The sequence below is a fragment of the Halichondria panicea genome, chromosome 11 (genome assembly GCF_963675165.1).
Source record: "Halichondria panicea chromosome 11, odHalPani1.1, whole genome shotgun sequence".
Taxonomy (NCBI): Eukaryota; Metazoa; Porifera; class Demospongiae; order Suberitida; family Halichondriidae; genus Halichondria; species Halichondria panicea.
The window spans coordinates 2,138,286-2,260,181 of NC_087387.1; the positions used below are offsets into that span (position 1 = coordinate 2,138,286).

A 121,896-nucleotide genomic window follows, 5' to 3' on the forward strand; every position below is an offset into this window, starting at 1 on the left:
CCTGCTGCAGTACATAACCATTTAGAAGTAGAGTTGGAGCCTTCAATGAGCGCGATGTTTTCTTAGAAATGGACATAAACTTACACTTGCCAAGATTAAATTCTAATAATTTAGTGTTCAAAAAATTTGAGACTTTAGAAATGTCCTTTTGAAGATTCACGTAGTCATTAGTAGATGTGATAACTCTGTATAAGGCCATGTCATCAGCAAACATATTTAGCTTACTGTCTTGAGAAATAACATCTGTGACTTGGTTTATGTACGTAATGAACAATAGTGGACCCAAAACCGAACCTTGGGGCACACCTGAGAGAACATGTAAGCTGTCTGAGTTACTGCCATCAATACCCACAAACTGTTTCCTCTCCAGTAAGTAGCTATGCACCCAGTTTAGTAAATATTTGTTAAAATTAAGTGACTGTAGATGTTTCAGAAGATTGACATGGGGGACAGTATCGAATGCCTTTTTGATATCAAAGAAAACTACGCATACTTCTTGACTTTGATCCAGGGCTCTACTCCAGTCTTCTATCACCTGTATTAGGGCTGAGATAGATGAGCGTGATGACATGAAGCCCCACTGCCTTGGAGATATAGGTGCCTGGTCGCACAGGTGTTCCTGACAAAGAGACTTAACGTGTTTCTCTAAAATTTTGCTTATTGTAGGAAGTATCGAAATTGGTCTATAGTTACTAACATGAGTGGGGTTGCCTCCCTTCAGTACAGGAACAACTCTAGCCATCTTCCAGGCTGCCGGAAAACATCCAGTCGAGATAGAGGAATTGAAAAGAGACGTGAGTGGGGCACTAATACTTGCAGCAGTGCTCTTTAGCATCTTAGCAGCTACGCCATCACAACCCATAGATTTTCCAATTACAAGTTTGGTAAGGTCTTTAAATACTTCCTCTTCAGTGCACAGTAACTCTTCAGGACACCCAGAAGGGATCATGTTGCCAAATTGCTCCATGGAGTTGTTAGCCTGTAAGGGAGGGCAGTTACGATTGTAACAAGAGTGGAAGAATTTATTAAAAGCTTCAGCTTTGCAAGTTGCTTGGTCTATAGTTGTGCCACTCTCTTCAAGGGTAGGAATAGAACAAGTTCTCCCATTTAGGGTTTTCACAGTCTTCCAGAATACTTTTTTATCCTTGGTATTCAATTGGGAGAAAAATTTGTTCTTGCTTTTCCTAATCATTGCCACCACACTATTTCTCTGAACTCTGTATTTCTCCTTATCCCTATGACAGTTAGACGATTTAGCTCTGTGAAAGTAAGTGTTCCTCCTAGTTATCCCTTTAATAATTTCTCTATTGATCCATGGGGTTTTACTTTTCACCTTGATAGTTCTACATGGAATACTGAGTTCCATAATCTGCAGGAATAGTGATTGCCAGGCGAGTACACTGGAGTTAACATCATTAGGATTTAGTTCTTCTTCCCAGTCTATCATGTCCAAGAGCTCATTAGCACGATCAAAGTCTGCTGCCGAATATTGCCAGATTTGTTAGTTAATCTCTAGCTCTCAGTATGTGACCTGTACTCTGTGTATCTTGCTATCTAGTCTATACTGACTGTGTGTGTATTCTAGGTAGCCTCGATTCCAAGCCGCTGAGAAAGACGGCCTGGTATACACTGTTTACGCATGCGCCAGAATTACCCAGAATCTGGGTAATCGTAAATTGCAGTATATTTATCAGTATTCTTATTCCGCATTAGTTTGTAAAACATTGATATCCGTTTCATTTAAAATGATGTCATTGAAAAAAGAAATCTAGTCCAAGTTGTGTAATGGCTGCTACCTTCTCTTCTGCTCTCGCGTACGCGTTATCCTGTGTTGGAAAACCAGGTCTAGTCTTGAAAGACAAGCAGCTGGAGGCGTTGAAGTGTCTGTACGCGCACGCTGGTGTTTATGTGGGTACCGTACAGACCGGCTATGGCAAGTCCCAGAGCAAGTCCATCTGCTTTCCAGACACTCCCTTTCTTGATTGATGTGAAGCTTGACAGGACCAGTGTACCTCTCTCTGAAAGAAGTGTTGTGATGGTGATTTCTCCTCTTGTTTCTCTGAGTGAAGCCATCTTCAAAGTGTTGGTGTGTCTGTTCGACGTTCAGTGCCATTCTCTCTGGAAGGAAGTATTGTTGTGACATTTGCCGAAAATTAGTCACAGAGTAAGTACGTGGTATCTGATCCGAGAACTGTGTGGCCTGAATGTGTTTACAATCCGAGGGACTTGTGTGTATCCGATCCGAGGGACTTGTTGCTTGAGTGTGTATCCGGACTTGTTGCTTGAGTGTGTATTAATGGATAGTGCTTTCAATGGTAAATCTATTGTGTAAGTCAATAAGTAGTCCTCACATTATGTTACGTCACAGCCACTGTACTTATCCACATTCATTTATTTTTTACCCACAGGTTTAACTAATTTCTTATGAGATTAACTGTCGCCTGAGTGTGTATCCGATCCGAGCCTCAAGTTAATGAATAAATCTACAGAGCTGATGTTTTACTTAGCTGTCTCTGTCTACAGTATATACAGAGAGAGGTAGCCTCTTCTTTTTCTTTTTTCTGTTCTTTATCACAAGATAAAAATTAATACTGTTTTAACGTTCAATGAGATAAAATACGGTAAATAATAAATTAATTGTCCACCCACGCGCCAACAGTAAATACCAGGCAAGGGGCTGGAGTCGAGGCTATATTCTAGGATATGTAGCTATAGATGACACAGAAATTAATATTTTACGTCTCCTCAGATAACCCTAAGCCTTACGCAATAAATACAGCACTTGATAATTTCCCAAAGCCATGGCTGAGAAAGAAGCTCTGAAGAAACTCAATTCTCAACTCGAATGCTCCCTTTGTCTCAACACCTTAAAGCAGCCGAAACTATTGCCTTGTTTTCATGTGTTTTGCAAGTCGCCGTGTCTGGAGAAACTAGTGACCAAGGATGGACGCTCCCTCACTTGTCCCACTTGCCTACACATTGTCCCATTGTCGAAGAGGGGAGTGACTGGACTGCAATCAGACTTCCACATTGACCACTTGTTTGAGATAAGAGATGCTTTTAACAAGGCCGAAGGTGATAATGATACGAACTGTGGTAACTGTGAAAATGGCAAAGCCACTGGGTACTGTAACGACTGTGGGGACTTTTTATGTAACAAGTGTCAAGCTGCTCATAAGAAAATAAAATATCTACGGAATCATAAACTACTTTCACTCGATGAACTCAAAGCTCAAATGACTAGCCTGGTCCCTCCCAAGAAGGCTATCCCCCATTGCCCCAAACACTCGGAGAGTGACCTTAAAATATACTGCGAGACCTGCTCCACTCTCATTTGCATAGACTGCACCATTCGTCTCCACAAAGACCACAACTACGATCTGGTCGCTGATGTGCTGACCAAGCACAAAAAAGAACTTGTCTCCAGTCTCAAACCAGTCAAGGAGAAGCTGGATAGTGTACAACGAGCTCTGAAGGGCTTTGACACAAGAGCCAAGGCAATTCGCAATCAGAGGCCCACAATTGAAGCTGATATCCACAAGAAGATTGACGAACAACATCGACTGTTGGACCAACGAAGGGCAGAGCTTGTTGTAGAGCTAGAGGTGCTGACTCAGCAGAAGCTAGAGGGTCTGGCAGCACAGAGGGATCAAGTGGAGATCACTCAGGTGAAACTGGCCAGCTGTCTAGAGTACGCGGAGAGCGGTCTCAAAAGAGGCACAGATGGTGAAGTACTTGAAATGAAATCTTCCGTTCTGAAGAGAGTCGAACAGATTTCCATCGAATTCAATCCTAACACTCTTCAGCCACAGACTGTGGCTGACATGGAACTGCTCACTAAAAGAAAAGAACCTCTCCAACAAGCTTGTCGATTTTTCTTAGAGATTGGTCGTAGTGGTTTGTTCAGCAGCCTTACGGTAGAAGATGGTCTGACAGACGCTACACCTGAAAAAGAAAACACTGTAGTAATGAACAAAAGCAAACTCAACCTTAAAGCTGAACTTGTGCGTATTGAGAGTAAAGACACATTGAAATGTAAAGTGGTTGAGCACCAACATGACCAGCAACGCATATCAACTCAAGCAAAAAGCATCTGCATGTCTGGTGGATCTGGACGTGGCAAAGGAGGAAAAGGACTTGGAAAGGAAGGTGCCAAGCTCCATAGAAAGATTCTTCGTGACAACATCCAGGGAATCACTAAGTCTGCTATCAGACGTCTGGCTCGCCGTGGTGGTGTCAAGCGTATCTCTGGACTGATCTATGAGGAGACACGCGGTGCCCTGAAAGTGTTCCTTGAGAACGTCATCCGTGATGCTCTCACCTACACTGAGCATGCCGAGAGAAAGACTGTGACTGCTATGGATGTCGTCTATGCTCTGAAGAGGCAAGGACGCACTCTGTATGGATTTGGAGGCTGAACATCTCATTCTCTTAATTGTCACATTCCATTTAAACTCAGCTTATTCTTCATTAAGAATTACCACTTCATATTTGTCTTTTTATTAAGGATCGACCACTCACTGAATTGCTTCATGTCACATTGCTACATACATGAGATAGTAAATCTACAATTCTTTGTACAGTGCCTGTGAGCTTGCATGTGTATATAAAGTCAATAATTATTATGCTGTAATGCCAAAGAGTGTTGTGTTTATAGTAGATCTATCTATCAATCCATTCCTCCTGGAAACAAAGCATGCATGGCCAAGCAAGTGTTAGAACGTGCTGAAGTACGTTGTTGTTTTACTTTAACGAGACAAATCTCACACGCTAGCTGGCTAGTCCCTTACATGCATGGTCCTAAATTGAGTCGTTATATATAGGTAAATTATTTCCTAGCCTATATATAGTATAACAAAGGGCGTATAAAGAAAGTTTACTTTTATATGCCCTTAGTAAAACGATTGACTAAATTAGGACCACCACGTAACACTTTTAAATGCATGGGGAAGTGCATGGCCAATTTAACAATGACAACAGCAAGAAAAAGGAAGGCCTGCTGGGAATGAGGCTAGGGAAGCACCAAAAAGCAAGAAAATTCATATTCCAATTCGTTACAACATCATTCACACGTAAATTGTTCGCGTATAAAGATCTATAGTTTTTCCACGCTATTTAGTGTTTTTCCATTTTTTTCTTTGCTTCCTCATTTCATCTATTCTTTTTTTGCTACCTTTTATTTATGTCATGACATCAGCATGACAACAGCAAGAAAAAGGAAGGCCTGGGAACGAGGCTAGGGAAACACCAAAAAGCATGAACATTCACTCCAATCCGTTACAACGTCATTTCACGCATAAATTATAAAGATCTATATATAGTTTTTCTACGCTATTTGCTGGTTTTCCCGGCCAAATCCTGTAGCAATGTAACCATAGTTATATATGGCACGCAACTACCCTATATAATTGCAGGAGTACATGAAGGAGAGTAAGCAACTACTATACAGCCCATACAAATGTGTTGTTATCTCACAATTGTCGGATTGTTATTTATAGTTATTAATGAGTCAGTGCGATCATCTACTAAGAAACTGATAACACAAATTGTATGATATTAAGTATAGGTGATCTAATTAGTATGCGTCAAGTGCATGTAAATTTAAGTGAAAACAGTTGGTTCTAATCAAATGTAAACCGTCCTTGTTGCCCAGTGAGTGGGCAGATCAAAGCAATCCAGTGCTCAGTATATGGCATGTTGCATCACTGCAATGCACTGGATTATATGCACTTGCACTGTGTGTAAATCCAGTAGATTTCTTTAAGAGATATCCATTTGGGACTTATGCCCCACCATCCTACCCAATACTCAGTTGGTCCGTTTTATAGGCTACTACCTTTACAACTACTAGTGGGAAGAAAACCTAAAAAATTTACTATGGAATTCAGCAAAACTAATGAATACACTAAATTCCTTCAAAACACATGTCTTTTATTACGATTTATATGACCAGTCAGACGAGTTTAACGTCATTGGGCAACAAGTTCGTTATTGCCGGCGCCCTCGTGCAACATGCCATATATTGCACTCTGGCTGGGCAATAACTAATACTTGGAGGTTTACTGTATGTAGTGGACATTAAGTAATCAAGGACAAAGTATGCTGTATGGTGATCATTACCAGCTCTAGTGCTCAATAGGCGGGGCGGGCGATGGTTGTTTCTCGTGTAACCAAATCTCAGACAACATCATCTAGAAGTATAATAAACTGCCAATTCACAATCATGCACATAAATGCACTGGCATGTATACATGTATATACAAAAATAGTCATTCTATAAATCCTACAGAATCAGTACGACTTCACTGACACCAAAAATACACGTAGCATACATGCATATACGTAAAAGTTTTCAAACAGAAGTTTGGTATGAAGATCGTCGTCTGTACATTACATTAGTATATCCAGTGGCTGTTCTTACGCCTCGATTGCCATTACGCGGTTCAGATTCGGATTGTTGTGGGTCACTGTTGAAATGGTGAGCTGATTCAGTAACCTGCAAATCATGTTCACTTCTCAGCCCATAAACAAGATTGGTCTCCATGGTTTTTTGTTCAGCTTGTAACTGATCCTCGTCTCTGAGCCCATACGAAGCATTTGTTTCCATCTCAGTAGCAGCCTCAGTAAGTTTGCTTTGCTCTTCGAGCGAGAGGACATGATCATACTCTGTTGTAGGGTAATAGAACACTCAGTCAAACACTTAAATATATCACTAACCTAACACGAACTATCAGAATACTACATTACTAATACATTACGACACCTTAATACAAATGTAGAAGGTGCTTCTGTTGAATTTGCTAAGAAACACAACAATTACGGAAATGCGTTCAATTAATACAGTGTCTCCTTATATACTCAGAGTGAACTTGCTTACTGTGTTCATCCTCAGTGATAGCGACTAGCTCCATGTTCAATTCCATGTAGCCCACCATGATACTTAAAACTTTCTCCAACTCGGTTGCTAGCTCATCAAAGGATGGCCTCTCTTCTGAATCCTCGTACCAACACCTGGTCATCAGTGAGACCCTGTAGTGATACGATCAGCTAGTTACAACATAGACAAGGCAATGTACTTCCATACAATACTAGAATCAAAGCATATTATTATGATTTGCCATGATAATTATATACTAGTAGAATGAATTGGTATACATAACTTAAAGGTGTTCCTTAACTGCTAGTGTATCAATGTTTATACTTACATCTCTGTAGAGCAAGCAGTATTCTGGGGAGGTTCCAATCTCTTTCCCTCTCTGAGTAGAGCCACTAGGGACATTGGGTCCACTCCAGGGTAGGGGGTTCGGCCACCACTGAAGACCTCCCACACGGTTACACCATACGACCACTGCATTATTGTGGAGACAACATATACAAGGCTAGACTAATGTAGTCGTAATGTCAACCAAATAACGTATATGCTTTGAGGGCACAAAACTGAAGTCTATATAGAGCAACAATAACAATGTTACATTAATTCTGTAGCTGAATCCGTTCGTACCGAGCACCACACGATGTTTATTTTATTGCTACCATAACTAGAGCATCATACATACCACATCAGTTTTCTCGTTGAAGATAGCATCGCTTAGACTCTCCATTGCCAACCATTTGTACGGCAGTTTAACTCCCTCAGCTTCACCCTGTCTGAAGTATCCTTGCGTATACATATCCTCAGCCAAGCCAAAATCACCAACTTTGAGGTCACCGTTTGAATCCAACCTACATATTCAATGAGAGTAACTCACAATCTATTGAAGATTTCCTGTAACCTGAACTATACATTATATTGATAAATTATATGCAAATGCTTAACGTTACTGTGTGCACATGCACAAGACTACAGTCTAGTCTAGACAAACTACAAACCAATTCAGTGCCTCACATGCAGTTCCTAGCAGCCAGATCTCGATGGACGAACTTGTGCCCAGCAAGATACGCCATTCCAAGAGTTATCTGATGACACATCTTCAACAGCAACTTCCTCACAGCAAACACCTACGTACAAATTGTACACGAGATAATTTTGCATAATTATGAGTTAAGATTAGCATATAATTATAGTAACAAAAATTAATTACAACACATACGTAAGTTGATAGGCCTTGCAAAGAGTCATGTAGTTTTGTAATGAAATTCCTAACTCATAATTATTATTGACCCTCGAAATTCCTGGAGTTTGCAAAGCCTTTGCAAAACATCTATAAAAGCGTTGCACGTTGCACGTTGCACGTTCTTTATATCAGTACTAATACAAACTACAATGTGTCACTATTTTCCATATAAGGAACGCACAACACGCAATGTTTTAAGTTTTATCGAAAGCTATATAATTGTTTAGTATTATAAGAGTGACCAGCACATAGGGTGACCACAATAACTGCATGATTGTGCTAACACTTGCTCGGCCGTACTGAATTTTCATTTTTGGCATGGAATTCAAAATACCTTCTCAGAATCCTCTCCCTCTGCCAACTCTAGGTTAGACCTCTCTTTTTTCAAATAGTCTAGTAGACTCCCGTTCGTCATATAAGGCATCACCATGGAAACACCGGATCCGGCATCAAGACACACCCCAATCAGAGGCATGACGTGAGGGTGGTGGAATTCTTGCATTTTGGTGATCTCACTCACCATGCTCTGTACGTCATTCTGAGTGAACAGACCTGGGGAGGGGGGGGGGGTATAATGTACTCATAAGTAGCTATAGGACTTGTGCATGTGTCCGCTCTTAGACAAGAGAAAGTTTGAAGGTACACATATAAAATCTGCCGGGAGACTTGTTTCAAAAACGCACGAGTATATATGAAATATATGTGCTTATAATTTATAGTTAACCTTTTAGTGTCTTCAAAGCCACACCCCTCATGGCAACGTTATTCCAGTCCATTAGTAATCCTTTGTACACAATCCCAAAGGCTCCTAGAATGATGGGAACAAACCAAACATTATCAAACTGCCAGAGATGGACAAGAGAATGAAGTCTGACAAGCAATATTCTTGTAATGTGGATCCCATGCACTTGAAGGTGTTCAAACTATAATTATGATAGTTCTTGGTTGGTAACTATAGTTCGCCAAAGAAAAGTGGGATCTATCCATTACGTAGTTACCTTGACCAACTGCATCTTGCAATTTCAGATTAGAGCTGGGAATTCTCATTGATTCTGGAACATACTTCAAAATCTCCCGCGTTTGATATTCTGCAGAATGAGAAATGCATGAGATTGATTTGAATGCCCATACACGTGCAACATACAGTATATATACATACCTATAAGAGTTCCTGGGCCAGACAACTTCCTCATTCTATAAAAGGTTTATAATGGCAATAATATACACAGCACAGCAGCTACACAGTTCAAATACTATACATGCAGACACTGTTGGGGCACCTTTTCTACTTTTATGGCTCAGCCATCGTAAAGAGCTCACCTTATAGTAGACACTCTTAACTTTTTTTCTTTGTTTCGTACCGATCTTCTCGTACAGAGACAGCAAACTATCGCCAATATAGCAAGAGCAGCCATAACCATGACAGCGGTGACGCTGATAATCACAGGGTCACCTCCCTGACTGATTGACCGAGCCGTGGACACTGTTGGGTCTAGGGATAAAATCAGGCAATTATGTATAATTGTTATATCAACAGAATGGCAATAACTACAGAGGAACTCAAACAATTTGGGGACAATATACAAAGCATGTAATTGAAGTTATACAGGAGAAAGAATTGTACCTAAGCCTATTTCCTTGTCATAAAAAAGTACACTAATTTTGTTACGGGACTACTGCATATTACACTGAATATATACACACCAGTAGATCTACCAGGCACACATACATATACCCAGGGCTTACTTTCTATGCATGCAGGTTCTGTGGCTGTCCAATTTCCAGTGTCACATATCCTATAGCTAGTGGCATTTCCATCCAGCCTGAATCCATCGTCACAAGTGTATGTTGCAACAGTTCCATTCGGTCTAGTGGCATTAAACAGACTTTCCATCATATCGTATTCCAAGACACCGTTGTCAATTGGAGGCAGGTCACGGCAAAAGGCTACAATAATGAACAAAACCTTGAGTTTTAATTTGAATTCAAAAATCAAACTAGGTAAAAGCCAAGTACCAGAGATTTGCTTGGTAGAAAATAGAGGCTATATATGTAACAGTGTCCCACATATAGCTTCGAAATAATTAAGACCTATATAGACGACTGTAACCTGCCCGGAAATATTTGATTATTATACTTTTACTAGGCCAGTGCGAATATAACAATTCTAGGTTTATAATAATGTAAATAATGCAGCAATGAACCATACCTATACATGTCGGCATTGTTCCCAACCATTCACTGTTGTTACATGTCCTGTTTTCATCTCCAGAGAGAGTGTATCCTTGATTACAGGTGTGAGTGGCAACAGTACCATACGGCCTCAGAGGGTAACCATCAAAACTATAGGAGATGTTTCCATTGGACAACGGGGGAAGATGATCACACTGACCTGCGTACATTCAACATCAGCAACATAAATTATAACAGCAGTCTAAGAACGTTTCAAATAATAATCTAAACTCTAAAATCAACACTTTTTGGGGACCGTCTAAGAACCCAGAAGTGTTCTACACCACTTGACCTGCATGCATACGCATGTAGGTTACTTGAACATCAATTAAAAGTGGAACCAATGTGGATTGGGACCTAGGGTTGATTTCTATGTATAAGTACCATCAACTGCATGGGTATATATAAACACATATTCTTTGAACTGCAACAGCAATCATTAGACGTAAATCATACAATCGACAAACTATAGAAAGGGGCTTAATTTTCGCCGTTTTCGTGGGTTGGCAATCCTACACGGAAATTAAGTCCAGGAAATTGTTCTTTAATTAGCTATAATGTGCAAAGATTAAAGGCATGGCTTCCGGTAAGCTGTCTCCCACGAACATTGTGCAACGAAATGCTTTTAGAGGCCATTCCACGAAACATAAGTGCATGCGCATGCCTCAAAAATTTCGCACTATACGGTATATAGTGATTGTAGGGACACATTAATGATAATTAAGCGTGACAGCTGTATACGTACGTACCTTGATCGTCTATAATGGTGATGGTGTAACTTTGTCGTGGTAGATAACAGTTTTCACTAGCATCACATTCAACAAATATTTCCAATTTTTCAATTGGTTCCGGAATGTCATCATCAATTATGGGCACGATAAATCGATTAACGGGAGCTGAATTACGGCGTCTCCATCTCATGTTACTATTGCCTGATCCTGGGCGTACACCAGTTAAAGTATAGTCCTCTCCTGCATGTGGAAAAAATGTTTGGTGGCTGCCTGAATCTACAACATTCATTGTCTTTTAACTAGGATTTAATTGGCATGCACTCCATGTTCACAGTAGAATAAGTTCCTAATGTCTGTGTTTCTATGATGGTAAATAGAGACCCACAAAAACGTTTGCAATGTGCTATAGGATTGGCTGGGGGAAACACCAAAAAGCGTAGAAACAAGAAAGCGGACTGGGGCAAGAAGAGCATACTACACTAATCCGTTACATATCTAAGGCTACATGTATGTATACCTTAATTTCTTGGCTGGTAGTTTTTCTATGCTATTTTTGTGGTTTTCCTGGCTAATTGTTCAATCTATGGTCCGACAACCGTGCACCTAACATTAATTTTTGCTGAATCAGCATTTTCATAAAACTTGTCTTTAGAGGTACGTGTTGCACTCTTCTTAGACTTAGTCCTCTGTCTTGTATTGTTAGGTCTAGTAATAGGAGCTAACTCTCTCAACAACATCTGTAAAGGCAAGTTTTATTAAATGCTGATTCAGCAAATCGGACCTCCTCTGGGGTTCTTATTCTATTGGAGTGGTGCCGTCATTAATTAGGAAAGACGGTAGCCTACGTATTTATTGCTCGCCCTACATTATTTTACCTTCTGTTGCAGACAAATTTCTAGTAACAGCAAAAGCTCTTGTTACTGTTGAACGGTCCCCTCTTGTTATCAAGAACTCCATATCCACTTGACCCACTGTTTCCAAAACATTCATGTCTTGAGCTTCAATCCAAGCCACTGCAAGAGGAAAGAAGTGAAGTGAAATTAAGGACACATTTTAGGTGGTATAGAACTTACGTCCTATTGGTTTCATCGCAAATGGAAGAGGGTAAGCAAATGAAATTTCCTTGGCAAAACCGTATGCATACCCCCAGAACGGTACATCACCAGAAAAATGTATATCAAATGCATCTACTCCGAAGACTCCAGTAGCTCCCCGCCCACACACCATTGATGCAATACAGTCCACACTACAATCGATGGTAGTGAAACCATCAGTTGGTGTGTATGCATCTCCATTGACTAGTAATCCTTGAGTGTTTGGTTCGTAATCACTTTCCCGGAGAGTATAGCTTAAGGACACAGAAGAAGGATCTGACAGACTTGTGAGACTGTACCGAGTTAGATAGGAATCGACAGGTGGTATGTACACCATCGACGGACTGATGATTAGATTAGTGAAGTTCAAATTATCGACTGAACTTCCAAGGGTGTAGCTCATCACTGTAATCGGACGTGTTGACTGGACGCTGCAAAATGTACGACTGTTATGTGGTGTTCTGCACTCAACATATTGGCCTCGATTTATAACAGCGGTCATAGACCGACCAAAGCCTGATAGGAGGACTCTTCGACCATTTCTACTAGCAGAGACTGGCTCACATAGACAGTTCACTTGTATAGAGGCTTCCTCGCTGACAGTACCGATTCTATATACTTCACCACTTTGTCGAAATCAAATGGTGCAAGAAAAAACATATTACCGTACGTTGGGTGTGGTGGAATTTGTTCTACCAGATAATCGCAAGTTCCATCATTGGTAGGTTTTCCACATTGATGGCCACTGAAAACAGACAAAGGTTTGTCAGATGTAATGATAGAGCTGGTTAAATCATTCATATTACTAAGCATCAGAGTGTCGAAGCGATTGAAGTGCACTCCGTATGTCGATTCTACCCGAGTGTTAGTGATAGCAGGGTTTGGTCTCACCCAGGAGGGATGAAGCTGTCTTTGTGATGTTATCATTTGAATACGTGTGTCATCCTGACATGGTGTGATGAGAAACTGACTCTCAAAAGTTCCTCCACCGTTTGCATCTGACGAGAATATAAAATATTGGTAATCTTTCGCTGTTGGAAACTCGACACAGTTAATAGCCATGAACGCATCAGCGGAGGAGGCCATGTCATTATTACTACTGAGAGCATATACGGTGAGCTCATTATTTGGATTATTTGCAGTTAAAATCAGTCCTTTTTGTCTATCATTTGTAGATCCATCATTATCGCCGTCACTCTGTACTGATAAGTCCTGCCGTCCGTTACTCACTCCACCAGCTTGCAATTGAATGACTGTGAAATGCCCCCTCTGTGCTGTGCCAGTACGAGAGAACAACCCACTGTCAGGTGATACCTCGTTGAATCTAACCAGGCCAGGAAGCCTCGTTTCAATAGTGAAAGCAGACACATCTTGTTCCGTCGTAATATAAAGTGATATTTTGGACCGTCCAACAGCATTTCTCATAAATGCAAAAGCAAATTTATTGCCTCTGGTTTTAAGAGAATTGGAATCTATGGAAATAATGTCATTATGAGAGGTACATACTTTGTGACCTGTAGGAGGTTTGTTATAATGATAAACTTTTTTAGAAAGCTGTTTATGGTCTCACACTTATACATCATCCTGTACTGAGGTGGTGGTACATCGTAACTAGGGTAAATACATAGACACTTACTATACACAGGTGCCTTGCGGGAAGCTCTGATTTAATAAATTGTTTATGTTGAATTTTAACGTGAAAGAAATGAAGAAAATCTTACACGATAAGATTGAGACACTTATTAATTTGCACTATCAATTACAGCAAGTACCGGTACTTATAGCCAGTCAATCGACAAGCTTATAGCTATATACGTTGTATAGGGGATCATTGTGTAACTTACATCCAAGCTTATAATTCTGTATTATAAGTACATACAGTCATATGAAATGTATATAATTATACCATCAAACCACAAATTAAAGCATGTACGGGCGATTTGGAAACAAGTGCATGTAAGTGAAATATAGACACAACTATCCACATACCAGGGCTCTGGATTTTATACAGAGGTAATTTATGACCCAGTGGATAAATAAATAAATAATGCAGCAATTAGACCTACCTATACATGTCGGCATTGTTCCCAACCATTCACTGTTGTTACATGTCCTATTTTTATTTCCAAGGAGATAGTATCCTTGATTACAGGTGTGAGTGGCAACAGTACCATACGGCCTCAGAGGAAACCATCAAAACTATAGGAGATGTGTCCATTGGGAAACGGGGGAAGATGATCACACTGACCTGCGTACATTCAAAGGTTAATCACAGTGCATGGAACCTCTAAATGGTCACACTTCTGGGAACTATAATTATGGAGATTGATCTTTGTGTCTTGATTTCAGTGGTTAATTTCTACGTGCTTCTATTTTGATTGAGTGACCTGATTATAGAAGTGCCTTGTCTACATGCATTTAGTTACATTGAACATAAATCACTAATATGCATACAGTGCATGGACAAACTAATGAATGTGGGCACACACAACATAAGATGATGAGCATGACAGTGACGTACGTACCTTGATCGTCTATAATGATGATGGTGTAAATTTGTCGTGGTAGATAACAGCTTCTATTGTCCTCACATTCAACAAAAATCTCTAATACTTCGATTGGTTCCGGAATGTCATCATCAATTATGGGCACGATAAATGGAGCAATGGGAGCTGATGTATGACGTCCCCATCTCAGGTTACTTTTGCCTGTACCTGGGCGCAAACCAGTTGAATTATAGTCCTCTCCTACAAGACAAAAGAAAATACTGAGTTTAATCTCTCTACATGCAATACATTAGTGAACACATGCATGCACTTTGTAATCTAAAGCTCTTGGACTGAGTATCATTTTAGAGCATGGACCCTGCGAAAAATTTCTCCAACATGTACATGAATAAAAAGAACCTGCCAATACCTTCCGTTGCAGACAAATCACTAGTGACAGCGAAAGCTCTTGTCCTCACTGAATTGTAACCTCCTGTTATCATAAACCCCATATCCACTAGACCTACATTTTCCATAACAGTCTTGTTTTGGGCTTCAATCCAGGCCACTGGAGAAAAGGAGTGAAGTAAATAAGGGACACATTACTTTTGTGTGTATAACTTACGCCCTATCGGTATCATCTCAAATGGTAGAGGATAAGCAAATGAAACATCCTCAGCAGAACCGTATGCAAACCCCCAGAATGGTATATCACCAGAAAATCGTATATTAAAGTTTCTTTGACCTAAAAATTTAGTAGCTCCTAGCCCTCCTAGCCCACATAGCACTTTTCCAATGCAATCGATTAAACCCTCAGATGGTGTGAATACATCTCCGTTGACAAGCAATTCTGGAGAGTTTACATCGAAATCACTTCGCCTGAGAGTATAGCTTAAGGACACAGAAAATGGATCTGACAGACTTGTGAGACTGTACCGAGTGAGATAGGAATCGACAGGTGGTATATACACCATTGAGGGATCGCCGATTGGATTTGTGAAGTCCAAATTATCGACTGAACTTCCGAGGGTGTAGCTCATAACTGTAATCGGACGTGTTGACTGGATGCTGCAAAATGTACGACTGTTATCTGGTGTTTTGCACTCAACGTATTGGCCTCGATTTATAACAGCGGTCATAGACTGACCAAAGCCTGATAGGAGAACTCTTTGACCATTACTACTAGCAGAGACTGGCTCACATAGACAGTTCACTTGTATAGAGGCTTCATTGCTGACAGTACCAATTCGATATACCTCACCACTTCGTCGAACATTAAATGGTGCAAGAAGAAACATATCACCGTACGTTGGGTGTGGTGGAATTTGTTCTACCAGGTAACTGCAAGTTCCATTATTAATAGGAGTTCCACATTGATGGCCACTGAAAACAGACAGTGGCTTGTCAGATGTAACGATAGTGCCAGTCAAATCATCAACATTGCTAAGCATCAGAGTATTAAAACGATTTAAATGTAGTCCGTATCTCAATTCTTCTTGAGAGCGAGTGATAGTGGAGTTTAGGCTCACCCAGGAGGGATGAAGCTGTGTTTGTGATGTTATCACTTGAATACGTGTGTCATCCTGACAGGGTGTGATAAGAAACTGGCTCTCAAAAGGTCCTCCACCAGACGAGAATACAAAATATTGATAATTGGGTGCTGTTGGAAACTCGACACAGTTAATGGCCATGAAGGCATCAGCGGAGGAGGCTATGTCATTATTACTGCTGAGAGCATATACGGTGAGCTCATCACTTGGATTATCTGCAGTTATAATCAGTCCTTTTTGTCTATCACTTGTATCATTATCGCCGTCACTCTGTACTGATAAGTCTGGTCGTCCGTTACTCACTCCACCAGCTTGTAATTGAATGACTGTGAAATGCCCCCTCCGTGCTGTGCCAGTACGAGAGAACAATTCATTGTCCGGTGTTACCTCGTTGAATCCAATCAGGTTAGGAAGCCTCGTTTCAATAGTGAAAATAGACACATCTTGTTCCGTCGTAATATATAGTGTTATTTTGGACCGTCCAACAACATTTCTCATAAATGCAAGAGCAAATTTATTGCCTCTGGTTTTAGGAGAACTGGAATCTGTAGAAATAGATTTCATCACATGAGAGGTACATACTTTGTGACTTCATGATTTGTACGTTACTTTTTATGCATGGTCGTGATCCCCCTCTGTAACAGCTAGGTGATATCTTAATTATCGATCTAAATACAGTGGAACCTCCATAAACGGACACCATTGGGGAACAGCCATTTGGCCGTTATAGAGAGGTGGTCTTCCTTGGGAGGTTCTGATTGCCAGCTATTTATGGTCTATGAGTCATTTCTTGCTGCAAATGAATCTTGGAGCTTTGCTAACTGCTCTTTAGCTCATACAAGCTTTGAAAAGGCTGTAGAGACAAGCTACAGCTAGGTTTTCACGATTGTGCAAAATAATGCTATCTCAGCAATAATTTCTGAGTGTGGCTGTCCGTTCTGGGAGGTTATTTTCCATTGCTAAAGCTGGTTGGGGACTAGAAAGCTACTCGTTATATGGAGTAGAGAGGTGGTCGCTCCTGAGAGGTTGCTTTACATTGTAGTTTCAATCCGGACCTGAGCTCTTGGCTGTTATATAGCATGTGGTTGCTCTTTGGAGGTGGTTGTTAATGGAGGTTCCACTGTACCACCCCATGTCAAACATCCTATAATATTATACCCTGGCCTGCATGTATCAATGTCCACAGAAACTAGAACTATAAGTTCTCACTTGGAGTGACCGGCCTAAGTGCACCACAATCTATACCGTATAGTGGGTAATTTTTGTGGATTCGTTAATTTAAATAGCTGATTTTCGTGAGTAAAAATTTCGTTTGCTTTATTACGTGCACTGTAGTGCATGCGTTGTTAACCACGCCTATGTTTTCATGTGGCAGTAAACTAATGACGTGACAAAAGTATAGGATATACCACACCTAAGAGGAGGATATGTACCCATATATCCTCCGCTACTGTGGTTACTCCGAGGCGTAGCCGAGGGGTATGTAACCATGGTAGTGGAGGATATATGGGGTGCATATCCTTCGAGTAGGTGTGGCATATCTGACTTATACCACGTGACCGCAGCACTATAAAAGGACCTCCCCCTAGCAACAATTCAATCCACGATGCAGACTGCAAAAAGAACAAGGCTGTGTGCCGGATTTTGCAGCCGTCAAAGAGCTAGTTGAGCAACGTGTTGACTCCTACAGATGCTCAAGAGCTTCGATCACTGGTCCAAGTGTTGACCATTCGACGTCCCTTACTGGAGTTGCAAGCTCTTCTTGGATAAAATGCACGAAGCTTAGCCATCTTGTTGGGAGCAGCTTCCGTATTTCTGCTGTCACTTTGAGTCTTAGTACCGTTAAGCATGGCTCTTTTCTCTTTGCTTACTTTCTTGACAAATTAAAAAACAACTTGAAAACTGTGCATGCCTGGGGCTGCATAATATTTTTCTATATACCGTATAGCGCGAAATTTTCGAGGCACTTATATTTCGTGGATTGGCCTCTAAAAGTATTTTCGTTGCACAATGTTCGCGGAATGACTGCTTACCGGAAGCCACGCCTTTAAATCTTGCACGTTATAGCAGGTAAAGAACGATTTTCGTGGACTTAATTTTCGTGTAGGATTGCTAACCCACGAAATCCACGAAAATTAAGCCCCTCGAAAATTTCGCGCTATACGGTATCTTACAGCTGTTAACCAATGAAATCAATTAGTGGTGACGTAAGTGTGGTATAACTATAGCTTGCAAGCGCTCAGTTATGTGTTTCATGCATTGCCACTATCAATATTATCATGCATGCAGCAAGTACTGGTAATTGTATAGTCATTCAGTCGACAAGCTTATATAATTATAGGTATATACAGTGTAGGAGATCTAATTTCTAAGTGTGGAACTTTGCATACATGTACTTGTATATACGACAATTGTACGTATACATATACAGTGTACTGAAAAATGTAACCAAGTATAATAATTATAATAAATACATACCATTAAGCCACAAAATAAGTTTTAAAACATGTGGATGTGTTTGAAAGAAAGCAGCGACTGCTAGGAAATGTTCGTCGATAAATTTTGCACTTGTTAGAAGTGAAATAGGCATGACTATCCACATACCAGGGCTCTGGATATGACAGACCTAATGGTCTCAATTAGAGTATTATATTGACCCAGTGGATAACATTTTAAATAAATAATAATGCAGCAATTAGACCTACCTTTACATGTCGGCATAGTTCCCAACCATTCACTGTTGTTACACGTCCTATTTTTATTTCCAAGGAGATAGTATCCTTGGTTACAGGTGTAAGTGGCAACAGTACCATACGGCCTCAGAGGGCAACCATCAAAACTATAGGAGATGTTTCCATTGGACAACGGGAGAAGATGATGACACTGACCTGCGTACATTCAAAGGTTAATCAGCAGCATTATACAATTCGATGGAACCATAATCATCTCTAAGTACAATCAACTATCTCTACATCAGCACCTTTGGGACCTATGGAAAGCATCCTCTATACATTTAGGTTTCCTGAAGTTCTACTGGAGTGTCTTGATTATAAGAGGTGTCCTAATTTCACTAATTTTAGGGGTACCACTGAACATCAATCATAGACTACTATGTATAATCATAATTATACAGTCGACAAGCTAATGAATGGCAGAACTATACAAAAACTGCAAACCGTGCAGATAAGAACCTCACTATATATAGAGCTGTAGTAAGTTTTTTGTAAATACTGTTGCTATTTACGAATTGGGGAAAAAGTGTACAAACAAGTGCAAAAAAATATTAATTTTTGTGAAATGGCTCGAGTACCAAAAATAGACTAAGTATTGGTTATTTTATAGTTATAGTTATAGTTGAGATTGGCATGGTTCGAGTGATATAGGATACAGTTTTACGTACCTTGATCGTCTACAATGGTGATGGTGTATCGTTGTCGTGGTAAATAACAGTTTTCGTTAGCCTCACATTCAACAAAAATCTCTAATACTTCAACTGGTTCCGGAATGTCATCATCAATTATGGACACAATAAACTGATTATTGGGAGTTGAATTTCCAGCTCTCCATTCCAATTTACTACTATTGCCCAGTGTACCTGGAAGCAAACCAGTGGAACCATAGTCCTTTCCTAGAAGAAAAATGATAACAGTAACCACCCTACACGTTTTATTACGCTCGGGAGACTACAGTCCCTTTGGGCTTTTAAATCCACATATAAATTATAGTGTCTAGATATACTACAGATTTAGTGTGAATGTGCAGGCCTTGCCCTCGAGGCTACTAACTACCGTATAGCGGGTAATTTTCGTGGGGTAAAAAATTCGTTTAACTCGAAAACGGTGATTTTTGTGAGTAAAAATTTTGTTGAGTCTCATTGCCTCCATTGCATTAAAATTTCCTGGAGGTCAGCTTGCCCACGAAAATAACGAATTTTTTACCCCACAAAAATTACCCGCTATACGGTATACAATACAACAAGTTTATTGTACTTGGTAACAGGCTATTCGTTAATTCCATGCTAAAATACCTCCTCAGAGCCATGTATAATAATTATAAGATCTTCAACTATGTAGTAAGTAATATTTAACAGTACATTGTATTAACACAGAATAATCCTCTTACCTTCTATTGCAGTAATATTTCTAGTGACAACGAAAGCTCTTGTTCTCAGTGAAGTATCTCCATTTGTTACTCTGAACCCCATATTTACTAGACCCACAGTTTCCATAACGATCATATCTTGAGCTTCAATCCAGGCCACTAAAACATTCAAAGAAGTTATTACGGACACGTTTATACGATATAGCTAAAACTTACGTCCTGTTGGTATCATCTCAAACGGTAGAGGGTAAGCATATGAATTGTTCGTAGCAAAACCATTTACAAAACCCCAGAATGGTACGTCTCCAGAAAACTTTATATCATGATTTTTTGGGCTTAAGAATCCTGTAGCTCCCTGACCGCACGACATCGATCCAAAGCCCTCATTGCAATTGATGGTAGTGAAACCATTAGTCGGTGGGAGTACATCTCCATTGCCAATCAATCCCTCTGTGTTGGGTTTGTAATAATCTCTTTCCTGGAAAGCATAGCTTAAGAAAGCAAAACGAGAATCTGACAGATTTGTGAGACTGTACCGAGTCAAATAGGAATCAACAGGTGGTATATAAACCATAGAGAAATACTTGAAAAGTTTATTATAGTTCATTACTGTAACTGGACGCGATGACTGAACGCTGCAAAAGCCTTGGGCCTGTGATCTACATTCAATATATTGGCCTTGATTTATAGTAGCAGTGAAAGAGCTACCAGATCCTGAAAGGAGCACTCTATTGTTACTCGCAGAGACTGGCTCACAGAGACAGTTGACCTCAACAGAGGTTTCATTGCTGACAGAGCCTATTCGAAAAATTAAAGATATTGATGCAAGAAAAAATAAATCACCGTAAGTTGGATGAGGTGGAATTTGTTCTACAAGATAACTACTGTCTATTAGAGCGCCACTGAAAACAGATAACGGTTTGTCAGATGTAATGATAGTGCCCGTCAAATCATCCAAATTGCTAAGCAACAGAGTATCAAAGCGATTGAAACGCAGTTCATACAAGGCTTCACCTTGTGGATAAGTTGTGTTAACACTTGGACTCACCCAAGAGGGGTGATGATGCACTTGTGAAGGTTTCACTCGAATAGTTGTCTCATCTTGACAGGGTGTGATGAGAAACTGACTCAGAAAATCACCTCTGCCAGTTACATCTGATGAGAACACGAAATATTGGTAATCTCTTGTTGTTGGAAACTCGACACAGTTAATAGCCATGAAGGCATCAGCGGAGGAGGCCATATTCTTATTACTGCTGATAGCATATATTGTGAGCTCATCACCTGGATTATCTGCAGTTAAAATCAGTCCCTTTTGTCTATCACTTTGATCAATATTTCCATCAGTTAGTACAAATATTATGCTTGGCTGCTCGTTAACTTCTCCAAAAACAACTTGCAATTCAACAACAGCTGCCCCAGGACGAGAGTACAGTCCAGATGACGTTTCGCTGAATCCATTTAGGCCTGAAAACTTCGTTTCGATAATGAAATTAGACACCCTTTGTTCAGTCGTAATATATAGCAGTATTTCAGCTCGTTTAACACTATTTCCCATAAACGCAAGAGCAAATTTACTACCTCTGGTCTTAGAGACATTTGAATCTGTAAAAAAGAAAACATAATGAATGTTGCAAGCTGCGCTGTGCTAATGCCTCTCGGCATATTTTACTTTGCTTAAAAAGTATGGAGTGTTACAGAAGAGGTAATTGTTATGTTCCGAAACAATTATATGGAATTCCATATTAATCTCAAGAGTGTTATAATTATAGAAATGGAAACAGATAATAATGAAAGCACCGCAGGTGCTGATGCCTCGGTGGAGATGCCAAAGCTACATAACATAAAGCTACTAATAGCTTAATTTTATACACATGATGAACATTTTTTAATTTGCATGCTGCATGCAAACTCAAAGAGTGGGTAATGATCGACCATGATTGTTGTTAAAAACGATCGATGCTAAAGTTCAAGTCTAAAATTAATGAGCCATCAGCAGAGCCTTGCAGCTTTCTTCTCACTCTTGCAGCTACCAATAGCTAGCGTTCTAGTGCAGAGCTAACTACTAAGTAGAGTAGCAACACTCGGTAAACAAGTTTGGCTACGTGCTCTTCTGAAAAGGCTGCATTGGCATTCCAAGTAAGCAAAACTAGGCATAACTCGAGAACGAAGCATTATTTTGAAAATCCACAAATTAAAATCCAAGAAAACATGACTAGAAGAAGCCTATAAAAACTCTTACTTGTACTTCATTGATCCTTGAGCAGCTGTAGCAGTCTACACATACAGACAGACACACACACAAACACACTACCGTATACCTCGCTTGTGCATGCGCACCGAGGCATAATTATGGTGGCTTGATGAATGTTCAAGGATAGAAGTATATAGATTTAAAGTTTTAAGGAGTATTTTGCGTGCAGAAAAAGGGGTGTATCTGCAATAGGTTAAAGTTCGCAATTTCTTGTTTCCACGCTTTTTTGTGTTTCCCCTGATGGCCAATCCTAGCAACCGTTTTACGTTTTTTATCCAGATTCCCTTTCTTTTTTCAGAACAGAAGTAGTACGTTTCAATAATGAATACATAAGTCGAACGTCAAGAAGCAGTACAAGTTAAATATGAGAAGACATGCAGGACTGGAATAAACGCATACCGTCTTTCTTCTAACTACAGGACCACTTTAATAGTAGAACCAACTGTCAGTTGTGTTCTATTTATGAACCATTTCTAGGTGTTTAGCTAATTATATAGGCTTGAAACCCATCACCCTTCTTTTGGTGGACAGCCACACCCATAAGGTCTAAGAAACAAAGTGTACATTAACTGGATTTTACATAATTACCTGTCCAGTAGTAGATTAGCTAAATGTCAGACTCAGCTATAGATCTACTTACTGACTTTACTTTTTATACTCGAGACATAGTTTATCATTCTCGAAATAACAGCCATGCAATTACAAATTGCCAGCTATTACCGTATAGCGGGTGATTTTTGGGGGGCTAAATATTCGTGGTTGGCAATATTTATCGTGATTGCTGCACTGCAGGTAAAGGTAGGCAAAGTCGCTTCATTTGTGGGTAAAATATTCGTGGTAAGACCTTCAACCCCGAAAACCACGAATCTTTTGCCCCAGGCTAAAATTAATTACCCTCTATACGGTATTATTCCCCGCATTACTCCTCAGTTTAAACCTTAAGTACACCCCAGAGTTATCAATCAACGGTACATGCATGGTGCTGTTTGGAATGAGGGATGACATTATCTTAATTAAGTTTGTTACAGAGTATGTATCAATTAACAGTGTGCATGAAGCAATAATGGGGTACATGAATGGTACTGATTGGAAGAGGGATGAAACAAACTTAACTATTAATGGATATAGTTTCTTCTCAAATTCCTGCAATCTATAAGCACCACTCTATATATGCTGTGTGTTCTTCAGGGCATGTCAGTTGGTTACTGTCTTTGAATTATGCACGCAACATTCATTAATGTTGCGTGCACGTACAATTTGAATTATTAATTAAGAGAGGTGAATGGAAAAGGATAATAGGAGAATTCTATGGGAATCAGAGAATAGAATAACAGGAAATGTCTTGAGCATAATCTATAAAGGCCTAACAGTCTGGGAATGCACTGGATCAGACTGCTGCTTGAAAAAGATGCTTAAAGTTCAAAGTTTATAATTAATGGCTGCTCTGTGCAGCTTAATTTGCAGCTCTTTCCTCACTCCTAATCTAACAGATTTTGCTATGCACGTGTTTGAAGAACCTGCAATAGCCATTAATAACTTAAGAACGAAGTAAATCCACCAACGAATAAAATGTAGCTAAAAGCCTATAATTATCCCTTTACCGGTCAATCGTTTAATTCGGGAAAAGGGTCATCACTTTAGTTTGAATTTGAATTTGTGGGTCAGCCCAACCCACCAACTTAGCTTGATTTGATCATTCCAATGAAGACTTGGCTTAGAAGTAGTCTCGAATTCCAGCCTCTTTGCAAGCTAATTTGGGGAGGGCGTGGCCAGACTAGCTTAGAAGATGGGCGTGGGTCAATGGTTGTGCACACACACACACACTAACCAGTCGATTATGCCTTGCTGCTTGCCTCGATGGAAGTATGTGTGGCCTTTAAAAGCTGTAGCTGGTCTAAACCTTCAATTTGACTGGTAAAGGGACACAGTAGGACACACAAAAGCCTGGAGAAAGTAATATTAAACTTGGCATATTTAAAGGTGGTGTAGATGGAAGCAGTAGCCAACAGACAATGGCTAAACAGGAGAATAAGCAGTTAAGAACACCTGAAAAAAAAAGAGTACAATGCTTCCAGAGCCATCCAGTTTCAAGTGTCTAGCAGCTCAGCAAAACTAGTACTTCAAAGCTCTCACAATCTACCACACAATCCAATATCAACATTGATCAATATTGACAAGTGAATAGCATGCTCCTTTGTTGTTGTAATATTTACAACAATTTGACCGGTAAAGGGATATAGAGCTCTTATCTGCACTTCAATTGTAACTGTCGAGCAGCTATAGAAGTGGTGACACACACAAACACATGCATACACACACTGTATACCTCACTGTGCATGCATGACAACACCGAGGCATAAGTATGTATGTGTATGTATGTATGTACTATATCAATGTTTCCAAATACTCACTCACTCACTCACTCACAATTGAAATAGTCCAATTCTTCAAATGATAATGAAAGTTTATCGAGTACCGTATAGCGGGAAATTTTCGCAGGTGCAAATTTTCGCTATTCGGCTAGAGAGCCCTCAAAAGAAATTTTTGCAGTTGTAATATCCGTATTCAATGCCAGAAAACCACACCTACCAAGCGTTTTGCATGTGAAATACCGGTGTGTTAGCTTCCTTCGCAGACTCTCCTTTTTCTGTTCTTTGTCACTATACGAGATGAATTGGAGGAACAAAAAAAGGAAGAAGGAAGAGACAAAGAAAAGGAGAGCCTGCCTTGCTAAATCGCGTGACGTTAGACAAGTGGTATACAAGTGAAAATGAACGTGGGCAGTCACTAGCTGGACGGAGCCTGGCAGGGCAAAAAACTACAGCATGCCTACGCATTCCATACTCACCATAGTATAAGTATAATTATGCTCTCACACATAAAAGCTGTAGCATCATAGATAGTATGCCAGAATCAAGTGTGGAGACATCGTAGACGAGGGATTACCTAGTAAAGATTAAAGATCTAGATCTACTTTTTCCTGAGTTCAGAACAGACCCAGAGTAGATATAATTCGCAAACAAGGTATACGATAGTGTGTTTGTGTGTGTGTGTGTGTGTGTGTGTCTGTCTGTCTGTCTGTCTGTGTAGACTGCTACAGCTGCTCAAGGATAAATGAGGTGCAAGTAAGAGGATTCTAGTAATGTTTTCTTGGATATAAATTTGTGGATTTACAAAATAATGCTTCGTTTTTGAGTGATGCCTAGTTTTGCTTACTTGGGAATGCCTTTTCAGAAGAGTGCGTAGCAAAACTTGTCCATGCACCGAGTGTTGCTTTTACTTAGTAGCTAGCTCTGCACTATAGCTAGAACACTATAGCTATTGGTAGCTGCATGCATGCAAGAATGAGAAATGAGCTGCAAGGCTCTGCTGATGCAGCCATTAATTTTAGACTTGGACTTTTGGCATCGATCTTTTTTAACCAACAATCGTGGTAGATCATAACCCACTCACTCTTTGAGTTTCCCTGTGATTCTGGATTCTGCCTGCGCATGCAGCAAAATAAAAATGTTGATCATGATACAGTAGAACCTCGCTAATCCGAATAGAGCCGGACCAGATCCCATCCGAATACATGAAAATTCCGGATTAACAGATTTCATTATGAATATCAACGAAGAGATACTTTTGTACATGTATTATGATATTACTGTAGCCAGAAGGGAAGCTGCTAGCTCTCCAATACAGTCAGTCTTGTGAGCTCTCTCTTTTTTTTCTTTGCAGTGGCCATTGTTTGAGCAGTTTATTAATATTAATAAAATTATTGCTGATTCAGAAGAAAGTTAGATTGCGCATGCGCAATAGTATATTCTATACTGACAGCCCTCCTCTTTTTCAGTTTGCCGTTTTGTCCGGATTTGCGAGGTTTCAGACTAAAGAGGTCCGGATTAGCGAGGTTCTACTGATATGTGTACTTTATATGTTATGCATGTAGTTTTGACACCTCCACCGAGGCATCAGCACTCACGGGGATTTCATTTTTACAACAGTAACAGTCTACTCTAGTCTTTCATACTTCCTCTACTGACTAAAGGTCTCACGAAGGCTGACTCTACTGTAGCCTCGTTTCCAGCCTCGTTGTCTCTAGCTAGGCCGCCAACTAGGCCTGGTGTTGATTGTATCTGGGCGTGTATCTGAAAAGAACAGAAAAAGGAGGGCCTGCGAAGGAGGCTACTGGTTGCGTTGGCCCAGTTTGATTTTCACGTTAACTGCTCTGCATGCCCTCGAAAAACGTGAAATTTTGTACTGCTAGAAATACGGTATCATAACGAGTGCTGCAAGTTGCGCTGTGCTAATGCCTCTCGTATGTCAAAAACTATTAGAGTGTTATAAAAGAGGTAATTATAGTTTGCTTTGATAATGTTCCGCAAGAGTAGATAAGAGTAAAGTGTTGCAGCATTTGCCTTGTATTGCATCATCACTTGACAGTAATCAGTACTATGTTAGCAAACTTCCCAGAAGCCACATATGCTGATTGGGCAATTACTGAGTTACAAACCACAAACCACATTACTCAACAGGACTCGAATAGTGACCATAGTGATGACGCAATTTAAGGCAAATGCGGTTTCACGTTTACTACAGGAGTTCAACACTCTTACTCTTGTGTTACGTTATTATGTTGTATATAATGTTAATTACGTTATTATTATTGTTGATTGCAATTGTTCTACACATGCAGCAGTCATATTATAGGAGAGGAGCTGAATGGAAACAGAAGCCTATTTGATGGCTTGATGAATTATCTTTAAGGATAGAAGCACTAAACTGCATGTTATTATACATGTACAATGTAGAAGGTCAATGAATCATGTCTGGAGTCATGTATGACTTTTGTTGAAATGGCCATTTGATGCAGGTACAGTAGACTCTCGCTATTCCGGCTCCCTGAAGTATGGCCATCTCGATATACCGGCCATTTGGCTTGGCATGGAATGCTAGCTATATGTTTACTGCACAAAACTCACCCTGAAGTACGGCCACTCGCTATTCCGGTTACCGGCCAGTGCTGGCTGTCCCAAACAGGGTTTTCAATGTAATTTTATACGTGTATTACGGCCGGATATGACGTTTTGGGTGTGGTTTAGCAAATAAAATTGAATTACACTTAAATAGAGAACAAAATGATTCATTATCCTACATTATCCTCGAGACAAAAACCGCAAAAGTAGTCATTAGATTTGAGGTAAGGTCGTTTTTAAGCCGCGGCTATTTCCTGAGCTGCAGCCACCTCGCTATTCCGGCCAAGCTGCATGGTCCCAAGGGTGACCGGATTAACGAGAGTCTACTGTAAGTTGGATGTGGTCCCACCATAGATTGAAGAGAAAGGGATTGGCAACGGAGTGCACTTCCGGTACCATCCGTGTTTCGCCTCGAGGCTTATTTCTAACGTGGGAGTCTAAATCATGAGAATTGTTTTTGCCGTCTGTAAAAAAGTCTACGAGCAGTTCTACTGCTATACATCAACTTCACCTCATTTGTGTGGCCATTTGATCAGAGGTTTTTCATGCTTGTGTTCCTATAGCACCTATATGATATAGCTAAAGTTGTGTTACTAAGTAGTGTGTAGTGTGTCCCACCCAGTACCTCTAGCTACTTCACGAAAATCAAGATTTCATTTCCAAATGAATAATTCTACATGCATGGTAGCATTGTAGTGTTTCGTGGCTTACATGGACCTCATGAAAAAGAAGAAATTGTCGATCTCACACATGTGCATGGGATGAATGCACATGCGCAGAAAAAGGGGTGTATCCGCAATAGGTTGAAATTCGCAATAGCTGCTGCATTCTGGCAGTACAGCTTTGTAGCTCTTTTCTGACTCTTGTAGCTAACAAAAAGCTAGCGCTTTAGTGCAAGGCTAACTCATAAGTTGAATAGAAACTTTATGCAAACAGATGATGCTACAAAAGAGTCTGAAGAGACTGCAACAGCATTCACTGCAAGTATAATTAGCCATTCGTCGCATTGCTACCATACCGTTGAGCTAACTTCGATCCTAGGCTGAGTTTTCGCTTTTATTTCGCCTATCCGTTTTAAAAGCGAAAACTCTGCCTGGGATCGAGGCTACAGTTGAGCAGTTACAGCTGCACACCTTCGTGCGGCTAGACCTCGAGGCATAATTATTACACAAAGAATAAACTGTGCATTTCCAGATTATCATGCAGGCCTTTCACTGCAGTATAATTATATTGAACATGAGTGAAATATACCGTATTAGCAGGTTATTTTTGTGGAAATTTTTCATATTTTTCGTATTATTTTTCGTATTGTAATTTTTCGTACTGTAGAGTATCATCCGAATATTAAAACTGCTCCGCAATAGATTCAACGTCACTATACCTGAGCTGTACGAATATTTAAAATACGGGCAGTTCATACGAAAATTAGCACCAACAAAAATTACCCGCTCTACAGTATGTGAATTATTGCACCACAACGTACTGCCAATCCTATGTAAAAACCTACTGGTTTTACACTAATACTGAATTAACATAATTATAGTCCCGTACTGTCAAAACAAAGTCACCACAAAATAAACATGCATGAAGACTTGGAACTCGTGCATACAGTGAAATAGACTTCACATACCAGGCTCCAGATTTATTGCAGCTTGTCGTCTCTGTCTGGTTCTATCAACACTGCTGGAAAAGGTGCTTGTAATGGAAGCCGCAGCGGTAGGTACTCCACAGTCAGGACAGTTGCCATCTTGTACTGCTTTTTGCATAAGTGCAAACAGAATTAGGACACATGCAATAAGCTTATACATCACAGAAGTTCTCATCGGATATAGCAGTTTGTATTGTTACAGGCTAGCTAGCTATAGTCTGATCATGCAGCACTCCTGTTAGATCTTATACTGCGAGCTAGCTAGAGGCTGGAACCACTTGACCTTAGCTAGCTGTGCCTTGACCTCGAGAACAAGCCCCTCATGATATCGAGGCTAGTACAAGAACACTGATTTGATCTCTGCTTCTGAGCAAAATTAAAAGTTAACCTCCTGCAAAATAACGTTTTAAAACTTATAGACACTAAAAACTAGGCTTGAAGTAGTCTGTAAAAGAAGTTTGGAGAAATCCAATTAGTGACCTTAATTAGCTAAGGTCAAGTGGCTCCAGTCCACAGCTATCAGAGGCACAAAGATCCTTCGTAAAAACATGGAGCACTATTTCGAGATTGAAATGAAATCGCCTTTTTTCGGACAAGCTAGACAAGTGGGCCTGGGTACTGAACACACTCCACTGGAAAGCAATAACTACGATTTTACGCGCCTCCTCTAGCTCTGTACTGAAGCTCATGTAACAGGAATTTCAAACAGACATCAAGCCCATTATATTAACACATTGATGTTAAAGGCTTCTCCATAATTTCATCATATCATTGCCAAAAAGGTCCTGCCAAAATGGCTGTCCCTTCCCTTTGGTGTGGTCAGTAGAAACCCTAGCTCTTGGCCACACCTGAAGAAAGGTCAACTACGATAAAAGCCCCAAATGATTTGTACAAAACAACTCTTCAACAAAGGCCATCTCTGTATAAGGGCCAAAACAAAGATATCCGTTAATAATTATCTGTTAATAATTATTCAGGGGCTCTACAGATTACAACTGTATTGTATCCGTAGAACCCCTCTCCTTGTTTATAGGTGCCAACTTCCCTAGCCTCGATTCCAGGCCGCGAAGAGAAAGGCGCCTTTCTCTTCGCGGCCTGGAATTGAGGCTACAACTTCCCCAGCCGAATTTCAGGGAGAAAACATGGGGCCATTAGCCCCAAGCCAAAGGAGTCACATTTTTGGGAATTTAAGAACACACGACTCTGGTTTTCAGGGCAAAGACAACAATTCTTCTTTCACATGGAAAAAATACATGGAAAAAATATAAATTGTTGTGGGGATGCTCTCAATGTGGCTTTACCGTACTAACTCACTGTGCATGCTCATAATTGGGGCGAGCGAAGCGAGTCCCTTCCTAGTGATGAACGTTGCAATTTTGTCTGTGTGTGTGTGTGTGTGTGTGTGTGTGTTGTCTGTGTGTGTGTGTGTGTGTGTGTGTGTGTGTGTGTGTGTGTGTGTGTGTTATGGACCGGCACAATATTTGTTTTTTGTACTCGTGACCCTTTACCAACTTTTACGTGAAAGCTGCGCATGGGCACAAGAGCTAGCTATATACACTCAGAACAAGGCTCTGACAAGCACGCCTACAGCAGGTCAGAGCGTCCCCATCTGAGCCTAAGATCACACAGGCACGCCTGCAGGAGGTCACAGCAGCTTACTTGCCACGTTTCACTTCCAAGTCTTGTGTTTTTGTGATAATAAACCTGCTAGCTCAACAGGACAGGGATCGAGACCAGTCACTACGACAGGTCAGAGCAGCTCAGATGGAGACTTCTGAAGTTGCACAGGCACCTTTAGACAATACAGCACTACGGCAGGTCAGACCAGCTCAGATGGAAACTTCTGAGGCCACACAGGCACGCTTACAACAGGTCAGAGTAACTTACTTACCCGGCAAGGATTGTTCACAGTATACTATTATTTTTGTAATTTGGGTCCAGCAAGAAGTGATAATATCTCCTTGCTCCTAACCTTGCTCCTCATGTTAGTTTGTGTAGCCAGCTCCTTCATGCTGAACTTTCACTCATACATATGTTTCACCTTGAATCTTGATGTTACACCACAGTCAAACAACCCTACACCACTCAGAATAATTGTCACGGATATACAGCTGGCACAGGGAAATCGTATCTAATCCACTGCATCAGACTACTCGTTTATATTCACTGTTACACAATCACTGTTACTAATTTCATTTCATGCGATAAATAAAACTTAAATTACCACATCATGCACTGTACAACAAACACAAATTGCTCGCTCGCCCCAAACATGCTCTGCATGCTCCTAGTAATAATAATGTCATTATTAAATGCACAAGCAAGTGAGCCCCGCCCATTTATTAGATTCGCGCTAGCTAGCAGGTAGCCTCGAGACCAGGCCGATAAAAATATGTATTTTAATTGGCCTGGTCTCGAGGCTAGCTAGCAGGTAGCCTCGATTCCTAGCCTCGATCCCAGGCCGATCCCTACGGTGGCCCTGACTTACGGTGGCCCTGAGCGCTACTCTAGTTGGTAGTTCATACTTGATAGTTCAAATGCGTAGTTGGTAGTTCGCAGTTGCTACTTGATAGTTCAAACACGTAGTTGGCAGTTGGCAGTTGGTAGTTGGCAGTTGGCAGTTGGGAGTTGGCAGTTGGGAGTTGGTAGTTGGGAGTTGGTAGTTGGCAGTTGGTAGTTGGGAGTTGGAAGTTGGCAGTTTGTAACCTTTAAACTTTGCAACAATAATTAGCCTGCTTTTAAATTATGATACTGGCACAGATATCTAGCTGGCCTAAGACAGCAATATTAAATCTTATATGTATACATCTAGGTAGGGAGATCATTTCAAGTCTAATCCTCATGTACCTATATTCCCACATCCCAGCAGGGAGGGGGGAATTATAGAAACAGGTTTTGCATGGCACTTTTAGATTCTATTGAGGCTATTTAAAATTATGGTTAAAAGATTAGAGGCAGTGCAAAGATATATCTATATACAACATTTGCTAACTGCAAAGTTTAAAGGTCACGAGCTATATACCAACTGCCAACTCCCAACTGCGAACTACCAACTACCAACTGCCAACTGCGAACTACAACTGCCAACTCCCAACTGCGAACTACCAACTACCAACTGCCAACTGCCAACTACCAACTGCCAACTGCGAACTCCCAACTGCCAACTGCGAACTCCCAACTGCTAACTGCCAACTACCAACTGGAGTAGCACTCAGGGCCACCGTACTGACTCCTATATAGTTGATAGTTCATACTTGATATTTCAAATGCGTAGTTGGTAGTTTGCAGTTGCTACTAGATAGTTCAAACGCGTAGTTGGCAGTCGGTAGTTGGCAGTTGGCAGTTGGCAGTTGGCAGTTGGTAGTTGGCAGTTGGTAGTTGGGAGTTGGCAGTTGGCAGTTGGGAGTTGGAAGTTGGCAGTTGGGAGTTGGTAGTTGACAGTTGGGAGTTGGTAGTTGGTAGTTGTCAGTTGGGAGTTGGTAGTTGGTAGTTGTCAGTTGGTAGTTGGTAGTTGTCAGTTGGCAGTTGGGAGTTGGCAGTTGGCAGTTGGGAGTTGGGAGTTGGCAGTTGGGAGTTGGCAGTTGGGAGTTGGCAGTTGGTAGTTGTCAGTTGGTAGTTGTCAGTTGGTAGTTGGTAGTGGCATGCAGTTGGGAGTTCGTAACCTTTAAACTTTGCAATAGCTTGCTTTTATGTAAGTTAAAATTATGATACTGACACCAATAGATATCTAGCTGGAGCCTAAGTCTAAGACGGCAATATTAATCTTTACATGTTATATGTACACATCTAGGTAGGGAGGTAATTTCAAGTCTAATCCCCATGCACCTATATTCCCGGATCCCAGTAGGGAGGGGGGGGGGGAGGCATTATAAAAACAGGTTTTGCATGGCACTCTTAATTAAGGCCATTTAAAGTTATGGTTAAAAAATTAGAGGCAGTGCAAAGATCTACATACAACATTTGCTAACTGGCGTAGAAGATATAGTCTTTGCTGGCCTCAGACGGCACTAATGTGTGTCCACTAATTAAGTAGGGCTTGTACCCATCAATGAAAGCTTAGAGAAACAGGTTTTGTAGAATAATTCCTGGCATTAGTTCGTTGCGAAGTTTAAAGGTCACGAACTACCAACTGCAACTACCAACTGCCAACTGCCAACTACCAACTACCAACTGCCAACTAGCAACTGCCAACTACCAACTAGGAGTAGCACTCAAGGCCACCGTAGCATTCCAAGTAAGCAAAACTAAGCATAACTCGAGAACGAAGCATTATTTTGCAAATCCATGAATTAAAATCCAAGTAAACATGACTAGAAGCCTATAGAAACTCTTACTTGCACTTGTTTCATCCTTGAGCAGCTGTAGCAGTCTACACACACACACACACACACACACACACACACACACACACACACACACACACACACACACACACACAAATACAGACACACACGTACACACACACAGACACACAAACACACTACCGTATACATTGCTTGCGCATGCGCACCGAGGCATAACAAGTGCTCTGCTTGTGGGAGTGGCATTGTAAGGGAAGCCAACACAATTACGTGACTGGTTTTCACTGTGTGTGAGCAGAGCCTCCAAGTATACGGTTTTTTCCGTATTTATACGGATTTCTGTCTTCTAATACGGTTATACGGAATTAACTGCAAAAATACGGATATATGTATAGGATAGACTACACCTAAGAGTAGAATATGCGTCTATGTAACCTCCGCGGTTGCGGTTAGCCCGAGGCGCAAAGCCGAGGGAAGCTAACCGTAACCAAGGCGGTTACTAAGACGCATATTCTACGAGTGGGTGTGGTCTATCTAACTTGGACTTCATTGCGCATGCGCGAGGCGTGGTTATAAAAAGCCAGGTGTTTAGTGCGTAGCAACAGAAATTGAATTTGTGCGAGCTGGACGAGCTGGAGAGCTGTGAGAGACACCAGTTGACAGAAAAAGAGAAGAAGACGGCTTCAAAACAATGAAAAAACTTAGTAAAGCTTGTGAAACGCTTCTTGAAGATACTGGAAAGAACAGACAAGTAAAAAGAACCTAGAACTATGCTAGAACTGACTGCAACACTACAAGAAGAAGAATGAAGCTCTGTGGTGGAGTGGAGGGGGTATAGAGCAGACTGGACCGGCATGGAACCTTAAAAAACTCAATAGAAAGTGTCAAGCGACTGCTAAAGTGTTTTTGATGCTTCCTGGCCCCCCTTGCCCATGCCCAACTGGAAAAAGCAATACAAAGCAACAGTGGACATGGAAAGAATGGATATTGACTGAACAAACTATTGCATTCTGTGTTTTTATAATGTTTTTGTCATCTTCTTGTCACTTTCACTAAAAATTTCATTTCAACTTTTGAGCTAGCCTCGATCCCAGGCCGAGTTTTCGCTTTTATAACGGTTAGGCGAACAACTGGGCCTGGTACTAGTTGTCTGCGCATGCGTCAAATTTTCATTGTATATTTGTGGTCGGCAAAAATATTTAATAAATCAATAATAGAAATTTATACACAGAAAATGCACAGAGTGAGTACACAAAAGATGCACATAGGGAGCTGCTTCACAAAGGCCTGGGGAGTTGCCAGTTGTGCTGCAGCACAATTACAGTGACCCAGGGCAACTTCAAGATGATTGAATGCCTTCAAATTACGTTTCAAAAAGATTTAGCAGGCTGCTGGACTTCTCTGATTCTAGGCCCCAACTCGTAACTCATTGCTTGAGAAAACGTAGATTCTCTTGATGTCTCTGAGCTACCCAGCAACGCTCGAATGAGCAGGTCATACTCCAGTCCTGTGTCTGTGAGTATAGGACAATATTAAAAGAAACCAAAGACGGTTAAACCCTTACCTCAAACTGTCCAGTCTCGTCCGTTAGTATAGCCAAGAGGAGCACTGTTGGGATAGCTGGATATTAGCCATTGCTCCTGTACAGAGAAGTAGACATTTTAAATACGTGTAGATCTATACATATTAAATTTCTCGGTTATAGTGTCATTGTCGACGAGCTGATGATGGCAGCACCAAGTTCTCTAGCTCAAACTCTTCACTTGATCCACCATATTAATGATGAAACTATAGTCTACCTACATTCTTGCCAAACATGAACAAGACTTGATAGCATAGCCGGCCATAGGGCCCACACAAAAATATCTGACCTTAACAAGCTTGACAAAGCTTTATACCTCTTCCCTTGTTGTTCAGTCTTCAGAATAAGCTTCAGAGAAGAGAGAAGCTTCAGCTAAGAGCCATTCCAATCGATTCCAATAATGATAAAACGGGAACTGACTTCTAGTACACGATAGTACACGAATATAAATGTCACGAAAGTGAACGAGAATATCCATTCGTCAGAATCTGACGAACGACTGACGCATGCGCAGACAACTAGTACCAGGCCCAGTTGTTCGCCTAACCGTTATAAAAGCGAATACTCGGCCTGGGATCGAGGCTACTTTTGAGCCTGCAAATTATTTGTCACTTCCTGTAGAATATGCGTCCATTTCCTGTAGAATATGCGTCCATTTCCTGTAGAATATGTGTCCACTTCCTGTAGAATATGCGCCCATTTCCTGTAGAATAAGTACCTTCTTGTAGATTATGCTTCCATGTAATCTACTGTTTTTAGCCAATCAGATCAATTACAGATGATGTAATGTAGTCTAAATACATTATAGATCTAGAAGACTAGAAGTGACCTTTTGTCAGTTTACAGAATAAGTTGACAGTGAAAGGTCTAGTAGCATCCCTACAGCTGTAGTAGCTCTATGCCCTATACTGGTAGTGAGTCTGATACTGAAAGACAGCTATAAATTTATCTTGTAAAGCCAAGTTTCGCTTGCCACCCCCCTTTATTGAAGGGCGGGGCAATTTATACAAAGCCACTAAACAGCATTTCATCTCATTTCCATGTTTTGTACATCGTTTATACTGAAAATCATCATTAAATACGGAAAAATGAGCTGATTAATACTGAAAAGAAAAGTCTCTACTTGAGGCTCTGCTCTAGTCTATATAGCTGAACGAAATGATGCAGTATGGTGCTCTTTCAGAAGGAGATATTATTATGTGTGAGGTAGGAGGACTATTGACGAGAACCCTGTGGCCAAAGGGCTGGCCGTGCATTGTAGTAGCAAGTCAGGAGAGCCGAGCCTTTCCCAATTCTATTCTCGAAGGAGTTAATTACGACTGATTTTCAGAATACCTGCTTAGCTTTTGGATTATTAAGATATGCTGTACTGCCATTGCTGAATGCCACTGAAAGGATGATTACAGATGTTGTCTAAGCTGTCCCGAAATGCTTTCCCATATACAGTGATAACGATCCTCGATATAAGCGAATTGTATTTTGTTTTGCTGGGCATGGAGACAATAATGTTCAAGTTCATACACTGTGATGGAGAAATTAATGTAATTAGGAAAATTATTTGGCCTCTCTTGCCAGAAAACTGTCCAAACTTGAGGCACATACCGAAATTATTTTTCATTGATTCCTGTCGTGGTGAAGGTACGGATATGGCCATACCTAGAGGAGGGGGTAATGTATTTTCCCGTGTGTCAGGTATGGCTAACTACCTTGTTGTGCGGTCAACTTTGCCGACTATATGAAAGCGTTTGAGCAAAGCAATCGTCGTGGAGGTTTTGGACTCCAGCATTTGTAGTCTAATTAAAGAGCAGTTTATTAGTCCAACCAATAAAGGAAAAACATTGGGTACATTCTCATTGAGATAAATCGTCAGGTGAATAGGTTATTCAACTCCCAAAATATTCTAAGAGCACACTCCTTGCCCGGATCACGTCTTCTGCCTGGATGAAGCTCAGGAGCTTGAAGGTACATAATTATATAGAATAATGGAGCTTTGGTGATCACAGGTCAATCCAATTGTGCAGAATTGACAAGTACAGGATACACTTGGAGCTGTTGTCAGCCTTCTATAACTTTTTTGCCTGGTGAGTGTTAATTACCTTTATACTGTTTTAAGGATTTAAATGTCAGTGCATGAGCATACATACTTACGTGATCGTACAGTGCATTAATAGATAATTTCATACACATGTAGATCCGCATTTAGCTGGCTCCATTCCTGGTGCATTACAACCTCCAGCATTTTACAGACGTATTTATACGACATATACCTCTGTTAAATGCTGGAAGTTAGGTTATTTATAAAAAATAAAAATTATAGGAAATACTTTTATAGTTATTGATAAGACTGGATCAAAGGCCGGTATATCTGGAGATTAATTAAGTGCATGTTTCCGGTCCATTTAATCCTGCTAGGTCTACAGCCTCAGAACTGCCTACTTCCTTCTCTACCAGCAAGAGTTATACTGAGTGCTAAATCCCAAATTGTTACCCGAGGCGCGCGTGGGCGGCCACGGGTATAGTACTCGTCTGGTCTGTTTGTTTATTTGTGATAGCCTATTCTACTTACCTGGACGCCATAGCACTGCGTTTACAGCATGGATAGTCTTCACACAACGAGATCTTGGTTTAAGTAGTGGCAGATATTTTGACGTTAAAGCTTCATTGTTGAATAAAAGCTAAGAAGCTTGAACGTTGGCAGCTACTAACTACACGCCGAGGTACCCTACGTATTTACAACTGAAGTGATCCCGTACCAGGAACAATGGTCAACCGGAACAATGGCAAAGGGTAACTACAATAGAAAGCTAGAATTGTGACTGGCTCTGTTAGCTGACTCTGCATAGGATCTTACTGCCATACTTCTCAAGACTCCAGGCTTCTTTTCTGTGATCCTAGACTAGAACCTATAGTCCACAGTGCATATCTCATGTACCACTAAAACTCTGTTCTCATGTTTCAGCGTGGCCTTCAGTCTGGTTTAGTTTTATTCAGCTCCTGAGTTGCTGTGCTAGACAGCTCAGTCATACATCACTGCATTATTGTCATGCATGCACTGCATTATATCACTCTTCTAGTTTTTTAATCATGTCACCAGCCGAGGGTTTGCACTTTAGTGCTCTAGTTAGTACAGCAGTAGCAAGTGGAACCTCTGAAGTAGTAAATCCTTTGGCACTACTATCAGACCTAGTGTCCCAGCCTGATGCTATACAAGATGTCATGTCACAATTACAGGAAGGTACGTTTACTAAAGTTATTCTTTCCCTCCACCCATTTTATTATATTAAATAGCACAGCAATTAATACAAAGCTTATACACATTCATGCCCAATTAATCAGTTTAGTCTTCTGCATAGATTACTATAATAGTTAGCAGAAACAAAATAATTACCTTAAGGTGACATATTTTCACAGGTAGATTTGTTTGCGTTTTCACTGTTTAGCTCATTTTGCTGGTATTAAATTCTGCGTTCAAGTTGTGAAATTAATGTTATTCATAGTACTCGTAAGTGGTTTTAATGAGATTCATTCCATTTTCCAATTATTTGCGATTTACTCTCCTTCGCAGAAATAGCAGAAATTAATACTCGCGAAAATACGTCACCTTAAAGTATACTGGCACACAACAGACTACTATATCTTGTGGCCGCCTATATGTGGGTTAAACAATTGAGCATGCTCACTATAAAAGGGTATGCCCAGGACAGCTCCGACCGGAAGCAACCAAAAAATGACAAAATGGCAACAATGAATTTTCTTGAGTCTTGCAAAAAGACGCCCTTGACAGTAATAATGTTTTAGATTCTTACATTCTTCTTTTGATATGCTTTCTTCCGCTCTCTCACGCTCTCTCACGAGATAGTAGACACAAACTAAAAACAAAAAATGGCTATCAAAAGCAAGAAGTCAGTTCTCAACCTCAAAAGAAGCCTACTGGGGTTCCACAGGAGCTAAAGCTCGACTGAAGATACCAAGCTAGATAAATTGACAGTGGTAAGTGTTAATTGTCTTGCTGCCCGAGGTTCATTGGCCCAACATGAGGATCTGACAAACTGATGTTGTTGTTGAAGATGTGGACATAAGTAAGCTAGTAGTCTATATAGGTCTATAGTAAGTTAGTAGTCTAATGTGATTGCATTAACCTGCGAGCGCTTTTAACATGTGCATTTTGTCAGTGTAAAGGTGTTTTCTGTAATGAAGAGGAGAGTTGAAAGTCTGTAAGGAACATCTATAGTGGGTTCGGGTATCGTTCAAGCACCTCCTAAAGAACGGAAATTGATTGTACTAGTATTTGTAAGTTAAAATAACGCACAAACAGCTGGGTGTTGTGGCTGTGACAGGTGACAATTGAAAGTGGACAGGTGTTTTCTCTGTTCAATTACTAGTAGGTCATTCTGCTCATAGCCACTAGGACCTTTCTATAATATTGCAGTTTGTTTGTTCATATATACAGTCATTATGCCTCAGTTGCGCATGCGCAAGGTATATGGATTAACGAGAGTCTACTGCATGTAATGTGCGCTAAAATTGGCATTATATAGTCTAGGATTTATACACATTAGCTTTAGGTATACATGATGCAGGCTGTCTCTCGCAGCATGTGTGCACAATTTACATTATTATAGATCTAGTTGAAAACAATAGGAATAAAAGCTAACAGCTAAAATTGGCATTTGGAGTACATGCACAACAGCTGTATAGGTACATAATGTAGGCATGTGCACAACTTACATAGTTCAAAACAATAAGAATTGTCCAAAAACTACATACAATATAGACTCTTGCTAATTCGGCTCTTCTGAATTAAGGTCACCTTAATATACCGGTCGTTTTGTTTGGCTATAGCTACAGTGGAACCTCCATTAACAATCACTTCGGAAGAGCAACCACCTGCTATAAAACGGCCGAGAGCTCAGGTCCAGATTGAAACTATAAATGTATAAAGCAATCACTTAGGAACGGCCACCTCTCTACTTTGTATATATAACGAGCAGCTTTCTAGTCCAATCAGCTCAGTAACCTTTCAGAATGGAGAGCTGCACTCGAATTAGCAGAAAATTATTGTTCAGTGAGATTTAATTAAGCCCTGATAAATTACCCTTTTTTTAACCCATTATTTATTCTTGAGAAATGTGCCTATTCTCATAAAAAATCCGATTATTCTCATAAAAAATCCAATTATTCCCAAAAAATTATTAGAGACAAAATTAAGACGTAGACATAAACCAGCACTCAACTGATACAAGACATAATTGATTCTCGGTGTTATCTTGTTGACTTGATTCATAATATTCACCTTCAGCCATTTTTGACATGAGAATGTCGTTATGCAAAACTTAATGTAATGATCTTTACACTCGAATAGAGAGCATATAAATATCTTCGAGACAGAGCTGCAAAATTAGTCATTAGATTCGAGGCAGGGTCGCTATTTTTAGCTGCCTAATTTTGAATTTAGCCACATCACAGCCAACTGCAAGATTAACTAGCTAAAATTGGCATTTAGAGTATACAAAAACAACCGATACATGATGCAGGCTGTCTCTCGCAGCATGTGCACAATAGTTCGAATTGTTCAAAAACTATAGAAGCTACAATATTTTGGAGTACACAACAACTGTAGATACATAATGCAGGCTGTCTCTCTCGCAGCATGTGCACAATAGTTCGAATTGTTCAAAAACTATAGAAGCTACAATATTTTGGAATACACAACAACTGTAGATACATAATGCAGGCTGTCTCTCGCAGTATGTGCACAATAGTTCGAATTGTTCAAAAACTATAGAAGCTATACAATATTTTGGAGTACACAACAACTGTAGGTACATAATGCAGGCTGTCTCTCGCAGTATATGCACAATAGTTCAAATTGTTTAAAAACTATAGAAGCTATACAATATTTTGGAGTACACAACAACTGTAGATACATAATGCAGGCTGTCTCTCGCAGCATGTGCACAATAGTTCAAATTAATTTGTTCAAAAACTATAAAAGCCACAATATTTTGGAGTACACAACATGCAACTGTAGGTACATAATGCCGGCTGTCTCTCGCAGCATGTGCACAATAGTTCGAATTGTTCAAAAACTATTAAGCTATACAATATTTTGGAGTACACAACAACTGTAGGTACATAATGCAGGCTGTCTCTCGCAGCATGTGCACAATAGTTCGAATTGTTCAAAAACTATAGAAGCTATACAATATTTTGGAGTACACAACAACTGTAGGTACATAATGCAGGCTGTCTCTCACAGCATGTGCACAATAGTTCGAATTGTTCAAAAACTATAGAAGCTACAATATTTTGGAGTACACAACAACCGATACATGATACAGGCTGTCTCTCGCAGCATGTGCACAATAGTTCGAATTGTCCAAAAACTATAGAAGCCACAATATTTTGGAGTACACAACATGCAACTGTAGGTACATAATGCAGGCTGTCTCTCGCAGCATGTGCACAATAGTTCGAATTGTTCAAAAACTATAGAAGCTATACAATATTTTGGAGTACACAACAACTGTATATAGGTACATAATGCAGGCTGTCTCTCGCAGCATGTGCACAATAGTTTGACCAAAATCTATAGAAGATACAATATTTTGAGTACACAACAACTGTAGGTACATAATGCATGCTGTCTCTCGCAGTATATGTGCACAATAGTTCAAATTGTTCAAAACTATAGAAGCTACAATATTTTGGAGTACACAACAACTGTAGGTACATAATGCATGCTGTCTCTCGCAGCATGTGCACAATAGTTCGAATTGTCCAAATCTATAGAAGCTACAATATTTTGGAGTACACAACAACTGTAGGTACATAATGCCGGCTGTCTCTCGCAGCATGTGCACAATAGTTCGAATTGTCCAAAATCTATAGAAGCTACAATATTTTGGAGTACACAACAACTGTAGGTACATAATGCATGCTGTCTCTCGCAGTATATGTGCACAATAGTTCAAATTGTTCAGAAGCTACAGTATACACAACAACTGTATAGATACATAATGCAGGCTGTCTCTTGCAGCATGTGCACATTAGTTCGAATTGTTTAAAAACTATAAAAGCTATAATATTTTGTGGTACACAACAGCTGTATAGATAACATAATGCAGGCTGTCTCTTGCAGCATAGTTCAACAATAAGAATTGTTTAAAAACTATAAAAGCTATAATATTTTGTGGTACACAACAGCTGTAAATAACATAATGCAGGCTGTCTCTTGCAGCATAGTTCAACAATAAGAATTGTCTAAAAACTACATAATTATAATTATGTGTGCACAACAGCTGCATATGATACACATGATGCAGGCTGTGTCGATCTCTGCACAACTTGCATAGTTCAACAATAAGAATTGTCTAAAAACTATAATTATGTGTGCACAACAGCTGCATATGATACACATGATGCAGGCTGTGTCGATCTCTGCACAACTTGCATAGTTCAAAACAATAAGAATTGTCTAAAAACTATACGCTAAGTAGATTCTCGCTAATCCGGTTCTCTGAATTATGGTCACCCCCGATAATTTATACCGGTCGTTTTGTTTGGCACAGAAGATTGCTAGCTAGATCAAATAACTCGCCTTGAAATGCGGCCACTTACCTCGCTATTCATGCTGCCTCAAAAATGACGTTAATACGGCCGGATATGACTTTCTGGATGCTGTTTGGCAGATTACACTAAATTCTTGAATAATTCATTATCAGTACGGCCAAATTATGATTTGAGACAGGACTGCTATTTAGCCGCGGCTAATTTCTGAAATGCAGCCCTGCACTATTCATGACTTCTATTCCCTACAGTTATCTGCATGGAATCAAGCCACCTCGTTATTGCTGCCAAACTGCACTGTTCCAAGAATATGGATAATGTGAGTAATGTGTAATTGTGTAATACCTTAAGGACACTATTTTAAACGGGTACTAAATTTGGCGGTTTGGAGACCTACCAATTTGGCAGGTACTAATTTTAGCTATTTCATAATTCAGTTTCCAAATTTTTTAATTAGCGATAGGAATAATTATCACACACAATTGAATTGAATGAATTAGCTAGTGTCACAAACAATGCATTCAAAAGGGTCCTCTGGTGGTAAAACAGTTGTTCCATCCAATAGTCCTGATATGCCAGCCTTCATCCATCCATTATATATGACTTTTCTTCCTTTCTCAGTTGAAAAGAAGTTATACAAGTTAACTAACCATTGGGCATGGAGTGGTTTAATCACTGAAAGACGAAAGTCAACTTCAACATCTTCAAGATTCATTTCAGAGTCTAGTTGCTTACTAACAGCATCAGAATAATACGTGACAAATTCCTTTTTCATAAACTGAACTAGTACTATACTGTACGTACATATACATGTATTATATTTGTTGTACTAGACCTATAATGATAGCTAATAGACTACTTCCATTTAAACGAATTTTAAAAATTTCTTTGGTTAAATAAAAGTATGCGAGTACTTATATTAGCGGTTTGGGTCGTTCTCGCTAAAAACGCTAAATTTAATACCCGTTTATAATAGTGACCTTAAGGTAGTTGTACCTAGGGTATATTATAGATTTGTACCCGAGGGCAGTTCTATGTATTTCCCGAGAAAATATATATACAACTGCATGAGGGTATAATATCCAAGATATCTATATGGTGCAGGTGGCTGGCACTGATTAGAAGCAAATAGAAGCTGTTATTGAAACGCATACATTTACAGTGGATTGCAGTGCACTTGTTGTCAAACAGCAAACCACAATTAGATTGCCAGATATGAAATTTACAATAACATTCTATTGTTATACCCTAAGCTTGCACTTTAGGGTCAAACTGAAATGTCAAACACTTTTTCAGCAGAATCTCATAATTGAACTTCTGGCCTGAATGTATATACATGTAAGTATAGCAAACCCATACACCAGAATTGAATCTATAAGGCTGAGGGGGATGTTAAATCTAAGACAAAGAAGGGCTCACAGTCGTATGTATAATAGTCTCACTATATAAAGATACCTATACCAGGAGTGTAGCTCCTGAAGAGCATTCTCCCCAAGTAGTCTATGTATTATGTAATACATGTGTGTATCAGTCTGTATGAATTACATTAGAATGCACTGTAAAAACAAGTGGGTTGTTTCAACACTGACACACGTGTCATTTGATTGTCCCTCCAAATGACATGCTACACGTGTGTCAAATTGAAGGTGTGTCGATTTGACCCACTTCTAGCGGGTCATTTGACACGTGTTATTAATCATTCCAATTAACACCATTTCAATCTCATAAAACAATAAACAATAACAAAAATAATGACGAGTCTATATAGCGCTATAGCATAATTATAGTAACTGAAAATGAAACAAAAGTATTCAGAAGTGTTTGCAAAACTTGCATGCATGTATCCAGTTAATTATGAGTCTTTACTACAGTCCTTTGAACTTGTCTTCATAGCTAAAATAATGGTGAAAAATATTATAAGTTGTGAACGCATTGTATGAAATTACATACCTATTTCGGACCGGTATTAAGATTCAGACAGCTAGTTCACTTGGAGTGGTTAGGAAGGCCTACCTGCAAAAGAATAATTATGCTGATGAGCTGCAATAATAGTACTCAAATTTGTGTAAATGCCTTGACAACGGCTAGAAAAAAGAATCAGACCGCAAAAATTAATGTCAGAGCAGTTTGAGGATAGTTAAGAGGGCCTATATATATCACACATAAATGAAAGGTGTCAATTTAGCATGCAAACGCATGTCAAACTGCTTTCCCAAAAATTAACACACTAACATGGGTGTCAAATTAATATATGTCATTTTTACTGTGTCAAAACCGGCACATGTGCTAAATTCTACTGTGCTGAAACATCTGTGCTGAAACATCTGTGCTGATTGTATTGTGCTAAATTAATTTCAAACATTAAAAACAACAATACATCAATTCAGTGTTAAAATTGTATCTAAACAAACGATAAGGATATACAAAAGTGAAAGGTTTCTTTTAACATAGTTAAACATAGCAAGTCTGCACTCAGATCACTGCAATTGCAAGATACTGCCTTTGACTTCTCAGCATCACCTGCATGCGCGAAGTAGAAAAATATGTCACATAAAAGCCAGTAGAATTATAACCAAGTATACCAAGTACTTTAGGCATCAATCGTTTTTAACAACAATCATGGGTCGATCACTACCCACTATTTGAGTTTCCCTGCGATTGCATGCACAGCAAAAATAATTATCATCAATCAATGTGTGTATAAAAGCTAGCTATTAGTAGTTTTATGTTATGTAGCTTTGGCACCTCCACCGAGGCATCAGCACCCGCGGTGCTTTCATTAGAAGAAGTAAATAACTCACTTATTGTGCTATTAAACTTGGGCAATATAGCTAGGCTTCAATTGGTCTCCACTTTGTTGAGCCCCCATTCAACCTTTTACTTGCTTGTCCTTCCTGCATAATTATTATATTGTAGAGTTATTACAGGGTGTCATACAGGATTTTAAAGTAGAGGGGGAAATATAAGGCATTCTTTTAAAAAAAGTCAACTGCATGTTATTTCAATACCCTGGTTAGTAGCTATACAGACTACGGATACTCAGTCATACAACATTACTAATACCTGAATTTTAGGGGGGGGGGGGGGTTGGAGCCAGGGGGGATACTTCCCCTGTGTACTGTATGACACCCTGGTACAATTGGTACAATAATTATTATACAATAGCTGTGCAATTAATTGTACAGATGCTCCCCTGTGTACTGTATGACACCTGGTACAATACAATAGTTGTGCAATTACATTGTACAGATGCTCCCCCTGTGTACTGTATGACACCCTGGTACAATTGGTACAATAATTATTATACAATAGCTGTGCAATTAATTGTACAGATGCTCCCCTGTGTACTGTACGACACCTGGTACAATACAATAGCTGTGCAATTACATTGTACAGATGCTCCCTTGTGTACTGTACAACACCTGGTACAATACAATAGCTGTGCAATTACATTGTACAGATGCTCCCTTGTGTACTGTACGACACCTGGTACAATACAATAGCTGTGCAATTACATTGTACAGATGCTCCCTTGTGTACTGTACGACACCTGGTACAATACAATAGCTGTGCAATTACATTGTACAGATGCTCCCTTGTGTACTGTACGACACCTGGTACAATACAATAGCTGTGCAATTACATTGTACAGATGCTCCCTTGTGTACTGTACAACACCTGGTACAATACAATAGCTGTGCAATTACATTGTACAGCATTGTTCAGCATGTTGAGGGAAACTTACCTAGTTCCACAGTTTTTTCAAACAGCTCTCAAACCATGTCTAAACTCAACTTCTTTTCTTCTTTGCAAGAACAGCAAAAAAAAAATCTTTGTTGCTATGCAGCTGCAGCTGCACATCTGTTGTACTGCATGCCCTTATTTGGTACTGAAAACAGCACACTGTGCTGAATTAGCATGTTTACCTGTTTCAGCACACCCATTACATTTAGCACAGTCCATTTAGCACATGTAATCGAACATCAAAATCACAAGCCATGAAAAAGCACACCAATATATACAACACGTAGGCTGTGCTATATGCCTATAAAACAGCACATGTAGTGTGCTGAATCACTGTTTAGCACACCACGGTGCTAATATAGCACACACTCAGGGTCTAAAACAGCACACTCTGTGTACATGTAGAATAATAGCATACAAATCCAATGTGTGTATGTGTTGTGGCAAAAAATGTGGTAAAACTTGTATGTATGGTTATAATAGGAAATGTACCTCAAATTTGTGCCCTGACAGGGACCAGTATTAAGATTCAGACAGCTAGCTCACTTGGAGGGTGGTTAGGATGGCCTACCTGCAGAATAATAACTATGCTGATGACAATAATAGTACTCAAATTTGTGTAAATGCCTTGACAATGGCTAGAAAAAAGAATCGGACCGCAAAAATAAATGTTAGAGCAGATTAAGGATGGTTAAGAGGGCCTACATGTAGAATAATAGCATACAAATCCATGTGTGTATGTGTTGTGGCAAAAAATGTGGTAAAACCGTTGTATGTAATAAATTAAATTGATAGGAAACGTACCTCAAATGTGTGCCCTGACAGGGACTAGTATTAAGATTCAGACAGCTAGCTCACTTGGAGGGTGGTTAGGAAGGCCTACCTGCAGAAGAATAATTATGATTGCTGATGAGCTACAATAATAGTTATTTATTTATTAGTACTGTACTCAAATTTGTGTAAATGCCTTGACAACGGCTAGTAAAAAGAATCAGACTGCGCAAATAAATGTTAGGGCAGTTTAAGGATAGTGTTAAGAGGGCCTACATGTAGAATAATAGCATACAAATCCAATTGTGTGTATGTGTTGTGGCAAAAAATCTTGTATATATAGCTATAACAATAGGAAACGTACCTTTGAGCCCCTCTGTTTCATACACTATCACAATCGAAGGAGTCTGCCATTGTTGAGAAAGGAGAATTACTGACTCATAAGCCAAAAAAACAAGTAGAGTCTATCAATTCTGCAATAATTACATATTAATAGTCTTTTTAATAGAGAATATAAACCTACCACTGAAAAACTGGGTAGTTTCAGAGTTGAGGGTGGTTCCAGCAGTTCAATTCTTTGAAGTGAACAGTTGTCTCGACTGTACTGTACTATACTTGGTTGAACTAACTAGCAAGCGCTAGCTACCATTTAAACAGTCTCACTCGTTGCTATGTCACATTTGTTGCCAGGGACATATGAAGTATGATTTTTACAAGTGATTGTGTTATCACTTGTAACAATCATGTTTATATGTAATGTGCATAAGAAACGACACATGTGTAATGGGTTGTTTTCATTCAGTGGGTTAAAACGACATATTTTTAGCTGTGATAAACTTTTCTAGAGGGTAAATAACACACTTTAAGCAGTTTGGCACATGTGTAACACGCTACACGCGTGCTATAATGGCACATCTCTTTTTACAGTGTGCTTGTCAATGCTTGACTGACTGTATGCATGTCATGTAAATAATTTTGAAGGGGGCATGCAGAGAGCTTCAGTGAGTATCTGCTGAGAAAATGATTCTCATGGCCCTATGCTTTTTACCTTATAAAGTGCCAAGTTAGAGTAGTTGGTGAAAGTTTAGCTAAGAAAATAATCAGAATTATCTGTTTGGTAATTCTCTGTTGCAATTGCACTGCAATCTATACTGTACAACTGAGTAGTATATAGTCAACACTGTTTGATCGGTGTACATTGTGTGCGTGTGCATGCTTGGCACTTGACAAACCATTTACAACTTCAACACTCTTGGATGTCTTCCGGTTACGTAATGTGACATATTGCTTTCGACAATTTTAGTTACTTTAGGTCCTTAAAGAGTGTATAGGGTGGACTTCAGGCTGACCACAGTCATGCATATACCGTATATAATGGTGTATGGTATGGTATATTAGTATCAGATCTAGAGCACATCATGCATGGTACAAGTGAAGCAAAAATTTGTATTTTGAGTATACAAAACAGCTGTATATATATATAGGTACATGATGCAGGCTGTCTCTCGATCGCAGCATGTGCCCAACTGCATGCATGCATATTATAGTTCAGAACAATAAGGATTGTCTAAAAACTACAAATGTGAAGCTAAAATTGGCATTTGGAGTACACAACAGCTGTATGTAGGTACTGCTTATTTGGCTCATTCACAAAGGTTTTTCACTGGCAATTGTAGTCGCAGCATGCATGTCCCAGCTTGCATTGTTTAGGGTATGCACGTGCCCTGTATGCATTTTAGTTAGCATTTGGAGTATAGTACAAACACATCACCTTGGAATCTATGTAAAGAGAGTGATCGAGTATATACTGTCCAGTTGCATTAAATTATAGCTGCTGTGCATCAAAACTTCATTAACTGACGTGAATCAGAACTATGGCATCCAAGCCCACCACAGAGTCTTTATTGGATGGCTATGAAGTTGTGGCTGTAAATCAAGGTTGGCAGTAGTTATATATAGATCAAGATGCACATGCATGTTTGAATATATTGCTCGTGAGATCCTAAAACATATTGCAAACATGGTTAAGGAAGTTCTAAGCAAGCTAGGCCCCGGATGTAAGAAGTATAATAATATCGGATAAAATCTGTCACTTCATGCAGAGTGAAGTCCATTTCTTGAGCCCTATAAGTAACCTGCGGTGTAGCAGTAACTTGTTCTTGACTTGAACTTTTATTTGGAGCACTTGATTTCTCCAACACTTTAGTGATTTATAATTACGTAATTTCATGAGGTCTCCGGATAATATACCACACTTACGTCACCACTAATTGATCTCAATGGTTAACAGCTGTAGGATATATAGAATATTAGCATACAGCCCCAGGCATGCGCAGTTTTTCAAGTTGTTTTTTAGTTTTTTCATTTGTTCAAGCAAAGAGAAAAGAGCGATGCTTGACAGTACTAAGACTCAAAGCGACGGCAGAAACACGGAAGGTGCTCTCCAACAAGATGGCTAAGCTTCCATGGGTCCATGGGCGCGGTTTAGATACATTTTATCCAAGAAGAGCTTGCAACTCCAGTAGGGGACGTCGAATGGTCAATGCTTGGACCAAGGAAGCTCTTGAGCATGCATCTGTAGGAGTCAACATGTTGCTCAACTAGCTCTTTGACGGCTGCAAAATCCGGCATAGTCTTGTTTTTTTTGCAGTCTGCATCGTGGATTGAATTGTTGCTAGGGGGAGGTCCTTTTATAGTGCTGCGGTCACGTGGTATAAATCAGATATGCCACACCTACTCGGAGGTTATGCACCCATATATCCTCCGCTACCGTGGTTACTTCGAGGCGGCTCTTAGGTGTGGTATATCCTATACTTATCAAACTAAAAAAACATTTGCAATGTGAACGTTGCTAGGATTGCCAGGAAAAGAAAAGTGCGAAAAAGCGAAGAAACAAGAAATTCGGCGAGTGCATAACTCCAATCCGTTACAACTTCATTCACATGTACTGTTTCAATTTTTTGTTCGTTTTGTGCTTTTCCTGGCCAATTCTTCAGTAATTTTTATCATATAATTATAGTGAATTTTTTGCAAGCTATATAATGTGTTTGTGATGATTTCCCTTACAGTATTGAGCAAACATGCAAGTGTTGGATGTGTGGGTGGATGATTGTGAATTCAGTTATTCGCGGTTCATTTTTACCCAACTTGTATTTTAATTCTAATTCTAAAATCAGTAGGCCACTCGGCTGTACATGTTCATGGCGTTGTAACGGATTGGAGTTATGCACTCACCGAATTTCTTGTTTCTTCGCTTTTTCGCGCTTTTCTTTTCCTGGCAATCCTAGCAACGTTCACATTGCAAATGTTTTTTTAGTTTGATTCCCTTTCTTTTTCAGTACAGCAGTATTTTTATACTCTTCAATAATGAAATGTGAAATGCCTAAGAGGAATGTCAAGAAGCAAGAGAAGTTCAAGAAGAGAAGAGAAGACAGGCCATGCAGACTGGAATATATGAACACATAATTCTTATTACAGTGTTCATTTATCTATGCATGTTAAATACTAGAGTGTATACTTCAAGTGCAAAAGCATGGAGGCCTATGGTAGATCTAGCCAGTAGCATACCTGAGTTGAGAATGGAGAGAAGTTGGAGAAAAGGCAGTGGCGGATCTAGGATTCTTGAAAAAGGGGGGTTCCAGGGCTCTGAGCGGGCCAAGGACTGTTAAAAAAAAGGTCGTCACTTCTTCTAAACAGTGAGCATGCATTAACACACCGAATTTTTTCCTCTAAAAAAAGGTCATCACTTTTCATGAAGCAGTCTGCATGCACTCGCTGGAGAGTTTTTAGCCTTCATAGTCACTGAAACTGCACAGACAAAGCTTCACAGGACTAACAAGGACTAAAGGTAAGTGAGAAGTGCATGTGAAAGCTAGTAAGAAAGGAACAACTTGCTAACTAGTTGCTTGAGCCTCCCACTCACTTCTTTCTCAAAGGGGGGTTCAATTGAACCCAAAGAACCCCCTCTGGATCCGCCACTGAAAAGACTAGGGACTGTTTGTGTACCGATCGATGTCACAGCCGGTTAACCAGCCACGCCCATCTCATAAGTTGCCATGTGCGTTGCTGTGGCAGTCATTTAAAGATGGCGGAATTGCGTAGGTAAGAAAAGTGGAGCCTGAGAGGTCATCTGCCTCTTGGAAGCGGACGCAATTCTGCGAAAAACGCCCATGGTCCGGGTTCTAGTCGACTAGAGGCTGTATCTAGAATCTTCTGAACATGTCTGTACAAGGAGGAAATGCTTTCCAAGAAAGTTACTTACTTACTAACTTACTTAGTCAGTCAGACGAAACGCGGTGAAATATGAAAATAGTGCAATTTTTCAAATATCAATAGTAATGCATGAGAATATTCATTGACTATAATTTCACACATTTAGACAGATAAAAGGCTAACTAAGCTATCTGTCAACTCAGTTTCTTGCTGTGGCCTTTCCCTGCAGAAATAGAGCAGTCTAAACACGAGTCAAAATTTGTGCAATAATTGAAAACACACACAACTGCACTGTCAATCCTATATGTACAACCTACTGGTTGTACTAATAGTGCAGAGCAATAGCTAAATTATGTAAAAACAATGTGAAATATGCCTTTATTTCTTTGAAACACTGATTGAATTGTACAGGAGGTGCACAAGCAGACATTAACCGCACACACCAAGAGGGAAATGATCTTATAACTCGAGAGAAAACGCAAAAAGGTTTATATAATCACAATAATATATATAAGACTATAGTCTAAGAATTGTAAGCATTATGATTATATATAGCTACACATTAATCAGATGTGATCGAGCTCAAACCTGCGTGTGTATCATGATTGTTATTTTTCTTGTGTCACATGTAGATCCTAAAAAACGAAAATTGGGAGAAGTAAAACTTCCTCCATCTATACCACTTGTCAGACACGATCAAGAAAGCAAATCAATTGTTGTGGACAAGGAAGCTGTGAAATTTTTAAATCATATTACAAAACCGGTTGCTGTTCTGGGCATATGTGGCCCTTATAGAACTGGAAAGTCATACTTCTTGTCACAAGTGTTAGGTGGAGATGATTTCACAGTTAGCCACTCCAGGGATCCATGCACCAAAGGAATCTGGATGTCCACTAATGTATTAGAATTTGATGACCACACCCTAATACTACTCGATACAGAGGGTATAGGTGCTGCTCAGGCAAGCGAGAGCTCCTCCAAAGAGGAAGTGACAGGTATCCTCATTCTTGTCACTCTACTGAGCTCGTGTTTGATATACAATACCAAGGGTGGAGCATTTACTGAATCAGACGTGCAGCAAATGAGGTACATAACATTCTTGTCAATGCATGGAAAGTAATCATCACTGTATATATAACCTTGTGGCCAGATAATACTACGAAGTAGTATGTGTATAATTATGTAGAGAACTGAAGTGCTACTTGAACTCTCGTAGAAAGGTGATAGGCAACGCCTCACGTTATGCTATAGGTAAATACAGTGTGTGACGTGCAGCAAATGAGGTACACAACATTTTGAAAAGTAATCATTAGTGTTATAATTTATATTTATTTAATTTATATAGTTATAATTTATATAATTTATATAGTTATAATTTATAACTAGGGGTACACATGGTGCAATCCTCGCTCAGTCCATTTGCTTGGCTTATGACACCATTTAACCCTTTCCCGGCTTTAGCTGTCATATGACGGCAGCGGTAGTCAGAGGAGGTATGGCAAGGTCAAAAGGTCACTAATGAATTTATCACGTGAGCTTATGTTTTGTGTAGGATTTCCTGTTTGCCACTGTACCCTGCTTAATATAAGATTACTCTTTGCATAGATACTGGAAAATAGAACTTGAAAACTAACTGTACCCTCAAGGTACAGCTGTATTTCGAAGAAAAAATAGCAAGTGAACTTTTGACCCTTTTGACCTCAGAGAACCGCCTAAACTACAAGCCTCACTAACTTAAATAAGGGCCGCTCATAGAATTGTGGATGATAGAGTTAAAGGCCTCTACCTCCAAAAAGGAGCCTACTGGTAAGACTCCATTAAAGCCCAAGCACAATTGAACATTCATAAAATGGAGCAGATTAATTAACATTGTCTTTCTTGATCACATGATTGTATATAGGCCTATATAAAGTTTAGTGCACACAATACAGTATTATGCTCTGTTAATGTTTCACAAGGCGGATCAATGGTCCAGTCTCTGTATAGCCCTTGTAAATCTGTATCTTCAGAACTGCCATACATAATCTTCATTGTCACTACAGTGGTGCGTGCATCAAGTCTGTTGTATTGCCTTCCTCCTTGTTACAAGAATTTCTATTTATATAACAACGAGGCATCAGCCACCTGATTCATTCATACATTTATAGGGGAATCTGTCTCACAAATTTTTGGACCTGCACGTAGACAAAAGAGACAGTGTTGGGTATTTTATGATAAATACAAATACATGTAGCAAGCCTAGCTAGTCTGAAAGCTTACCTCGATGATACAACTTTATTAGCTGTTGGAGGATGCACTTCTGGTGTCATGTCCTCATTCAACAAGCAGTTCAACAGCTCTACTGATGTGGATCCATCTTGATGCAAATAAATATGTTCATTATTATGCCTCGATGCGCATGCACAAGCGAGGTATACGGTAGTGTGTTTGTGTGTCTGTGTGTCTGTGTGTCTGTGTGTGTGTGTGTGTAGACCGCTACAGCTGCTCAAGGATGAATTAAGAGTTTCTATAGGCTTCTAGTCATGTTTAATTGGGTTTTAATTTGTGGATTTGCAAAATAATGCTTTGTTCTTGAGTTATGCCTAGTTTTGGAATGCTATTGCAGCCTTTTCAGAAGAGTCCGTAGCAAAACTTGTTCACCGAGTGTTACTACTCTACTTAGTAGTTAGCTCTGCACTAGAACGCTAGCTATTGGTAGCTGCAAGAGTGAGCAGAGAGCTGCAAGGCTCTCTGCTGACTTGCAGCCATTAATTTTAGACTTGAACTTTTGGCATCGATCGTTTTTAACAACAATCATGGTTGATCATTACCCACTATTCGGTTGATTGCATGGCAAAATTCATCATGATAATTATAATCAATGTGTGTATAAAAGCTAGCTATTAGTAGTTTTATGTTATGTAGCTTTGGCACCTCCACCGAGGCATCAGCACCCGCGGTGCTTTCATTAGACCTGTAGTATTTTATTTGGTGCACGGTTCAAAGTACAAATCATGCAAGCTAGCCATGACCTTTTGACTTTGTCGTACCTCCTCTGAGCGGTAGTGAAAAAATTGTTGTGCACATGTGTTAGAGCTATGTGCACGCTGTAGGTACCAGCACATGCGCATTGAGCACATGCGCATTGAGCTGCTCTTTCACGTGGTATATTGTATTAATCTCGCTCCTCTGGTTGCCTATCTCGCTCTTTTTTGGTATGCTTTGAGACAATACATGAGGCGGACAGCTACTCCTACTTGGAAATCTTGTGCCTAGTTTCAACCTCTGGCTCAATAAGAATCTCAAATTGTGCCTTCTTTGCCTTGAATTCGGTTGGTGCAAGGTTTGGCCGCCTTACATCTTACAACCATCTCTCTGCCTCCCAGTTACGCTCTACGGGTCAGAGCTTTGGTCCCTCACAAAAATGGACCTAACAATGTTGGATTGAGATGCCCCTCGCTAGCACTCACAAGCCTTATTGGCTCTTTGGGGATCTCCTCTCTAGTAGACTGCAGGCAGCTTTGCTTTATAAACTTTATTGCACGCATGTCAACAAATGATCTTCCTAAGAGAATACTAATGGAATGGCTGCTCCTGGACACTGTCTCTGGCCTACTCAAGACTATAGGTCCGCCCTATATAGCCTCAACCCATTCTTTCCCGCCAATTTCTGCCATGGTTTCGTATGGAAAAATAAAGACTCGTTTAAAAGCAGCAGCGAATAAGTTCTTGCTCATTGGGCAATAATATGTCAATCTGGTGGACTCCTGCTCTCACCTCCAGATATCATCTCTGCCTGCTCATCTTGGGAAGCCCTCCCAGTTATGGTCATGCTCACTGAAAGATAGATCACTCCACGGCCCCTCTAACTTCAGAATAAGACTTCTCACAGGCTGTGACGGCCTAGAACTAGACGCATCAAGGTTTAGATACGTGCTAATTCAGCTCCACCCACAGTGCCACGCCCCATATACATGGGCAATTATTTAAGATGGGCGTTTATTAATGAAGAGACAGCTTTTACCATGGGTGTTTAAATGAGATGGGCGTTTAATTAAGTAAATACGGTACATGCATGCAGACAGACAGACACACACACACAGTCAGCTTTACCGTATCCCTCGTGTGGCTACGCCTCGAGGCATAACTATCAATATATATGTAGTGTGAGCCGGTATGTGCTCACCTTGATTTCAGGCCTCAATGAAGAGAGAATGCATTGTATAAAATGTCTGCATATGCACATATTTTGCTTAATTTGAGTTTCAATAATCATTATGTCATTGCAAAAAGAAATCTATAACATAGCTAGCTACCAAGTTGCTTGTTGTGCTTTAACATCTCTTCTGCGTTGTAACAATGCGGTTTTGAGATCCACCATTATGGCAATCAGAGGAATTATAATAGATGTCAGCAAACATGGAGTATAGAATCTACTTCATGAGCCAATTGCCCTGGCTATATAACATGCATGCATGCACTAAGTTACACAGTTTGCAAAAGAAAACTTGAATGCTATACAGCACAGTTCCGATTATCCGATATCCAAACCCTGATTCTCTGAAATCTCGATTATCCGGATGAATTTTATGCAGATGCAGATATTGACGCACCTTGGTCCAGCTGTTACAGCAGCATAGCGGGTTCAAAATTTGTAGCAAACACCTACTCGCACATGCATGCATGCATACACATGATTGAAATTACATGCTGATTATGCCTTGAGCGCTATAGCTGTTTGTTGTCTACAAAGAGTCAGAAAAAAGCTGCAAAGCTGCATGCATGTACAGCCAGAATCAACCTTTGTGAACTCTGATCTCATTCAGATCCACCTATTATTCATTGACAAATGCAAATAATATAGAGCACCTATGAAATTACTGGCACAAAATAGGTTCAACAGCTAACTCTTTAGTACATGGCTAACTCTAAGTTGAATAGAAATATTGTGTGAACAGATGCTATAAAAGATTCTGAAGACTCAACACGGCAGCTTGCCAGTCCTTTCTCTCCAAGAGAAAGGGAGACTTGCAACAGCCTTCAATGTGAGTAAAACTAGCCTATCTTGAAAAAACCTTTATAGTTTGCAAATCCTCAAATCAAAATCCAAGAAAACACGACTAAAAGCCTATATAGAAGCTGTTAGTTTTCGTCGCATTGTAACCGTTGAGCTGTTACAGCTTGAACAGACCACACACAGTCAGCTTTACCGTATCCCTCGTGCAGCTACGCCTCGAGGCATAACAATTACGAGAATAATAGACAGATTTTGGAAATACAGGTCAGTCGAGTCAGTATAATTAACAAAATTATGTGTATATTTAGGAATACTGCATGGGTATATAGTTTTCAAATTGGTGGATAGTTTTCCCTTAGCATGGCATCATTCTATGCTATAAATTATAGATAGAGTCATGTGGCCATTATTAAAGTTTGTGGGATGTGCATATAGTCTATGCATGCATGGTCTATATGCATGTTTTTCATAAAGGCAATTTTAAAAATATAGGCTGTTAACTTGAGCATAATTATAAGAGAATAGGTAATATCTCAAGCATACTGTATATACATGCATGTGGCTCTTATGAGTCATCTGCATGGTATACGAACATTTCAGCCATCTGGATGAGGTGGGAACACAAGTTATAAGTGTTCTAATAGTTGAGCCTAAATTTTGAGGTTTTAGGCATACAGATCTATTTTGTTACTCTCTATATCATATACATGTTATTTTTTACTATAGAGATTACCCCTTCTTCATAACACAAAAATCCATCTGCAGGTGTTGCACTTGCTCTATATAATTTTTATATAGTTACCGTATATTATTATTTCGGACGTTTTTCTGGGTGATTTTCGTTGTTTTAATACAGCGGACACACTGGTGCTTTATATCCAATACCTTGAAAAGTTGAGTTAAATTTCAAGCAACATAACTTTATAGCCAGCAAGAGTGCTCCAGGTAGATATGTTTGAGGATTAGCTAGCTTTAGATAGCTAGTGCAACTATTCAGTCACACTGACTGTTCTATTAAACTGCAGATGCATGCTTGTTCTAATTTTTCCGGACATTTCACGTGCTCTATAAATTTATGTTCGAATTACACCCAGTAAATTTCCAAAAGAATTATTTGTTGTCGTTGTATGCTCAGCGGAGCTGGCATGTATGTCAGGTTTCACTTCCTTGAACTCTGTATCTGTAGTTAACTCTCTTTTTGAAGTGCACAGCTCAAATTGCCGGCGGGGGACTATAGGAGTTTGCCTAGCAAAACGAATATACAAAGGAAATACAGTTTACGTTCCTAATTCGACCTTAATAGTAATAAAGCAACATTTCGATCATTTATATACAGCACTTCTTAGGGGTTTGGCTATAGGTGTCCATGATACGGAATTGCTTTAAAATTTTCTTGGGCCTCCCTACAAGAAATTAAGCAGATGTTGGGAGCATGCAGGTTGTACATTCTTGAGCGCTACAAGCAAAGGTTATGACGTCACACACTGCATATATATGCCTATGCGGCTCCGCCCTGAGGCAAAAAATAATAGTGTCTATTTTTATAGCTATATAGGGTAGTTAGCAAAATCGTACCATGAGAATTTACAAATTTTATATTGTATACACAGCTGCTTTGCAAAGCTATCCCAATCAGTGATGATAAGTGAATCTCTACACGATGATTTGCATGAGAACAATCTCAAGAATTACTTTCCTAATTTTCTGTGGCTGATGAGAGATTCTGATTTTGAATGTAAAGATGACAATGGAGAAGAGATTTCGCCTACTGATTATCTTTTCCAAAAAATTTTAGTAACAAACAATACAGGTGATAAGCCACTAAGCACCAGAGACAGAGCTGTCAGCAGTATACGAGCAATTTTCCCCAAAATCCAGTGCCTGGATATCCCATCACCAGGTTCAGGTATTTCAAACCCGAAGAAAGAGCATCTTATTGACCCAGACTTTCATACAAGTATAAATAAAGCTAAGAGATATGTAGTTACCAACACACCCGTGAAGCTAGGTTTCAATAAATCTACAAAATTAAACGGACCAATGTTGGCTACTTTACTACATGAGTATGTGGATGTTCTCAACAAACCAGGCACCGTTCCAAACCTGGAGGTTAGCTATCAGAAGGCAGTTGAAGCAACACTTACAGAAACAGCACATCGCCTAGCTAAAAACTACAGCAAGCAAATGAGCTATCTTTTAGATCCGATACCTCCTTTAGAAGAAGGAGACATTGAAAATCTTAAACATACACATTCTGTACGACTTGAAGAAAGCTTAAATGAGGATATTTTAAAAACATGTAGAGCTCCAATTGAAAGCGTGAAAAAGACAGATGCACTATTTGAAGTACATGAAAAAGTTTATACAGATCTACTAAAGTTTTTCACAATTGAGCTACATAGACTGATTCCAAAAGCAGCACACACAGATGAAACACTTCTAAAGGATGAACAAACAAGAAAGAGACAATTGTTACAGAGATTTGAGCAATTAATATTTACGGTAATAACAGACCCAGAGAAAAAAGAATGTTTGGGGGGATATATATCTCATTTTGCCAAGCTCAATACAGAGAAGTCTGAAAGCAAATGTAAGGATGTTTTTGAAAAGATCTACAAGTGCTACATAACAGAAGCACATACAGGAGCACCGGAAAGGGAAATTTTGTATGCAGAGTATTCTGAAGAAGCAGTGGGACCAGCAAAGGACAAAGTTTTTCAAAAGTTGTCATCTCAAATTCCTGGACCTCCACAAAATGTGAACTTAGAGACTCAAATATTATATTGGGAGAAACCGCTAGTAAACGCTGATGCTATCAACTCCTATTACATTGAATGGCAAAGAGAAGGAGGTGACACTAAACGAGAAAAGACCCACAATAATAATTATTTTAAACTTGAACATTTAAAACCTAAAACCAACTACTCTATTAAAGTTCAAGGATTTAATGATTCTAAAAATAGGTATGGTGAATATAGCGCTGTGTATACATTTCAGACAAAGGCAGACAAACCTGAAAAACCAAAGATGCCCAAAATTATTCCAAAAACAGAGGAAACAGCCATGCTTATAATTACAATGTTATCAGAAGCAGAACAAAATGGAAGTCCAGTCTCCAACATCATTATCAGCAGATGTAGTGACAAAAATTCAACTTGGGAAGTTCAAACTTTTCCAGTAGATTCTTCTCAAGGAGAGTTTCAGGCACTAGAGGTTGACATAACTTGTAAAAACAATGAGCAAAAATTGTGGCTTCAAGTTCAATTTAAGAATGAAGCTGGAGTAAGCGAACCGAGTGAAAGTGCCCTACTGGAAATAACCGACATGATACCAGGAAAACCAGAGAACATTAAAACCATTGCTAAAGCTAGACAAATTCATGTGACTTGGGATCCCCCAATAAATAACCCAGGAGCAGTAAACCACTATGTAATTCAATGCTGGCAAATGAGAGATGATCAAGAACTGTCTTCTTGCGAGTCAGACAAAAAAACGAGGCACGATAAGAGATCTGTGTTAATAAAATCACTAAGGCCATATACGAAATACAACATTCACGTCAATGCTAGAAACCACAGAAACAATACGGTCACAAATGGTTATGGTACTTTAGATGTGCAAACACTAGCTGACGTTCCAGACAAACCACACCCTCCAACTATCAGGGTGACCTCAGCTAGAGAAGCAATGATAACATTCTATCGACAAAAGCCTAACGAAGAAAACGGGAGCCAAGTTAACAATATTGCTATTGAGCAACAAACTAAACACAAAGAACAAGCTACAAAATGGACTGTAGTGAAAGAACACCTACTGATAGATTCAGGTCAGAGTGATAAATCAAATCTCAGTGTGCCTGTTGAATTAATCAACTTCACTGAACCTTGTATTAGCTGCTATCGTGTTGTAACTGTCAATTCAATTGGAAGAAGTGAACCAAGCCAAGCAGTAGAGGTACACCCTGAAAGTATAATTCCTGGATCGCCGGAGAGGCTTAAAGAAACTACAATTGAAAGCAATTCTATAACCATTTCTTGGAAAAAACCAAAAGTTAACCCACTAGTATCAAAACAATACCAGATAAAGTACAAAGAAGTCGAGGGGAAAAAATGGAGTTTGGAAAAAGCAAATGCAAGTGGCATACGTTCATATGAAGTATCTGAGCTTCGACCCAACACTGAGTACACTTTCACTGTACAAGCTCTAAACGAAACCTTAATGTCAGAGGAAGCTACTTTACTTGTACGCACACCACCCTCTGTACCAGCAAAGCCAAAGCCACCAATTGTGACACCAGAAGGAGAAGAATTCACATTGAAGGCACATCTACCACCAGTTAAAGATAGTGGGAGAGAAGTTACTCACCTTCATGTTCACTACTATGGTAAAAGTTGCGATAGTCCCCAAAAAACAATTGACTATATAGTTGAACACCAAGCATCAGTACAAAACAATTCTCACGAGCAACAAGTACAACTGAACATCGATGACACTTGCTGGATAAGTATTAGTCTAAGTAATGAGGTTGGAGAGAGTCAAGAAAGTGATCTAGTTGCTATATCTCCTGCCGATGTGATTCCCGGATTTCCCGATAAATTGGAATGCACACCAGATGCTAGAAATGTCAAGCTATCATGGAACGTGCCACAAAAAAATGGAAATGCAGCTAAACATTATGAGGTTCTCATTAAAAACACAAAAAATCAGAAATGGGAAACTAAAAATGTCTCAATCCATCAAAAAAGGCTTAACGAAACCCTTTCTTATGAAGCGACAGTAAATGACCTCAGTCCAATCACAACATATCACCTTGGTGTACGAGCGATTAATAACACATCTCGTATTGGAAACATTTCTGAATTAGTGGCCAGAACAACAAGTGCTCCCCCAGACAAGCCTCTTAAACCAATAGCAGTTGAACCTATTACAGGAGATCCATTACGGGCCAATCTTAAGCTCAAAATGCTATCAAAAGAACAAATGAACGGAAGCGCCGTAGAGAGTGTGATTATTGAATGTGAGTTCAACAAGAAACCAGTCGAACTAACTGCTGAGCAACAGGTTGAAAACACAAGTACAATGTTGGAAATTGACCTACCTAATCTACGAGACCCTAAAATAAAAACATACTCATTCTGCATTCGAATGAAAAATGGGGAAGGGGAGAGCCCTCCAAGTGATGCGTTCATGTTACCAATTTCAGAACTACAACCAGGTTCACCTAAGAACATAAAGATCTCAGAAATCACAGCACACACGTTAAAAGTGCAATGGGAAGAACCTGCTATCCATCCAGCACTTGTTACACACTATAACATTGAATACAACGCAGTTCAAACTGACCGATTTGACAAAAACACTATTACAGTGAAGAGTGAAGTAAAAGAATATATAATCTCGAAACTGCGTTCCTATCAACAGTACTGCATCAAAGTTATTGCCACCGCTGCAAAACACAGCGAGCCGATACAAACTAATGCCATAACAAAAGAGATTTATCCCGGTGCCCCTACTTCTCTAATGGTCGAGAAAATAAGTGATATCAGTGTCAAAGTTGGATGGAGAAAGCCAAAAGAAAGACCTGAAGAGGTATGTTTCTATAAGGTAGAGTTGAGAGAAGGCAACTGCACAAACGCTGCAAAAGCAAACATTTCCGAGGTGAAAAACGAGCGACGTTCTCTAGGATACTCGACAGTTTTTGAAAATCTGGATCCTTTTACAACCTACACGGTTAGTGTAAGCTCTTACAATAACAACAATGCAACACACACGGATGCTATGGAATGCTTGACGTTATCAACTAAGATGAGCACTCCTGCTAAAGTAGCACTTGGGATACTTTCAGCACCCACAGTAGTTGGTCCAATTATCATAGCTATTACACAAGCAAGAGACGAAAACATTAATCCGTCAGATGATGAATTCGATGACGAATTAGACACACATACAAGTGCCGCAGAAAATTAAAGCATACAATTATTATGACTGTGCATGTAGAACTGTTGAGTGATCATAATTATTTTTAGTTATAGTTTAGGTATAATTATATAATTATACATAATTATACTAGTTTACACAAAACACTAATATTAGTACACAAACGACTCTTACACATTTTAGAATTACAGTAGACTCTCATTAAAGAGAGATAGGCTTTTTGCTGTAGAGATAAAAAATGTTTGTGTTACAAGTAACATGTATAACTAATCATGTATATAATTATGCTGACAATAATGAAAGCACCGCGGGTGCAGATGTGGATATGTCAAGTGCGATGACCCAGAGAGTTCACAAGAGTACGATTGTACGGAAGTACAGAAGCCCATTAGGGCAATTCACTTCCTATTTAGAAAGGTCAGAGGTCACTACTAACTCAGAAGTGAGGCCACATGCATGGAAGTAACGCGACTTGAAAGTGAAGCCGATTGGAAATTCTAATGAATTTAACCCTTTCCCACCTATTGATTTAACCATTAAAAATTCATATCTCTTGAACCATACATTGAAATCACTTCAAACCCAGGGGTGCCATGACAACATCATCATAACCTAGCAACTGACCACCCCCACTAATTAGCAATTGTTTACAAACATTCACAATTCAGTATTTACACAAAATATATTGTATGAAGGCACAAAGTGACTATAAAGATTGTATATGCATGCTTGTACCATGATGTGCTCTGACACCAAGGAGTATCCATTGAAACTCTCAGGATACTCCAGGGTACAAATCCCATGTACCCTAGGGTATACATTGGCTGTGGTCAGCCTGAAGACCATCCTCCATGCACCCTTAAAGGACCCCCTCTTTTATAGATGCACTACTGTGACACACTTGGATCACATTGTGAAGATCAATTCTTCAGTATCCAATCAGATTCACTAAAACTACCGGACCACATTGGAACTGGGTTGTCTGAAGTTGTAAATGTGGTTTGTCAAATGAACACAAAAAATTAATGTGCACAGTGCATGCACAGCAGGAATCAAAGAGTGTTTACTACTACTCAGTTGTAAATGGATTAGATAACAGCTTCTAATTGCTTAGACTGGCGGCGACAGCCGCTCGCGACTGGCAAACTGCCTATCAGTCACTCGTCTCTGCTGCAACAAGCATTGCAGTCTATCAGATTGCTCAACGTCATATTAGCCCTAACCGCACTTACACTTCAGGGGATTCAGTACATTCTAGCAAAATTTAATCACATTTCTATAATGATATTCATGTTTGGTAGTGTCGTATGATCTATACACTTCTGCTGAGTCAAGTGACTTATAGGCAGTTTTCCAGTCACTCGCGCGTACCTAACCTGTACCATGGATATCTGCATGTGTATTGTTATTGTACTACCGAGGGCAGTTCTATATGTATTCCCTCGGGCGCAGATATCCATGGTACAACTATTACATGTAAGTATAAAGTCTAAGTGTTCTCGATGTTCTCACGATGAGAAATTTTTCTGTGAGGTACTATCGGCAGATTCTCCTTTCCCGGGAAATGTTTTCATAACCTAGATCTACACAGGTTTACAAGTTCAATGGTGGCCCACTGCGAATATGATGACGCAACATTATATAGCTTTCTGGGGTGGATGGGGCTCATTGCTGACTCAAACTTCACTTTCGTCAGGCGCAAACGACTCCAGCCCAGTTTTGCAAGGTTTACCTGCTCCTCCATGTATACTGTACTCTAATAAGGCTAGCTATAGATTGAGCCCAGTATGTGTCAGTTAACTCTATATGTGTAGTTCTGGCAAAATATATTACACTAGCTGTAACAAAGCCGAGCGGTATGCCTTGTATTCGGAACGTAATCACAATAGAATGACCTTCAACATTTAATTGCAACACACTGTATAACAAAAACACACCTGCTTATATACCAATCTAGAATGATCTAGAACAAATAAAAGAACAAGAAACAACTAGAAAATCCCTAAGTCTATTGAGAACAATCTAGAATAAATAAGAACAGTCTGGAACCAATGATCCAAAGAGTTGTCCAATTATGTTACCAATAGTCCATAGCACAAAGTACATCACATTCCTCCTTCCTTAGATGGAGGAGTACGAGTCGCCACATCGACTTCGTTCACCGACATCACAACTGGTAGGGGGTAACCCTTCAGTTTCATCTTCGCTTTCTAACTCTGCTGAAAGTGCTGTTGCATAATTGGCTGGACTTGGGTCAAGTTCCACTTCTTCATCATGTTGATATGGTAGACTTTGGTTTCCTGTCTCCTTCCGGGCGTTTGAATCTCATAATCGACATCTGTCACTTTCCGAGTGACTTTGTATGGGCCTCTCCATTCAAGCTTGAGTTTGTTGGTTTGCATTGGTAGAAGGACAAAGACTTCGTCACCTTTGTTCTACACTTCTGAGTCTAGCTCCACTGTCGTAGTATCTCTTCTGTCTTCCTTGTGCCTGCTTGAGGTTGTCTTGAGCTAGCTTAGCCATGCATCTCACTGACTGTTTCTCATTGTAACTACATGAGTAATCGCCGGTACTTCTTCAGCTTTTTCGTCAGTCCATCCTTCGCACAGAATGTCAAGTGGCCCACGGACTCTGTGGCCATACAGCATCTCAAAGGGTGAGAACCCAGTCGATTCTTGAGGAGCCTCGCGATAAGCAAACAGGAGGTATGGCAAATATTCGTCCCAGTCTGTTGCGTTTCGGTTAGTGAACTTCTTCAGCATGCTCTTTAGTGTGCCATTAAATCGCTTGACTAGGCTGTCTGTCTGGGGGTGGTATGGTGTTGTCCTAATTCTTCGAATCTGTAATACCCGATAGACCTCTTCCAGAGTTGGCAGAGGGAGAGGACTCTGAGAAGGTATTTTGAATTCCATGCCAAAAATGAAAATTCAGTACGGCCGAGCAAGTATTAGCACAATCATGCAGTTATTGTGGTCACCCTATATGCTGGTCACTCTTATAATACAGCCAGGATAAACAATTATAATTATAGCTTTCGATAAAACTTAAAACATTGCGCGTTGTGTGTTCCTTATATGGAAAATAGTGACACATTGTAGTCTGTATTAGTACTGATATAAAGAACGTGCAACGTGCAACGCTTTTATAGATGTTTTGCAAAGGCTTTGCAAACTCCAGGAATTTCGAGGGTCAATAATAATTATGAGTTAGGAATTTCATTACAAAACTACATGACAATACATTCTCTTTGCAAGGCCTATCAACTTACGTATGTGCTCTCTTTTTTCAAATAGTCTAGTAGACTCCTGTTCGTCATATAAGGCATCACCATGGAAACACCGGGTTCGGCATCAAGACACACCCCAATCAGAGGCATGACGTGAGGGTGGTGGAATTCTTGCATTTTGGTGATCTCACTCACCATGCTCTGTACGTCATTCTGAGTGAACAGACCTGGGGAGAGGGGGAGGAGGGGGGTATTATAATAAATTATACTCATAAGTAGCTATAGGACTTGTGCATGTGTCCGCTCTTAGACAAGAGAAAGTTTGGAGGTACACATATAAACTCTGCCGGGAGACTTGTTTCAAAAACGCACGGGTATATATGAAATATATATGCTTATAATTTATAGTTAACCTTTTAGTGTCTTCAAAGCCACACCCCTCATGGCAACGTTGTTCCAGTCCATTAGTAATCCTTTGTACACAATCCCAAAGGCTCCTAGAAATGGGAATAAACCAAACATTATCAAACTGCCAGAGATGGACAAGAGAATGAAGTCTGACAAGCATTACTAATAATATTCTTGTAATGTGGATCCCATGCACTTGAAGGTGTTCAAACTATAATTATGATAGTTCTTGGCTGGTAACTATAGTTCGCCAAAGAAAAGTGGGATCTATCCATTACGTAGTTACCTTGACCAACTGCATCTTGCAATTTCAGATTAGAGCTGGGAATTCTCATTGATTCTGGAACATACTTCAAAATCTCCCGCGTTTGATATTCTGCAGAATGAGAAATGCATGAGATTGATTTGAATGCCCATACACATGCAACATACAGTATATATACATACCTATAAGAGTTCCTGGGCCAGACAACTTCCTCATTCTATAAAAGGTTTATAATGGCAATAATATACACAGCACAGTAGCTACCACAGTTCAAATACTATACTATACATGCAGACACTGTTGGGGCACCTTTTCTACTTTTATGGCTCAGCCATCGTAAAGAGCTCACCTTATAGTAGACACTCTTAACTTTTCTACTTTGTTTCGTACCGACCTTTTCGTACAGAGACAGCAAACTATCGCCAATATAGCAAGAGCAGCCACAACCATGACAGCGGTGACGCTGATAATCACAGGGTCACCTCCCTGACTGATTGACCGAGCCGTGGACACTGTTGGGTCTAGGGATAAAATCAGGCAATTATGTATAATTTTTATGTCAACAGAATGGCAATAACTACAGAGGAACTCAAACAATTTGGGGACAATATACAAAGCATGTAACTGAATTAAGTTATACAGGAGAAAGAATTGTACCTAAGCCTATTTCCTTGTCATAAAAAAGTACACTAATTTTGTCACGGGACTACTGCTATTACACTGAATATATATACACCAGTATATACAAGGCACACATACATATGTAGTATACCCAGGGCTTACTTTCTATGCACACAGGTTCTGTGGCTGTCCAATTTCCAGTGTCACATATCCTATAGCTAGTGGCATTTCCATCCAGCCTCAATCCATCGTCACAAGTGTACATTGCAACAGTTCCATTCGGTCTAGTGGCATTAAACAGACTTTCCATCATATCGTATTCCAAGACACCGTTGTCAATTGGAGGCAGGTCACGGCAAAAGGCTACAATAATGAACAAAACCTTGAGTTTTAATTTGTGTTTGTTGAATTCAAAAATCAAACTAGGTAAAAGCCAAGTACCAGAGATTTGCTTGGTAGAAAATAGAGGCTATATATGTAACAGTGTCCCACATATAGCCTCGAAATAAGGCCTATATAGACGACTGTAACCTGCCCGGAAATATTTGATTATTATACTTTTACTAGGCCAGTGCGAAAATAACAATTCTAGGTGTAATGCAGCAATGAACCATACCTTTACATGTCGGCATTGTACCCAACCATTCACTGTTGTTACATGTCCTGTTTTCATCTCCAGAGAGAGTGTATCCTTGATTACAGGTGTGAGTGGCAACAGTACCATACGGCCTCAGAGGGTAACCATTAAAACTATAGGAGATGTTTCCATTGGACAACGGGGGAAGATGATCACACTGACCTGCGTACATTCAACATCAGCAACATAAATTGTAACAGTAGTCTAAGAACGTTTCAAATAATAATCTAAACTCTAAAATCAACACATTTTGGTGACCGTCTAAGAACCCAGAAGTGTTCTACACTTGACCTGCATGCATACGTATGTAGGTTACTTGAACATCAATTAAAAGTGGAACCAATGTGGATTGGGACCTAGGGTTGATTTCTATGTATAAGTACCATCAACTGCATGGGTATATATAAACACATATTCTTTGAACTGCAACAGCAATCATTAGACGTAAATCATACAATCGACAAACTATAGAAAGGGGCTTAATTTTCGCCGTTTTCGTGGGTTGGCAATCCTACACAGAAATTAAGTCCAGGAAAATTGTTCTTTAATAGCTGTAACGTGCAAAGATTAAAGACATGGCTTCCGGTAAGCTGTCTCCCACGAACATTGTGCAACGAAATGCTTTTAGAGGCCATTCCACGAAATATAAGTGCATGCGCATGCCTCAAAAATTTCGCACTATACGGTATATAGTGATTGTAGGGACACATTAATGATAATTAAGCGTGACAGCTGTATACGTACGTACCTTGATCGTCTATAATGGTGATGGTGTAACTTTGTCGTGGTAAATAACAGTTTTCACTAGCATCACATTCAACAAATATTTCCAATTTTTCAATTGGTTCCGGAATGTCATCATCAATTATGGGCACGATAAATCGATTAACGGGAGCTGAATTACGGCGTCTCCATCTCATGTTACTATTGCCTGATCCTGGGCGTACACCAGTTAAAGTACAGTCCTCTCCTGCATGTGAAAAAAATGTTTGGAATCTACAACATTCATTGTCTTTTAACTAGGATTTAATTGGCATGCACTCCATGTTCACAGTAGAACAAGTTCCTAATGTCTGTGTTTCTATGATGGTAAATAGAGACCCACAAAAACATTTGCAATGTGCTATAGGATTGGCTGGGGGAAACACCAAAAAGCGTAGAAACAAGAAAGCGGACTGGGGCAAGAAGAGCATACTACACTAATCCGTTACATATCTAAGGCTACATGTATGTATACCTTAATTTTTTGGCTGGTAGTTTTTCCACGCTATTTTTGTGGTTTTCCTGGCCAATTGTTCAATCTATGGTCCGACAACCGTGCACCTAACATTAATTTTTGCTGAATCAGTATTTTTATAAAACTTGTCTTTAGAGGTACGTGTTGCACTCTTCTTAGACTTAGTCCTCTGTCTTGTATTGTTAGGTCTAGTAATAGGAGCTAACTCTCTCAACAACATCTGTAAAGGCAAGTTTTATTAATAAATGCTGATTCAGCAAATATTAATGCTAGTCGGACCTCCTCTGGGGTTCTGATTCTATTGGAGTGGTGCTGTCATTAATTAGAAGAAAGACGGTAGCCTATGTATTTATTGCTCGCCCTACATTATTTTACCTTCTGTTGCAGACAAATTTCTAGTAACAGCAAAAGCTCTTGTTACTGTTGAACGGTCCCCCCTTGTTATCAAGAACTCCATATCCACTTGACCCACTGTTTCCAAAACATTCATGTCTTGAGCTTCAATCCAAGCCACTACAAGAGGAAAGAAGTGAAGTGAAATTAAGGACACATTTTAGGTGGTATAGAACTTACGTCCTATTGGTTTCATCGCAAATGGAAGAGGGTAAGCAAATGAAATTTCCTTAGCAAAACCGTATGCATATCCCCAGAACGGTACATCACTAGAAAAATGTATATCAAATTCATCTACTCCGAAGACTCCAGTAGCTCCCCGCCCACACACCATTGATGCAATACAGTCCACACTACAATCGATGGTAGTGAAACCATCAGTTGGTGTGTATGCATCTCCATTGACTAGTAATCCTTGAGTGTTTGGTTCGTAATCACTTTCCCGGAGAGTATAGCTTAAGGACACAGAAGAAGGATCTGACAGACTTGTGAGACTGTACCGAGTTAGATAGGAATCGACAGGTGGTATGTACACCATCGAGGGACTGATGATTAGATTAGTGAAGTTCAAATTATCGACTGAACTTCCAAGGGTGTAGCTCATCACTGTAATCGGACGTGTTGACTGGACGCTGCAAAATGTACGACTGTTATGTGGTGTTCTGCACTCCACATATTGGCCTCGATTTATAACAGCGGTCATAGACCGACCAAAGCCTGATAGGAGGACTCTTCGACCATTACTACTAGCAGAGACTGGCTCACATAGACAGTTCACTTGTATAGAGGCTTCATCGCTGACAGTACCAATTCTATATACTTCACCACTTTGTCGAAGATCAAATGGTGCAAGAAAAAACATATCACCGTGGTGGTGGAATTTGTTCTACCAGATAATCGCAAGTTCCATCGTTGGTAGGTTTTCCACATTGATGGCCACTGAAAACAGACAAAGGTTTGTCAGATGTAATGATAGAGCTGGTTAAATCATTCACATTACTAAGCATCAGAGTGTCGAAGCGATTGAAGTGCACTCTGTATGTCGATTCTACCCGAGTGTTAGTGATAGCAGGGTTTGGTCTCACCCAGGAGGGATGAAGCTGTCTTTGTGATGTTATCATTTGAATACGTGTGTCATCCTGACATGGTGTGATGAGAAACTGACTCTCAAAAGTTCCTCCACCATTTGCATCTGACGAGAATATGAAATATTGGTAATCTTTCGCTGTTGGAAACTCGACACAGTTAATAGCCATGAAGGCATCAGCTGAGGAGGCCATGTCATTATTACTGCTGAGAGCATATACGAGGAGCTCATCATTTGGGTTAAAATCAGTCCTTTTTGTCTATCATTTGTAGATCCATCATTATCGCCGTCACTCTGTACTGATAAGTCTGGCCGTCCGTTACTCACTCCACCAGCTTGCAATTGAATGACTGTGAAATACCCCCCCTCTGTGCTGTGCCAGTACGAGAGAACAATCTACTGTCAGGTGATACCTCGTTGAATCCAACCAAGCCAGGAAGCCTCGTTTCAATAGTTAAAGCAGACACATCTTGTTTCGTCGTAATATAAAGTGATATTTCGGACCGTCCAACAGCATTTCTCATAAATGCAAAAGCAAATTTATTGCCTCTGGTTTTAAGAGAATTGGAATCTATGGAAATAATGTCATTATGAGAGGTACATACTTTGTGACCTGTAGGGGGTTTGTTTATAATGATAAACTTTTTTAGAAAGCTTTTTATGCATGGTCTCACACTTATACATCATCCTGTACTGAGGTGGTGGTACATCGTAACTAGGGTAAATACGTAGACACTATACGCAGGTGCCTTGTGGGAAGCTCTGATTTAGTTTATGTTGAACTTAACGTGAAAAAATGAAGAAAATCTTACATGATAAGATTGAGACGCTTGCATTAATTTGCAAGCGCTTAGTTAATAAGGTACTGGATGTAAGAACCGCCAAATAAGCTGTGTCAGCTTCAGGTTTCTAGTAGATCTACCGTCCTCGAGTAAACAATAATAAAACAGCACATAATTATGCATGTTAAGCGTGTGTATTTACTAGTAATAATTTAGGTTTTGTGATTTTATTGTTGCGAATTGATCAACCCTCACAAAGTTCGCATAACTATGTTTGATGCTCGAAAAACATTCTAGTAATACGGTAAAATACCAGAACTTATCACGTGCTTTAATATCGAAATCCCACTCGTTAGATCGGTCTTCTCGTGGGCGTCTAGCCAAGCATACACAGCAGTTGCACACATGGGGCTAGCCTCGATTCCAGGCCGCTGAGGCTGGAGTCGAGGCTAACATGGGGCTAACAATCTGAATACGATGTGGTATGTGCAGACTTTGTTTGGGATGCCTAGCATACATAGCAGTTGGGGCTAACAACAAATGTAAAATTATACAGCAATGACGATAATTATGGTATGCACGGACTTCGTTCGGGATGTCAGGCTTGGCCGCATGTCATTCAACACGCCGGAAGAAACATTAACTCTATTGCATGACCTATAGCTAATTATGCTGCACTAGTATGCTATTATGTATTACACCTATCCCTTGTGTTCAATCATAAATAAGGCGGTAACTATTTACCGCTCACGGTATTTTCGAACGAGTAATGGAGGAGGCGGTGACCCTTTACCGCAAGTGGTATTGCCATATTTAGTGGCGGCATAAGAGGGCGGCAAGCGGGTGACTCCTATCGGCCACCATACAGTTCAAATGATGTAGTTGAGAAACTCTCGAGTCCTCCATGCTCAGTGCTTAAATCAGGATGGATCAACGATGCAGGAATACTCATTGATAGGAAATTCTCCAGACCCATGCATGCATGTTTTCGACCTATGACGTTCTTGGGGCTAGTGCGAAACTAAGTTAATTGACATCGAAAATTGGTTTACTGACCTCTCTACTGTAGTGGTGTGGTCATTTGAACCTCGATCCTCGAAAATAACCTGTATGTAGTCTCATAAATCATACATATAACTTAAACCAACTGAAAAGGAACATTTTAAGCTTACAGACACTATAAACTAAACTTGGCTAAAAGTAGTCTGAAAGAGCACTGACCAAGGTCAAGTACTTCGCACCTCCTCTGGTCCATGCAGAGGAGGTTCAACATGATCACGTGATCGATACAGTTTTTAACTTAGTTACACTCATTTTCCCATGCTTATCAGAATGAAATTATGCTACAAAACTTGGGGACAAAATACACTAGAAAGTTTCTGTTCCGTTTGCGTAGTACTCTGTGTTTGTTTTTGTTTTGATTCTGTTACACGTAAGCAAAACAATCATTTTAGTGCATGTGCACTTAAACTTGCAATAGTGTGTTGACTTACACAAATTGCTAAATTGGATTCGTAGTAAGGCATTTGCATGCCCCTTTCTACTAGCCCCTCCCTTTCATTTTTCCTGGATCCGCCCCTGGTATCTATAATAATGGTAACGTGAGAAACAACCTTAGGAAAACGCATGTACAACCTACTCTAGTTGCACACTGTTCTATATATCATTTATTTACAATTATACATGAATATTCGACAAGACATTCACAGGCAATAAACACACACACACACACACACACACACACACACACACACACACACACACACACACACACACACACACACACACACACACACACACACACACAAAATAATATCAGTATCTATGGTAACGTGAGAAAAAACCTTAGAAAAGTCACATGAATGACAACGCATGTACAACCTCCTCTAGTTGCACACTGTTCTATTATTTATTTACAATTATACATGAATATTCATTTCATCTAAAGAAGAAAATAAAGCTTGTCGATACGAACGTACCAAGACGGATTTTCGGTCAGTATCCTTCTTTGTAGAGTATTCTCTTTGTAGTCGACACTACAATTGGTGTGTTGTTTGAACCTGAACCTCTATCATAATTGATGTCTATTTTTTGCAATTCGCAAAATTTAGTTCTACGAAAAAAAACACTAAACGATCGATGTGCGTTCACCATTTATAGCAATTTTTAAATATTTTGTTGAATTGAACTGACACTGAAAGGGTTGTATACAGGAGGTTAAGATAAGGAATACATGTAATGGTATAAGAAATTATGAGCAATGACAAAGTTATACATTGGAGCTAGGTATATAGGTCCAATCTCATAATTAAATGTGGGTCTAGTGATAAACTATAACCATAAATCTACACAAGATAATCACTAATATCCACTCCAATTAACAGTCTTAACAGTCAGGGCCGCCACAGGAAATGATAGCGACAAACTTCTTGCGGAGAGACTAGCATTTTTTCCCAGTGCTTTCTCGCATCCTTCTGGGCTACATCTGGCCCAATGTATACTCTGCCAATTAAATCATCTAGCTTCATGTGATCGTAGTCATAAACTGTAAAGCACAATTTACAGTCATTAATAGACAGATCTTGTAGGTCAAACTGGAAGGGTTCGTGGAAATCAGGGTTGAGGTCATTCGTCTTTTGACTTGATTTCCACTTCCTTAATATCTTCTTCTTGTAGAGAAGCTTGACTTTTACATATGGATCTGAAAGAGAATAATTATGAGTTAAATTTGTAACACTACAATGTTTATGTATACGCAGGAATATTAATTTAAATAGGCATCATTATTAGCCAACCTGATGTGCCCATTATGTCTTTTTTTGGTAAGTTCGTCAATTTCATCACCGTACCCTTCAAACTGTTGACGTAATCATCATAAGCGAGGGACAGAAGAATGGTTCCGCTGCTGTCTGCCTGTGCAATTGAACAAAACCTGAATAACGCTCTACAATGCATGCTATGATTGCTGTATACTTAACTGTACATACCTTCTTTTCTTTTTTATGGACTTCATTATCAAAATACATCGTACTTCCTGTGAAGTCCGCATCTTCAAGAGAAATGGTCACTCCGCCAATCTTTGTGTCATGATCGTAGACATACAATTGCAGTATCATGTCGCCTGTATCACATGGATACACATTTTTGAATACAAATTTCTCGTCAAAAATCGGATTCAAACATTTCTCAACTATATTTGATTTAGCTTTGTCTTGATTTGGATACAGGATAATTTCCACATAGGGATCACTAGTACCACAACGATCCATTGCAGGAAGATTGCAGGCTGACAATAAATGCACAGTTAAAACTGAGTGAACCACATCATAATCCAGGAAAAATTTCAGTGTAGGATTGTCAGGAGGACTATCTACTTTCCAAGATGCTTGAGACTGTTTGGCAGAGATAGAACAGTTTGAACATGAGTCAAAAATTAATATAAACACAGGTGAACATACTGCCAATCCTATATATATATGTTTTACTAATAAGTATAGTCTGCTAGTACTGCATGTAGCTCATTGCCGTAAACTTTGGCGCCTACCATCGAGGTATCAGCATCCGCTGTGCTTTCATTTTTAAAGCACTGAACAAAATTAGAATTTGTTTAAGAAGTGTTGTTCTTTTTGTTTCAAATAGCCGAAAGAGGTTGGTACTACTGTAAGATATGCTGAGCGACACCCAGAAAAATGTTTCGACTTTACTCAATCGTCTTATCCACCCATGTTCATGCCGCAACCACCAACAAGAAAAACACACATGAGATCTCTTACTGATGTAGTGAGCGCAGAGAAAGGCCACATCACTAGCTGGACAGATATGTTTATTTAACCCTTACTTTGTTAATTTGTATGTGTCTCATTTTATTATCCATGAAAGTTTCAATGATTTTAAAAATTGCACTATTTCAACAAAATGACTGCATGCACTTTGCTTGAAAGTGAGTAAGTAAGTAAGTTTCTTGCCAAGCATTTTCTCCAAGTATATAGCCATTTTCAGGACATTCTGCACATGCAGGGGGTTTCCAAACGACTACAGCCTGGATTAGAAAGCGTTTCTATATATAGATTTGCAATCGCTTTCACGAGGCAGATGACCGCTCGGGCTCAACTTCTCTAACCTAAACAATTCAACCATCTTTAAATGACTGCAGCAGTAACGTCACAACACCTTGTGGCCACTTATGAGATGGGCATGTCTGAGACACACCGTATTGTAATACATCTAGTGGAGACAGTATAGTAACAAGTCAAAAGCTTTATATATACCAGGAGCTCATGTGCTGACTATACTACCTTCTTTTATTCAAAATTAATATCTCCATTTTCATGCAGGTATGCTGTATTTATCAGTATGGTAGTGCATGGGCTCATGTAAAGTGTATCTAGAAAATGAAAGCACTAAATAATGCAGTGATGTCTTGTAATGATGTTATGAATCACTGTAATGGACGTAATCACTGTTTACCGTAATGTATGTAATCACCATAATGAGTGTAATCACCGTAATGGCTGTAATCACCGTAATAAGTGTACTCACCATAATGAGTGTAATCACCGTAATGGCTGTAATCACCGTAATAAGTGTACTCACCGTAATGAGTGTAATCACAGTAATCACCGTAATGGGTGTAATGGGTGTAATCACAGTAATGAATGGAATCACCGTAATCACCGTAATTTATGTACTCACCGTAATGGGTGTAATCACCGTAATGGTGTAATCACCGTAATGAGTTTTTATACACACATTATATCATGATGAACATTTTTGCATTACTGCATGCAGGATACAGAGAACCTAGAAAGAGGGGTAATGATCGACTGTTAAAAAGGATTGATGCCAAAAGTCCAAGTCTAAAGAATGGCTGCTTGCAGCTCTCTTCTCAGCTACTGATAGCTAGTGTTCTAGTGCAGAGCAACACTGTATGGACAAGTTTTCTACACACTCTTCTGAAAAGGCTGCAATGGCATTCCAAGTAAGCAAAAATAGGCATAACTCGAGAACGAACACATATACACACACACATAAACGCATTACTGCAGTGGCAGATCCAGAGGGGGTTCTTTGGGTTCAATTGAACCCCCCTTTGAGAAAGAAGTGAGTGGGAGGCTCAAGCAACTAGTTAGCAAGTTGTTCCTTTCTTACTAGCTTTCACATGCACTTCTCACTTACCTTTAGTCCTTGTTAGTCCTGCGAAGCTTTGTCTGTGCAGTTTCAGTGACTATGAAGGCTAAAAACTCTCCAGCGTATAGTGCATGCAGACTGCTTATGAAAAGTGATGACCTTTTGTTTAGGAAAAAATTCGGTGTGTTAATACGCATGCCCACTGTTTCGAAGAAGTGCATGACAACCTTTTTTTTAGGTAACCCACTCAGAGCCCTGGAACCACCCTTTCAAGAATCCTGGATCCGTCACTGTACTGTATATACCTAGCTTGCGCATGCGCACCGAGACATAATAACATGCTCTCAGTACATGTACATGGCCACTACAAAGAAAACTAAGAAGGCTCACAACTAAAGACTCCAGAGAGAAAGTTGAGATAAACTAGCTATGAAGCTTCCCTGCTGGCCACAGTAATTTTATTTGTTCATAATCACTTAATGACATCCTTTAATCCGGAAATTTCATGTATTCGGAATAGTGAGGCTCTACTGTACAGCCTCCACAACAACAAGTTACTAGTTAAAATTTAATGTGGAAGATTTTTATGCCTCGGTGCGTGTGTTTGTGTTTGTGTGTGTGTGTGTGTGAGTGTGAGTGTGTGTGTGTGTGTGTGTGTGTGTGTGTGTGTGTGTGTGTAGACTGCTACAGCTGCTCAAGGATCAATGAAGTGCAAATAAGAGTTTCTATAGGCTTCTAGTCATGACATTGTTTTCTTGGATTTATTTCGTGGATTTGCAAAATAATGCTTCGTTCTCGAGTTTTGCCTATAGTTTTGCTTACTTGGAATGCCATTGCAGCCTTTTCAGAAGAGTGCGTAGCAAAACTTGTTCACCGAGTGTTGCTACTCTACTTAGTAGTTAGCTTTGCACTAACTATATATATATTGGTAGCTGCAAGAGTGAGAAGAGAGCTGCAAGGCTCTTCTGATGCAGCCATTAATTTTAGACTTGAACTTTGGCATCCATTGTTTTTAACAACAATCATGGTCATTCATTTCCCACTCTTGAGTTTCCCTGTGATTCTGGATTCTGCCTGCTTGCAGCCAAATAAAATGTTCATCATGATAATTATAATGTGTGTATAAAACTATTAGTAGCTTTATGCTATGTAGCTTTGGCATCTCCACCGAGGCATCAGCACCCGCGGTGCTTTCATTTGTAAAAGCTTTGTCGTCGAATGAAAGTGAGCAAACAATTTTTGCATTGGTTGCATAATTATAACTATAGCAAGATCTGGAAGAGAATGGGATGCTCTGACACGGAACAGCTATAGGTAATCAAATATACATTCTGTACTAGACTCAGGCTGGATGGGGGTGTTCGAGCACCTACCCTGCATGGCTACGGCCATGAAACGGATCACGTGCACCCATATCCAGGAATTTCGAAAAGAGGGGGGAATTTAAGAAACATTTTTACTAAAAAGAAGTCAACTGTTTTTTAAAACCCAATCAGTGTAAGCTTTTCTGGTCATGGGTTTATTGAACTACTTATCTACAATAGTTGTGACATACATAGTAGCATGAGATAGCAAAAATCCATGTGGTCATCTTGCTCTTCAGGATACTATTATGCTTGTAGGTATATTCTGTGACGTGTGCTGCTCTAAGCCACACCCACTTCGTGGCAAAGAATGAGCTAGAATAAATACACAGATCTTATTCGAGCTAATACATCTACAGTGACTACTGATCTTCTAGCAAGAAAGGGGGGGGCACATGCCCCTTGCATGTGCCCTGCACTGGATCCGCCACTGCATGCAGTATTAGCATGAAAATATAAATCGGTGTTACGCCTCAACAAAGCCGGAAGTTCTTAGAAACCCTCTACACCGCTAATTCTAGTGTTATATTGTATTTTAACAGGATCACTGGATTTGTCAAAGAATATTGCCCAGGGGGAGAGTCCTTTTTGCACCTCCAAATTGACAAAGCCCCCCCTTGTCCCGGGAGGGAGGTAGTGGGGCTTTGCATTGATAGGTGCATAAAGCATTCTTGGCAGTAATGGCAGTATGACGAGTGGTGCAGGCTGCGCTGTGCTAATGCCTCTCGCCATTGTTTTGCTTTCGCTCGAGAGGTGAAGAGGTATAATATAATGTTACGTTATTATTGTTGATTGCAATTGTTAATAGTTACCAGTACGTGGCGGATCCAGGGGGAGATCCCAGGGTGCCACGGATCCCCCCTTTCAGTATAGCTATATTATGGCTTTATTGCAGCTACCATTTAGCTATTTATCAGATCGAGTTTGTTTGTAATTTGATTTAATGATTGTACCTGTTGTTTTGATGTATCAACTGCCAAAAGAGTATTCAAAGTCAATGGTTAGCCTAGGCTAGCTAGTTGACTGTTCGTAGCAGCTACGCAAGTCTATTATGGGACTTTCCCTGGATGAGACTGGGATTTTCCCTAGTGTTACTGCACAACGTGTGACCGGAAGTGGGCGTAACCCAAAAAATTTTTGCTCCGTGCGCGACTGTAACTCACACTACGCGCTCATTAGTTTGGAACCTCCCTTTCATTTTTCCTGGATCCACCACTGGTCACAGCTGTTATTTTTCGTCGCATTGCAACCGTTGAGCACTGGAATACACAGACAGACAGACAGACAGACACACACACACACACACACACACACACACACACACACACACACACACACACAAACACAGTCAGCTTTACCGTATCCCTCGTGCGGCTACGCCTCGATAACTTTTGTTCGCTACAAGGTTTTAAAACCTAAATCTGCCAATATATAATTACAGTGGAACCTTCCATAACGAACCCTTCCACATGGCACGGATTGAAATCACTATCTAAGTACACATGCAGAAACAACCTCCTACAAGCGGACCTTCGGAAGGGGGACAAGCTTTGTGCTCCCAACTGACCAACTCTGTGCAAAACTTCCTCTTACGAGTGGTACAAGCTGCGCTGTGCTAATGCCTCTCGCCGTTGTTTTGCTTTCGCTCAAAACCATTAGAAGAGGTGAAGGTATAATTATATGTTATTATTGTTAATTGCAATTGTTGACAGAATTGAATTTCAGACACAGTCATCATAGGAGAAGAGCTGAATGGCAGAAGCCTATCTGATGGCTTGATGAATAATCTTCAACGATACTGGCATGTTATTTAAATGGCCTGTAGCCAAACAGTGGGAGAAACCTTTGTCAAAGGCACAGAGTATATTAAAGCACAGACAGTACTACAGTATATATCTAAACAAGCAGAGAAAAGACTTGTGTACATGTATCTATTGTTACCAGACTTGTGTACATGCATCTATTGCTATATGGTATATCATTGTGGCTAAATGGTATACCAGGACCTCAAGAAAAAGAAATATTGCCACTGGATTATGGATTCTAACATGTGGGGATGAGCGCGCATGCGCATTACATCCACAGGAATAATTATTAAAGGATGTGTCTGCAAAGAGATCAAGTTCACAAATGGCTACAGCTAGCTGCTTAACAGTCTTGTAGCTAACAAAAAGCTAACGCTTTAGTGCAAAGGAATAGAAAGTTTGTGCGAACGGATGATGCTATAAAAGATTCTGAAGAGACTGCAACAGCCTTCAATGCATGTGAGTCAAACTAGCCATAACTCGAGAAAGAAGTTTTAGTTTGCTAATCCACGAATCAAAATCCAAGAGAACGTGGCTAGAAGCCTATAGAAGCTGTTATAGTTTTCGTCGCATTGCAACCATTGAGCAGTACGCTACAGCTGGAACAGACACACACACACACACACAGTCACCTTTACCATATCCCTCGTGCACCTCGAGGCACAATTACGGACAAACAGGAAACCATACCCATATTTTATGCCCAATATGGTAGAGGTCGTTAGTAATGTTATGCCTCGAGGCGTAGTCGCACAAGGGATACGGTAAAGTTGACTGTGTGTGTGTGTGTGTGTGTGTCTGTCTGTCTGTGTGTGTGTCTGTTCCAGCTGTAACATTACTGTTCAACGGTTGCAATGCGAAGAAAATTAAAAGCTTCTATAGGCTTCTAGCCATGTTCTCTTGGATTTCAACTCGTGGATTAGTAAATTAAAGCTTCTTTCTCGAGTTATGGCTCACATTGAATTGCAGTCTCTTTGGAATCTTTCATAGCATCATCTATACAAACTTTCTATTCAACATAATTATGAGTTAGCCTTGCACTAAAGTGCTAGCTTTTTTGTTAGCTGCAAGAGTCAGAAAAGATCTGTTAAAGCAGCTAGCTTGCTATATGTATACCGTATAGCGGGTAATTTTCGGGGGACAAAATATTCGTGGTTCAGCAATATTGAGACATTTCGTGGGTAATATTTTCGTGGTTGTTGCTTGGATTGTAGGTAAAGGTAGGCCGGCAAGGTCGTTTCATTTGTGGGTAAAATATTCGTGGTCAAACCTCCAACCACAAAAACCACGAATATTTTGTCCCCCGAAAATTACCCGCTATACGGTAGTAGCCATTTGTGAACTTGATCTCTTTGCAGACACACCCCTTTAATAATTAGGATGTAATTAATGCGCATGCGCGCTCATCCAGTGGCAGAATCATCTTACTGTATATCTTCTAATTTATCGGACACTTCTAATTACCCGGACACTTTTCTGGGCAATTTTCATACAGCGGACACTCTGGTACTTTAATTTTACGGACAATAAAATTGGAGATAAATATTCTAGCTTTATAGCCAGCAAGATAGATAGCTTTGAGGATTAGCTAGTTTTAGATAGCTATAGTGCAACTATTCAGTCGCACACTGTTCTATTAAACTTAGCTAGCTCGCATACAGCTGTATGCTTGCTCTAATTATTCCGGACACTTTACGTGCTCTATAAAGATCTGTTCCAATTATACCCAGACAATTTTTAAAATAATTATTTTTTGCTGTCCGATAAATATACGGTACTTATTTTTCTTGAGGTCCTGGTATACCAGTAAGCAACAATGATACCATAGGTGAAAGCACCGCGAGTGCTGATGCCTCAGTGGAGGTGCCAAAGCTACATAACATAAAGCTACTACTGAATAGTGTTTATACAGACATTATAATTGTCATGATTTGATAACATTTTTTTGCATATTATTTTTGCTGTATGCAGGGAAAGTTGGGGTGTCGCCCGGTTTCTGTGAAACGAAACTCAAGGAGTGGGTAATAATCGACCATGATTGTTGTTAGTCGTTAAACGATCGATACCAAAAGTTCAAGCTTAAAAGTAATGGTTGCATGCAGCATCAGTATAGTAGAGCCTTGCAACTTTCTTCTCACTGTTGCAGCTACCAATAGCTAGCGTTTTAGTGCAGAGCTAACTAGTAGCATGCAACACTCCATGGATAAGTTTTGCTATACGCACTTTGCTGAAAAGGTTACAATGGCATTCTATAGCTAGATACAGTTGTGGCAGGAATCTCATTCACACACTACATGCATGTACGCACCTTCTTAACTGGTTGAGTGTCATTTGACTTCCTCTTTGTTGCTTCCACTGTATCCAAGCCTCTTGTCAGTGAAGTATCTATATTATAAGAATCAAAAGTTCAATAGAAAAAAATGTCCAAAGCGTAAAAAACATATAATTATTAGCACTACAGGGACTCACATATGTCCCTGGCAGATGGTCTCTTCGTCATGTCTTCTTGCAAACAATCGTCAATAAGCTTCCTCAACTTATTTGTACCAGGGATCCGGGAAACATGGAATAATCGATCCTTGGCTGATTTGATCGTCTCCAGCTTGCAAACAATCTGCGCCACGATCACCCCGTAGGAAAACACATCCAGGCTACTATCGTATTTCTCCTCTTCCAATCGAATGGCCTCGGGAGGTAAATACCCCTTACGGTGACCAATAGCTGTGAGGGTGGAGCTAAGCTTGGAGGGATCGTATAGCCGTGACATACCAAAGTCGGAAATCTTTGCGACAGGCATTGGTAGTGTAAGCTTCAGCAAGACATTATCACCACAGAGGTCACGGTGGATAATCTGCTTGCTGTGAATGTAGGCCAGACCACAAGCCATGTCTTTTGAGAGGCTAATTTGACATTCGCTAGTGAGGGACTCTTCATCAAGGCCGGAGAAATAGGATCTCAGACTGCAATCCATTAGCTCAATAACGAGGATTGTTCCACTTGATTTGGGATGCTTAGCAGTCGCTAAAAACTGAACAACGTTTGAGTGCTGGAAAGCCTTGAGAAAATCACTCTCATGATCAATTGCATTGTTAGCTTCTTCATTTTTTCCGACAGGAATACTTGCCTGCATTTCCATAGCATCGTGAAGCAGCACTTTGACCGCACAAATCTCGCTCCTGTAGCTGCCTTTGAAGACTGCTCCAAATGCACCTTTACCGAGAGGCTTGTCTAGGAAAACTGTTAAATCAGTATTGATCCTCTGGCAATTTTGGTCAACTATTGTGTGTTTGTAGGGGAGTGGGGGAAGGTGATGTATTGAAGTGTTATGTAAACTATAATTATGAAGTGTTATGTAAACTATTAATAAACTATAAGCATTACATAATTATGACATACGTATATTCCGGTGCTTACCCTCTAACTTCACTTCAGTAGGATTGCTTGCAACAGCAGACTGTAGACGATCTCTTTCGATGGTCCTGGCTATGTAACTGTAGCCCACAATAGGACAGGACAAAGCTTTAACAACATCTTCCCAGCTTCTCTCCCCACCTTTCAGCCATTCTTTCAAACCCTCACGATAGCATTCATCAGGATCGTTGCACCATTCTTTGCCGATGCTGTCGATAGTATCTGGGGATATCTCAAGAACTAGCAAGAAGTTTCGCCATTTGATTCGAGCATCAAACGTAGCTATGTATAGTTCTTTTAGGTCTGCTATTGTGAGATAGTCTGACATATTCTCTGTAGGATGTGGATTACAGAAATGAGCAAAAGAAAATTAATATATAGATAGCTGCATGAGTTGGCAAGTGCCATAGGTATGATAGATCTATAGTACATAAAGCTGTCTGCACTCACTGATATTAATCCATGGCCGGCCAGAAGCTACAGTATCTTTATTCTGCACAATTAACAAATCAGGAGGTCTCTGGGGTCTGTTAAATACAGTGAAAATTTGACACATGCGCAGGCAAATTATGCAGGGGGAGGTCACTACTATGCACACTACACTACCGTTCGCTACCGCGGTCAAGATTCTTGACCCCCCAATTTTCTTCTTGACCGCTTGACCAGCCTAAGATATTATGCTTGACCCCTTGACTGCAAAAAATTAAGCTCTTGACCCCTTGACCATTCAATTATCGCCGCAACAGACTGCACTATTCATGTCTATCATGCAATGCAAGGGTGTACATGCTCATAAACTGGTCCAGTGGATCCACTACATGTACAGGTATTTATATATACATGTAACAGTGATAGCTCTAGCTAGGATTATAGCTCTATAAAAGAGATTTTCATTGACACAAATTGTACAACATGTCATTTATCTAAGACTATTCATGCACAGACCTGTCATATTAATCACTGGCCACATATGAATTGGTCAGGAGAAGTGGTTATGGATGGAGCATGCACATGCACTAGCTAGGACCTCTTATATTACTTTTATGACTTCATGATCTTGCTCCAAGAGTATCACTATGGGAAGCTGTCTGTCTGTGCACATCGCTGAAAATTCGCCACAACAACAAGATATGAGCATGCTCAATAAACAAGCGGAAACAATTGGAAATTAGAGAAGGACCTACTGCTACGAAGTATTTAATACGTGATATGGGACATGATGAGAAGCAATTGTACTTTTCTATCGATCAGGATCCTAAGAAAAAGATCTCCTATACGTTCAGGACCGAACATGAAGCCAGGTTCTTCGTAGACATAATTTTGTTTATGCAGGCTGACAATTGTCTAAATCCGGCAACTTTGTCAGAGGTTGCTACACCAGACTATACTCTCTTTCAATCCATATTGCATAGGAATGCTAAGGATCACTGACTATTAGAGTTCATTTGCTGGCACTGTGTAGCTACAGGATAGTAATTATGTGTGTGTTGTAATTCCTGTCTGTGGCTTGTTGTGTTGTGGGTTGTGGGTTGTGGTTGTGGTTATTGAGCTAGTGTGCGCATTGGATTTTGAATTTCCCGGTTAGCTTAATGAGTTCAAAGTCCACTAAAAGAGTGCTTTGTTGTCTTGACTTTTGACCTTTTGGTGGTGTATTTACCTTGTTGACCCCTTGACCATCATTAAAATACCCCCTTGACCCTTTGACCACATCTTGACCGGGTAGCGAACGGTAGTGTAGTGTGCATAGTAGTGACCTCCCCCTGTTATGCGGGCATAATTTGGGGCATAAAATAGGTTAGGTCATATTATGCTGGCATAATTGGGGCATAATAGGGTTAAAATTTTGAATTTGGTCAATTTGGTACAAATACAACGGTCCTCTACTGTTGCTGAACGTGTTTTTTCTCTTTTAATGACTCTTTCATGTCTAGAGGATTATGTTCAGTTATGTTACAAATGTACAAATATGAATACAAGTACAAGAGATAATCTATTACTGCTCAGTGAAAAAATGACGTCAATCATGGGTTCTTTCGACAAGCATAATAGGCTGAATTTGGGGCAGTGCTCAAAAGCATAATAGGCAGAAAAAAGAGCATAATTTGAGCTCCTTGTAACCGAGTTCATTCGCAGCCAGGTATGGTTCAACACTAAAATTAGCCTTTGCTTAGAGTCAATAATCCTTCTTTTCACGTTCATTATGCTATAATAGGAAAATATACGGAGTGTTACCGCCCACTATGATGTGGACAAATCTGATTGGCACTGCCAAGTGATTCTGGCAGGGGTCCACAGAATTGCTGCAATAGTGACCAGACGTTCCCTCCCTCCCACGTCTGCTCGCGAGACTAGTATTCATGCACTCCTACCATGTATCCATGGATCAGAAAAACAGCTCCCCCCTTCCACATGGTGCCAATTCCCCCAACCAACTTTCAGGGACAAAACATGGGGGTATTAGCCCCCGACTGGAGAAATCTTCTGGTGGTGTCTGACGATGTTACATTGCAAGCTGAGTGGATGAGCACTGTACAGCAGTGTACAACGCTTTGGTTTAGTTAACTTGAGTGATTGTGTATATAGTTCAGTACTAACTAACTGTATTGGTGTATTTTAACACAACTGTAGGTGTATTTTCTCACTAAAAATGATAGCTGTAGAGTAAGTCGCCAAACTCTGTCAGACATCAAAGTGTGTCGGGCGTGTAATGCACGAACATAACAAGATTGATTCAAACTAATTACACACACTAACAGATGGCCATGGGACTACTATCCAGCGAAAACTTGGATAGGCCAAGTCGCTTCCAGTCCGAGCAAAAAAACTACCGAATAATTTGATTTGCGCCAGAACGTACCGATCCCCGTTTTTGCCAAACTACACAGCTATAGAGCTAACTGACAAGCTGAGTACAATCTAGATAGAGTGCATGCAGTACAGAGTGGAGCAATTCCCATAATCAGGCAACCCTGTAAAGCAGAGGTACACTTGTTTCTTTGTGAGGGTTGTAAAGTGCTGAGTCAGCAATACTCCAGCTATAAGCGCTAATATATAGCGCTATAGCTGTGACTTACTCTATAATACTGTTGGTGTATTTTATCCACTTCACTTAATTGTTATATGAGGGAAAGAACTGGTCCAAATTGAGGTAAGAGGCATAGGGACGAGGCTACACACACACACACACACACACACACACACACACACACATACACACACACACACACAAACACACCTGCGAAAATACTGTATACGACGACCAGGAACATCTGCTTAATAATAATCTTTTGTGTAATCTAACATCAAACATTTGTTTTACAGGAGCTAGAAGGAGGAGCAACTGGAACTCAAATCTGCTAAACCTGACGAGTATGTGGTAAGTTTTTCTTTGGTTCATTCCCGTTCCCGTTAATACTATATCTTCCCATAGTTTGCGCATGAGCGGACCCACCAGTTGCTTCAGCAGCTAAGAGGAGCAGCAACTGGCCAGGGAGGAAGAGCTACCTACCATTAAAGTTAGGCGTGGTTATATGCAGCAACCTGACCCCCTGCCCCTTTTTCTTGATGGCAAACCCCGCGAGGTAGGACACACCTCACATCACATTAGTGAATTCACACGCAACACACACACGCAGACATGCACACAGGAAGTATCTTCTTGATTATCAAAAGAATGTCAGAGCTCCCCCTTTATTTCCCCATGCTTTTCCTCTTGGTACCCCACCACCACGTTCTTGATTTGTGGATTAGTATACTAAAACTTTTTTCTCGCTAGTTTAAAGGCTGTTGCAGTCTCTTCAGAATCTTTCGTAGCATCATTTGTTCGCACAAAGTTTCTATAATTTAGTCTTGCCTAAAGCGCTAGCTTTTTGTTAGCTACAAGAGTCAGAAAAGAGCTGTAAAGCTAGCTAGCTCTTGCAGACACACCCCTTATTCCTGTGTGTAACTAATGTATGCGCGCATTCTATAATTCTTCTGTTTAGCCATTGTCTGTGGCTACTGCTCCTATCTACACCTGCTTAAAGATGTAAGCATCAGAGGCTTATAGGAGCTATTCTATCGCAACTTTAGGACGATGGACTGTGCCATCCAGTGGCCTATGCGAATCGCTCTCTAACAGCTGCAGAGCGTAATTATGGAATTACCGAACTAGAGACCCTAGCAGTCGTTTGGGCACTGATTCACTACCGCAGCTACCTTTATGGACAAGAAGTCACTGTGTACACGGACCACTCCGCAGTGAAGGCTGTCCTCCTTACACCGAAGCCAAGTGGGAAGCACGCTTGATGGTGGACCAAGACATATGGCTCTGGAATCCGGGACCTGAATATTGTACATTGCTCAGGCAAGAGTAATGCTAATGCCGACTCTCTGTCGCGCAGCCCTCTATCTCGATCCCCACAAGAAGGCATTGGTGAAGCCGAGTGTCAGATTGCGGCGATTTCCTTCCGGTCAGTCGATGTGCGTGACATTTCTTCCTTATTGCAGTCGGAGTTGTCTTCGCCCAAACAGACTATCTCTAGAAGAGCAGATGAAAGACCCGTGGCTAGAGAAGCTCTTCCGAGATGGTAACCTGCTGCTGGATGGGCAAGGAAAGTTCTACTACAGAGCAGATCATTGGTCAGAAGTGGCGTGAGCTCTCAGAGGAAGAGAAGCAACCTTTCAACGATGAGTACGAGGCAGATAAGGCTAGATACAATGAGCAGCTGAAGGTTTATTGAAACTCGGTAGCCTTCAGACGATGGCAAAAAGCAAAGCAACCAGGTCAGCAAACAATGGTGTTTTAATGGTGTTTATTGTCAATAAATTATTTCCCCGTATAGCTGAGACTGCAGCTCGTGAGGCGGCCGGTCGAGAAGCAGCTGGTCTGAGTGAACACGGCTCCCCACCCCCTGCTGTGAATGCCCCACCCAGACAGAATAGTGCTGAGGCTAGGTTGCAGATGATGCAGCAAGAAGAAAATGATGAAGGTGAACAATTTGTATAGTTTCTAAATTTCTTTTCTTCTGCAGATGAGTACATCATCAAGAATTAAGCAGTTGGCAGCAATACGTTTTCACAGAAACCATGCATCGTCTGATGCTGGAGATCTTCGGTGACACAAAAATCGCCGACACACGTTCTGTTGTGACCAATTCACGACTGGTAGTCCTACGCAAGCAGGTCACTCCTGCATCATAATTATCGCAACGAGTTCATAATTTTTCCAGAGAAAACTGGAGTCCGAGATCAAAGGATTTGATGTCTACAAGGCGAAGAAAACAAGAAAAGAGCATGCATGTTTGGACGACTCTGAGAAGTTTAGAAGAGAGCTAAAGAGGGTAAGCTAAACTGCATGTTGTTGTGATATGTTGCTCTGGCCCTCGGTAGCTTCATGAAACCCCACCCACAAGTTGGAAGAAACCAGCGCTGTCTCTAGCCTCAAAGGATTTGCCAGAGCCAGTGTCAGATCCAAAGTATAAGACATTGTGAAAGCAAGAACATTCTCATATAACACTGTTGAGCTTCACTCTAGCATCAAAGATCACTTTTGATTTTGTGATGTCAATGAGCTGTAATTGCCATGCGCATTGATTAGATTACAATGTAGAGTCTAGTCGGGTAAAGAAATTTATATCAAAATAATGCATGGGCGGCTAACTTTTCAATGTATACATATTTTCATTGAACTGCTTCTTCTCAACTCATCAGCAAAAAGCATCATGTCTGGACGTGGCAAACATGACACCTATATACTGAGCATGCCAAGAGAAAGACTGTGACTGCCATGGATGTCGTCTATGCTCTGAAGAGGCAAGGACGCACTCTGTATGGATTTGGAGGCTAAACATCTCATTCTCAACTGAACTTAACTGGTTCTTCTAAGAACCACCACATTTCAAAGAGTCACCATTTCATTTTTTGTCTTTTGTGAATTAACCACTGCAGTTTACCAACGTTAACAAGTAGTCTATGCATGGTGTGACATTAGTGTCAAGATTAGGGTGATTTCAATGAGGGTGTTGTTTTCTGCCAGTTAGGGTGCTTGCTAATCTTATGAGGATGCATCAGTTTCTGCCAATGAGACCAGGGTGATCATTGCTGATCTTATGAGGGTGTGTTTTCATACATTGAGGGCTGATCTACGACGAGGGATTGAGGGTGCTCGCTAATCATATGAGTGACTCTGCAGAGTGTGTACCATGATCAAACAAAGCTGGGAAAGTCCCTTGCTTGTGAGACTGTGCATGTACCATGATGCAAAGCTGGGAGGAAGCCAGGGAGTCCCTTGCTTGCAATAACACTACACCACACATGCAATGTGCGAACAAGAGCCCTCGCTTGCATGCTCAACATAGTTGCTACGATTGGCCGGGGAAAACACCAAAAAGCTAGCTTAGCTACTTCGCAGCGTGCGAGGAGTATGTCAATCTGTCACAACATCATTCACGTGCATGATGTATATTCTTTAAAACTAAAGATTACTGCTACGGCCAAAGCTGAAAAACAGCCTGGTCCACAAATATCAATGTGTTTGCAAAGTTTAAGACTTTAGTTTTATGTCACTCAAACTACGAGCTACAGCTATGCACTCCTGATTTCACGATCGTCTCATGCATCGAATCATTATTTTTGTTACTAACCCTCATTTGTATCAAGCCTATATATTACCAATCATGCAGTATCTTGATAATGAAGTAAAGAAAAGCCACTCACTAGCCATCTGAGCTATAGCTATCTGCCGGCGATCTATATAATTTGGTGAACCCCACAGAAAAAAGTATTCACCCCTTATTTTGCACAGTTCAAACTAGATCTACTTCAAGCTGAATGAATGCCAGCAGGCTCAACAAGGAATTGTTAGTTAATCTCTATAGCTCTCAGTCTAATTATGACCTGTAGACTACTCGGTGTATCTTGCTATCTAGTCTATATTGACGGTCGTGTGTATTCTAGGATATGTATTTGCATAGCTAAATCTACATCTAGATAGATGACACAGAAATTAATATTTTACATCTCCTCAGATAACGCTAAGCCTTACGCAATAAATACAGCACTTGATAATTTCCCAAAGCCATGGCTGAGAAAGTGGCTACAAAAGAAGCTCTGAAGAAACTCGATTCTCAACTCGAATGCTCCCTTTGTCTCAACACCATAAAGCAGCCGAAACTATTGCCTTGTTTTGCAAGTCACCGTGTCTGGAGAAACTAGTGACCAAGGATGGACGCTCCCTCACTTGTCCCACTTGCCTACACATTGTCCCACTGTCAAAGAGGGGAGTGACTGGACTGCAATCAGACTTCCACATTGACCACTTGTTTGAGATGAGATGCTTTCAACAAGGCCAAAGGTGATAATAATACGAACTGTGGTAACTGTGAAGATGGCAAAGCCACTGAGTACTGTAACGACTGTGGGGACTTTTTGTGTGACAAGTGTCAAGCTGCTCATAAGAAAATAAACGGAATCATAAACTAGATGAAGTCAATGCTCAAATGACTAGCCTGGTCCCTCCCAAGAAGGCTATCCCCCATTGCCCCAAACACTCGGAGAGTGCCCTCAAAATATACTGTGAGACCTAGCTGCTCCACTCTTATTTGCATAGACTGCACTATTCGTCTCCACAAAGACCACAACTACGATCTGGTCGCTGATGTGCTGACCAAGCACAAAAAAGAACTTGTCTCCAGTCTCAAACCAGTCAAGGAGAAGCTGGACAGTGTACAACGAGCTCTGAAGGGCTTTGACACAAGAGCCAAGGCAATTCACAATCAGAGGCCCATGATTGAAGCTGATATCCACAAGAAGATTGACGAACAACATCGACTGTTGGACCAACGAAGGGCAGAGCTTGTTGTAGAGCTAGAGGTGCTGATTCAGCAGAAGCTGGAGGGTCTGGCAGCACAGAGGGATCAAGTGGAGATCACTCAGGTGAAACTGGCCAGCTGTCTAGAGTACGCGGAGAGCGGTCTCAAAAGAGGCACAGATGGTGAAGTACTTGAAATGAAATCTTCCGTTCTGAAGAGAGTCGAACAGATTTCCATCGAATTCAATCCGAACACTCTTCAGCCACAGACTGTGGCTGACATGGAACTGCTCACTAAAAGAAAAGAACCTCTCCAACAAGCTTGTCGATTTTTCTTAGAGATTGGTCGCAGTGGTTTGTTCAGCAGCCTTACGGTAGAAGATGGTCTGACAGACACTACACCAGAAAAGGAAAAAACTGTAGTAATGAACAAAGGCAAACTCAACCTTAAAGCTGAACTTGTGCGTATTGAGAGTAAAGACACATTGAAATGTGAAGTGGTTGAGCACCAACATGACCAGCAATGCATATCAACTCATCAAGCAAAAAGTATCATGTCTGGACGTGGCAAAGGAGGAAAAGGACTTGGAAAGGTAATCACCAAACCTGCTATCAGACGTCTGGCTCGTCGTGGTGGTGTCAAGTGTATCTCTGGACTGATCTATGATGATCTGACAGACGCTACACCTGAAAAAAAAGTAATGAGCAAAGGCAAACTCAACCTTAAAGCTGAACTTGTGCGTATTGAGAGTAAAGACACATTGAAATGTGAAGTGGTTGAGCACCAACATGACCAGCAACGCATATCAACTCATCAAGCAAAAAACATCTACATGTCTGGATCTGGACGTGGAAAAGGAGAAAAAGGACTTGGAAGGGAAGTCGCCAAGCACCATAGAATGATTCTTCGTGACAACATCCAGGGAGTCACTAAGCCTGCTATCAGACGTCTGGCTCGTCGTGGTGGTGTCAAGCGTATCTCTGGACTGATCTATGAGGAGACACGTGGTGTCCTGAAAGTGTTCCTTGAGAACGTCATCCGTGATGCTGTCACCTACACTGAACATGCCAAGAGAAAGACTGTGACTGCCATGGATGTCGTCTATGCTCTAAGAGGCAAGGACGCACTCTGTATGGATTTGGAGGCTGAACATCTCACTCTCTTAATTGTCACGTTCCATTTAAACTCAGCTTATTCTTCATTAAGAATTACCACTTCATTTTTGTCTTTTTTATTAAGGATCGACCACTCACTGAATTGTGCATATTGCTTCATGTCACATTGCTACATACATGAGATAGTAAATCTACAATTTTTTTGTACAGTGCCTGTGAGCTTGCATGTGTATATAAAGTCAATAATTATTATGCTGTAATGCCAAAGAGTGTTGTGTTTATAGTAGATCTATCTATCAATCCATTCCTCCTGGAAACAAAGCATGCATGGCCAAGCAAGTGTTAGAACGTGCTGAAGTACGTTGTTGTTTTACTTTAACGAGACAAATCTCACACGCTAGCTGGCTAGTCCCTTACATGCATGGTCCTAAATTGAGTCGTTATATATAGGTAAATTATTTCCTAGCCTATATATAGTATAACAAAGGGCGTATAAAGAAAGTTTACTTTTATATGCCCTTGGTAAAACGATTGACTAAATTAGGACCACCACGTAACATTTTTAAATGCATGGGGAAGTGCATGGCCAATTTAACAATGACAACAGCAAGAAAAAGGAAGGCCTGCTGGGAATGAGGCTAGGGAAGCACCAAAAAGCAAGAAAATTCATATTCCAATTCGTTACAATATCATTCACACGTAAATTGTTCGCGTATAAAGATCTATAGTTTTTCCACGCTATTTAGTGTTTTTCCATTTTTTTCTTTGCTTCCTCATTTCATCTATTCTTTTTTTGCTACCTTTTATTTATGTCATGACATCAGCATGACAACAGCAAGAAAAAGGAAGGCCTGGGAACGAGGCTAAGGAAACACCAAAAAGCATGAACATTCACTCCAATCCGTTACAACGTCATTTCACGCATAAATTATAAAGATCTATATATAGTTTTCTACGCTATTTGCTGGTTTTCCCGGCCAAATCCTGTAGCAATGTAACCATAGTTATATATGGCACGCAACTACCCTATATAATTGCAGGAGTACATAAAGGAGAGTAAGCAACTACTATACAGCCCATACAAATGTGTTGTTATCTCACAATTGTCGGATTGTTATTTATAGTTATTAATGAGTCAGTTCGATCACCTACTAAGAAACTGATAACACAAATTGTATGATATTAAGTATAGGTGATCTAATTAGTATGCGTCAAGTGCATGTAAATTTAAGTGAAAACAGTTGGTTTTAATCAAATGTAAACCGTCCTTGTTGCCCAGTGAGTGGGCAGATCAAAGCAATCCAGTGCTCAGTATATGGCATTGCATCACTGCCATGGCTACCATATATTGCACTGCATTATATGGCATAATGCACTGGATTATATGCACTTGCACTGTGTGTAAATGCAGTAGATTTCTTTAAGAGATATCCATTTGGGACTTATGCCCCACCATCCTACCCAATACTCAGTTGGTCCCTTTTATAGGCTACTACCTTTACAACTACTAGTGGGAAGAAAACCTAAAAAATTTACTATGGAATTCAGCAAAACTAATGAATACACTAAATTCCTTCAAAACACATGTCTTTTATTACGATTTATATGACCAGTCAGACGAGTTTAACGTCATTGGGCAACAAGTTAGTTATTGCCGGCGCCCTCGTGCAACATGCCATATATTGCACTGGATGACATAATGCCCTCGGGCATTATATTGCTCCAGTGCAATATATGGCATGTTGCACTCTGGCTGGGCAATAACTAATACTTGGAGGTTTACTGTATGTAGTGGACATTAAGTAATCAAGGACAAAGTATGCTGTATGGTGATCATTACCAGCTCTAGTGCTCAATAGGCGGGGTGGGCGATGGTTGTTTCTCGTGTAACCAAATCTCAGACAACATCATCTAGAAGTATAATAAACTGCCAATTCACAATCATGCACATAAATGCACTGGCATGTATACATGTATATACAAAAATAGTCATTCTATAAATCCTACAGAATCAGTACGACTTCACTGACACCAAAAATACACGTACAACAAATACATGCATACATGCATGTACGTAAAAGTTTTCAAACAGAAGTTTGGTATGAAGATCGTCGTCTGTACATTACATTAGTATATCCAGTGGCTGTTCTTACGCCTCGATTGCCATTACGCGGTTCAGATTCGGATTGTTGTGGGTCGCTGTTGAAATGGTGAGCTGATTCAGTAACCTGCAAATCGTGTTCACTTCTCAGCCCATAAACAAGATTGGTCTCCATGGTTTTTTGTTCAGCTTGTAACTGATCCTCGTCTCTGAGCCCATACGAAGCATTTGTTTCCATCTCAGTAGCAGCCTCAGTAAGTTTGCTTTGCTCTTCGAGCGAGAGGACATGATCATACTCTGTTGTAGGGTAATAGAACACTCAGTCAAACACTTAAATATATCACTAACCTAACACGAACTATCAGAATACTACATTACTAATACATTACGACACCTTAATACAAATGTAGAAGGTGCTTCTGTTGAATTTGCTAAGAAACACAACAATTACGGAAATGCGTTCAATTAATACAGTGTCTCCTATATACTCAGAGTGAACTTGCTTACTGTGTTCATCCTCAGTGATAGCGACTAGCTCCATGTTCAATTCCATGTAGCCCACCATGATGCTTAAAACTTTCTCCAACTCGGTTGCTAGCTCATCAAAGGATGGCCTCTCTTCTGAATCCTCGTACCAACATCTGGTCATCAGTGAGACCCTGTAGTGATACGATCAGCTAGTTACAACATAGACAAGGCAATGTACTTCCATACAATACTAGAATCAAAGCATATTATTATGATTTGCCATGATAATTATATACTAGTATAATGAATTGGTATACATAACTTAAAGGTGTTCCTTAACTGCTAGTGTATCAATGTTTATACTTACATCTCTGTAGAGCAAGCAGTATTCTGGGGAGGTTCCAATCTCTTTCCCTCTCTGAGTAGAGCCACTAGGGACATTGGGTCCACTCCAGGGTAGGGGGTTCGGCCACCACTGAAGACCTCCCACACGGTTACACCATACGACCACTGCATTATTGTGGAGACAACATACAAGGCTAGACTAATGTAGTCGTAATGTCAACCAAATAACGTATATGCTTTGAGGGCACAAAACTGAAGTCTATATAGAGCAACAATAACAATGTTACATTAATTCTGTAGCTGAATCCGTTCGTACTGAGCACCACACGATGTTTATTTTATTGCTACCGTAACTAGAGCATCATACATACCACATCAGTTTTCTCGTTGAAGATAGCATCGCTTAGACTCTCCATTGCCAACCATTTGTACGGCAGTTTAACTCCCTCAGCTTCACCCTGTCTGAAGTATCCTTGCGTATACATATCCTCAGCCAAGCCAAAATCACTAACTTTGAGGTCACCGTTTGAATCCAACCTACATATTCAATGAGAGTAACTCACAATCTATTGAAGATTTCCTGTAACCTGAACTATACATTATATTGATAAATTATATGCAAATGCTTAACGTTACTGTGTGCACATGCACAAGACTACAGTCTAGTCTAGACAAACTACAAACCAATTCAGTGCCTCACATGCAGTTCCTAGCAGCCAGATCTCGATGGACGAACTTGTGCCCAGCAAGATACGCCATTCCAAGAGTTATCTGATGACACATCTTCAACAGCAACTTCCTCACAGCAAACACCTACGTACAAATTGTAAACGAGATAATTTTGCATAATTATGAGTTAAGATTAGCATATAATTATAGTAACAAAAATTAATTACAACACATACGTAAGTTGATAGGCCTTGCAAAGAGTCATGTAGTTTTGTAATGAAATTCCTAACTCATAATTATTATTGACCCTCGAAATTCCTGGAGTTTGCAAAGCCTTTGCAAAACATCTATAAAAGCGTTGCACGTTGCACGTTCTTTATATCAGTACTAATACAAACTACAATGTGTCACTATTTTCCATATAAGGAACGCACAACGCGCAATGTTTTAAGTTTTATCGAAAGCTATATAATTGTTTAGTATTATAAGAGTGACCAGCACATAGGGTGACCACAATAACTGCATGATTGTGCTAACACTTGCTCGGCCGTACTGAATTTTCATTTTTGGCATGGAATTCAAAATACCTTCTCAGAATCCTCTCCCTCTGCCAACTCTAGGTTAGACCTCTCTTTTTTCAAATAGTCTAGTAGACTCCCGTTCGTCATATAAGGCATCACCATGGAAACACCGGATCCGGCATCAAGACACACCCCAATCAGAGGCATGACGTGAGGGTGGTGGAATTCTTGCATTTTGGTGATCTCACTCACCATGCTCTGTACGTCATTCTGAGTGAACAGACCTGGGGAGAGGGGGGGGGGGGGGGGAGGTATAATGTACTCATAAGTAGCTATAGGACTTGTGCATGTGTCCGCTCTTAGACAAGAGAAAGTTTGAAGGTACACATATAAAATCTGCCGGGAGACTTGTTTCAAAAACGCACGAGTATATATGAAATATATGTGCTTATAATTTATAGTTAACCTTTTAGTGTCTTCAAAGCCACACCCCTCATGGCAACGTTATTCCAGTCCATTAGTAATCCTTTGTACACAATCCCAAAGGCTCCTAGAATGATGGGAACAAACCAAACATTATCAAACTGCCAGAGATGGACAAGAGAATGAAGTCTGACAAGCAATATTCTTGTAATGTGGATCCCATGCACTTGAAGGTGTTCAAACTATAATTATGATAGTTCTTGGCTGGTAACTATAGTTCGCCAAAGAAAAGTGGGATCTATCCATTACGTAGTTACCTTGACCAACTGCATCTTGCAATTTCAGATTAGAGCTGGGAATTCTCATTGATTCTGGAACATACTTCAAAATCTCCCGCGTTTGATATTCTGCAGAATGAGAAATGCATGAGATTGATTTGAATGCCCATACACGTGCAACATACAGTATATATACATACCTATAAGAGTTCCTGGGCCAGACAACTTCCTCATTCTATAAAAGGTTTATAATGGCAATAATATACACAGCACAGCAGCTACACAGTTCAAATACTATACATGCAGACACTGTTGGGGCACCTTTTCTACTTTTATGGCTCAGCCATCGTAAAGAGCTCACCTTATAGTAGACACTCTTAGCTTTTTTTCTTTGTTTCGTACCGATCTTCTCGTACAGAGACAGCAAACTATCGCCAATATAGCAAGAGCAGCCATAACCATGACAGCGGTGACGCTGATAATCACAGGGTCACCTCCCTGACTGATTGACCGAGCCGTGGACACTGTTGGGTCTAGAGATAAAATCAGGCAATTATGTATAATTGTTATATCAACAGAGGAACTCAAACAATTTGGGGACAATATACAAAGCATGTAATTGAAGTTATACAGGAGAAAGAATTGTACCTAAGCCTATTTCCTTGTCATAAAAAAGTACACTAATTTTGTCACGGGACTACTGCATATTACACTGAATATATACACACCAGTAGATCTACCAGCCACACATACATATACCCAGGGCTTACTTTCTATGCATGCAGGTTCTGTGGCTGTCCAATTTCCAGTGTCACATATCCTATAGCTAGTGGCATTTCCATCCAGCCTGAATCCATCGTCACAAGTGTATGTTGCAACAGTTCCATTCGGTCTAGTGGCATTAAACAGACTTTCCATCATATCATATTCCAAGACACCGTTGTCAATTGGAGGCAGGTCACGGCAAAAGGCTACAATAATGAACAAAACCTTGAGTTTTAATTTGAATTCAAAAATCAAACTAGGTAAAAGCCAAGTACCAGAGATTTGCTTGGTAGAAAATAGAGGCTATATATGTAACAGTGTCCCACATATAGCCTCGAAATAATTAAGGCCTATATAGACGACTGTAACCTGCCCGGAAATATTTGATTATTATACTTTTACTAGGCCAGTGCGAATATAACAATTCTAGGTTTATAATAATGTAAATAATGCAGCAATGAACCATACCTATACATGTCGGCATTGTACCCAACCATTCACTGTTGTTACATGTCCTGTTTTCATCTCCAGAGAGAGTGTATCCTTGATTACAGGTGTGAGTGGCAACAGTACCATACGGCCTCAGAGGGTAACCATCAAAACTATAGGAGATGTTTCCATTGGACAACGGGGGAAGATGATCACACTGACCTGCGTACATTCAACATCAGCAACATAAATTATAACAGTAGTCTAAGAACGTTTCAAATAATAATCTAAACTCTAAAATCAACACTTTTTGGGGACCGTCTAAGAACCCAGAAGTGTTCTACACTTGACCTGCATGCATACGTATGTAGGTTACTTGAACATCAATTAAAAGTGGAACCAATGTGGATTGGGACCTAGGGTTGATTTCTATGTATAAGTACCATCAACTGCATGGGTATATATAAACACATATTCTTTGAACTGCAACAGCAATCATTAGACGTAAATCATACAATCGACAAACTATAGAAAGGGGCTTAATTTTCGCCGTTTTCGTGGGTTGGCAATCCTACACGGAAATTAAGTCCAGGAAATTGTTCTTTAATTAGCTATAACGTGCAAAGATTAAAGGCATGGCTTCCGGTAAGCTGTCTCCCACGAACATTGTGCAACGAAATGCTTTTAGAGGCCATTCCACGAAATATAAGTGCATGCGCATGCCTCAAAAATTTCGCACTATACGGTATATAGTGATTGTAGGGACACATTAATGATAATTAAGCGTGACAGCTGTATACGTACGTACCTTGATCGTCTATAATGGTGATGGTGTAACTTTGTCGTGGTAGATAACAGTTTTCACTAGCATCACATTCAACAAATATTTCCAATTTTTCAATTGGTTCCGGAATGTCATCATCAATTATGGGCACGATAAATCGATTAACGGGAGCTGAATTACGGCGTCTCCATCTCATGTTACTATTGCCTGATCCTGGGCGTACACCAGTTAAAGTATAGTCCTCTCCTGCATGTGGAAAAAATGTTTGGTGGCTGCCTGAATCTACAACATTCATTGTCTTTTAACTAGGATTTAATTGGCATGCACTCCATGTTCACAGTAGAATAAGTTCCTAATGTCTGTGTTTCTATGCATGATGGTAAATAGAGACCCACAAAAACGTTTGCAATGTGCTATAGGATTGGCTGGGGGAAACACCAAAAAGCGTAGAAACAAGAAAGCGGACTGGGGCAAGAAGAGCATACTACACTAATCCGTTACATATCTAAGGCTACATGTATGTATACCTTAATTTCTTGGCTGGTAGTTTTTCTATGCTATTTTTGTGGTTTTCCTGGCTAATTGTTCAATCTATGGTCCGACAACCGTGCACCTAACATTAATTTTTGCTGAATCAGCATTTTCATAAAACTTGTCTTTAGAGGTACGTGTTGCACTCTTCTTAGACTTAGTCCTCTGTCTTGTATTGTTAGGTCTAGTAATAGGAGCTAACTCTCTCAACAACATCTGTAAAGGCAAGTTTTATTAAATGCTGATTCAGCAAATCGGACCTCCTCTGGGGTTCTTATTCTATTGGAGTGGTGCCGTCATTAATTAGGAAAGACGGTAGCCTACGTATTTATTGCTCACCCTACATTATTTTACCTTCTGTTGCAGACAAATTTCTAGTAACAGCAAAAGCTCTTGTTACTGTTGAACGGTCCCCTCTTGTTATCAAGAACTCCATATCCACTTGACCCACTGTTTCCAAAACACTCATGTCTTGAGCTTCAATCCAAGCCACTGCAAGAGGAAAAAAGTGAAGTGAAATTAAGGACACATTTTAGGTGGTATAGAACTTACGTCCTATTGGTTTCATCGCAAATGGAAGAGGGTAAGCAAATGAAATTTCCTTAGCAAAACCATATGCATACCCCCAGAACGGTACATCACCAGAAAAATGTATATCAAATGCATCTACTCCGAAGACTCCAGTAGCTCCCCGCCCACACACCATTGATGCAATACAGTCCACACTACAATCGATGGTAGTGAAACCATCAGTTGGTGTGTATGCATCTCCATTGACTAGTAATCCTTGAGTGTTTGGTTCGTAATCACTTTCCCGGAGAGTATAGCTTAAGGACACAGAAGAAGGATCTGACAGACTTGTGAGACTGTACCGAGTTAGATAGGAATCGACAGGTGGTATGTACACCATCGAGGGACTGATGATTAGATTAGTGAAGTTCAAATTATCGACTGAACTTCCAAGGGTGTAGCTCATAACTGTAATCGGACGTGTTGACTGGACGCTGCAAAATGTACGACTGTTATGTGGTGTTCTGCACTCAACGTATTGGCCTCGATTTATAACAGCGGTCATAGACCGACCAAAGCCTGATAGGAGGACTCTTCGACCATTACTACTAGCAGAGACTGGCTCACATAGACAGTTCACTTGTATAGAGGCTTCATCGCTGACAGTACCGATTCTATATACTTCACCACTTTGTCGAAGATCAAATGGTGCAAGAAAAAACATATTACCGTACGTTGGGTGTGGTGGAATTTGTTCTACCAGATAATCGCAAGTTCCATCGTTGGTAGGTTTTCCACATTGATGGCCACTGAAAACAGACAAAGGTTTGTCAGATGTAATGATAGAGCTGGTTAAATCATTCATATTACTAAGCATCAGAGTGTCGAAGCGATTGAAGTGCACTCCGTATGTCGATTCTACCCGAGTGTTAGTGATAGCAGGGTTTGGTCTCACCCAGGAGGGATGAAGCTGTCTTTGTGATGTTATCATTTGAATACGTGTGTCATCCTGACATGGTGTGATGAGAAACTGACTCTCAAAAGTTCCTCCACCGTTTGCATCTGACGAGAATATGAAATATTGGTAATCTTTCGCTGTTGGAAACTCGACACAGTTAATAGCCATGAAGGCATCAGCGGAGGAGGCCATGTCATTATTACTACTGAGAGCATATACGGTGAGCTCATCATTTGGATTATTTGCAGTTAAAATCAGTCCTTTTTGTCTATCATTTGTAGATCCATCATTATCGCCGTCACTCTGTACTGATAAGTCCTGCCGTCCGTTACTCACTCCACCAGCTTGCAATTGAATGACTGTGAAATGCCCCCTCTGTGCTGTGCCAGTACGAGAGAACAACCCACTGTCAGGTGATACCTCGTTGAATCTAACCAGGCCAGGAAGCCTCGTTTCAATAGTGAAAGCAGACACATCTTGTTCCGTCGTAATATAAAGTGATATTTTGGACCGTCCAACAGCATTTCTCATAAATGCAAAAGCAAATTTATTGCCTCTGGTTTTAAGAGAATTGGAATCTATGGAAATAATGTCATTATGAGAGGTACATACTTTGTGACCTGTAGGAGGTTTGTTATAATGATAAACTTTTTTAGAAAGCTGTTTATGGTCTCACACTTATACATCATCCTGTACTGAGGTGGTGGTACATCGTAACTAGGGTAAATACATAGACACTTACTATACACAGGTGCCTTGCGGGAAGCTCTGATTTAATAAATTGTTTATGTTGAATTTTAACGTGAAAGAAATGAAGAAAATCTTACACGATAAGATTGAGACACTTATTAATTTGCACTATCAATTACAGCAAGTACCGGTACTTATAGCCAGTCAATCGACAAGCTTATAGCTATATACGTTGTATAGGGGATCATTGTGTAACTTACATCCAAGCTTATAATTCTGTATTATAAGTACATACAGTCATATGAAATGTATATAATTATACCATCAAACCACAAATTAAAGCATGTACGGGCGATTTGGAAACAAGTGCATGTAAGTGAAATATAGACACAACTATCCACATACCAGGGCTCTGGATTTTATACAGAGGTAATTTATGACCCAGTGGATAAATAAATAATGCAGCAATTAAACCTACCTTTACATGTCGGCATTGTTCCCAACCATTCACTGTTGCTACATGTCCTATTTTTATTTCCAAGGAGATAGTATCCTTGGTTACAGGTGTAAGTGGCAACAGTACCATACGGCCTCAGAGGGTAACTATCAAAACTATAGGAGATGTGTCCATTGGGCAACGGGGGAAGATGATCACACTGACCTGCGTACATTCAAAGGTTAATCACAGTGCATGGAACCTCTAAATGGTCACACTTCTGGGAACTATAATTATGGAGATTGATCTTTGTGTCTTGATTTCAGTGGTTAATTTCTACGTGCTTCTATTTTGATTGAGTGACCTGATTATAGAAGTGCCTTGTCTACATGCATTTAGTTACATTGAACATAAATCACTAATATGCATACAGTGCATGGACAAACTAATGAATGTGGGCACACACAACATAAGATGATGAGCATGACAGTGACGTACGTACCTTGATCGTCTATAATGATGATGGTGTAAATTTGTCGTGGTAGATAACAGTTTCTATTGTCCTCACATTCAACAAAAATCTCTAATACTTCGATTGGTTCCGGAATGTCATCATCAATTATGGGCACAATAAATGGAGCAATGGGAGCTGATGTATGACGTCCCCATCTCAAGTTACTTTTGCCTGTACCTGGGCGCAAACCAGTTGAATTATAGTCCTCTCCTACAAGACAAAAGAAAATACTGAGTTTAATCTCTCTACATGCAATACATTAGTGAACACATGCATGCACTTTGTAATCTAAAGCTCTTGGACTGAGTATCATTTTAGAGCATGGACCCTGCGAAAAATTTCTCCAACATGTACATGAATAAAAAGAACCTGCCAATACCTTCCGTTGCAGACAAATCACTAGTGACAGCGAAAGCTCTTGTCCTCACTGAATTGTAACCTCCTGTTATCATAAACCCCATATCCACTAGACCTACATTTTCCATAACAGTCTTGTTTTGGGCTTCAATCCAGGCCACTGGAGAAAAGGAGTGAAGTAAATAAGGGACACATTACTTTTGTGTGTATAACTTACGCCCTATCGGTATCATCTCAAATGGTAGAGGATAAGCAAATGAAACATCCTCAGCAGAACCGTATGCAAACCCCCAGAATGGTATATCACCAGAAAATCGTATATTAAAGTTTCTTTGACCTAAAAATTTAGTAGCTCCTAGCCCTCCTAGCCCACATAGCACTTTTCCAATGCAATCGATTAAACCCTCAGATGGTGTGAATACATCTCCGTTGACAAGCAATTCTGGAGAGTTTACATCGAAATCACTTCGCCTGAGAGTATAGCTTAAGGACACAGAAAATGGATCTGACAGACTTGTGAGACTGTACCGAGTGAGATAGGAATCGACAGGTGGTATATACACCATTGAGGGATCGCCGATTGGATTTGTGAAGTCCAAATTATCGACTGAACTTCCGAGGGTGTAGCTCATAACTGTAATCGGACGTGTTGACTGGATGCTGCAAAATGTACGACTGTTATCTGGTGTTTTGCACTCAACGTATTGGCCTCGATTTATAACAGCGGTCATAGACTGACCAAAGCCTGATAGGAGAACTCTTTGACCATTACTACTAGCAGAGACTGGCTCACATAGACAGTTCACTTGTATAGAGGCTTCATTGCTGACAGTACCAATTCGATATACCTCACCACTTCGTCGAACATTAAATGGTGCAAGAAGAAACATATCACCGTACGTTGGGTGTGGTGGAATTTGTTCTACCAGGTAACTGCAAGTTCCATTATTAATAGGAGTTCCACATTGATGGCCACTGAAAACAGACAGTGGCTTGTCAGATGTAACGATAGTGCCAGTCAAATCATCAACATTGCTAAGCATCAGAGTATTAAAACGATTTAAATGTAGTCCGTATGTCAATTCTTCTTGAGAGCGAGTGATAGTGGAGTTTAGGCTCACCCAGGAGGGATGAAGCTGTGTTTGTGATGTTATCACTTGAATACGTGTGTCATCCTGACAGGGTGTGATAAGAAACTGGCTCTCAAAAGGTCCTCCACCAGACGAGAATACAAAATATTGATAATTGGGTGCTGTTGGAAACTCGACACAGTTAATGGCCATGAAGGCATCAGCGGAGGAGGCTATGTCATTATTACTGCTGAGAGCATATACGGTGAGCTCATCACTTGGATTATCTGCAGTTATAATCAGTCCTTTTTGTCTATCACTTGTATCATTATCGCCGTCACTCTGTACTGATAAGTCTGGTCGTCCGTTACTCACTCCACCAGCTTGTAATTGAATGACTGTGAAATGCCCCCTCCGTGCTGTGCCAGTACGAGAGAACAATTCATTGTCCGGTGTTACCTCGTTGAATCCAATCAGGTTAGGAAGCCTCGTTTCAATAGTGAAAATAGACACATCTTGTTCCGTCGTAATATATAGTGTTATTTTGGACCGTCCAACAACATTTCTCATAAATGCAAGAGCAAATTTATTGCCTCTGGTTTTAGGAGAACTGGAATCTGTAGAAATAGATTTCATCACATGAGAGGTACATACTTTGTGACTTCGTGATTTGTACGTTACTTTTTATGCATGGTCGTGATCCCCCTCTGTAACAGCTAGGTGATATCTTAATTATCGATCTAAATACAGTGGAACCTCCATAAACGGACACCATTGGGGAACAGCCATTTGGCCGTTATAGAGAGGTGGTCTTCCTTGGGAGATTCCGATTGCCAGCTATTTATGGTCTATGAGTCATTTCTTGCTGCAAATGAATCTTGGAGCTTTGCTAACTGCTCTTTAGCTCATACAAGCTTTGAAAAGGCTGTAGAGACAAGCTACAGCTAGGTTTTCACGATTGTGCAAAATAATGCTATCTCAGCAATAATTTCTGAGTGTGGCTGTCCGTTCTGGGAGGTTATTTTCCATTGCTAAAGCTGGTTGGGGACTAGAAAGCTACTCGTTATATGGAGTAGAGAGGTGGTCGCTCCTGAGAGGTTGCTTTACATTGTAGTTTCAATCCGGACCTGAGCTCTTGGCTGTTATATAGCGTGTGGTTGCTCTTTGGAGGTGGTTGTTAATGGAGGTTCCACTGTACCACCCCATGTCAAACATCCTATAATATTATACCCTGGCCTGCATGTATCAATGTCCACAGAAACTAGAACTATAAGTTCTCACTTGGAGTGACCGGCCTAAGTGCACCACAATCTATACCGTATAGTGGGTAATTTTTGTGGATTCGTTAATTTAAATAGCTGATTTTCGTGAGTAAAAATTTCGTTTGCTTTATTACGTGCACTGTAGTGCATGCGTTGTTAACCACGCCTATGTTTTCATGTGGCAGTAAACTAATGACGTGACAAAAGTATAGGATATACCACACCTAAGAGGAGGATATGTACCCATATATCCTCCGCTACTGTGGTTACTCCGAGGCGTAGCCGAGGGGTATGTAACCATGGTAGTGGAGGATATATGGGGTGCATATCCTTCGAGTAGGTGTGGCATATCTGACTTATACCACGTGACCGCAGCACTATAAAAGGACCTCCCCCTAGCAACAATTCAATCCACGATGCAGACTGCAAAAAGAACAAGGCTGTGTGCCGGATTTTGCAGCCGTCAAAGAGCTAGTTGAGCAACGTGTTGACTCCTACAGATGCTCAAGAGCTTCGATCACTGGTCCAAGTGTTGACCATTCGACGTCCCTTACTGGAGTTGCAAGCTCTTCTTGGATAAAATGCACGAAGCTTAGCCATCTTGTTGGGAGCAGCTTCCGTATTTCTGCCGTCACTTTGAGTCTTAGTACCGTTAAGCATGGCTCTTTTCTCTTTGCTTACTTTCTTGACAAATTAAAAAACAACTTGAAAACTGTGCATGCCTGGGGCTGCATAATATTTTTCTATATATCTTACAGCTGTTAACCAATGAAATCAATTAGTGGTGACGTAAGTGTGGTATAACTATAGCTTGCAAGCGCTCAGTTATGTGTTTCATGCATTGCCACTATCAATATTATCATGCATGCAGCAAGTACTGGTAATTGTATAGTCATTCAGTCGACAAGCTTATATAATTATAGGTATATACAGTGTAGGAGATCTAATTTCTAAGTGTGGAACTTTGCATACATGTACTTGTATATACGACAATTGTACGTATACATGTACAGTGTACTGAAAAATGTAACCAAGTATAATAATTATAATAAATACATACCATTAAGCCACAAAATAAGTTTGAAAACATGTGAATGTGTTTGAAAGAAAGCAGCGACTGCTAGGAAATGTTCGTCGATAAATTTTGCACTTGTTAGAAGTGAAATAGGCATGACTATCCACATACCAGGGCTCTGGATATGACAGACCTAATGGTCTCAATTGGAGTATTATATTGACCCAGTGGATAACATTTTAAATAAATAATGCAGCAATTAAACCTACCTTTACATGTCGGCATTGTTCCCAACCATTCACTGTTGTTACACGTCCTATTTTTATTTCCAAGGAGATAGTATCCTTGATTACAGGTGTAAGTGGCAACAGTACCATACGGCCTCAGAGGGTAACCATCAAAACTATAGGAGATGTTTCCATTGGACAACGGGAGAAGATGATGACACTGACCTGCGTACATTCAAAGGTTAATCAGCAGCATTATACAATTCGATGGAACCATAATCATCTCTAAGTACAATCAACTATCTCTACATCAGCACCTTTGGGACCTATGGAAAGCATCCTCTATACATTTAGGTTTCCTGAAGTTCTACTGGAGTGTCTTGATTATAAGAGGTGTCCTAATTTCACTAATTTTAGGGGTACCACTGAACATCAATCATAGACTACTATGTATAATCATAATTATACAGTCGACAAGCTAATGAATGGCAGAACTATACAAAAACTGCAAACCGTGCAGATAAGAACCTCACTATATATAGAGCTGTAGTAAGTTTTTTGTAAATACTGTTGCTATTTACGAATTGGGGAAAAAGTGTACAAACAAGTGCAAAAAAATATTAATTTTTGTGAAATGGCTCGAGTACCAAAAATAGACTAAGTATTGGTTATTTTATAGTTATAGTTATAGTTGAGATTGCATGGTTTGAGTGATATAGGATACAGTTTTACGTACCTTGATCGTCTACAATGGTGATGGTGTATCGTTGTCGTGGTAAATAACAGTTTTCGTTAGCCTCACATTCAACAAAAATCTCTAATACTTCAACTGGTTCCGGAATGTCATCATCAATTATGGACACAATAAACTGATTATTGGGAGTTGAATTTCCAGCTCTCCATTCCAATTTACTACTATTGCCCAGTGTACCTGGAAGTAAACCAGTGGAACCATAGTCCTTTCCTAGAAGAAAAATGATAACAGTAACCACCCTACACGTTTTATTACGCTCGGGAGACTACAGTCCCTTTGGGCTTTTAAATCCCATACGGACACAACTCACATATAAATTATAGTGTCTAGATATACTACAGATTTAGTGTGAATGTGCAAGCCTTGCCCTCGAGGCTACTAACTACCGTATAGCGGGTAATTTTCGTGGGGTAAAAAATTCGTTTAACTCGAAAACGGTGATTTTCGTGAGTAAAAATTTCGTTTAGTCTCATTGCCTCCACTGCATTAAAATTTCGTGGAGGTCAGCTTGCCCACGAAAATAACGAATTTTTTACCCCACAAAATTACCCGCTATACGGTATACAATACAACAAGTTTATTGTACTTGGCAACAGGCTATTCGTTAATTCCATGCTAAAATACCTCCTCAGAGCCATGTATAATAATTATAAGATCTTCAACTATGTAGTAAGTAATATTTAACAGTACATTGTATTAACACAGAATAATCCTCTTACCTTCTATTGCAGTAATATTTCTAGTGACAACGAAAGCTCTTGTTCTCAGTGAAGTATCTCCATTTGTTACTCTGAACCCCATATTTACTAGACCCACAGTTTCCATAACGATCATATCTTGAGCTTCAATCCAGGCCACTAAAACATTCAAAGAAGTTATTACGGACACGTTTATACGATATAGCTAAAACTTACGTCCTGTTGGTATCATCTCAAACGGTAGAGGGTAAGCATATGAATTGTTCGTAGCAAAACCATTTACAAAACCCCAGAATGGTACGTCTCCAGAAAACTTTATATCATGATTTTTTGGGCTTAAGAATCCTGTAGCTCCCTGACCGCACGACATCGATCCAAAGCCCTCATTGCAATTGATGGTAGTGAAACCATTAGTCGGTGGGAGTACATCTCCATTGCCAATCAATCCCTCTGTGTTGGGTTCGTAATAATCTCTTTCCTGGAAAGCATAGCTTAAGAAAGCAAAACGAGAATCTGACAGATTTGTGAGACTGTACCGAGTCAAATAGGAATCAACAGGTGGTATATAAACCATAGAGAAATACTTGAAAAGTTTATTATAGTTCATTACTGTAACTGGACGCGATGACTGAACGCTGCAAAAGCCTTGGGCCTGTGATCTACATTCAATATATTGGCCTTGATTTATAGTAGCAGTGAAAGAGCTACCAGATCCTGAAAGGAGCACTCTATTACTACTCGCAGAGACTGGCTCACAGAGACAGTTAACCTCAACAGAGGTTTCATTGCTGACAGAGCCTATTTGAAACATTAAAGATATTGATGCAAGAAAGAATAAATCACCGTAAGTTGGATGAGGTGGAATTTGTTCTACAAGATAACTACTGTCTATTAGAGCGCCACTGAAAACAGATAACGGCTTGTCAGATGTAATGATAGTGCCCGTCAAATCATCCAAATTGCTAAGCAACAGAGTATCAAAGCGATTGAAACGCAGTTCGTACAAGGCTTCACCCCGTGGATAAGTTGTATTAACACTTGGACTCACCCAAGAGGAATGATGATGCACTTGTGAAGGTCTCACTCGAATAGTTGTCTCATCTTGACAGGGTGTGATGAGAAACTGACTCAGAAAATCACCTCTGCCAGTTACATCTGATGAGAACACGAAATATTGGTAATCTCTTGTCGTTGGAAACTCGACACAGTTAATAGCCATGAAGGCATCAGCGGAGGAGGCCATATTATTATTACTGCTGATAGCATATATTGTGAGCTCATCACCTGGATTATCTGCAGTTAAAATCAGTCCCTTTTGTCTATCACTTTCATCAATATTGCCATCAGTTAGTACAAATATGCCTGGCTGCTCGTTAACTTCTCCAAAAACAACTTGCAATTCAACAACAGTGAACTCCCCCCTTCGAGCTGTCCCAGGACGAGAGTACAGTCCAGATGACGTTTCGCTGAATCCATTTAGGCCTGAAAACTTCGTTTCGATAATGAAATTAGACACCCTTTGTTCAGTCGTAATATATAGCAGTATTTCAGCTCGTTTAATACTATTTCCCATAAACGCAAGAGCAAATTTACTACCTCTGGTCTTAAGGACATTTGAATCTGTAAAAAAGAAATAACATAATGAATGTTGCAAGCTGCGCTGTGCTAATGCCTCTCAGCATATCTTGCTTTGCTTAAAAAGTATGGAGTGTTACAGAAGAGGTAATTGTTATGTTCCGAAATAATTATATGGAATTCCATATTAATCTCAAGAGTGTTATAATTATAGAAATGGAAACAGATATAATGAAAGCACCGCAGGTGCTGATGCCTCGGTGGAGATGCCAAAGCTACATAACATAAAGCTACTATAATAGCTTAATTTTATACACATGATGAACATTTTTTATTTGCATGCTGCATGCAAACTCGAAGAGTGGGTAATGATCGACCATGATTGTTGTTAAAAACGATCGATGCCAAAGTTCAAGTCTAAAATTAATAACTGCCATCAGCAGAGCCTTGCAGCTTTCTTCTCACTCTTGCAGCTACCAATAGCTAGCGTTCTAGTGCAGAGCTAACTACTAAGTAGAGTAGCAACACTCGGTAAACAAGTTTGGCTACGTGCTCTTCTGAAAAGGCTGCATTGGCATTCCAAGTAAGCAAAACTAGGCATAACTCGAGAACGAAGCATTATTTTGAAAATCCACGAATTAAAATCCAAGAAAACATGACTAGAAGAAGCCTATAGAAACTCTTACTTGCACTTCATTGATCTTTGAGCAGCTGTAGCAGTCTACCACACAGACAGACACACACACAAACACACTACCGTACACCTCGCTTGTGCATGCGCACCGAGGCATAATTATGGTGGGGCTTGATGAATGTTCAAGGATAGAAGCATATAGATCTAAAGTTTTAAGGAGTATTTTGCGTGCAGAAAAAGGGGTGTATCTGCAATAGGTTAAAGTTCGCAATTTCTTGTTTCCACGCTTTTTTGTGTTTCCCCTGGCCAATCTTAGCAACCGTTTTACGTTTTTTATCCAGATTCCCTTTCTTTTTTCAGAACAGAAGTAGTACGTTTCAATAATGAATACATAAGTCGAACATCAAGAAGCAGTACAAGTTAAATATGAGAAGACATGCAGGACTGGAATAAACGCATATATACCGTCTTTCTTCTAACTACAGGACCACTTTAATAGTAGAACCAACTGTCAGTTGTGTTCTATTTATGAACCATTTCTAGGTGTTTAGCTAATTATATAGGCTTGAAACCCATCACCCTTCTTTTGGTGGACAGCCCACACCCATAAGGTCTAATAATAAATCGAAACAAAGTGTACATTTACTGGATTTTACATAATTACCTGTCCAGTAGTAGATTAGCTAAATGTCAGACTCAGCTATAGATCTACTTACTGACTTTACTTTTTATACTCGAGACATAGTTTATCATTCTCGAAATAACAGCCATGCAATTACAAATTGCCAGCTATTACCGTATAGCGGGTGATTTTTGGGGGGCTAAATATTCGTGGTTGGCAATATTTATCGTGATTGCTGCACTGCAGGTAAAGGTAGGCAAGGTCGGTTCATTTGTGGGTAAAATATTCGTGGTAAGACCTTCAACCCCGAAAACCACGAATCTTTTGCCCCAGGCTAAAATTAATTACCCTCTATACGGTATTATTCCCCGCATTACTCCTCAGTTTAAACCTTAAGTACACCCCAGAGTTATCAATCAACGGTACATGCATGGTGCTGTTTGGAATGAGGGATGACATTATCTTAATTAAGTTTGTTACAGAGTATGTATCAATTAACAGTGTGCATGAAGCAATAATGGGGTACATGAATGGTACTGATTGGAAGAGGGATGAAACAAACTTAACTATTAATGGATATAGTTTCTTCTCAAATTCCTGCAATCTATAAGCACCACTCTATATATGCTGTGTGTTCTTCGGGGCATGTCAGTTGGTTACTGTCTTTGAATTATGCACGCAACATTCATTAATGTTGCGTGCACGTACAATTTGAATTATTAATTAAGAGAGGTGAATGGAAAAGGATAATAGGAGAATTCTATGGGAATCAGAGAATAGAATAACAGGAAATGTCTTGAGCATAATCTATAAAGGCCTAACAGTCTGGGAATGCACTGGATCAGACTGCTGCTTGAAAAAGATGCTTAAAGTTCAAAGTTTATAATTAATGGCTGCTCTGTGCAGCTTAATTTGCAGCTCTTTCCTCACTCCTAATCTAACAGATTTTGCTATGCACGTGTTTGAAGAACCTGCAATAGCCATTAATAACTTGAGAACGAAGTAAATCCACCAACGAATAAAATGTAGCTAAAAGCCTATAATTATCCCTTTACCGGTCAATCGTTTAATTCGGGAAAAGGGTCATCACTTTAGTTTGAATTTGAATTTGTGGGTCAGCCCAACCCACCAACTTAGCTTGATTTGATCATTCCAATGAAGACTTGGCTTAGAAGTAGTCTCGAATTCCAGCCTCTTTGCAAGCTAATTTGGGGAGGGCGTGGCCAGACTAGCTTAGAAGATGGGCGTGGGTCAATGGTTGTGCACACACACACACACTAACCAGTCGATTATGCCTTGCTGCTTGCCTCGATGGAAGTATGTGTGGCCTTTAAAAGCTGTAGCTGGTCTAAACCTTCAATTTGACTGGTAAAGGGACACAGTAGGACACACAAAAGCCTGGAGAAAGTAATATTAAACTTGGCATATTTAAAGGTGGTGTAGATGGAAGCAGTAGCCAACAGACAATGGCTAAACAGGAGAATAAGCAGTTAAGAACACCTGAAAAAAAAAGAGTACAATGCTTCCAGAGCCATCCAGTTTCAAGTGTCTAGCAGCTCAGCAAAACTAGTACTTCAAAGCTCTCACAATCTACCACACAATCCAATATCAACATTGATCAATATTGACAAGTGAATAGCATGCTCCTTTGTTGTTGTAATATTTACAACAATTTGACCGGTAAAGGGATATAGAGCTCTTATCTGCACTTCAATTGTAACTGTCGAGCAGCTATAGAAGTGGTGACACACACAAACACATGCATACACACACTGTATACCTCACTGTGCATGCATGACAACACCGAGGCATAAGTATGTATGTGTATGTATGTATGTACTATATCAATGTTTCCAAATACTCACTCACTCACTCACTTACAATTGAAATAGTCCAATCTTCAAATGATAATGAAAGTTTATCGAGTACCGTATAGCGGGAAATTTTCGCAGGTGCAAATTTTCGCTATTCGGCTAGAGAGCCCTCAAAAGAAATTTTTGCAGTTGTAATATCCGTATTCAATGCCAGAAAACCACACCTACCAAGCGTTTTGCATGTGAAATACCGGTGTGTTAGCTTCCTTCGCAGACTCTCCTTTTTCTGTTCTTTGTCACTATACGAGATGAATTGGAGGAACAAAAAAAGGAAGAAGGAAGAGACAAAGAAAAGGAGAGCCTGCCTTGCTAAATCGCGTGACGTTAGACAAGTGGTATACAAGTGAAAATGAACGTGGGCAGTCACTAGCTGGACGGAGCCTGGCAGGGCAAAAAACTACAGCATGCCTACGCATTCCATACTCACCATAGTATAAGTATAATTATGCTCTCACACATAAAAGCTGTAGCATCATAGATAGTATGCCAGAATCAAGTGTGGAGACATCGTAGACGAGGGATTACCTAGTAAAGATTAAAGATCTAGATCTACTTTTCCTGAGTTCAGAACAGACCCAGAGTAGATATAATTCGCAAACAAGGTATACGATAGTGTGTTTGTGTGTGTGTGTGTGTGTGTCTGTCTGTCTGTCTGTCTGTCTGTGTAGACTGCTACAGCTGCTCAAGGATAAATGAGGTGCAAGTAAGAGGATTCTAGTAATGTTTTCTTGGATATAAATTTGTGGATTTACAAAATAATGCTTCGTTTTTGAGTGATGCCTAGTTTTGCTTACTTGGGAATGCCTTTTCAGAAGAGTGCGTAGCAAAACTTGTCCATGCACCGAGTGTTGCTTTTACTTAGTAGCTAGCTCTGCACTATAGCTAGAACACTATAGCTATTGGTAGCTGCATGCATGCAAGAGTGAGAAATGAGCTGCAAGGCTCTGCTGATGCAGCCATTAATTTTAGACTTGGACTTTTGGCATCGATCTTTTTTAACCAACAATCGTGGTAGATCATAACCCACTCACTCTTTGAGTTTCCCTGTGATTCTGGATTCTGCCTGCGCATGCAGCAAAATAAAAATGTTGATCATGATACAGTAGAACCTCGCTAATCCGAATAGAGCCGGACCAGATCCCATCCAAATACATGAAAATTCCGGATTAACAGATTTCATTATGAATATCAACGAAGAGATACTTTTGTACATGTATTATGATATTACTGTAGCCAGAAGGGAAGCTGCTAGCTCTCCAATACAGTCAGTCTTGTGAGCTCTCTCTTTTTTTTCTTTGCAGTGGCCATTGTTTGAGCAGTTTATTAATATTAATAAAATTATTGCTGATTCAGAAGAAAGTTAGATTGCGCATGCGCAATAGTATATTCTATACTGACAGCCCTCCTCTTTTTCAGTTTGCCGTTTTGTCTGGATTTGCGAGGTTTCAGACTAAAGAGGTCCGGATTAGCGAGGTTCTACTGATATGTGTACTTTATATGTTATGCATGTAGTTTTGACACCTCCACCGAGGCATCAGCACTCGCGGGGATTTCATTTTTACAACAGTAACAGTCTACTCTAGTCTTTCATACTTCCTCTACTGACTAAAGGTCTCACGAAGGCTGACTCTACTGTAGCCTCGTTTCCAGCCTCGTTGTCTCTAGCTAGGCCGCCAACTAGGCCTGGTGTTGATTGTATCTGGGCGTGTATCTGAAAAGAACAGAAAAAGGAGGGCCTGCGAAGGAGGCTACTGGTTGCGTTGGCCCAGTTTGATTTTCACGTTAACTGCTCTGCATGCCCTCGAAAAACGTGAAATTTTGTACTGCTAGAAATACGGTATCATAACGAGTGCTGCAAGTTGCGCTGTGCTAATGCCTCTCGTATGTCAAAAACTATTAGAGTGTTATAAAAGAGGTAATTATAGTTTGCTTTGATAATGTTCCGCAAGAGTAGATAAGAGTAAAAGTGTTGCAGCATTTGCCTTGTATTGCATCATCACTTGACAGTAATCAGTATACTATGTTAGCAAACTTCCCAGAAGCCACATATGCTGATTGGGCAATTACTGAGTTACAAACCACAAACCACATTACTCAACAGGACTCGAATAGTGACCATAGTGATGACGCAATTTAAGGCAAATGCGGTTTCACGTTTACTACAGGAGTTCAACACTCTTACTCTTGTGTTACGTTATTATGTTGTATATAATGTTAATTACGTTATTATTATTGTTGATTGCAATTGTTCTACACATGCAGCAGTCATATTATAGGAGAGGAGCTGAATGGAAACAGAAGCCTATTTGATGGCTTGATGAATTATCTTTAAGGATAGAAGCACTAAACTGCATGTTATTATACATGTACAATGTAGAAGGTCAATGAATCATGTCTGGAGTCATGTATGACTTTTGTTGAAATGGCCATTTGATGCAGGTACAGTAGACTCTCGCTATTCCGGCTCCCTGAAGTATGGCCATCTCGATATACTGGCCATTTGGCTTGGCATGGAATGCTAGCTATATGTTTACTGCACAAAACTCACCCTGAAGTACGGCCACTCGCTATTCCGGTTACCGGCCAGTGCTGGCTGTCCCAAACAGGGTTTTCAATGTAATTTTATACGTGTATTACGGCCGGATATGACGTTTTGGGTGTGGTTTAGCAAATAAAATTGAATTACACTTAAATAGAGAACAAAATGATTCATTATCCTACATTATCCTCGAGACAAAAACCGCAAAAGTAGTCATTAGATTTGAGGTAAGGTCGTTTTTAAGCCGCGGCTATTTCCTGAGCTGCAGCCACCTCGCTATTCCGGCCAAGCTGCATGGTCCCAAGGGTGACCGGATTAACGAGAGTCTACTGTAAGTTGGATGTGGTCCCACCATAGATTGAAGAGAAAGGGATTGGCAACGGAGTGCACTTCCGGTACCATCCGTGTTTCGCCTCGAGGCTTACTTCTAACGTGGGAGTCTAAATCATGAGAATTGTTTTTGCCGTCTGTAAAAAAGTCTACGAGCAGTTCTACTGCTATACATCAACTTCACCTCATTTGTGTGGCCATTTGATCAGAGGTTTTTCATGCTTGTGTTCCTATAGCACCTATATGATATAGCTAAAGTTGTGTTACTAAGTAGTGTGTAGTGTGTCCCACCCAGTACCTCTAGCTACTTCACGAAAATCAAGATTTCATTTCCAAATGAATAATTCTACATGCATGGTAGCATTGTAGTGTTTCATGGCTTACATGGACCTCATGAAAAAGAAGAAATTGTCGATCTCACACACGTGCATGGGATGAATGCACATGCGCAGAAAAAGGGGTGTATCCACAATAGGTTGAAATTCGCAATAGCTGCTGCATTCTGGCAGTACAGCTTTGTAGCTCTTTTCTGACTCTTGTAGCTAACAAAAAGCTAGCGCTTTAGTGCAAGGCTAACTCATAAGTTGAATAGAAACTTTGTGCAAACAGATGATGCTACAAAAGAGTCTGAAGAGACTGCAACAGCATTCACTGCAAGTATAATTAGCCATTTGTCGCATTGCTACCATACCGTTGAGCTAACTTCGATCCTAGGCCGAGTTTTCGCTTTTATTTCGCCTATCCGTTTTAAAAGCGAAAACTCTGCCTGGGATCGAGGCTACAGTTGAGCAGTTACAGCTGCACACCTTCGTGCGGCTAGACCTCGAGGCATAATTATTACACAAAGAATAAACTGTGCATTTCCAGATTATCATGCAGGCCTTTCACTGCAGTATAATTATATTGAACATGAGTGAAATATACCGTATTAGCAGGTTATTTTTGTGGAAATTTTTCATATTTTTCGTATTATTTTTCGTATTGTAATTTTTCGTACTGTAGAGTATCATCCGAATATTAAAACTGTTCCGCAATAGATTCAACGTCACTATACCTGAGCTGTACGAATATTTAAAATACGGGCAGTTCATACGAAAATTAGCACCAACAAAAATTACCCGCTCTACGGTATGTGAATTATTGCACCACAACGTACTGCCAATCCTATGTAAAAACCTACTGGTTTTACACTAATACTGAATTAACATAATTATAGTCCCGTACTGTCAAAACAAAGTCACCACAAAATAAACATGCATGAAGACTTGGAACTCGTGCATACAGTGAAATAGACTTCACATACCAGGCTCCAGATTTATTGCAGCTTGTCGTCTCTGTCTGGTTCTATCAACACTGCTGGAAAAGGTGCTTGTAATGGATGCCGCAGCGGTAGGTACTCCACAGTCAGGACAGTTGCCATCTTGTACTGCCTTTTGCATAAGTGCAAACAGAATTAGGACACATGCAATAAGCTTATACATCACAGAAGTTCTCATCCGATATAGCAGTTTGTATTGTTACAGGCTAGCTAGCTATAGTCTGATCATGCAGCACTCCTGTTAGATCTTATACTGCGAGCTAGCTAGAGGCTGGAACCACTTGACCTTAGCTAGCTGTGCCTTGACCTCGAGAACAAGCCCCTCATGATATCGAGGCTAGTACAAGAACACTGATTTGATCTCTGCTTCTGAGCAAAATTAAAAGTTAACCTCCTGCAAAATAACGTTTTAAAACTTATAGACACTAAAAACTAGGCTTGAAGTAGTCTGTAAAAGAAGTTTGGAGAAATCCAATTAGTGACCTTAATTAGCTAAGGTCAAGTGGCTCCAGTCCACAGCTATCAGAGGCACAAAGATCCTTCGTAAAAACATGGAGCACTATTTCGAGATTGAAATGAAATCGCCTTTTTTCGGACAAGCTAGACAAGTGGGCCTGGGTACTGAACACACTCCACTGGAAAGCAATAACTACGATTTTACGCGCCTCCTCTAGCTCTGTACTGAAGCTCATGTAACAGGAATTTCAAACAGACATCAAGCCCATTATATTAACACATTGATGTTAAAGGCTTCTCCATAATTTCATCATATCATTGCCAAAAAGGTCCTGCCAAAATGGCTGTCCCTTCCCTTTGGTGTGGTCAGTAGAAACCCTAGCTCTTGGCCACACCTGAAGAAAGGTCAACTACGATAAAAGCCCCAAATGATTTGTACAAAACAACTCTTCAACAAAGGCCATCTCTGTATAAGGGCCAAAACAAAGATATCCGTAATAATTATCTGTTAATAATTATACAGGGGCTCTACAGATTACAACTGTATTGTATCCATAGAACCCCTCTCCTTGTTTATAGGTGCCAACTTCCCTAGCCTCGATTCCAGGCCGCGAAGAGAAAGGCGCCTTTCTCTTCGCGGCCTGGAATTGAGGCTACAACTTCCCCAGCCGAATTTCAGGGAGAAAACATGGGGCCATTAGCCCCAAGCCAAAGGAGTCACATTTTTGGGAATTTAAGAACACACGACTCTGGTTTTCAGGGCAAAGACAACAATTCTTCTTTCACATGGAAAAAATACATGGAAAAAATATAAATTGTTGTGGGGATGCTCTCAATGTGGCTTTATCGTACTAACTCACTGTGCATGCTCATAATTGGGGCGAGCGAAGCGAGTCCCTTCCTAGTGATGAACGTTGCAATTTTGTCTGTGTGTGTGTGTGTGTGTGTGTGTGTGTTGTCTGTGTGTGTGTGTGTGTGTGTGTGTGTGTGTGTGTGTGTGTGTGTGTGTGTTATGCACAATATTTGTTTTTTGTACTCGTGACCCTTTACCAACTTTTACGTGAAAGCTGCGCATGGGCACAAGAGCTAGCTATACACTCAGAACGAGGCTCAGACAAGCACGCCTACAGCTAGCCTCGGTCCCAGGCCGATTTTTTTTAATAGAACGAAGTTGAAAAATACGGCCTGGTATTGATTGTATCTGGGCGTGGCAGGAACCGGAAACTAAAGCAGAGATTCTTCACATTTTGTTTCCTGCTTTTTTTCTGTAATACTAAAGGTGTACGTAGAGGCATTTTACTCCCGTAAAACTTACAGTAATGTAGCTCCGTGTCATGTTCTCAATTTATAGCTAGCTAGCTATGGCATGCAACGCGTTGTTTGTTTGAAGCAAGATGGCCTCACTCTCATGGCAGAACAGGCCCAGGCTCTCAAGCTCCTGTTTGAGGGAAGGGACGTGTTTATCTGGTTCCCAACGGGGTATGGCAAGTCTCTCTGCTATATCAGTTGCTACCCTTTTTAATGGACTACAAGCTAGGTAGGACCAAGGCTCCTCCTGTTGACAAAAGTGTTGTTCTTGTTAATTGTCTCTCCCCTTGTATCTCTCATCATGAGACTCATAATTGACCAGGCAGGAGTCTAAACAATAGAGGTGTTTCTGCTGCCATCCTCAGTAGCTCAGTAGCAATAAAGGAATCGACAAAAATTTGGTTGCCACTGCCAAAAAAGTGTCTTCTGGAAAGTATTTCCTGCTGTATACTGCCCCAGAGGTTGTTGTTGAAGACCACTGTTGGAGGATTCATTTTTTGTTGTACCAGAGTCAATTTATTAAAAAACCACGCCCAGATCACGCCCAAATACAATCAATACCAGGCCTAGTAGGCGACCTAGCGTTCAATTGGAGACGGATCGGCCTTGGATCGAGGCTAGCCTACAGCAGGTCAGAGCGTCCCCATCTGAGCCTAAGATCACACAGGCACGCCTGCAGGAGGTCACAGCAGCTTACTTGCCACGTTTCACTTCCAAGTCTTGTGTTTTTGTGATAATAAACCTGCTAGCTCAACAGGACAGGGATCGAGACCAGTCACTACGACAGGTCAGAGCAGCTCAGATGGAGACTTCTGAAGTTGCACAGGCACCTTTAGACAATACAGCACTACGGCAGGTCAGACCAGCTCAGATGGAAACTTCTGAGGCCACACAGGCACGCTTACAACAGGTCAGAGTAACTTACTTACCCGGCAAGGATTGTTCACAGTATACTATTTTGTAATTTGGGTCCAGCAAGAAGTGATAATATCTCCTTGCTCCTAACCTTGCTCCTCATGTTAGTTTGTGTAGCCAGCTCCTTCATGCTGAACTTTCACTCATACATATGTTTCACCTTGAATCTTGATGTTACACCACAGTCAAACAACCCTACACCACTCAGAATAATTGTCACGGATATACAGCTGGCACAGGGAAATCGTATCTAATCCACTGCATCAGACTACTCGTTTATATTCACTGTTACACAATCACTGTTACTAATTTCATTTCATGCGATAAATAAAACTTAAATTACCACATCATGCACTGTACAACAAACACAAATTGCTCGCTCGCCCCAAACATGCTCTGCATGCTCCTAGTAATAATAATGTCATTATTAAATGCACAAGCAAGTGAGCCCCGCCCATTTATTAGATTCGCGCTAGCTAGCAGGTAGCCTCGAGACCAGGCCGATAAAAATATGTATTTTAATTGGCCTGGTCTCGAGGCTAGCTAGCAGGTAGCCTCGATTCCTAGCCTCGATCCCAGGCCGATCCCTACGGTGGCCCTGACTTACGGTGGCCCTGAGCGCTACTCTAGTTGGTAGTTCATACTTGATAGTTCAAATGCGTAGTTGGTAGTTCGCAGTTGCTACTTGATAGTTCAAATGCGTAGTTGGTAGTTCGCAGTTGCTACTTGATAGTTCAAACACGTAGTTGGCAGTTGGCAGTTGGTAGTTGGCAGTTGGCAGTTGGGAGTTGGCAGTTGGGAGTTGGTAGTTGGGAGTTGGCAGTTGGTAGTTGGGAGTTGGAAGTTGGCAGTTCGTAACCTTTAAACTTTGCAACAATAATTAGCCTGCTTTTAAATTATGATACTGGCACAGATATCTAGTTGGCCTAAGACAGCAATATTAAATCTTATATGTACACATCTAGGTAGGGAGATCATTTCAAGTCTAATCCTCATGTACCTATATTCCCAGATCCCAGCAGGGAGGGGGGAATTATAGAAACAGGTTTTGCATGGCACTTTTAGATTCTATTGAGGCTATTTAAAGTTATGGTTAAAAGATTAGAGGCAGTGCAAAGATATATCTATATACAACATTTGCTAACTGCAAAGTTTAAAGGTCACGAGCTATATACCAACTGCCAACTCCCAACTGCGAACTACCAACTACCAACTGCCAACTGCCAACTACCAACTACCAACTGCCAACTGCGAACTACAACTGCCAACTCCCAACTGCGAACTACCAACTACCAACTGCCAACTGCCAACTACCAACTGCCAACTGCCAACTACCAACTGCCAACTGCGAACTCCCAACTGCTAACTGCCAACTACCAACTGGAGTAGCACTCAGGGCCACCGTACTGACTCCTATATAGTTGATAGTTCATACTTGATATTTCAAATGCGTAGTTGGTAGTTTGCAGTTGCTACTAGATAGTTCAAATGCGTAGTTGGCAGTCGGTAGTTGGCAGTTGGCAGTTGGCAGTTGGTAGTTGGCAGTTGGTAGTTGGGAGTTGGCAGTTGGGAGTTGGAAGTTGGAAGTTGGCAGTTGGGAGTTGGTAGTTGACAGTTGGGAGTTGGTAGTTGGTAGTTGTCAGTTGGGAGTTGGTAGTTGTCAGTTGGTAGTTGGTAGTTGTCAGTTGGCAGTTGGGAGTTGGCAGTTGGCAGTTGGGAGTTGGGAGTTGGCAGTTGGGAGTTGGCAGTTGGGAGTTGGCAGTTGGTAGTTGTCAGTTGGTAGTTGTCAGTTGGTAGTTGGTAGTGGCATGCAGTTGGGAGTTCGTAACCTTTAAACTTTGCAATAGCTTGCTTTTATGTAAGTTAAAATTATGATACTGACACCAATAGATATCTAGCTGGAGCCTAAGTCTAAGACGGCAATATTAATCTTTACATGTTATATGTACACATCTAGGTAGGGAGGTAATTTCAAGTCTAATCCCCATGCACCTATATTCCCGGATCCCAGTAGGGAGGGGGGGGGGAGGGCATTATAAAAACAGGTTTTGCATGGCACTCTTAATTAAGGCCATTTAAAGTTATGGTTAAAAAATTAGAGGCAGTGCAAAGATCTACATACAACATTTGCTAACTGGCGTAGAAGATATAGTCTTTACTGGCCTCAGACGGCACTAATGTGTGTCCACTAATTAAGTAGGGCTTGTACCCATCAATGAAAGCTTAGAGAAACAGGTTTTGTAGAATAATTCCTGGCATTAGTTTGTTGCGAAGTTTAAAGGTCACGAACTACCAACTGCCAACTACCAACTACCAACCACCAACTGCCAACTATCACTGCCAACTACCAACTAGGAGCAGCACTCAAGGCCACCGTAGCATTCCAAGTAAGCAAAACTAAGCATAACTCGAGAACGAAGCATTATTTTGCAAATCCATGAATTAAAATCCAAGTAAACATGACTAGAAGCCTATAGAAACTCTTACTTGCACTTGATTCATCCTTGAGCAGCTGTAGCAGTCTACACACACACACACACGCACGCACGCACGCACACACACACACACACCCTACACACACACACACACACCCTACACACACACACACACACACACACACACCATAGATACTGTACACTCCGTGGATGTGAAACACTTCCGCCCACTACCAAAAGTCCTGAAACACTCATTGCAACGGATGACACGGACCCAGTATCCGGAATTCCGTATAGTATACGGAATCTACTGCATGTGGATACAATAATAACAGTAACTACGTGTGAGTGATAGGATAACTGAAGCTCCCAGTCCAAGTTCTTCCAGTGCTAACTGATTCTCTGCGCAGGGAGAGCCAAGAGAGATGTTCATGAATGAAAGTGGAAATGCAGAAATCATATTGGAACCTGATCTAGCTACATGTACACTGCTGATTTAATTTTTGTGATGACATTGTATATATAGCACAGCAT

The 121,896-nt window shown here is 40.3% G+C and overlaps 7 protein-coding genes, 3 long non-coding RNA genes and 1 pseudogene across 22 annotated transcripts; 5 read left to right on the forward strand and 6 right to left on the reverse strand.

Annotated features, from left to right (window-relative positions):
• The first annotated feature begins 2,665 nt into the window (after positions 1-2,665).
• Positions 2,666-4,543, forward strand: LOC135344598 (tripartite motif-containing protein 2-like). The gene has a single exon (XM_064541833.1). The coding sequence runs from the start codon at positions 2,802-2,804 to the stop codon at positions 4,416-4,418; it is 1,617 nt and encodes a 538-aa protein (XP_064397903.1). The 5' UTR covers positions 2,666-2,801; the 3' UTR covers positions 4,419-4,543.
• Positions 4,544-6,185: 1,642 nt separating this feature from the next.
• Positions 6,186-12,673, reverse strand: LOC135344569 (putative insulin-like peptide receptor). Its single transcript, XM_064541799.1, has 15 exons — positions 12,151-12,673; positions 11,953-12,090; positions 11,096-11,317; positions 10,324-10,506; positions 9,861-10,061; positions 9,435-9,606; positions 9,274-9,308; positions 9,113-9,202; positions 8,839-8,922; positions 8,449-8,666; positions 7,886-7,998; positions 7,557-7,722; positions 7,206-7,348; positions 6,878-7,029; positions 6,186-6,666 (listed from the first exon to the last, which is right to left on the reverse strand). The coding sequence occupies exons 1-15, from the start codon at positions 12,671-12,673 to the stop codon at positions 6,353-6,355; spliced, it is 2,754 nt and encodes a 917-aa protein (XP_064397869.1). The 3' UTR covers positions 6,186-6,352.
• Positions 12,674-13,506: 833 nt separating this feature from the next.
• Positions 13,507-30,542, reverse strand: LOC135344564 (uncharacterized). Of its 3 annotated transcripts, none has more exons than XM_064541795.1 (10): positions 30,486-30,542; positions 20,525-21,913; positions 20,330-20,467; positions 19,608-19,835; positions 18,913-19,095; positions 15,283-16,752; positions 15,088-15,225; positions 14,697-14,918; positions 14,238-14,419; positions 13,507-13,643 (listed from the first exon to the last, which is right to left on the reverse strand). In XM_064541795.1, the coding sequence occupies exons 1-9, from the start codon at positions 30,496-30,498 to the stop codon at positions 14,352-14,354; spliced, it is 3,849 nt and encodes a 1,282-aa protein (XP_064397865.1). In that variant the 5' UTR covers positions 30,499-30,542; the 3' UTR covers positions 13,507-13,643; positions 14,238-14,351. The 3 variants fall into 3 exon arrangements, with proteins under 3 accessions (XP_064397865.1, XP_064397864.1, XP_064397863.1); XM_064541794.1 differs by lacking the exon at positions 30,486-30,542 and adding an exon at positions 29,154-30,004 and having other exon boundaries at positions 19,608-19,802; XM_064541793.1 differs by lacking the exon at positions 30,486-30,542 and adding an exon at positions 29,154-30,003.
• A 5,304-nt stretch (positions 30,543-35,846) lies between these two features.
• Positions 35,847-43,497, forward strand: LOC135344645 (uncharacterized). 3 transcript variants are annotated; one of them, XR_010397487.1, is made up of 6 exons: positions 35,847-37,016; positions 37,076-38,289; positions 38,914-39,133; positions 39,227-39,344; positions 42,875-42,942; positions 43,245-43,497. It is a non-coding gene; the product is annotated as an uncharacterized LOC135344645 (long non-coding RNA). The 3 variants fall into 3 exon arrangements; XR_010397486.1 differs by having other exon boundaries at positions 37,076-37,135; positions 37,467-39,133; XR_010397485.1 differs by having other exon boundaries at positions 37,076-39,133.
• Positions 43,498-44,345: 848 nt separating this feature from the next.
• On the reverse strand, positions 44,346-55,270 carry LOC135344641 (uncharacterized). Of its 6 annotated transcripts, XR_010397475.1 has the most exons (11): positions 55,107-55,270; positions 53,610-53,706; positions 47,662-53,524; positions 47,503-47,611; positions 47,172-47,250; positions 46,860-46,938; positions 46,369-46,549; positions 45,425-45,517; positions 45,081-45,143; positions 44,574-44,636; positions 44,346-44,516 (listed from the first exon to the last, which is right to left on the reverse strand). It is a non-coding gene; the product is annotated as an uncharacterized LOC135344641 (long non-coding RNA). The 6 variants fall into 6 exon arrangements; XR_010397479.1 differs by lacking the exon at positions 53,610-53,706 and having other exon boundaries at positions 47,662-51,573; XR_010397477.1 differs by lacking the exon at positions 53,610-53,706 and having other exon boundaries at positions 47,662-52,595.
• Positions 48,935-62,568, forward strand: LOC135344562 (titin-like). Of its 2 annotated transcripts, XM_064541787.1 has the most exons (4): positions 48,935-49,076; positions 51,762-51,836; positions 51,983-52,436; positions 57,957-62,568. In XM_064541787.1, the coding sequence occupies exons 1-4, from the start codon at positions 49,013-49,015 to the stop codon at positions 62,311-62,313; spliced, it is 4,950 nt and encodes a 1,649-aa protein (XP_064397857.1). In that variant the 5' UTR covers positions 48,935-49,012; the 3' UTR covers positions 62,314-62,568. The 2 variants fall into 2 exon arrangements, with proteins under 2 accessions (XP_064397857.1, XP_064397858.1); XM_064541788.1 differs by lacking the exons at positions 48,935-49,076; positions 51,762-51,836; positions 51,983-52,436 and adding an exon at positions 52,623-52,633.
• A 1,560-nt stretch (positions 62,569-64,128) lies between these two features.
• Positions 64,129-70,739, reverse strand: LOC135344578 (uncharacterized). The gene is made up of 11 exons (XM_064541810.1): positions 69,251-70,739; positions 69,053-69,190; positions 68,189-68,410; positions 67,420-67,602; positions 66,966-67,166; positions 66,532-66,703; positions 66,365-66,399; positions 66,204-66,293; positions 65,923-66,006; positions 65,552-65,736; positions 64,129-65,171 (listed from the first exon to the last, which is right to left on the reverse strand). The coding sequence occupies exons 1-11, from the start codon at positions 69,930-69,932 to the stop codon at positions 64,812-64,814; spliced, it is 2,352 nt and encodes a 783-aa protein (XP_064397880.1). The 5' UTR covers positions 69,933-70,739; the 3' UTR covers positions 64,129-64,811.
• Positions 70,740-73,084: 2,345 nt separating this feature from the next.
• LOC135344583 (uncharacterized) lies at positions 73,085-83,217 on the reverse strand. Its single transcript, XM_064541814.1, has 7 exons — positions 83,097-83,217; positions 82,650-82,979; positions 81,705-82,511; positions 81,544-81,620; positions 73,927-74,331; positions 73,735-73,852; positions 73,085-73,640 (listed from the first exon to the last, which is right to left on the reverse strand). The coding sequence occupies exons 1-7, from the start codon at positions 83,200-83,202 to the stop codon at positions 73,333-73,335; spliced, it is 2,151 nt and encodes a 716-aa protein (XP_064397884.1). The 5' UTR covers positions 83,203-83,217; the 3' UTR covers positions 73,085-73,332.
• Positions 83,218-84,930: 1,713 nt separating this feature from the next.
• On the forward strand, positions 84,931-88,521 carry LOC135344651 (uncharacterized). The gene is made up of 4 exons (XR_010397495.1): positions 84,931-86,022; positions 86,077-87,410; positions 87,470-87,967; positions 88,017-88,521. It is a non-coding gene; the product is annotated as an uncharacterized LOC135344651 (long non-coding RNA).
• A 1,138-nt stretch (positions 88,522-89,659) lies between these two features.
• On the forward strand, positions 89,660-91,639 carry LOC135344618 (uncharacterized; annotated as a pseudogene).
• A 1,819-nt stretch (positions 91,640-93,458) lies between these two features.
• Positions 93,459-117,678, reverse strand: LOC135344559 (uncharacterized). Of its 3 annotated transcripts, none has more exons than XM_064541785.1 (24): positions 117,565-117,678; positions 107,573-108,976; positions 107,378-107,515; positions 106,641-106,868; positions 105,947-106,129; positions 102,548-104,017; positions 102,353-102,490; positions 101,962-102,183; positions 101,502-101,684; positions 99,418-100,911; positions 99,220-99,357; positions 98,359-98,580; positions 97,590-97,772; positions 97,127-97,327; positions 96,718-96,889; positions 96,557-96,591; positions 96,396-96,485; positions 96,122-96,205; positions 95,722-95,939; positions 95,166-95,278; positions 94,837-95,002; positions 94,488-94,630; positions 94,160-94,311; positions 93,459-93,949 (listed from the first exon to the last, which is right to left on the reverse strand). In XM_064541785.1, exons 1-24 carry the CDS (start codon positions 117,575-117,577, stop codon positions 93,636-93,638), a joined length of 7,704 nt encoding a protein of 2,567 aa, XP_064397855.1. In that variant the 5' UTR covers positions 117,578-117,678; the 3' UTR covers positions 93,459-93,635. The 3 variants fall into 3 exon arrangements, with proteins under 3 accessions (XP_064397855.1, XP_064397854.1, XP_064397853.1); XM_064541784.1 differs by lacking the exon at positions 117,565-117,678 and adding an exon at positions 116,234-117,056 and having other exon boundaries at positions 106,641-106,835; XM_064541783.1 differs by lacking the exon at positions 117,565-117,678 and adding an exon at positions 116,234-117,056.
• Between the last annotated feature and the right edge of the window lie 4,218 nt (positions 117,679-121,896).

Bases quoted from the DNA above. Each gene is read 5' to 3' on its own strand.
- LOC135344598 (XM_064541833.1), top strand. From the start codon at position 2,802: ATGGCTGAGAAAGAAGCTCTGAAGAAACTCAATTCTCAACTCGAATGC.
- LOC135344569 (XM_064541799.1), bottom strand. From the start codon at position 12,673: ATGACCGCTGTTATAAATCGAGGCCAATATGTTGAGTGCAGAACACCA. The intron at 11,318-11,952 runs GTAAAATAATGT...TTCCACATGCAG, and splicing joins AAATTTGTCTGCAACAGAAG to GAGAGGACTATACTTTAACT. The intron at 9,309-9,434 runs GTGAGCTCTTTA...AACCTTTTATAG, and splicing joins TTAAGAGTGTCTACTATAAG to AATGAGGAAGTTGTCTGGCC.
- LOC135344564 (XM_064541793.1), bottom strand. From the start codon at position 29,346: ATGAGAACTTCTGTGATGTATAAGCTTATTGCATGTGTCCTAATTCTG. The intron at 20,468-20,524 runs GTAAGTTTTAGC...TGAATGTTTTAG, and splicing joins TGAGATGATACCAACAGGAC to TGGCCTGGATTGAAGCTCAA. The intron at 19,096-19,607 runs GTACGTAAAACT...GAATGTACGCAG, and splicing joins CACCATTGTAGACGATCAAG to GTCAGTGTCATCATCTTCTC.
- LOC135344562 (XM_064541787.1), top strand. From the start codon at position 49,013: ATGGCATCCAAGCCCACCACAGAGTCTTTATTGGATGGCTATGAAGTT. The intron at 51,837-51,982 runs GTTTATATAATC...TGTCACATGTAG, and splicing joins TCGAGAGAAAACGCAAAAAG to ATCCTAAAAAACGAAAATTG. The intron at 52,437-57,956 runs GTACATAACATT...TTGTATACACAG, and splicing joins TCAGACGTGCAGCAAATGAG to CTGCTTTGCAAAGCTATCCC.
- LOC135344578 (XM_064541810.1), bottom strand. From the start codon at position 69,932: ATGTTTTTTCTTGCACCATTTGATCTTCGACAAAGTGGTGAAGTATAT. The intron at 69,191-69,250 runs GTAAGTTCTATA...TTCCTCTTGTAG, and splicing joins TGCGATGAAACCAATAGGAC to TGGCTTGGATTGAAGCTCAA. The intron at 66,007-66,203 runs GTAACTACGTAA...TCCCATTTCTAG, and splicing joins GCAAGATGCAGTTGGTCAAG to GAGCCTTTGGGATTGTGTAC.
- LOC135344583 (XM_064541814.1), bottom strand. From the start codon at position 83,202: ATGTGTCAAATTTTCACTGTATTTAACAGACCCCAGAGACCTCCTGAT. The intron at 82,980-83,096 runs GTGAGTGCAGAC...CACATCCTACAG, and splicing joins CCGGCCATGGATTAATATCA to AGAATATGTCAGACTATCTC. The intron at 73,641-73,734 runs GTTGGCTAATAA...ATTCTCTTTCAG, and splicing joins AGACATAATGGGCACATCAG to ATCCATATGTAAAAGTCAAG.
- LOC135344559 (XM_064541783.1), bottom strand. From the start codon at position 116,426: ATGAGAACTTCTGTGATGTATAAGCTTATTGCATGTGTCCTAATTCTG. The intron at 104,018-105,946 runs GTAGGTTTAATT...CTATTTCTACAG, and splicing joins AACAATGCCGACATGTAAAG to ATTCCAGTTCTCCTAAAACC. The intron at 94,631-94,836 runs GTATGTATGATG...ACAATAATGCAG, and splicing joins TCAACGAGAAAACTGATGTG to TGGTCGTATGGTGTAACCGT.